Below are 121,896 nucleotides of genomic sequence, written 5' to 3' on the forward strand. Positions count from 1 at the left end.
TTTTAAATATATATGTTTTGGTTTGTTTTTAAATATTGGTAGGTACTATTGTACTGTGTGAAATGAGTTGTGATTATGAATAAATGACATATAATTATACTGTTATCGTTTTAATTAATATTACCTTTTTTATTAATTTATAACATGAATTTCATCTGACAGAGCGCACAACTTCATACATACAGTAATTTATTTCATTTTAACTTTTTTATTTGCTTTCACGCCAAAACTACTGAACCGATTTAAATGAAATTTTGCTACACACTTCAGACCCTGAGAAAGGACAGAGACTTTTAAGGCGAAAAAAGGGTTGTAAGAGGTTTAAAGGCGAGATGCAAGGTTGTATGGAAAAATCGTAATTTTTAAAGCTGTAAGCTTGAAACTTATTTTATAGACTGTTGATTAAGTTGTATGGAATTCTGTATATAAATATCTCATTTTTGAAGCTAGAACGATGAAAGTTTTTTTTATTTAGTTTTGATTGGGTTAGAATTATTAAATATATTTTCATTATTTGAGCAAGATCACTATTATACGCAGACGAAGTCGCGGGTACCGCTAGTACATTGTATTTAAAAAACAACCACCAAACAGCTGGATGGTGCTAGTATATACACGCATGCTTTGTGCATTTTAAAAAGTAAATTATCAACTCTTTGATCTAAATGTTTTCCTATTATGGAATGAACATTGACATTTTGAAACTTCCGTATGAAAGTTCTCGGTTTTATATTGACTTGATGATTGTAATGTTTTGGGTGTTATTTTACGAATGTTAATGGAATGGTGGATTCTGCGCTAACGGTTCATGCTTGCGGGGCACCCGTGGAGGATGAGAAGATGAGCTGACCGACCTCGTGTCGGTCAAATAACCCATCGTGAAAATTCACTAGGAACTTATGTTGATGGTTTCCAGGGAGAACCGCGTAGAGAGTAACTTGATATGGTACATTGCTAGAAATCGGGTCATCCGTCCACATTGCTAACACTCTCCTTTCCTAGATTTTCTTTCCAACTGTATAGTACTAACAGTTCAAGGTCTGTTTAGTTTTAAACTAGATGGCGCTGTATGAATTGATCTAGCTTATTATTATAATGTTAAATGCATTAACCGTTAAAATATGGTTGAGTAACAAACGTCTAAGTAGTCTAACTTTCACATTTACAATAGCTATTAGTCGTAAATAGGATTAAATAGTACAAATGATCCGGCTCGAAGGATTAAATCTCGCCGTATTCAAACTGGCGACCGAGGCATGATGTGAATTGCCACATCATCAATAATACAGCGTCTCGACGTCGGGCGTGACGGCGTGACTACATTTGGGATGAAAGTTGACATCTGACTAATTGTGAGACGGTCACCGACCTACAGTGCGACAGTAAAGGTAAAAATATTCTATGGTACCAATCAGTCATGTAATATTTTATTTCATCAATATTTTTATTGCTAGCTGTGCCCGCGGTTTGTCTAATCAATTTACAGCTTTTGTTTCTGATGTATAAGCTATATTACTGTAAAGTTTCATCAAAATCCGTTCAATGGTTTTCTATTGTAATTCCATCTATTCATTTATACTAACAAATTTTTGCATTTATAATATTGGTAATGTGTATTTACTTTTATTTAAAAGAGCAACACAAGATTTTGCTCATTTTTCTTGTATTAGAAAAGTCCTTATATTAAGATTATTTAAATAGAGATTATTTTAATACCAGAGATGTTAGGGAGATCCATAACCAAAACTATCGGTTATGGTTTACTTATCAGTTACGGATATTTTTTTATATACCCAATATAAAAAAATATCTATAACCGTAACCGAATCCGAAATAAAAGTTTCGGATAATATCGAATAGGGGTGGAGCCTAATTGAGACACGTTATGTAACCATTTTATTAACTACTTGTATTTTACTTTTGATTTTTCTTAAAAAAATATTAATTTTAACCGAAATTATCCGAAACTGACGGATAATCCGAAATAATTTCATATCCGCATCCGTATCCGTATCCGGTATAATAATCATTCCTATATCCGAAACCTATCCGTATCCGAAATTTCATATCAATAACATCCCTGTTAAATACCTATTGTTTTTTTTATTTGGAATGACAAACAAACTGATGGCCCACTTGATGGTAAGTGTTAACAGTCTATTTATTTATTAACTCTATTGCACCAGAATTAAATTAGATACATTATAATATATCTAATTTAATTTTAATATTATAATATTAAATTAGTAATGAAGTATGCCGTCTTATCGCATACACAATCTCTTCCAGACACACTTTTGGGTAGAGGAGAGTAGACAGTGGTAGATGGCGTAGAATGGACTATGAACATATAAATGTACAACACTACAGCACGACGGACATCTGATTTTTTTTATGTTACACAATTGTGGATGTCCATGGTGGTTTAGTGGATTAACCTGCCTCTTGCAATGCTGGTCGTGGGTTTATAATTCCATAATTTCTATGTTCGAACGATTTAGCACGCTGCACTACTATCCTGTGATGTCAACTTCGATTCCCGTACTACATTAATTACTATTTATTAATATGAATGTTTATAATAGTTTGACTTCTTGTTTGTGTATGTATTGTTATAAATTGTTTAGTTTCTAACAATTTAGTATTGTTTTTAATTTTTTTTGTTTCAGAGAGCGCTGTATGATATGAGTAAATATATATTAATATTTATTAGTAGTACTAGCTACCCGCCCCGGTTTCGCTCGGGTGTACATGTATTATACATATAAACTTTTCTATTGAATCACTCTATCTATAGTTAAAAGCTGCATTAAAATTCGTTACGTAGTAATACATCTAAGCGAACAGATAGCGGAATCGACTTTGTTATAAACTATGTAAAGATGCCGGTAATTAATTAACTAATGATGCCAGTTATAGATATCATATTGTTTATATAAGGACCCATGCATCAAATATACCATAATAAATACCATCCTGATAATCTGGATGAATGGCGGTATTCCACAGTACGGTTTTCTAGAAACTTTTTGCCTCGCACAACCACATTATGGAATCACCTTCCAGCAATGGTATTTCCGAACCGATACGATATTGAAACCTTCAAGAAAAGAGCTTATTCCTTTTTAAAAGGCCGACAACGTACTTGCAATTCCCCTGGTGTTGCGGGTGCTCATGGGCGGCGGTAATCACTTACCATCAGGTGAGCCGCATGCTCGTTTGTCCCCTGTGTTATAAAAAAAAAAATATGGTCGCTGCATGAATCTTGCCGAGTGCACGCTTTCTTACAACACTATAATATGGCTCCACGCATTAATTTATTGGCAAATACACCGTATCTATGCGATTTATACGTTTTCTAACGCTACGTTTGTAATGCAACTGTGGCCGTCCGAATGCGTCTGTTTGACCACTGGACAGCTTTGTAGTTTGTCTGTTTTGTGAACGAACCAGTATAACCGCGCGCGCCTTCTCGAGCGCACGACTCATATCAATTATTTCTATCAACGACATAAAATACGCGTCGAAAAACGTCCCATTCCCGAAGTGATCCATCAACATTTTTGTGTTTAACTGAGTGTTAGTGTTGTGTTGTATAATATTGGTGCATTGACACGGATCGGACTCCCAAATTCGAGGTAAAGATGTGTTTTCATTATTCTCTTTTTATGTTATTATTGCGTAAAAATAGATAGGAAGGTTACGTTTTTGTTTTTTTCTTCTTAATAAGCAGGTAACTGTGTGTTGTCAATTGTTTTTTCATTAATGATTTGATTCTATTTTTGCTGAGTTAACATAAATTCGAAGCGTGATATTACGAAATATTAATATGATTGTAGTTTCAACTTAATGTTTATATTGTACATACCTAATTAGAATTTACTTAGTACGCTTTTTATTTACAGAATAGTTAGTGTCAAGTATTTACTCGTTCGTCTTATTTAGAGAGGTGATTTCTATAGGCATTCATGTATAAGTTAAAATAGGTAGTGTAGTGTAGTACTTCGACTAAATTAAATGATTGCAGCAGATAGAAGATAGGTACAAGTGGTCCAGTACTATGAGTATTGAGGTGACCTAAAGTGAGTAGGTGTGAGATTTGAACCTATGACCCCGGTGTTGCATATAGTGAATACAACGCTTCTTTGTACCCAGTAATAGACAGTATAAGGTCGAGTATTTGGATACTATTGTTACTTTGTTTATGGCATTTGAAAAATTTTTTTTGTTTGTTGCATAAATCTAGAACTTATTTACAAGTATTATTATTATTAGAACGTTATTTAATTCCTTGTTTGTATTTTATTAAGGACACCTCAATGAGCACAGCGCTCCTACATTTTGCTCCAACGGTTTCTGTAACCAAAGAGGCTTTTGTTTTTAAATATTGTACTTGAAGTAATCGCATATATTATTTTGTTTCTGAGCAATTAATTTTTATTTATTTATTTGCTTTGAATAGATTACATTGTTTATAGAAATTAATTCACAGTTCCATATTCAGCTACATTTAGAGCAAGCAAATTTAAATTGATGTTAAACTTATTAAATTAATAATTTTAACCAATTTAATAATGAATGTCATAATTATTTAATTATTCTCTCTATAACAAGTATTTAAATATGTTTACAAGGAGATTCTAGTCCCAGCTTAAGAAAATATATTAATAAGAATATGTGATTGTTGATATGTAAAAAAAACTAAGTAAAACATCTTGGTTAATGAAATAAATTTATTATTATTACTCCAAATAATAAAATGTAAAAATAATATGTATGTCCAAAATTGAGTTATTAATTTCATTATCGAATCTGGCATGTTATCCAATTGTTCATTCTCATATTTGTAGATCATTGGCGATTATTGGATCTATAAAACAGGATTTTTCCTCGTATTAAAAAAAAAACCAGTTAGCTAACTTGATTTCTACGGAACAAGTTCATTGTAAGCCATTATTGGTAGGTGGCTCTGGTAAATATTTGCAGTTGGCACACGAGGATATCTGTTTATCTTTAATTGATAATAGCACACAAAATTAAGCATTGTTGAGTAGATAGAGTGCTGTGTCGAGGAGTCAAGAGTCTGTAGAACAGGCGTGTATTGATGAGATGGGTTATAAAATGGGAAGAAATAAGAATATTGTTTAAAGATAGAAGCCAATAGCCCTCGATCCTCTGTCTACCCTGTAAGTGGTCTATCTTAAAGAGAGATACATAGATTTGTTGTTACTTGTATATATTTTATTTTATTTTAGGACTTTTTGGAAATATCAATTATAATATAGCTAGCTGGAAGTGAGTTATATAAATTAGTTTTTACTTGTAAATATTTCATATTAAGATTTTGCAAATATAATTAGTTATAATTAGTAAAGTATTTAGGTACCGAACTAGATTTTTACAAAGTCTATAAAAATTTAAATTAATACAAAAAAAAATTAAAGATTTAAGACTTTTTAAATATTAAAATTCTGTAATTTTTTAAATTAATTTTTGATGTAACTACCGTATTTATTTCAATACGCATTTAGTGAAAAGCTGTTAATTTGAAATACAAACAGACACTTCAATTTAAATTTATTTATATGTATATACTATTCTAGAATCGTTTACGCAAGTAGCCAGATTGTTTCGTCAAATTTTATGTCCGTCCGTTGTACTATTATTATATTACTTTACCAATTACATACTCACTTCATAAGTACATCCGCATGGCGGTACTTGTATGTCCCAAAAATGTAGCCAGTCGAGAGCGTGTTGAACACACATTAATAATGTTGCATAACCATGCTTTGAGGTTTTCTTAGTCTCATATTTCTCTACATGTTATTTACGTAAAGTGTCCGAGGCAATTTTGCAAGCGTGGATATCATTTTAGCGGTATGCACAGTTTTAGAAGGTAAAAGATAAACAGTATTATGTTCAATAGGCGTTGTTTTTTACAAATCAATGCTAATTAATTGAATAAATTGCTTCAATTTTATTCTCATTGATTGATTACATTTCGTTCTAATGATTTTACTTGGAAGTAACTTATCATATGTAGGTATTATTTTTTATTAAGTATCGCAAAAAAATCTACTATTGTCTAACTGTAGATTTTTTGTTTATCTTTACATCTATACAGATAAATAAAATTGGAGTGTCTGTTTGTAATATTGAAATAACCGTTTTTTACTACATGCATATGAATATACATACGGTACATATACCAAGATAACATTTTTTACTATGTTTGTCTGTTAGTTCCGGCTAATCTCTGAAATGGCTGGACCGATTTTGACGGGACTTTTATTGGCAGGTAGCTGATGTAATAAGGAGTAACTTAGGCTACCTTTAATTAAAAAAAATATAGTTAATGTAGTTAAATTCCAAGCTACGAATTCGCGTGTACAGCTAGTAATGTATAAATATAAAAATAGGAAATCATTTGAAAAATCTTTCACCTATAAAAAATTATATAAAAAAGCTATATTTTAGTTTGTGATAAATTGAGAGATCATTTTATTATCATTCTGCAACTCTATGTACCCGTGCGAAACTGAGTATTGCTAGTTCACAATTAAATAAATTGTATTTTATAAATTCTATATTTCTTTTCATATGTATCAACACCCTATTTAGTTACAGTTCTGCTGAATGAGCCACTCTAAATTATCGAAATAGCGGGCAACGACGTTGCATAATTAGATCTTTAACCCCTACAGACTATAGTCTATAATTCCATGTACACCTAGAGAACCAAATAAGAAAAAAGTTCCATATTTAAGAAGACTGGATAACAAAACTCATATTAGGTCGATTTTTAATCTGTGGAAATTTGTAGAGTATACTATATTTATCGATCAACTACCTAGATAATCATAGTTGAAGAAAGCCTTAAAAACCCACCACTTTTAGCTCTCGGCAGAGTAAAACTGTGTATAATTATACTAAATGCTACATGTAAAGGTTCATTTTGCGTACTCTTGTGGAAAGTGTTTTAGATGAATGTCAATTGAAACTGAATGGTTTTATAGTCCTTTTTATTAAAATAGAATAGAGAAACCTTTATTCAAATAAATAAACTTAATTTAAGCAATTGTTTCAGTCATAATTAGCCTTCTTTTAATCTACCGCTCATTCGAAAAGCTCATCACAAGTAACACGAGCAAGAAACTTGCGTGTTGCTCTTTTAAATAATCGTTGTAACTTTACATTTTTTATTCGAAACGTGTGAATACAGATTTTAGAGTTTTAGATATTATTAAAGTGTTAAAGTTTTTAACAGGTTTGGAATACATTGTCATTCTATTTTAATTCGTAATGTTCAATTACGCAAGCATGCAAATCAGGGTGTTATCATAGTCTAATTTATACTAGCTATCCGTGTACATGGATATCTCCCTCTATACGTATAAATCTCCCTCTTGAATCACTCTATCTACTGCTAAAAACATAAGGTGTTTAGAATCAGGGACACTCTTTAAATTAACTTCTATGAAAGTAGTAGAAAGCTACCTCGGGTAATAAATATTAATTCAATATATACAAGCAAAAATAAACAGCTACAAGTAAATTACAACTGTTAATGTTGAGTGCAGGATTGAACCTGCGAGAAAGTAAACGTGCAGTCTGCTACAGCCATTGGTTGTTAAATTGGATATTAATCCTTTAATCTGAATGCTAGTTACTGTGGCAATTCGTTGAGTGCACGCTAAAGTCGTATCCGTCAGGCTGAAGTTGGCTTTCAGACGCTCTATAACTTATAGAGCGTAAGGACTTCCTTCCGTAGATTTGGAGTGTCATCTGCACTCGCCCCCTATCGCCCGGTGAAGCTGTACAGGCCAGCTGTGGCCAACATAATTAGAGTAGTCCGATAAAAAAACGTCAGGACCTATGTTGCTTTACAAAGTATTACCACATTTCCACAGTACTATAGCAGAGGTATCCCGTAACATAATAATAATTATTACTACGAAAAATTCACACAGCGCCATCTCGTCCCACGCTAGGAAGAGTTTGTGTTATGGATACTAACTGAAACAAATACCTACATACATATTTTTGTAAATATGCATGCATAATATAAATAAATAACACCCAAATCGATACAAACAATTATCTATACATATATTCCTACATATAAATAAAATTTGTGTCTGTTTATACGTTATCAAATAAATATTTATTTGTATCTTTTCATTGTTATAAAATACGTTATTTCTAGTGTCAAACCTTAACGTGGCCATATTCGACCCATGTTTTACCTTATTTGCTTACGTTTAACATGTTATTTGTTATAACTATGTTTTTGGTTTAAATAAATTCTTTAATTTTTTCTAATCTATTTTTTTATTTCTTTACTGTAATAATAGAGTAAGTAGTAAAAACTTGTTATATCTTCCGATAATAATGAGGCTCTATATTCTTGCACCATTTTTAAATAAATTATTCTCTCTAGTTTATCTAATGATACGTTTATACCCAATATCGCGTGACGTAAATATATTCTAGATATGTTATTATTCTCGCTGCAAGCGCGTGCATACTGCAGTAGTTTCCAGAATTTTCATGGTCCGTAAATATGGTTCCGGAGATCGGTTCGCGCGCCGTTACATGCAATTACACACATTCCATGCGAATGCTGCGCTGTGCGGTGCATTAGCTGTGACGTCCATGTCTATCATAAACAAGAATTGGAAATTTCGGCATTACTGTCAATAGCAAGTCTGTTGGTTTGTTTGTTATCTTTTCACTCATAAATTATCGCCATTGACTCCCAATCTCTTATTTTTTTCCACACGCTGGCATCTAAGTGGTCTAGTATAGTACCTTTACAAAGGAGTATCCTCCTACGAACGCTTAGATTGTGGAATGAACTACCTGCCGAGGGGGGATAGAGGTTGTAAGTGATGTGGACTGATTATCTTATTACTAGTTACTAGCAATATACTACAATGCTAGTAGCAATATAATGAGGTATGTAATGACCTCCACGCGATTCCCCCTAGAAACCATCGTGATAAATTCGTGATGAATTTATCACGATAGGCTTTTTTTTTTTCGGACTACTCTAATGCTGTTGGCCACAGCTGGCCTTTAAATCTGCACCTGACGATAGACTCGACTAGAATAGAATGGAATAGAATAGAATAGAAAATCATTTATTCAAATAAACTTAATTTAAGCACTTTTGAATAGTCAACATTTTTTTAAATCTACTGCTCATTCGGAAAGCTGTCTCATCACAAGAAGAAAAAGCAAAAAACTTGTGTGTTGCTCTTTTATGGCACTTCAAACCCGCGGAAGGACTTATGAAGCGGCTGAAGGCCAGCTCTTGCCTGACGGATACGAGCACGATAGGCTAACGGACCTGACCTCATGCTCATCTTATCCACACATCTCCACTGGCCACTATTATCATTCCTAAAAAAAAATAAACAACCTGTCGATGGTTTCTCGACAGGCACAGCACGGGGTTTGTTCAAGAAGGGTATATTAATGTAATATGATAGGATAGAATAAAAAAAATCAATATAAAAAGAAAAAAAATCAATAAAATATCTGTATGGAATGTTTTCTTAACCGTAAACAGGAAACACGTTTTTGACTATAAAAACAAATTGAGATATTTTTATTTATATTATATAAAAAAACTGATTTTTTTATATAATATAAGATATTTTGTTATTCATTGATGCAAATATATTTAGCGTTTACGAATTGGAAAACCAAGATTATGTCATAACGATGCATAATTTTACATCCCGGCTTTACACGAGTGCATTTCAAATTTTTGAATTTGTCTGCATATTCTCTACTATAACACGCATGTATTATACATATAAATCTTCCTCTTGAATCACTCTATCTATTGCTAAAAACTGCATTAAAATCCGTTGCGTAATTTAAAAGACATGAGCGAACAGACAGCGATGGCGACTTTGTTTTATACTATGTGAAAATAAATAGGTATTGCAGTTATATATTATATAATTATACTAAGATATGTTATAGAACGATTAATGTATGAGTGCAGATATAGTTATTACCACAGGCATATATTAAAAATGTTATTCAAACAGCCTCGGTAGTCTAGCGGTTTAGCACACCGCTTTACTTCCGATGGTCGCGGGTTCGATTCCTCGCACGGTGCAAACATTTGTATTAATGAATATGATTGTTTGTATTTGTCTAGGTGTTTTCTATGTATAATAATATGTATTTATTTACAGAAAAAATGTATCCATGTATTTATATCAGTTGGCTAGTACCCATAACACAAGCTCTGCATAGTTTGCAATTAGATGGCGCTGTGTGATTTTATTTATTCATAGTCGATAGTCATTATAATAATCTGTGGTTTCCTATTGGTCGAAATTAGATCATAATGATTTTTTTAAAATTATGTGTGAACATTAATAAAGTTCTATTCTCCAAAGACTATACTTCTATGTGTGTGTGTGTAATGTTTTTTTATTCATTTAATGTATTTTACATGCATAATTTCGAAAAATATTAGCATTCTGCTCTCTGAATTCTGATTCTGAAAGTGGCACCGGTGTCAGAGAGGTTGAAGAGTAATCGTCTATCATGGTATGGACATGTAATGCGTAGGAACGAGGATAATATTTTAAGAAAGGTGTACTTCGGTGTTCTGAAATCCATATGAATGTGGATGGTTATAAGGGCAGAGGAAGGCCGAAAAAGAGATGGATGGACTGTGTGAAAGATGATATGGTAAGAAAGGAAGTAAATAACTCGATGACTGCGAACAGGGATGAATGGAAGCGAAAAACATATTACGCCGACCCCAAATAAATGGGATAAGGATGAAGCAGATGATGATTAGCATTCTGCTCTCCTTCTCTATAGAAACTATAATAGAAATGTGCGAAATTTCATACATTTCCATCCGCGTAACTTTCATAAAAATGGGCACAAAGTTTTTGTTTCACGTATTAATATAATGAAAATAATAATATCCTTTGATAATTTAGACAACGCCATCTAATTTTAAGCTAAGCAGAACTTGTGTTACGTGTACTAGATAACTGATATACCTAAATACTTAAATTATATTTCTTGTAAATACATACATAGAATCATATTCATGAATACAGTTGTTTGTATTGTTCGAGGAATTGAATCCGCGATCATCGGAAAGTAAGACAATGTGTTGTCGTGGATTTTTATTATCTATTTTTCTCGTGCCACGTTGTGTTTATACTCCTCCGAAACGGCTTGACCGATTATGATAAAATTTTATATGCATATTCCGTAGGTCTGAGAATTCTTTTTAGTTTAGACTAATTTTTATACCACTTAGTTGTCAATGGTGACTCACTCCAAAAAATTGTTTTCATGTATTTCCTAATTTTTTTTTCTTATGTGGTATTATCATCCTTCTAGCATTAACCTCTATTTTTATAGCGATTTCAATATATGGCAAAACAATGTTCCGGCAAACAGACTAGAAGGGTGAAAATTTAGGGTTGTATGTATTTTTAAAGCTACAAATAAAATGATTAGTTATTATCTAAAAAAAGTATGTATTAATGCACATGACTGTACTTTGTTAATGTACTGTGTCACCTTGGTGTGTTGGAGGCCGTGTTTGTAAATAGTTAATCAGTGCATTTACTATTTAGATACAGTACCCAACAATATTGTACATAACGGTACAGAATGGTTATTTTTAATTATAACAGCTATTGCGATCGACTGGACTATTGAGAAATAGATTTTAGAATAAAAATAAATCTTGCGCCTCCAGCAGACCGGAGAGGTGCATAGAGATTTGTTATTTTACACAATCATTGAGTATCTGGATATTTCTGTACTAATACATAATGTACATATAGATAAAATAATCTATACATCTATACATATAAATAAAATTGGAGTGTCTGTTTGTAATATTGAAATAACCATTTTTTACTACAAGCATATGAATATAAATACGGTACATACACCAAAATAACATTTTTTACAATATTTGTCTGGCTGTCTGTCTGTCTATTTGTTCCGGCCAATCTGTGAAATGTCTGCATAGATTTTGACGGGACTTTTTTGGCAGGTAGCTCTTCTCTATTACATCAATAAGGTGTAACTTAGCCTACTTTTATAAGAAGAATAAAAAATTTGAAAATTACGTTTAATTCCACGCGGACGAAGTCGCGCATAAAGCTAGTATATAATAAAAGGTTGTAGTTTATGTTTATGCCAATTCATTTATTATTTTTAAGACCTCAGTGAGCTAAAGGTTTTCAAAATTCAATTTTTTTTTTGTGTAGGTACCGTAATTATTAATTACTTACCTATATCTAGTTATTGAAGTCATCTTTTAAGCACATACATATGTCGTGATAATTATGATATTTATGCTTAAAAGAAGAGTTTTTAGATAGTCACGGGTTCGATTCTCACACATTCGTAAGTTTTATTGTTCTTATCGGTCTGGGTGTTTTCTGTACATATAATATGTATGTATTTACAAAAAAACATTCAATTATATATATCAGATGTCTAATACCCATAACACAAGCTCTGTTTAGCTTGGGACTAGATACACTTTGTTAATTGTCCTCGGCACTATCTGCGTGGAATATAGCCTATTATACACAGTGATTTTTTTTAAATCGGTCTAGTATTTTTTGAGCTTGCCTCTCGTAAATAAACATACAAATAACTTAAACATTTCGTCTTTATAATATTAGATCTAATATTCTCATGTCTATAAATCAATATCATACATATCTGTGATTTTTTAACTTAATAGGTTTTATCAAATTAATCGCATTTTATATATGCGAAACATTATTAAAAAAAACAGCTTCAAAATTCGTTGCGTAGTTTTAAATATTTAAGCATACATGGGGATGGACAGGCAGCGACAACGATTTTGTTTTATACTATGTAATGAAGACCCAATCAATAGTTAAATTCTTATATTTTCTATTACTTAATAATTTGCATACCTGAATACTCAAGATGGGTATATAAATATTAAGCATGCCGATAGCACAGATAACATAATATTGCCGATAGTAAAAATGTGGACTAGAGCGCGTCGATCTCGGCCACCGAGGGTTCTGTACAAATTTGTGATTACGTGTTTTAAAGACTGTATTTTATCATTAACTAACTACTCGTCCAGGCTTCGCGCGGATGTACATGTATTATATATATAAACCTTCCTCTAGAATCACTCTATCTATTAAAAAAAACCGCTTCAAAATCCGTATGGTTTTAATGATTTAAGCATACATACGGACGGATATATAGACAACGATAGCGTCTTCGTTTTTATACTATATAATGATTACATATGTTTTAATATTTCCCCCACACTTGTAGTATTTACTTGGAAAACTTTATATTCAAAGGAAAGTAGGTGTTTCAGGTGTTCATAGGCTATAGCAACCGTTTACCATCAGATGGTCCACCTTTCGTGTTTACCACCAACTTAGTAAAATATATATAAATGTTAAGTCCCTTGAGATAGTAGAAATAAACGTGTCTGGGGGTACATACGTATTTCAGTAGTTTGAGTTTTTCACAGCTTCTATAAACTGTAAACCTGCGTATATGATTTTAATTTCAACTGGATACTTCCACGCGTTCCCGAGACAAAAGGTCTTGAAATATGGACGGACGGTCGAATAACATTACCTTATATGTGTTACGGTTATTTTTTGTGATACAGAACCCTACAAAATAACAGACAGTTCCTGCATTTCTCAAGTGATCGAGTATTATGATTGAATATTAAACATAATGATATAATTTCTACCATTAATTAATTATTGGTTGGAGATTGTGTAATCTTTATAAACAACAACATCGCATATCTATGATATAACCACAGACAAGATAATATTAGATACATAACATAATATTAATTGGTTTAGCACGTCTTACATCCCATGGTCTTAGGTTCGATTCGAGTACAAATATAACCAAAAACAAGTAATGAATACAATTGTTCGAGGAAACGAGCCTCGAGCATTTATATTTTATATAATTGTGTGTTATTGTTTGAATGCGTTTATTGTGTATTATGTATGTATTTAGAAAATCGTTTTTATACATATATTTCTATCATTTGTCTAGTACTAGATATTGATATTTATTACAGATGTATCTTATATATAAAATTCTCGAGTCACAATATTAGTTACCATATTCCTCCGAAACGACTTGACCCATGTTTATGAAATTGTATATTCAGTAGGTCTGAGAATCGGCTCCTACATATATTTCATACCCCTAAGTGATGAGGGTTGTCTACCCCTAACATTTTTATAATGTGGTATTAAAAACACATAGAAACGCACATTTTCACCCTTCTATCACCAACCTCTATTTTTAATAGCAATTTTAATTTATATGACAAAACAACTTTAACACGGTCTGCTAGTATACTATATTGTATTTAAAGTCGTAGCTTATGTTGTAAACTCTTAAACAGTTGCTTTTTTTATTAACAGTTATGTATTGAACAGTACATATCTCTCTGCAAGTCCTAAGTAATCTTTTACAATATGGTTCTATAATATAGTTCTAGTTTCTATTGCTTTCTTACAAGTTTTCTTTATTTGCCAAATGTAGTTCTGTCCCGACAATGTAGGTACAATTACGAACCTAGCCGACGTCATTAAAAATGTCAATGTATCAAAGTGGTAAGTTTTACCAATCAGTATAAGCAGTTTTAAATTGATGATTACCAATAGCCAGGTCCCATTCCTAAAATACTATTACACGACATAGCAGTTTTAGCCGGAAAATTACACAATTTATCATTATTACGTATTCCTTTGATGTTATTAAAAAGTTCAAGGTTCGTCTTAATAAAAATAGACACCTCATAAATGTAAAGGGATGGAGCCGTAAGTAGATTGTATTTTTTAAAATATGGAACACAACTATGTCTGACACATAAGCGTTCAAAAAATTATACCGTATCTCAAAGTTGATGAGACGTACGCATGGTAAGCACTTAGAAGAGTAGTTATCTAATAGCCAAATGAAAATCGATTTAACTTTACAAACTTCCATTTTAATTTATCGTCAATATAAATACCCAAAAAATATCAATGTTAAGTATTTTATGTCCTAAATAGTTAATGTTCATTGTGCAGTTTGAATTGAGTGTCTATTAAATGTCATCATATTTGTTTTAGTCAGATTAATTTTTAAATTATGTCTTTGTAACCAACAATTATACATTTTGTAGAGTTATTTATTTCTTTTTCATAATTATAATTGGCTAATTTATCATTTATAAATAATATAGTACTGTCATCTGCAAATAAAATCATTGGATGATTAACAACGTTTATGTATATATTGAATAAAAACCTAGTACACTACCTTCACCAATCGTATGTATCGCAATTTCGAGGTGTAAATAGTCTCATTCTTACTTTTTACACATATTCTACTAATCCATTTTAATATCGATTCTAATAATGAAATACATTTCCTCTTATACCATACGATGCCATTTTTTTAAATAATATGTCGTGATTTACATGATCAAATGCTTTAGTCATGTCCGCGCTGTTACACTTATTTTCTTATCAGTGTTAGTAATTACAGTATTAAGAAAATTAAATATAGCTAAGTTAATGTTTTTATTTTTTCGAAATCCGTTTTGCTCATTAGCAAATATTTTATATTTTTCTAAATAAGTAAGGATTGTAAATTACCTTCTCAAAAATTTTTGCAAATATTGTGATAAGAGCTATAGGTCTATAACAGTCTAGATTTTCCCTATCACCTTTTTTAAATAAAGGTTTTATCACTGATAATTTTAGTTTATTAGGAAAAATGCCATTTTCTATACAAAGATTAATAACATAACTTAAAACTGGTGAAATTATTCCTGCTACATATTTAATTACTTTTGTTGAAATTCCATCATAGCCTATGCTTGCAGTATTTCGTAAGTTTTTAATTATTAAATTTATGTCATCAGGAAAAAAAACATAGAATTATAATTGATATGATACGATACGATTAATGTCAATTACATTATTATTGCTACTATTACATGTCATATTTATATTTTCGTCAAAAAAATGTCAATTTGATTTGTTTTTGAATTTTTTATTTTTTAAATGCATCTGCTATTATTTGTGAGTCATGTACAATTATTTTATTAATATATATACTTTCTATAGGTTCCATAACAACATTAGATTTATTGCTATTTATAACATTCCACGTCGCTTTACATTTATTTTTTGATGTCTGTATGTAATTGTCATTTTTTAACTCGAAAACACAATGAACATTCATAAAAGAATGACAGATTCCAAATTCAAATGTAATATTTTGTTTATTTTTAATTGTAACTGTATTTATAGCCAGTATATGCTTCTGTTACCGAAAACAAAACTATCTTGAAAAGTTTCTAAACATGATTAATGTGTGGTGCATATCATACTGTTTTTCAATTTTTTTTAATGTGTTGTTTTGGGCCAATATCTGGTGCTAGGACTTACATGGATCTATTGTCCTTTTTTAGAGTTCGCTACCTAGATCCGTCAGGGACAGAATTAAAGGATATTGTTAGGAGCGTTGGTTAATTTCCTCAGTATATAGTTGTAAACTTTTCAAAAGAGATATTACGTTTATGCATGAGTGGGTTACAACTATATAGTATGTGTAGTAGCGTTTCCTTTTCAGTTTTGTTAATATAAAAATAATAACAAGTTTAAATTTGATTACAAGAAAAAAAAAGCGGCTAGAATAACATAAAATAAAATCGAATGAAGCAACAGCGCTTGATTGAGGCTTCGTGCGTCGTAAACATCTCATGCAGGGGTACACGACCTGTACGTGCATTGTTATTTTTATAAAATAGATAGATGTTGATGTAGCGTCAGCTTCCAGCGATATGTAATAGTTATTTGTACATATTTTTTTAAATATTTGAATAAAGAAGCTTGTGAATAGCAAACACGCTGGAATATATAGTCACACTAAAAAGTTAGATATTTTATCAGTGCAGATATTTTAATCCTACTATTGGTTTAACTAGTTTGGTAGTTTCCGCCTGAGAAGAACTGGCGAGAAATTCAAGATTAAGAAGAAGATTCAATACCAATTAGTTCTTACAACATTATTTATTTCTATAACGTCTGAGGACTCTACTGTCATGTACGCAGTAATTTAAAATTCGAACACAATGTGCGAAGAAACTTGAAACATTTTTTTAAACAGATAATACTATATGAAATGCGTTTGCTTTTTTCCTTTGTTGTTATTGTCATGTATGTATATCTATTTCCACTACTCCACAATTCCTTTTAGTTATTCAAAGATTGACTGGAAAAAATCCCTCATTTGGGATAAGTCCGCCATTGTACAACTTATTTTTTTAAGATTGTTGTATCCTTAGTGAATTTAAATGTATTTACTGTACAATAAAATGTTTCAAACAAACAAATTTATACTAAATGACAAACTGGTAGGTGAAAAATATCGTTGACGACCTCTGACATTAGGGGCCTATTGTAGAGTTTTGTGAATAGTAATTGGTATTCAATTATGGTGCCGGATGATTGGGTTGCAGCGCCTTTGGGTAATACTATAACGCAATGTATTGTCCTTTAGTACTGTTTTGTATTGTTTTTGGTGTAATATATATATATACCATTAGATATATATATAGAAATATAATCAAGGCTATATGAAATTTAATTAACATGTGCAACATTTATTTAAAAAGAATACAGGCTGAGTTTCTTGTCAGTTCTTCTCATTTCGAATTTATTCCGATATGACGGTAGATTTGACATATAATAAGAGTCTGTAATAGACCTACATGAATAAAGAAATTTTTTATTTGAATTTGAATTTAGTATGATATATCGTTGGAAGTTTTAAACTATAGAAAAATCAAATTGACTAACTGATACTAAATACTAAATAGTATCAGTGAGTCACAGTTTCGCCCTGGATATCAGCTCGATCTTTTTGACTCGATTCAGAGACGTGCTATGAGAATTGTCGATGATCCCAATCTCTCTGGCGGTATCAAACCACTTAGCTTGAGGCGAGGCTTCGCATCGTTTTGAATGTTCTATCGAATATACAACGGACTGTGTTCTGAATAATTGTGATGCCTTTGGCTACCTACCATCGCACCGGATGCCATCGACGGGGAATTCATCCCCACACGCTAGAATCTAAGTGGTCTCGGACAATGCGGTTTCAGAGAAGCTTACTCCCACGTACACATATCTCTCTTAAAAAATTATAAGACAAATAATCCTGGACGATTCACACAACGTCATCTAGGTGTGCAGAGTTTGTGTTATAAACACTAAACACTGAAAGTTTTTCTTGTAAATACGTGTATAATACAAACAATATCATTATTAATACAAATGTATGTAGGGTGCAAGGACTCGAACCCACAACCATTGGAACTAAGAGGAAAAGATCAGTTATTTCTTCACAAGTATTAGGCGACCGAGTAATGGAGCCATCTAGGTTAAATGTAAATACATATATAATATAATATAATATAAATAGTAAATACCAATACAAACAATTAAATGTTATAATTATTAATACAAATGTATGTAGCGTGCAAGGACTCGAACCCATAATCGCTAGAATTAAGAGGATAAGATCAGTTGTTTCTTCACAAGTATTAGGCGACCGAGAAATGGAGGCATCTAGGTTAAATCGAGACGGTTGTACATCACTATTGAGTAAGAATGATGTAATAGCGCGGTCCAAATCGATTCGAAACAATAGACGAATCGAGCTGTATAATCGTTCTACACGCATTTCCTAAAGATGGAATTTCTACCGAAGTATATTGAGTACAAAGTCGACTTGTTGGTTACTGTTGCCAACACTATTTGACGGTCTCTGTGATTTAGCACACAGCTGTACTTCCTATGCTCGTGGGTTCGATTCCTTTCACGGTGTAAACATTTGTATTCATAAGTATGATAGTATGTATCAATCTGGTTGTTTTCTATGTATATTTTTTATGGAGGACAATTGTTTGTGATTTTTTTGTGAAAAAAATATGTTTTACTCTGGCTGGGCACCATTGGGGGATGACAAGATGAGTATGAGGTCAAGTCAGTTTGCCCATAATGGCAGGGAATTAACCACGACGGTCTCCAAAGGTGACCTCGTGGAGATTGATCTTATATAATAGCTATCAATAGGGCCCAAATAATAACAATCCCTTGCCCCAATCGCGCAGTTGCTTATTGGGAATCCCAAGCGATAATTTATTTTGTTTTATTAATACTTATTTGTAAATAGCCTTGTGTATAAATAGATAGGGAAAAACTTTATAATCTTACCGAGGTTGAGAACCTGTTATATTCACATTTGTATGCTATATTTAAGACATGTAGATTGTAGGTATGGCATATATATTTTTTTATAGCATAGGCGACAAACCAACTTGCGGCTCACCTGATGATAAGTGATGATGTGAATAGCAAGTCCGTTGCCGGCCTTTTAAGAAGGAATAAGTGCTTCTTTTAAGGTTTCAATATGTGTCGTTTCGGAAATACCATTGCTGGAAGGTGATTCCAGAATGTAGTTGTGCGTGGCAAAAAGTTTTCAAAACGCACGGTGGGGGACCGCCATTCATCCAGATGATGAGGATGGTATTTTAGTTTATGGGTTTACGGGAAGGATTATAGGACTATAGTGAAATTCATCACCTTCTCAGAACATTCTAAAAGAAATAGAAATAGAAATAATCTTTATTCAAATAAACTCATTACAAGCACTTTTGAATAGTCATATTTTGATACTACCACTCATTCACTTCTATAATATTCTCATATGCTGTAGAAAATGCACACAAATATATGTTTTAAATACGGTAAGGAGGGAATAGAACAGATAAATCAAAGCTAAATATAGTAATATTAAATATGATATTATGTTCTCTTAAATATTACTTTTACGACCTCGATCGCGAGCGGTTCAGCCGCTTCAGTTCCGATGGTGGCGGATGAAGAAGCTGTGAAGGCCAGCTCCGACCAACAGCATTAATCTAATTAAATTATAATTTAAAAATTTATTTATATTGGTAGTAGTTTAAACAATTTTATGGTTTTAAATAATTTACACAGCTTTTTAATTACTGATGTTTCTTAAGGACTATATTTTTAATATATTTTAATTTTAGTTTTAAGAGAAACTATCGTCGCTGATGGTAAAAGACATATATTTCAAATTGACAATAAAAATGGAAAGAAACATAAAATATTTAAATATATATATAAAAAAATATATTTATCATATAAAAAGGTGCGTTATGCACACACCTTGAGTGGTAAATATTGCTGAATACCTTATTAATTGTTGTGTAAGATCTGCTCTGTGCAATTAACCATTATTTTGTAAATAAACATTCATTTCATTTTATTAGAATAGTTAGAAAAAAATATATGTGATATCACGTTGTGATACTAGCGTTTGGTAGGTACAGATGCGCAGACGCCGCTCCGTGCCTGTTTGCGATGTACTCCGCACTGATAACAGAATTAAATTGAATGAGTGTACAGTGATAACAATCATAGTGTGATAGATCACGTGGTATATATATTAGCTGACCCGCGCAACTTCATCTGCATTTCATATCCCCACCTTTTGCAATATTATTAATCATTGCAGCCCCTATTGGTAGTAGAGTAATGTTATATGGATTAAAACCTTCATCGACAAATGGACTATACAAGGGGGAAAGGGATGGTTAGCAATGGGAACTGGTAACTCCCATTGCTAGCAATGTACCATGTTAGGTCGACCTCCACGTGGTTCCCCCTGGAAACCATCGTGATGAATTCTTGGTGAATTTGTCACGATGGGCTAACTGACCTGACCTCATGCTCATCTTATCATCCTCCACTGGTGCCCCGCCAGTGTAAACCGTTAGCGCAGGAGGGTGCACCATTCCATTATCATACACAAAAAAAAAAAAATGGACTATACAAGACATAAAGATTTTTTTAATTCGAAACTACTAGTTCCTCAGATTATCGCGTTCAACAAACAAACAAACTCTTCAGCTTTATAATATTAGTATTAGTATATATATATATTTTACTGAATTGTATTTTCTAGACGGTCTCGGTAGTCTAGCGGTTTAGCACTCCGCTTTACTTTCAATAGTTGCGGGTTCGATTCCTCACACGGTACAAACATTTGTATTTATGAGTATGATTGTTTGTATCGGTCTGAGTGTTTTTTATGTACTATACGTATATATATATGGATGTATTTACAGACAAAAATATAATGAAATATTTATGCTCATAACAGATGGTCTGCATAGCTTGGGACTAGATGGCGCTGCGTAGATTGTTTTGGGATATTTTATTATTACTGTCACCACTACTACTGAAATATAATTGATAGTGATTACTTTTGGAACATATTCTTTTGAACACATATTCTTATGAATATCTAACACTTTCTTCTACGTGTTAGACATTCCATGTACTGGACAATAGAATATCCCGTTGATACTCCTTATAACCCCTTTTCTTTATTTATATTTTATCAACAGTCTAAACAATAAGTGTCAAAATTCTAGGTTTAAAAATAACGCTTCATCCATACAACCTTGCATGTCCCCTTTCAACTCTTTTTTCGCATTAGCGCAGTAGTGTATGTCCTTTCTCAGGGTCTAGATTATCTGTGTACCAAATTTAATTTAAATCGCTTCAGTAGTTTTTGCGTGAATGCGAGGCAGACAAATAGATAGAGTTATTTTCGCAATTATAATATTATTTAATAAGGATTTAATGTACAGTTTATATATCTCTACATATACAATATGTACAGATATAAACAACCATGAAATAAGATAAAAAAAAAATCGCACGACATGCGTGAATTGTTCGCGGCTAACGTTTAATTGGGTCACAAACAATCGATGATGAAAACCATCTTTTTTGACCAATAATGACGATCAACAGAGCGTTGACTCCTTGTACGAAATCCGCAGTCATCAGAAAACAGAGCGAGATCACACTCCGTGAAGGCAACCACGAAATGTCTATACATAAGTATGTTTTTGCGAAGTTACATAGTAACTTTGTAGTGATAGGTTTTTTATGGAACACTAAAAATCTATATGAAACAGGTTAAGGAAAAAAGTCGGAGTCGTGTCGTATCAACAACTAAAATGATTGAAGAAAGATTGTTTAAGGTGGTGGCAGCTTCACCGACAGGAGCGCAGTTCTTAAATCTATACATCTATACATATAAATAAAAGTGGAGTGTCTGTTTGTAATTTGGAAATAATCGTTTTCTACTACATGCATGTAAATATAAAGACGGTACATACACCAAAATAACATTTTTTACAATTTTTATCTGTCTGTCGGTCTGTTTGTTCCGGCTAATCTCTGATGGCTGGACCGATTTTGGCGTGACTTTTTTTAGCAGGTAGCTGATGTAATAAGGAGCAACTTGGTCTACTTTTATTTTAGAAAAATAAAGTTAAATTCCACGCGGACGAAGTCGGGAACAGCTAGTTATGAATAAAATAAAAATCTAATATTATTCATCCATTCTCAAATATTCATGTAGGAAGAAAGAGTCATAGAAGTGCACTTCAAAGTGTGATGCAATGCCGATGGTGATTTTTTTTTAATTGATGATGGAATGGTGCTTTTTATTTTGTCATAATTTAAGTTATTAATAAAATTTCATACAAAATAACATACGGTAAAACATAAATAGAATAAGAAAGATTTTTATTTGTCATTTCAGCTTGTCATAAGAAATGAGAGCACAGTATTGTCAACGAGCTAGTTAACATAACAGTTAAGTTTGAACCATCCTTGTTGTAAATGAATCACGGCTTCTAGTGCAGTGGGTCAGTGGTGGACGGGATTCGAACCGGTTGTACGCGGGTTACACCCACATGGTTTCGATTGATTGTTAAGAATTTTCAAGCGACGTACTATAGCATTTTAACCTATTTTAAAGAAAGATAATAATAATATTACTTTTTTAAGTTGTTTTTGGTGATTTTTACCCATTATAAAGATAATTCTGTGAACCTATTTAAGGAGCCTAAACAGTGTACATAAAGGTAAATAATAACAATAACTGAAGACGATTTTCACAGCGCCATCTAGTTCCAAGGTAATCCAAAAATCATTTATATGTAGAACATTTTAGATCTGGATGTTTTCTATGTATATTATGTATGTGTTTACAAAAACTGTATGTAAGTGTTTGTATCAGTTGTTGTTAGTTAGTTAGTTGCTTACTATGAGGCTGTGGAAATCGTCCAGGGTTCTTTTTATATTATTTACTAACTCTGCCCGCGTCTTCACTCGCACGAAATTTGTAGTCAATTTGTTATTCTGATATATAAGCTATATTACAATATATAATAAAGTTTAATCAAAATCCGTTCAGTAGTTTTTGTGTGAAAAATAACAAAAATTCATACATACATTCGCACAAACTTTCACGTTTATAACATTTGTAAGATCAATTCGATTAAATCACGTACCAACAGGTGAGCCGGAAGCTAGTTTGTCTCCTATGCTATAAAAATATTTAAAAAAAACACAAATAAGGTGTCACTGGTCAGTCGAATGAGTAACGTAGTCCATTGCTTTACAATAGCATGTATTTACCTTGATATGTTTGCACAATAGCACTGGGACCACACGTTTTTGTTCCTTAATGTGATCGTGAACATTCTAAAACGATCTATACCCATATTATGATTATACTATCATGTGTTGTATTACATTGCTATAAAGTTGATAGTGAAATGATAGCTGAATAGCGTTTATGTCATTTGTATAAATGCTTGTATTAGTCGTAAATATCTGTAATCATTGTTAAGAAATATCAATTAGAATTGTTGTTGTTCGTTTTTTTTATTGTAAAACTTGTTGACAATTGTTAAGAAATTACTGGCTTATGTTAGTTAGCAGGAGGAAATAAAAGAATGTACAAAAAAAATTTAATGGAAAAAGGTGCATGGACTTATATCAGTCTATGGAAAATAAGTACCTTAATAAAAAAACCGGGTTTTAACAAGAATGATTTTATGGTAAATAAAGGTATTTAATTCTCTCGACGTTTCGAGTAGATTGCTCTAGCCTGAAGTGCTGTCTGGAGTAAAAGGAGTAACACTTTATTTACCACTAGCTGTACACGCGACATAGTCCACGTGGAAATTAACTTTATTTTTCTAAAATAAAAGTAGCCTAAGTTACTCCTTATTACATCAGCTACCTGTCAATAAAAGTCCCGTCAAAATCGGTCCAGCCATTTCAGAGATTGGCCGGAACAAACAGACAGGCAGATTGACAAAAATTGTAAAAAATGTTATTTTGTTGTATGTACCGTATTTATATTCATATGGATGTAGTAAAAAATTGTTATTTCAATATTACAAACAGACACTCCAATTTGATTTATATGTATAGATGTGTACTAAACGTGACAGTTAAAAATAAGAAAGGCTTATAGTTTAGTGGTTCATAGGACAATCATATAACTTGAGTTGTGCTGAGTTTCTTATTAGGAGTCTCTGTATAGTAGTAATATAAAAGCCTAATAAAAACCAGACCTGCCGGACACCGTGTGTTTTAGCCGGAAAGCCTAACTGTTTCCGGCTTTATCCGGACGACTGGCAACGCTACGTGTTACTATAAAAATAAACAATAACTAATTAAATTCGTTGAAATTTTGTCTATAGGATAAATAGTTACCACATTTTCATTAAATAAGTTTGTTTTATAATTACAGTTGTAACTGAAAAATTCAATTTTCACCTAAAAAGAATTTACCTTTCGCTCATTCGTATGAACAATCCACGACACTACAAAATACAGTACATTGGAATTATAAAGAATTTTTAGAATAACGTAAAACATTTCTTCAATTTCCAACTCTCCTGATCCTGTAATCCTATTTCTAAATTACTACAAATTTTTTAATACGAATTTCCCCATTTTAAAATAAAAAAACTAGAAAATGACTAATGGCAACACAAACCGCCGGATCCAAAATAAGAGAAAAAAAAACAATACTTTTGTTTTTTTGTAAATATAGACATAATATACACAGAATATAACGGAAGTTAATGAATATAAAGATGTGTATTGTTGGAAAATAGAACCCGCGATCATCGGAACTAAGACGGAGTTTTTAGTAAACAATTATCTACTAAATTTGTTTATGTCAAAACTCTTCCACTAAACAATAAAAATATATTCAGTCTATATTAAAAACTGGTAGTATTTTGTAGCATGTGTTGATACAGTGATGGTGAATTAAACGATTACATGCATGTCTGCCGTTTACCGTCGCCCTGACCATCTCATCGCTCTATAAATAAACATAATACCAGTCTGTACTCGGCATGCGTCAGTCATTCGATGTACTACATATTTGACCTTTTTGTGTTAAATTGATATAACCTATAAGGTCTTGTTTTGGCGGGAAATGTTTAATCTAATCTAGGGATAGCCAAAGACATAAGCTATACAGCCATATCTGCAATTATGTAATATCTATTGTTTATTTTATTGTATTATCTGTTGAATTTTCCGCATTCGTTGGGGATCACAGATTAGCCAAATGACCATAGACTAAAACTGTTGCAAACCTATGTTGTTTATTATACTTTAATAATACTGTAGTACATTTCCATATTGGATGGTCACCCCAGATTAACCAAATAACCATAGATGAGTTGAAAACTTATGTTGTTTATTATACTGTAATAATATCTGTTGTATATTCTCATTCGATAGGGACTACAGATTAATTAAATAACCATAGATAAAATTTGTTGCAAACCTATATGGTCTGCATGATATGTTTGGTGGAAACGCGAGGTAAGGAGTTGTGTATACAGAATATTTTTTTTTATAACGAATGAATATAGATTATTTGGTAGAATTGGTTTACGTTAACGATAAATGCTAACAGGGCACTAGTGAAGTATGATAGGATGAGCATGAATTAAGTTCAGTAAGTCTATCATGGTGAATTCGCCAGGAATTAACATCGATTGTTTCTAGAAGGGATGACGTGATATCGACTTGCTAGCAATGGGTCATAAAGCCCAATTACTAAAATTCTGCGCCCTATATATTTAATTAAAAAAAACATTCGCGGTTCTCAGTGTGGTTGTATGGACTGTACTTAAGAGATGCAGAGGTCGAGTGAATTTAAACGAGATAAGAGGTATAAACATCACGACGCACGCGTAGACCGAGGGATACACATGCCGGCAGTGTTGCCATCGTAGCGGTTTTACCAATAAATCTTCAGAATTTGACCGCCCACTTGTTTCTAGTAGTTAGTGGATATTTAGCATATAAGCGTATTTTTTATAAATCTTTGATAATGTGTAGAGTATAAAAATTGGTTTAAAAAATGTGTAATTTTTTATTATTCGTAATATATCTAGCGGTTGAGCACAATGCTTTAAAAAAATATAAAAATAAAAAAATATCTGTGTAGATATTTATATCAGTGGTCCAGTACCCATAACACAAGCTTTGCTTAACTTAGGACTAGATGGCGCTCTGTGAATTGTACAAGGATATTATATATTAATATTAATAGTAACATAACATAATATAACATACTAGATTGTATTGCTCTGAAAAGATTTTAAATTTATTATAAACATATATTCTCAACAACTACATCAGCAATTAGTATATCAATTTTAAACAATTCACCTGAAATGAGAAACAAAATTTTACGCTATTACTTCACAAATTATAAAGAATTATACACGTATTATTATTTAACAAATCAGTTACATCTAGAAACTTCTTTAGTAAATGACGTACGCATTCTGACGTTTTCAAGTGTGAATGCGCGCCAAATTCATATAACAAATGTCAATGACTTTCATTTACATACTCGATTAAACTTTAGTACATTTTTAAAAGTATCTGATATATCTGATATAATATTTTAATATATGCTCAAATTACTTATGGTTATGGATAAAAAGGACTTGAAAGGAGAATGGAAATTAATATTCAAAAACAGTCCGAGTAGTCGTTTTTGGTGTTGGTTGGTTTGTTGGCAACACTGTGGTGCCAGCGAGGTCATACTGCTCATGTTGTGCAATCTATATTCTTGACTAGAATTATACTTTGGTGTATAAGAATAAATTAGCTTTTATTTTAGAGTACTTAACATTTTATCTATGACCCCTTCCAGGAAAGTGCGAGATTTCTAGTATTGATATATGATTTTTTTACACAAACTTTGACGTGTAACGTTTCTCTTAACGTCTAACGTAGTTTATGGATAGCCCCTTACAAATATAAACTCCTCGTAGTCTCTCTTACATCAGTCCCTTATCATCATACAGATCCCCCGTCGAATTCAAACGGGAATCGAAATTACGACAGCCAGAATCGAGAACCCTTGTCAGCGCCCTCAGACTAAAGTCGAATCCGTTAGGCAGGAGTTGGCCTTCAGCCGCTCCATAAGTCCTTCCGGGTTATAGTGTCATCTGTACTCGCCCCTGTCGGTGAGCAAAGCTGGAAAAGACAGCGGAGAACAGCATTGGAATAGTTTGGAAAAAAATTACCATCCTGGCTGATAATTTTAGTAAATCTTATAAATGGATGCATACTCATAGACGGTAATTTAATGTGAGTAGCGAGTGAAAATAGAAACGTACCAGATGATCATGTAAGTACATAATGTCATTTTCTCCAAGTGTCTCTTTACGTGCGATTGTAAAGGACCATTATGCGGAGAATGTTACATTTACGCGCGTCGTAAAGAAAATGTGTTCGCTATTTTATCATAATGTTTGTGTGTTTATTTTTATACTCAGAAACGTATCGATTCCATTACCAGTTGAGTTAATATGGTAGGGACAATTAGATAGATAGATAGAAGATAGAATATACTTTATTTGTAACACACAGTAAAGAAAAGGCATGAACAATATATTAAAGAACATGTATGTATAGCAATAAGGCCGCCTTATTGTAACTAATAAGGCGGCCTTATTGCTGAAAGCAATTTTTTCAAGGCAACCTTAGGGATTGAAAAATGAACAATTATTGTAGTTAGGAAGTACATCTTGTTTTTTTTTAAATAAAATGCAGCGTTAGTTACTTACTTTATGAAGTTATACTTATTATACGAGTAGGTGGAGCAAATTTAAAACTCCATTACAATTTTGAGTTTATCTTTTTTAAATAATATCGTGTTTAGGTCACTAAAAAGCGATTTAATCGCATTATTATAATATATTAAACAATACTGGTCACATCTTGAATAATTTATATGTTATAACACGAGAAATATCAATTTTGAAATAAAACTTGTATCAAGACCGTATCTTATAGAAAAATGTTTTTAGGTAACACACAAAAACACCCTATTAATTTTTGATAATTCTTTATATTACTAGATGATTAACAATGAGCGCACTGCATAAATTCATCTCAAATCATCATAACTATGATCATTATAACTTTCCGTTTGAGAGAAGACATGGTCAAATAAAAAAACTCATTTACAATGAATGGAGCGCATCCTGTTCGGTTACCAGTTTTACTGTCAAACTCTGGAGAAAGATTCTGTTATACAATAATAATAATAATAACCCTGGACAAATCACACAGCGCCATCTAGTCCCAAGTTAAGCCAGCTAAAACTCATGTTATGGGTACTAGATATATGATACAAATACATGGATATATATTTTATTTTCGTAAATACATTTCTTTTTTCACAAGGAAACTTACAATTTTAAACAAAAAAACAAAACTATATATTTAAACTTACAAGTTACTCCTTGTGAGAGTCTGGAATCTGAACTAAGTCGAAACCTGGACTACAGATCTCCAGGCTCCAGGCTTAATAAATGTTTTTGTGAGGTAAAGTTGTACAATTTGTCTAGGTGTGAGCATATTATACATACCAAACACCTAGAGCGATACAAACAATCATACTTATGAATACAACTGTATACCGTGCGGAGAATCGAACCTGCAACCATCGAAAGTTAAGCGGTGTGCCACACCACTAGACCAACGGGGTTGTCAATGATTATATAGTGTTTTGTGATAATTATTTCATCAGTAGAAGCAACGAACACTTTGTGAGTATTGTCTACAGTTTGTAACCTTGTCGGCCGCTCTCTGCGTGCTGGTGACCGTGAAGTTAGAATTGCTAAAATTGTGACGACCTCCGGTGGGTATGCTTGTTATAAATCAGGCTTTATATTCGATTCTTGGTTATGTACAAAATCTTCAGGTGTATTTATCAATTACTAGCTGTCCCGGCAAACGTTGTGTTGCCATATAGATTTAAGTACTAATACTATTTAAGTCTCGCAGTGGCTGGGTACTGCTCCGGCTCGTGGCCTCGAGTGTACGCCCTAGTCCGATCATCAATTCGTTCTCTAATACTATTTAAGAACCAAAAAATAAAAAAAATGTCAGTGATGGACAACCCTTATAGCTTAGGGGTATGAAAAATAGATAGTAACCGATTCTCAGATCTACTGAATATGCATATTATAAAAATCTGTCAAGCCATTTCGAAGGAGAATGGTAACTAACATTGTGACACGAGAATTTTATATTTAAGATTATTATAATTACAATTGTATAATGCATCAAATTAAACAAATAAATATTATCTAGGAAAAATCCAGGGCTGACGAAGAACGTCATGGCTAAGGAATTTAAGACAATGGTATGGGATTAGCACACTGACAGATTCCTGTTCAGAACAGCGTTGGACATAGTTAAGATCGCACTGATGATCCCACCTCCAGTAGGAGACAGCACATAAAGAAGATATCACTAATTTACGCTGCCAAGAAGCATCTTTTGTAGCTATGAATGGATGACACTGGAATGGGGCACTAGCTCATCGTGATGAAACCAAGGTTTCCAGGGAAAACCGCGTTGAGGTCGACCTGCCATGGCTAGCAATGAGGTCCTAATCCCATTACTACCCTTTAGCCCCAACTTTGTGTTTAGATTTAAAGTGTGATGTATAACGGCCTCAGGTGGCCATCTGGTTTAGCACACCGGTTTACTGCCAATGGTCGCGGATTCGATTAGGATTAGTGACTATGTGTATTGTCTAGGGATATCATATTTTTATATGACTGTGAAATTACAGGGCACCTTAGTGGCTGTTACCATTCGTAAGGACTAAGGAGTCCTACAAATTGATTTTATGATGTTGGTACTGCTGTTTACTCCGGTGAACAAGGTTTCCCACGTCCCATTATATGGGACTTTAATTTATTGGCCATTTATAGAAGAAACAAGTTATTAAAGAAACTGTATTTTAGGGCCATTTCAGTTACAAATCTGTATTTAAAACTTAGAATATTACCAAATACCTCTAAAATCAAATACTTTGTACTAATCTTTCTTCATAGTAATCTATGATAAAGAGGTGATTTCGTTCTAAAATTAAGTAGGTACAAAAAATACACTATGATGAAAAAACGGTATTACTCAATTTAAGTGTAGTTTACTTAGCTCAGAAAATGCGCGCGCATGTAGCTAGCGTGCGTACAGAGAAATCATCGAACTATGCATATTTATACCGCGGTGGCTTTCTCCTCGACTTATTTGAGATGAATTCGACACAGCACGTAATGGCTGCTACTGAAGGTGATAAATAAATGGTATCAATATCACCATTGCCTTGCCTTTATCCCATCATTTGTGGTCGGCGCAGTATGTCATTCGTTTCCACTGATCTCTGTCGTCATATCTGAGCATACTCTCCTATATTCATATCATTTTTAACGCAATCCATTCATCTCTTTTAGGGCGCCCTCTCCCTTTCCATGTGCGTTCATATTATACACTTTCCTTAAGACATGAGCTTCGTTCTTCCACTTAAATAAATCAAGATGCAGTAATAATTGTTGGGGGGTAATTCGAATTTCACCATAATTGATTATTATGATGATTGAAATAAAATTAGGAGATCGTGGATAAATTAAAGTAATTTGCTTTCTTCATTGTCAAAAGATCAATTACAATGAAGATACAAAAGAATAAGAGTGTATAGATAAACAACGAGGTTTAACAATAATTAATTGATATATTTGCTTGATATATAGATTATATAAATGTGTGGCGCGGTGGTATCCTCATTACTGAAGCGTTCTATATGTTGTGATGAGGTGGCGCTACATAATATATTATTTATTGTAGTATGTAGGTAGTGAGTATACCAGTAAAATGATTGTACTATTTATTAGACATTATTAAGTTTATTGGTAGTGTGCTACATGGTTTATTAGTAACGTGTCCAGTCGACGCGGAGTCGGGACGTAGACTGATTTTAGACTTAACTTAAATCTATGTTAGTGGAAACGTAAATTAAGGAAAGGGTCTCAAGTGTCGACAGAATTATTACAAGTGTAGGCACAAATGTATGTCCTAAAGCTAAACTAATTCGGATAGTATTAAAACACTAAAATACTATATACATAATTGCTGATAGCGATAAGACCGCCTTTTGTAAAACATTTATTTTCATTGTTTTATATCTGTCCTATGTTTATGTATGCGCAATAAAGAGTTATTATTATTATTATTATTAAAATACATGTCTGTCTGAGTAACATTGTGTATACAGGTTTTGGTATAAAACATAACAACTTGCTTGCTTAATAATAAAGTGAACTAAATAAAAGAATTACCCTTGCAAGTATATTTATTAACTAGTACCCATATATTAGATAACAGATACATTTTATTTTTTGGTAAATACATACATATTATACATAGAAAACACCGAGACTGATACAAATAAGCATAGTCATGAATGTTTTGCCGTATGAGGAACCGAACCCGCGACCGTCAGAAGTAAGGCGATTTGCTACATCACTGGACAACAGAGGCCGTCAATATTTGTGAATAAAAAAACTATATGAATATATATATAATTAAATTGTACGTATGGCGGACTTAACATCTTGCGACGTTATCTACCAGGCAACCATGAGTGGTGCAGTATTGTTTCGTCCATTTCTACAATCGGAAAGCTATCGATATTGAATCACAAGTATTCACAATATCCGAGTGACAATGTCACATGACTCATGTTGAATCACTAACCCAACGGTCGGCCTTTCAATAACTAGGTACTTAATCTATATTTTACAAAGGTCATAATAAATATTGTAGTTAATCTTTGTGTAGGTACAGTTAGTTAGGCAGTTCGGGGTCGGTTTTAGTAATCAATCACTTTATTTTGCTATACACGTGCAGCCCCGTGGTAAAATTAACAGTTTCTCTATATTCCGCATATGAGTAGACGTTCATATTTCATTGTTTAACAAGAACTTGTATAATATTATATCATCATCATCATCATCATCGCAGCCCGGAAGACGTCCACTGCTGGACATAGGCCTCCCCCAAAGATCTCCACGACGATCGGTCCTGCGCTGCTCGCATCCAATGCCTTCCAGCGATCTTGACCAGATCGTCGGTCCACCTTGCTGGAGGCCTTCCCACGCTGCGTCTTCCGGTCCGTGGTCGCCACTCGAGGACTTTACTGCCCCAACGGCCATCTGTCCTACGAGCTATGTGCCCTGCCCATTGCCACTTCAAAGTCGCAATTCTTCGGGCTATGTCGGTCACTCTGGTTCTTCTGCGGATCTCCTCATTTCTGATTCGATCACGCAGAGTAACTCCGAGCATAGCCCTCTCCATTGCCCTCTGAGTGACTCTGAGCTTGTTGATGGATTGATTGTTGAACCGATTTAAACGAAATTTGATATACATATAGTCTACTATACACCCTGAGAAAGGACATAGGCTACTTTTTAATGTGAAAAAGGGTTGTGAAGGGTTGAAAGGAGAGATGCAATGTAGTATGGAAGAAACGTCATTTTTAGAGCTACAAGTTTGAAATTTATTTTTTAGGCTGTTACAATATAAATAAATATGACATTCAAAGTTTGTAAATATTTTAAGGAGTTAAAATAAAATAGGAGATGAAAGTTTATATTAAAATTAGTATTTTTTGAAGATAGAACGATGAAACTTCTTTCTTTGGCTTTTTATAATTTGCCTAAATAATTAAAAATGCCATCAACGGTCATTTTTCCACGCGGACGAAGTGGCGGGCACAGCTACTCGTAGTTATCTTATAAACTGGTCGAGAAATATGACTGGCTGGTAAATTTAAAACGTTTTGAACAAAACTGAGTCTACTCTGTAATCAGCTTGATTACTACTACTACTGTCTACTCTGTACTTAGACTCTATGCAGTATTTTAAATATATCTAGTTATAAAAAGTTAATGGACAGATTTATTATTGCCAGAATAAAAAAGTAAGCTTTTGCAAGAAATGTTTACGAAAATAAATTGCTTTTTGCTTCAAGTTAGTTTGAAAAAAAGTCAAGGTCTTGTTCACTGAGAAACGATGCGTTTGTGAATGTTTTTGCCGTGATAAGTACAATTCAAATGATACAAAAATAACGTCATACTGTTCGTGAAGTCTTCACGGCAAATTAATAACGACTGATACGACGAAACTCTTTTTTACTAAGTTTTTTTTAATTTTATATTTATTAATATACTTAAACGATTAATTTTATGGTAAATAAAGGTATTTACCTCGAGAGAGAAACGTCGAGAGAGGTAAATACGATCTTACTAATATTAAAAACGCGAAAGTTTGTGAGTATGGATGGATACATGGATAGATGCATGTTTGTTACTGTTTCACGCAAAAACTACTGAACGGATTTTGATGAAATTTTGCAATAATATAGCTTATACATTAGAATAACACATAGGCTATTTCCTGCGGGTCCACACAACCGCGGTCACAGCTAGTTTGCCGTATAATTATTGAACTGAATGCGAAAGTTTCATAAGTCAATTATTTATCAATTATATTGAAATAAGAATTTTATTTACAAAAAAATATCTGTTTCGTAATATAGTGATCAGTATCTTGTTTGTTTTTATTGGGGATGGTGGGCTATGATACACTTGAGGTAAGATGGAAGACTGCATTGATGGTACGTAGTTAAAGTGTAAAGAGGAGAATAATGTAACCAAACGGTATCAACATCAATATCCATACGAGCGCTTAATAATTATGTACAAGCATCGTCGTGGAGATCTTTGGGGGAGGCCTATGTCCAGCAGTGGACGTCTTCCGGGCTGCGATGATGATGATGATGATGACGTCGAAGGCACTTATTTGATGTTCCTTGGAGAAGAACAGAGCTGGCCAAACAGGCTTCCATTACCCTTGCACTGAGTCTACTCAACGGTGTGGTTAGTCGATTTCCTGACCTGGACATATTTACATGTGTCTTATTGAAGTTTAGTTGGTTTGTTTGAATGGCAATGGATTTCCTAAATAATACGTAAAATTGTAGGTTGTTATTGTATTTATATATATATATATATATTTTGTAATTTTTAATATTTCATATTTTTGTATAATTTTTCATAAGTGAGCTGTAAGGCTCGCTTGGTTTTTGATGTCAATAAATAAATAAATACATATAATTTCGATTTAGATTCTCGTTTATAATTTAGCTTTTATTATGTGTAATACAATATAACTCATTTTGCTATTGTATTGTATTTTAAATAATTAAAGACTTCAAATGTAACTTTACGTATAGATAGATAGACCTACAATGCTTAGGAAATGTTCGTAAGTAATGAACAAAAAGACTGTCTGCTTCACTCCGGTGTCACTATGTCACGTATTCATAATGTTTATCTATTGTTATTTAGCTGGTAATAATGGATAGTACCTATTTTACTGTCACATTATGTTTTATGTATGTTTACGAATAAAATAAAGTATATACTGACTGTTGATTTAATGATGAATACCAACCATAGCCTAGCTACATATGTTCTACTAGCTTTTGCCCGCGGCTTCGCTCGCGTTGATTGACAAAGTTTCATACAAACTTTCATCCCCTATTTTATCCCCTTGGAGGTAGAATTTCAAAATCCTTTCTTAGCGGATGCCTATGTCATAACATCTACCTGCATGCCAAATTTCAGCCCAATCCGTCCAGTGGTTTGGACTGTGCGTTGATAGACCACTATGTCAATCACCTTTGAGTTATATATATTTAGATTTAGTTATTAGGTTCACCTCACAAACTTTCGCGGTTTTGATATTATATGTATGCTGGTGGTGACACTATTCTCCCGAGTTTGAATTTAAAAAATAATCTGTATTATTGTAAACATGTACAACATTAATTTGAAAAGAATACGAGCTGAGTTACTTGTCAGTTCTTCTCATCTCGAAATCATTCCGGACTGATGGTAGATTGTGTAGTGTGACATATCATAAAAACCACATGAATATTTTGAATATAAATTATATTATATATGATATTAGTAAGGTAAGTTAAAATAAGTTATACGGGTACGACATCGTACCCGTATGGGCCACTCTGTAATCAATCCTAATTACACATGATTTGTATGCAACACATTTCGTTGTTATTATGACGATTACATCAACATATCAACTTTCGCGATGTGCAATCCGCTTGGTCGGGGGGAAGGGGATTGTAATAATGGGAACTAGAAATTCCAATTGCTAGCAAAGTCCAAGTCAGGTCGACGTCCACGTGGTTCCCCCTGGAAACCATCGTGATAAATTCTTGGTGAATTTGTCTAACTAACTGACCTAACCTCATGCTCATCTCATCATCCTCGGTAGATTAAATCATCATCATCACCAGCGGTAGATTAAAAAAAATGTAATGATTATTCAAAAGTTCTTCAATGTAAGTTTATTTGAATAAATGATTTTCTATTCTATTCTATTCCTTCACTGGTGCCTCATCAGCGTAAACCGTTAGCGCAGGCGGGTGCACCATTCCATTATCATCCATAAAAAAAAATCCGCTTGGTCAATCAATCTCTAACTGTCACTTTATTCTCACAAATTTGAATTAAAAAATGAATCTGCATTATTGTAAATATTTATATGCTCATTTGAATAAGAGCTGAGTTTTTTGCTCAGTTCTTCTTAACCCGAAAGCACTCCGAAATGACTGGCGGTAGATTTGATATATCATAAGAGTCTGTAATAGACCTATATGAATGAAGATATTTTGTTTTCATTATGATTTGAACTAGTGTCCACTCCTTCAGCTTTATCCGGGTTATCAGCGAGCATATAGTTATACGTTAATTTCCACAAATAACAAGGTTATGAGCATAACCTGGGTAATAGTGGATATTAGTATAAATGGCGTTTTTGTAGATAATTATATGTGTATATACATCATATAATACAATCTATATTAATGTAAAATTACACTAATATCTGTTCAGCAGATTAAACGTGAAAAAGTAACAGACAGACAGCCATTTCTTTTATTTATAATTAGATTACCCTCGGAACTTCCTCTGCATCACTTTTACTTACTTGACATTTATCAATATATTTTACCCAATACATACATAATATCTTTTTGTACTCCAATAATATCTCTGTGTGTACTTGAATGTTCACTGAATCTTGTACATGCAGTGATATGCGGGCGGCCCTGGGTTCAATTCCGGGTGTGCTTGCGTTATTGTATTTGATTGCAAATAGATAAGTACATTGATAAACAAAATGCTAATTTGCGAAAATTTAAGAGTATGTATTTTATCTCTGCCCAGACTCTAGACTATATCTACACTCACTTAGGAATGTTGAATGAGTTATATTGCAAATATGAACTTTACAATCTCGCTCGGATCTGCTATTCTCAAATAATTCAAGGAAAACTACAAATCATTATAAATTAAATGTAAAAATCATAATGTTTTAGAAAAAAGATTAAACGTGTAAAACTTGTAGACCTTAATGTCCTATGGGACATAAATATACCTAAAGATGCTAAGATGGTGAATGCTAAGAAGTTCGTCTCGTCTGTCTTATCACTACGACTGATTTAATCTTATTGTATCTTATTGTATATTTATATTTGACTCAAAAAATTAGCGCTGGTTGGTAGTTTGTATTCACACGTTTCGACTAGTAAATGTAAACTTACAAGGATTATTTAAAAACGCAACACGCAAGTTTCTTGCTCGTTCTTCTTGTGATGAGACAGCTTTTCGAACGAGTGGTAGATAAAAAACAAATTGTTATGACTATTCAAAAGTGATTAAATTAAGTTTATTTGAATAAATTATTTTCTAATCTATTCTATTCTTAATATTAACCCAAGTATTTCAAACTATATTTACATGTTACTTTAAATCATAAATAAAAGAGTTGTCAGTACGGTTAACCGAATTTGTTTTATTACAAGTTCTTACAATAGTAACATCGTTACTTAATTAAGGTATCATTAACCACAAATTGACTGATATTTAAACCAGACTTCATACTGCAAACATGTCTCGGTAAGGCGAACAAAGTCGCTGGCAAAAGTAGTATTTACTTATAAATTAATAGGTACTTTATATGTGTACAATTAATTCAGAAAGTCCTGTTCCAGATATACGATTGTAGGCGAGTCGGTCGTGTTGTCTCGACTTGGTATTTCCCGCCAATTGCAAAATTAAAATGGCGGCCAATGCGCCTGCGCACGACTGTACTGAATCTATACAAACGATTCTAATATATTATTCAATAGAAATAGGTACTATTTATTGAAATAAGCATAATTTTGTGCATTTATTTGTTATTAAATTCGCAGTTTTTAAAGAAATGGATGGGTAACACCGTATGCGTAGTGCTGTTCATGTACATGGAATATGTATCAAATATGTATCATTATAATTAAAATATATAATATCACTAGATGCACCCTCGACTTCGTCCGCGCGTCCTTTAGATATAATTAAATATTTAAAAATGTAACCCAAAAAGCCAAAGAAAAAGTTACATCATGCTAGCTTCAAAAATTACGAATTTCCATACACTTTTTTTTTTTTCACACTCACTTACAACTTTCATTCTCTATTTTATTTTACACCTTTAAGGTTAATTTATACAAACTTTGAATGTCATATTTATTGATATTTAATCAACAGCCTAAAAATAATTTCAAACTTGTAGCTTTACAAATGAAGATACTTCCAGACAACATTTCATCCCTCCTTTATACCACTTACAACCCTTTTTTCGCATTAAAATAGCCTATGTTTCCTCTGCACCTCTTGTTTACCTCCACCATCACATTGTTCCCCTGGACACCATCGTGGTAAATTGATATTTGCCAAGATAGGCTAACTGTCCTGACTTCATGCTCATTTTATCATCTTCCACTGGTGCCCCGGCAGCGTAAACCTTTAGCGCAGACGGGAGCAACATTCCATTATCACCCAATACAAAAAAATACGTTTATTGTCATATGCTTTTTAAAATAATTGCTACAGGGTTTAATTTTCTACGTTTTTACTTATTATTTCTCTTTATACAGGTATAATGGAGATAGCAATTTTTACTACAGTCTATATTCTATTCTCTTGGTTCAATGTAATTTTTACCTTATGCCTTTACCATAGGATTTATTTAATATTAACGAGTATCTATATGGTGTTCACCTCCTAATTGCTTTGATTGCTCAACTGGCACTCTATTATAGAGCCGGCAGACAACCTGTCTTATGCAATCTGACTGCTACTATTTTATAGTCGCCTGGTACTTTTCAACTGACTTTTAAATAGGAAGTTGTAATTTCGACAGTATTTTTTTATTTGTGACTCATATAGTTAACCATGGGGATAGGTTTATGATTTGCAATTGATTTAATAATTCTTTAACTCCATTGATGGCCTCGGTGGTCTAACGGTTGAACATACTGACTTATATATAAAGATCGCTGGTTCAATTACTCGCACGGCACAAACATTTGTATTCATGAGTATGTTTGTATAAGAGTGGGTGTTTTTTATGTACATATATTATGTATGTATTTATAAATAAAAGTGTATCTTTATCAGTTATGAAGTAACCCATAAAACAAACTCTGCTTAGCTTGGGACTAGATGGCGTTGTGTGAAATTGTCCTCAGATATTACTTATTGCGTTATTTATGCGTATATATACAATATACTTATATATACATATAATAAATTGACAATACACACATGATCTATTTAAGGACTGTAACAATTTCGTATATGACTCATTCCATATTTTACAATGCCAAAAGCATATCAAATTTCTGTCAGTTTGTTAGGACTAAATTAAATTTAAAATTTTAAAACTAAAAGTCTGCTGTAGTGTCGGCAATCTCCCACATTACGTCTGCTAAAAAATCTTTTACAGTATAATAAGTCTTTGCGGTCAATAATTCTTTGAGCCTTTTTATAAATAAATAAGATTTTTCCTTTTTGTTTTATGCTTTCCGGGATTTTGTTGTAAATTAGAATAGATCGGTCATCATCGGTTGTAGAGATTTGTCCTAAATATTTGAGCTAGTTGGTATTGTAATCTATTATAACCTTTAAAATTTAAATACGATAAATGCTTAAGAACAAATATAATATCTCCAACTTCGTCCGCGTGGATTCCTTCTATTTTAGAAAAATAAAGTTAAACTTTATTTTTCTAAAATAGAAGTAGCCTAAGTTACTCCTTATTATAGCAGCTACCTGCCAATAAAAGTCCCATCAAAATCGGTCCAGCCATTTCAGAGATTAGCCGGAGCAGACTGACATACAGACAGACAGACAAAAATTGAAAAATAATATTTTGGTATCTGTCCCGTATTTATACTCATATGCATGTAGTAAAAATGGTTATTTCAATGTTACAAACCGACACCAACAATTTATACTAAGCTAACTCGAATTTTCAGTAACTTCGTTATTTTTATATATTTCTTAATATTTTTTTTATTATATATAAAAAACACCATTTTAAGCAGTTTAGCATAAAAAAACGAATTACTGAAAATTCGAGTTAGCTTAGTATAAATTGCTGGTGTCGAAACAAACACTCCAATTTTATTTATATGTATGGATATATAAACCGAAGGTAAATTCAATAATTGTTTTATTTTTATTATTGATATTATTATTGAGGTATACTTTGTAAATAGTACTTTGCGTGGTAGTGTGTGTTTACAATCGAACATTGAACCACACATATGAAATATGGATCGACGACCTACGACGACCAACCCCTGTCAAACAAAGCGTTACACGTTACAATAATCTAATTTAAGCTTTAAACCCGAGGTCACAAACCTCCATTTTCCATTTACGAAATATTATTTAGTCCGACTAATTTGTATAGGCCGCAATTTTGTAGCGCTCTATCGATGTTACAGATCAATTTGAACTGTTCGGGTTATACTTGTAATTACAGGGTATGGATAATGTGACCATTAAAATGTTTCTGTCAGTCGGATGTCTGCAAGAACTAGAATTGAAGAACCATATATTAATGTAATAAAATTTACAATTCATTATAATAAAATTGTTAAATTTATTTATGGTTACTAAATGAATACTGGTTAAACAATAGCTATATATAGGTATGCTATAACCACAGATAACATAATGTAATATTATGTTATCTGTGGTTATAGCATAGTGATCTTTATTTTACAATATAAAGATTTAGTCTACTGAAGATTAGGCTGTATGGTCTCGTACCTTTGCCTATCCACTTGTGGATAAAATATACCACTACTACTAAGATTTACTCTGTTCGTGAAATAGTTTTATATAAGTTTTGAAATAAAGTTTATCATTTACATCTCTTTATTTTATTCTTAAAAAAATATATATTAATAATATCATAATAATAATTTTAAATCTTTTAATTTACTTGAATATATTGTTTGAATATTATTTTTTGCCGGTTTTTGTTTCGTGTTTATTAGTTACGTGTATAGTTCTATTTATTTATTATATACTAGCTATACTTTCTACCACGACTTCGTCCGCGTAAAATAGTGACCTAATAATGAAAAAATATTTAGCAATCTCAAGTTTCATCGTTCTAGCTTCAAAAATGGAAATTTCCATAGAACTCAATCAACAGTCTAAAAAATAAGTTTCAAGCTTCTAGCTTTAAAAATGGCAATACTTCCTTACAACCTTTCAACTCCCCTTTTAACCCTTACAACCCTTTATTACTTTTCTATGTATAATATGTATGTATTTACAAAAGAAAAATATCTATGTATTTGTATCAGTTATCTAGTACCCATAACACAAGCTCTAGCTAGCTTAACTTCGGTCTAGATGGCGCTGTGTGAATTGTCCTGTGAAAAAAATAAACTTTATATTTAGCTAGCGACTTCGTCCGCGTGGAATTTAACTTTATTTTTCTAAAATAAAAGTAGCCTAAGTTACTCCTTATTATATAAGCTACCTGCCAAAAAGTCTCGTTAAAATTAGTCCAGCCATTTCAGAGATTAGCCGGAACAAACAGACCGACAGACACAGAAACAAAAATTTTAAAAAGTGGTTATTTGGTGTATGTACCGTATTTATATATATATGCATGTAGTAAAAAACGGTTATTTCAATATTACAAACAGACACTCCAATTTTATTTATATGTATAGATGAATAGCCAGAAACATAAGATTCAAGCATTTACCTTTAAAAATTACGATACTTCTATAAACTTTCATCTCCTCTTTTAACCCTTTTTCGTATTAAAAATCAACCTATGTGACAGACAGTCTGAAAGCAAGACTGTACCGGTCAAATCACAACTGATGGTCATGTTAGGAATTCTTTTAAATGTTGATATGCTTGTATAAAATCTAACACGCAATGATCCATTATGTTGCTTTACTTTGTTTATGATTTAATTGTAGTCATTAAGGTATTTTAATCTGTCGATATCGATGGTTTAGCGGTTTAACGGTTTAGCACACCGCTTTACGTCCGATGTTCGCGGGTTCGATTCCTCGGTACGAACATTTGTATTCATGAGTATGATTGAATCTGTCTGGGTCTGGGTGTGTTCTATGTATAATATGTATGTATTTACAAATATATATATATATATATATTTGTAAATAAATATATATATGTCGGGCACTGCCAGTATATTATAATAATGCAGATATTATATATCCATGTATTCACACGTAATCACAAACTTTCGCGTTTGTAATATTTGTAAGATCTATTGAAATTTGTCATTTTATATTATTTAGGAATGCATTCATTATATATAATTGAAAATAACATAAGTGTTATCATAATCTAATTTAATACTAGATATTATATTCAATTGAAAGCCAATTTACATTAACTATTAATGGTATTAATTTTGCTTAAATTATGTTTATGAATAGTTATCCTTGTTTTAATCTACCGCTCATTCGGAAAGCTGTCTCATCATAACAAGAACCAGCAAGAAACTTGGGTGTTGCTCTTTTAAATAATCGTTGTAACTTTAATTTTTTACGCTGTAATTTCACATTTTTAAGTCGAAGCGTGTGAATCCAAACTACCAACTAGCACTAATATATTAGGATCAAATATTAAATAGATCGAAGAAAAATTATATTGACAATTATACTTATATTATACTAGATGACTCACGTTTTCCGTTTAACTTTGCCTGCATCACACTTACATGATATTTATCATCATATTTCGCCCAATTTACCTAATATCTTTCAAATCGTAGACGTAATTGTTATTCTGATGCAAAGCTGTATTACTGTAAAGTTTCATCAAAATCCGTTCAGTAGTTTTTGCGTGAAAGAGTAACAAACATCCATACTCACAAACTTTCGCGTTTATAATATTATTAAAATAAATATATACCCTTATGTGCAAAGCGACCCTTGCCTCTAAGGTAATCGTGTCATTAAAAAAACATTACAATTACTATTCAATTTTGTCGATGGCTCGTAAAAAGGTTATTACCTCATCGTGTTGTCGCTGCTTCGTGTGGAACAATTCGTTGGGAAACTGTACAGTTTGCTTCTTTGTAATGCTAGTTGACAAATGTTAGAATGCAACATTAGGTATTATTACGCATATATACCGTGGTATATTAATAATTAGAATACTGTACAAAAGTGTTTATATAATACTAGCTGGCCTCCGCAACTTCGTTTTCATCGCACTTACTTGACATTCATCATTATATTTCGCCCAATTTACGTAATATCTTTTCAAATTGTAGCCTATGTGTTATTCTGATGTATAAGCTATATTACTGTAAAGTTTCATCAAAATCCGTTAAGTAGTTTCTGCGTGAAAGAGTAACAAAAATCCATCTATACTATACTTTCACGTTTAAATATTAGTAAGACTGGCTGTAGTATCTAAATATTAGTCCGCGACTTCATCTTCGTGGAAGAGGGACCTTGGATATAACTTTTAATTATTTAGACTAATTACTATACAAATAAGATAAATACATATAAATACATTAATAAGGTTAATAAAAAAGTTTCATCGTTTTAGCTTAAAAATGACTATACTTCCATACCCCCTTATGACCCTTTTTTTCCATTAAAAATAAGGACCTTTTAGCTGCTTATGAACGTTACATTTTTTGTATTTGTTCTCCCTACCGTACGAATAAGGATTATTTATTAATATTATTATTATTAAAAATCACAATCTGGCAATAAAAAACCAAATCATCCTTTTTGATTTAGATGGTTTTTATTTTTATTATGTTTGTAATTATAAATAAAGTATGTATGTATTTATATAAGTTATCTAGTAACCCTAATACAACTCTGCTTAGCGTGGGGCTAGATGGCGCTGAATTATATTGAGATATTAATATTATTATATGAAATTTATGAAAAAAAAATACTAAAAATAATAATAATACTAATCTTTATTTTGTTGGAGTTTGCAACAGACGTTTTTACGATTATTTTATTATAGTCTCGCAGTTTCCATCTGATGCTTGCATGGACCAACAGTGGTCTAGTAAATAATCACTATTTTAGAGGTATTATATTATATCTTATTATTATTATAAATGCGAAAGTTTGTGAGTATAGATGGATGTTTGTTACTCTTTCACGCAAAAAGTATTGAACGGATTTTAATGAAACTTTACAGTAATATAGGTTATACATCAGATTAAGACATAGGCTATAATTTAAAATGATATTATGGAAATTGGGAGAAATATAATGGTAAGTGTAATGCAGACGAAGTTGCGGATCAGCTAGTAATAACATAAATAACAAACAGATTATAAAGTGATAGGTCTCGACGTCGGGGTTACGGAAAATCATTAAAATATTCATACATTTAGCAGTTTTTATATTGTGTAAGTATAAATAAGAGAAAAACAAACGTATGTTATTACGTCTTATTCTCCGTCGACACGTGTTAGCATAGTGTATGTTGTTCATATAAGTACATATATACATATAGCTATGGATTGAAATGTAGACTTTAGTGTACATATTTTTATGGATGATAATGGAATGTATGGATTAAAGCAGGGATGTTAAGGATACGAAATTTCGGATACCGATAGGTTTCGGATATAGGAATGATTATTATACCGGATACGGATGCAGATAAGAAATTATTTCGGATTATCCGTTAGTTTTTAAGGAATATTAATAGTAAAATACAAATAGGTAATAACATGGTTACATAACGTGTCTCATTTAGGCTCCGCACCTATCCGGTAGTATCTGATACTTTTATTTCGGATTCGGTTACGGTTACGGATATTTTGTATATAGGATATCCGATTGTTTCGGTTACGGTTACGGATCTCCTTAACATCCCTGGACTAAAGGTATGTATGTATACGCTGGTGGGCACCAGTGGAGGATGATGAGACGAGAATGAAGTTAAGTCACTTAACAAATAACAATAATTTCCTATGACAATTCAAAAAACGACATCTAGTTCCAAAGCAAGCAGTACTTGTGTTATGGGTATTAGACAACTGATATAAATACTTAGATATATTTTTTAATGCATACATAATATATATAGAAATCACCCAGATCGATATAAACAATCATATCGAAGAATCGAACCCGCAACTATCGGAAGTAAAGCACACTGCTAAACCGCTAGACCTCTGAGGCCGAGAATGGTAATCAATGGTGCATCCGGCTGCCTTTTTTGAGAGAATGGTGTACTGGCTTGCATTAAGGGAATATTAGTTGAGGCTGATAATATGAGGTCAGGTCAGCCCATCATGGCAAATTCACCAGGAATTTAACATGATGGTAAGGGGTTCACCCTCCTCCGCGAGCTGAACCTAGCATGGTACATTGCTAGCAATGGGGTTATTAATCCACAGTACTAAGAATCCCCTTTCCCCTAACCTGCTTGCGTTAAAGGCAGGAGGATGATAAGATGAGAATGAAATGGGAGAAAAGGTAAGTCAGTATTACCCAAAAAATCCTTTTTATAAGGCCGACAATGTACTTGCTATTCCCCTGGTGTTGCGGGTGCTAATGGGCGGCGGTAATCACTTACCATCAGGTGAGCCGCATGCTCGTTTGTCCCCTGTGTTATAAAAAAATAATAATAAAAACACTATGGGTTAAAGATAGTATATCTATCAATCTAACTTCATTTCAAAATTCATTAGGTTTAGACGTTTAGTTATATAGAAATAACAAACAGAACAGATAAATCTTCTAATGATATATAAGTATCAGTATGGATTACTCAAGTAATATGTTTATTGTTTCAGAATGTTTACGAGGGGCTGTCATACGTGAAAAAGGTAATTATAAAGAAAAATGGCCGCGAGATTAACATGGATGGATGGTACTTAATAAAAAATAAATAAGAGGTCTTACAGTAGACCCATGATTTTCGGTACATTTCAATATTGAGCACTGTTTTGTTTATACTCTGATAAACTGATAACCTGCAATATCGGTTTGGTTTAATCGGAAGATTTTATTGTAACGTATTCGTTTTAAAGCTTTATATGACATTTCCACAACACTTTTTTAAAACATCACAATTAAAAAAAAAACATTCGCACATTATATCTGAGTAACCTATAAAAGATCTCGTGGAGATCTTTGGGGGAGGCCTATGTCCAGCAGTGGACGTCTTCCGGACTGCGATGATGATGATGATGATGAACCCATAAAAATGGGTAATTAATATTAATTTACGATAGTGCCACACCCCTATTTAAAAAATGTAAAAGCCTGGCAACATCGGTAATGGCAAATTTGTCTCCGGGATTAAAAAAACAGACTGTAGTACTCATGCACCCGTGTGTCCGCGTGCCCGTGGACCCGTTTCTTCTCGCGTGGTCTCGCGTTGCGGTCCAGCGCTCTCCACGCTTTCTCCAAGATCGTTCCTCTCGTCTCGATCACGACACACACTTCTCGACGCTACTATTTACTACAATATAATAATACAATGCAATCGTGACAGGACCGACCGGCGACGGATGGTCTACTTAGTGCTAAACAAAGAGCTTGTCTCAAAGAGTCTTTCAAAATTAAATTCATTATTCAAATTATTTATCTTTATTCATGTAGGTGTATACAGATTCTTATGATATGTCAAATCAACCGTCAGTTCGGAATGATTTCGAAATGAGAAGAACTGACAAGAAACTCAGCTCGTGTTTTTTCAAATAAATGTTGTACATGTTTAAAATAATACAAATTCATTTAAATTCAAATTTGGGAGAGTAGAGTGGCCACCATCATATGCTATTGCAAAAGCAAAAAGTCTAATCAGTGTTTGTAACCTGAACAGACCTCTGATCAGATCTCTGCATCTTTGTTTACCTTCTTGTTCTTCGGCCATGCTAGGGTTTATGTTACAGTTTTCAAAATCATTCCGAGAATTTTTTCCGAATAGTTTATAATAATAATAATAAATTTTTACGGGCGACGGATGGTCTACTTAATGCTAAACAAAGAGCCTGTCTCTTTGTTTACTTCTAGTCCTTCAAGCAACAAAATCCATAGATTTTGTTACAGTATTCAATATCATTTCGAGAATTTCTTCCGAATAGTTTATAATAATAATAATAAATTTTTACGGGCGACGGATGGTCTACTTAATGCTAAACGAAGAGTCTGTCTCTTTGTTTACTTCTAGTCCTTCAAGCAACAAAATCCATAGATTTTGTTACAGTACTCAATATCATTTCGAGAATTTCTTCCGAATAGTTTATAATAATAATAATAAATTTTTACGGGCGATGGATGTCGCCTGTCTCTTTGTTTACTTCTAGTCCTTCAAGCAACAAAATCCATAGATTTTGTTACAGTATTCAATATCATTTCGAGAATTTCTTCCGAATAGTTTATAATAATAATAATAAATTTTTACGGGCGATGGATGTCGCCTGTCTCTTTGTTTACTTCTAGTCCTTCAAGCAACAAAATCCATAGATTTTGTTACAGTACTCAATATCATTTCGAGAATTTCTTCCGAATAGTTTATAATAATAATAATAAATTTTTACGGGCGACGGATGGTCTACTTAATGCTAAACGAAGAGCCTGTCTCTTTGTTTACTTCTAGTCCTTCAAGCAACAAAATCCATAGATTTTGTTACAGTATTCAATATCATTTCGAGAATTTCTTCCGAATAGTTTATAATAATAATAATAAATTTTTACGGGCGATGGATGTCGCCTGTCTCTTTGTTTACTTCTAGTCCTTCAAGCAACAAAATCCATAGATTTTGTTACAGTATTCAATATCATTTCGAGAATTTCTTCCGAATAGTTTATAATAATAATAATAAATTTTACCGACGACGGATGGTCTACTTAATGCTAAACAAAGAGCCTGTGTCTTTGTTTACTTCTAGTCCTTCAAGCAACAAAATCCATAGATTTTGTTACAGTATTCAATATCATTTCGAGAATTTCTTCCGAATAGTTTATAATAATAATAATAAATTTTTACGGGCGACGGATGGTCTACTTAATGCTAAACAAAGAGCCTGTGTCTTTGTTTACTTCTAGTCCTTCAAGCAACAAAATCCATAGATTTTGTTACAGTATTCAATATCATTTCGAGAATTTCTTCCGAATAGTTTATAATAATAATAATAAATTTTTACGGGCGACGGATGGTCTACTTAATGCTAAACAAAGAGCCTGTCTCTTTGTTTACTTCTAGTCCTTCAAGCAACAAAATCCATAGATTTTGTTACAGTATTCAATATCATTTCGAGAATTTCTTCCGAATAGTTTATAATAATAATAATAAATTTTTACGGGCGACGGATGGTCTACTTAATGCTAAACGAAGAGCCTGTCTCTTTGTTTACTTCTAGTCCTTCAAGCAACAAAATCCATAGATTTTGTTACAGTATTCAATATCATTTCGAGAATTTCTTCCGAATAGTTTATAATAATAATAATAAATTTTTACGGGCGATGGATGTCGCCTGTCTCTTTGTTTACTTCTAGTCCTTCAAGCAACAAAATCCATAGATTTTGTTACAGTATTCAATATCATTTCGAGAATTTCTTCCGAATAGTTTATAATAATAATAATAAATTTTTACGGGCGACGGATGGTCTACTTAATGCTAAACGAAGAGCCTGTCTCTTTGTTTACTTCTAGTCCTTCAAGCAACAAAATCCATAGATTTTGTTACAGTATTCAATATCATTTCGAGAATTTCTTCCGAATAGTTTATAATAATAATAATAAATTTTTACGGGCGACGGATGGTCTACTTAATGCTAAACAAAGAGCCTGTCTCTTTGTTTACTTCTAGTCCTTCAAGCAACAAAATCCATAGATTTTGTTACAGTATTCAATATCATTTCGAGAATTTCTTCCGAATAGTTTATAATAATAATAATAAATTTTTACGGGCGACGGATGGTTTACTTAATGCTAAACAAAGAGCCTGTCTCTTTGTTTACCTCTAGTCCTTCAAGCAACAAAATCCATAGATTTTGTTACAGTATTCAATATCATTTCGAGAATTTCTTCCGAATAGTTTATAATAATAATAATAAATTTTTACGGGCGACGGATGGTCTACTTAATGCTAAACAAAGAGCCTGTCTCTTTGTTTACTTCTAGTCCTTCAAGCAACAAAATCCATAGATTTTGTTACAGTATTCAATATCATTTCGAGAATTTCTTCCGAATAGTTTATAATAATAATAATAAATTTTTACGGGCGACGGATGGTCTACTTAATGCTAAACAAAGAGCCTGTCTCTTTGTTTACTTCTAGTCCTTCAAGCAACAAAATCCATAGATTTTGTTACAGTATTCAATATCATTTCGAGAATTTCTTCCGAATAGTTTATAATAATAATAATAAATTTTTACGGGCGACGGATGGTTTACTTAATGCTAAACAAAGAGCCTGTCTCTTTGTTTACCTCTAGTCCTTCAAGCAACAAAATCCATAGATTTTGTTACAGTATTCAATATCATTTCGAGAATTTCTTCCGAATAGTTTATAATAATAATAATAAATTTTTACGGGCGACGGATGGTCTACTTAATGCTAAACAAAGAGCCTGTCTCTTTGTTTACTTCTAGTCCTTCAAGCAACAAAATCCATAGATTTTGTTACAGTATTCAATATCATTTCGAGAATTTCTTCCGAATAGTTTATAATAATAATAATAAATTTTTACGGGCGACGGATGGTCTACTTAATGCTAAACAAAGAGCCTGTCTCTTTGTTTACTTCTAGTCCTTCAAGCAACAAAATCCATAGATTTTGTTACAGTATTCAATATCATTTCGAGAATTTCTTCCAAATAGTTTATAATAATAATAATACATTTTTACGGGCGACGGATGGTCTACTTTATGCTAAACGAAGAGCCTGTCTCTTTGTTTACTTCTAGTCCTTCAAGCAACAAAATCCATAGATTTTGTTACAGTACTCAATATCATTTCGAAAATTTCTTCCGAAGCGATCCGGTTTATAATAATAATAATAATTTTTATTTTGCACATAATATTTATAAATAGTTGTTTTAAATTGTTCCCTAAACTAAATAGAAACTTGTATTTTAGGCACCAGTTCTCTCCCTTACAATTATTAGAATTACAAATTACAAAAGCCAATCAAATAACGCATTAACTTAAGCTTATCATCATTTACTTGCAGTGTGTGTGAGTGTGTGTGTGTGAGTGTATTAATAATTCGGTAGATTATTTTGATGGATGACAATAGAATGGTGCAGGTGAGTACCTGTGCTAACGATATGCGCTGGCGGGGCACCAGTGGAGGATGATGAATGAGGTCAGGTCAGTGAGCCCATCGTGATGAAATTACTTAGTTTCCAGGAGGAACCGCGTGAAGGTAGACTTGAAATGGTACGTTTAAAAAAAACAATCAAATCAAAACATCTTTATTCATATAGGTTTATTACTATACAACAAATTATTATCCGGCACGTAAGTAATTTGTTTAACTTTGTCAATTTAATACCAATCATTACATAGTATATGTAAAACAAAGTCGCTGTCGCTGTCTGTCTGTCCCTATGTATGCTTAAATCTTTAAAACTACGCAACGGATTTTGAAGCGGTTTTATTAATACATAGAGTGATTCAAGAGGAAGGTTTATATATGTATATGATACATGTACACCCGTGTGAAGCCGGGGCGAGTAGCTATTATTGTATTCTTTCTGTACGTTATAACTTTTTATAATTATTTACTAGACTTCGTAGTCTTTTGTTAGAGATGAATGACGTTTGTATGATCTGTTGTTGTTTTGAATGTAAATATTTTATTGCAACGAAAGTAGGTTACTCTCGACGTGCATTTTATATGTATGTATGTATTAAATCCGAAGTGAGTAACGACCGGTTGTACTGTTCTTTGGCAATATATTATGTGTACAACTTAAGTATCTTGCATTAACCATTGAATTGTTTTGTCATTATCTTTCGCGTTAATTTCTTAATTTAAAAGAAAGGGACAAAAGACTGTACATTGAAATAAAATTTTGATAGCGTACAAAACGTATATAAAAAAGTATTGAAATATTAATTTGTATTGACTGTTAATTAATGATGTATATAATAGTAATAGTATAAAATATAAGTATATAAGTAATAGTAATAATAATAAACAATAACAAATTTAGTCAATAATTATATATCTTCAGTATTACGTCTCATCCCATTCCCCCCTTCCCTACATAATATAAGTTACATGTATAACAAAAAAATAGTTAAGTACTAAATAATTAGTAGTAATTTAGTTAAATCTCCAGTTTTATTTCTTTCCTATCTCCCCCCCCCCCTCCCCCTCCCCCCTTCAGTAGCAGCGACGTTATAGATTGCTCCCAATTGATCCCAGATTGCTCCCAATCTGAGAATAATTCAATAGTAAAATCAAGTCCAAGTACACGACACACATTCGTCTCGTTTCCCATATGATCTCATTGAAACATACCGGAATCCTGTTCTACTGGAACGATGTGGTACGTTGCGCAAGAGTCGCTCTCAATCGCCGCTTCCTTATTAGTTTTGTAAGTACTCCTTGTAGTTTATAGTTTAAGACACTTTCCCTCTGTAGTTTATCTCCTTATTTCTTAAGAATAACTCAGATCAGTCGGTCCAATTTTATATTATGTTATCTGTGGTAATATTATAAACGCGAAAGTTTGTGAGTATGGACGGATGTGAAATACATGTTTCTTTTAAAAATAAAAATAAATGAATGTTACGCTATTTTTATAAAGGTTCCATGCATAAATACAAAAATACATTTATACAAAAAAGAAAGAGCATATCTAAAATATAGTCTGGTTACTCTTTCACGCAAAAAAATCCTAACAGATTTTGATAAAACTTTACAGTAATATATCTTATACATTAGAAGGAATATAGTCTACAAATTTCATGTGGATGAAGCCGCGGGCACAGCGTTAATAATATTAATATACCTGGACCATCCATACCTGATTGATTCCCCCTGTAAATTGCCTGGAAAAATTAACTTACCTGTCTTCATGCTTTTTAAATCCTCCACTGATGCCCCGCCAGCGTAAACCGTTATCGCAGGCAGGTGCATCATTCCATTATCATCCATATAAAAATATCCATACAGCGCCATCTAGTTCCAAGCTAAGCAGAGCTTGTGTTATGGGTAAGGCGTGGTGTGGCAAAAAAGGATTCAACTATTTATATCAGTTGTTGTCATATTGTTGAAAACTGTTTTATAAACCTTTTTTTTGCCTATATTTTTTATAATATTATATTGTTTTTATATGACATTAATATTTTGACTCGGTTCAGAGACGTGTTATGAGAATTGTCGATGATCCCAATCTCTCTCGCGGTATCGAGCCACTCAGCTTGAGGCGAGACTTCGCCTCGCTTTGTGTGTTCTACCGATTATACAACGGACTGTGTTCTGAGGAATTGTTCGACATGATGCCGACAGCCACCTTTTACCACCGCACCGCTCGCCATCGACAGGGAATTCATCCCCACACACTGGAACCTAAGTGGTCGCGAACAGTGCGGTTTCAGAGGAGTTTCCTCCTGCCGACGTTTTCCCACGAGACTACAGCATGGGGTTTTTCAAGAAGGGTATATTAAGGTTTCTTAAGGGTCGGCAACGCGCAAGTGATACCCCTGGTGTTTCAGGCGTTCATAGGCTACGGTAACCATTTGCCATCAGATGGGCCGTATGCTTGATTGCCACCATAGTAGTATAAAAAAAAAAGTCACTATTATACCATTATTTTGCGACTATATAGGTGCCGTTTTCTTTGCTCGTCGTCTTGGTCTCCATCCTTCAAGATATAAAGAATCCTTTTTTTTGTAAATACATACATAGTATACATAGAAAATACACAGACCGATATAAACAATCATACTTTTGAGTACAAATATTTGTATCGTTCGAGGAATCGAACCTGCGACCATCTGAAGTAAAGTTTTTTTTTATAAATACCTAACATATACATAAAATACACCCAGACAAAAAATAATCATATCTCGTGAATACGTTTGCATTGGAGGAAATATACACCTATACCAATACAAACAATCATATTCATGAGTACGTTTGCATTTTGCGAGGAATCGAACCCGTAACTATCAAAACTGAGGCGCTAAACCGCTATACCACCGGGTTTATTAAAAAATCGAAATATTAAAACTTTATAGCAATAACACTTACCTATATCGTAACATCTTATGAAAATTATTTTGTGAATCATATTTTTAATACGGAACGAAACGTACCTTTGTTTCGTTTTAGGTGTCTATTGGTAAACATTTGACCCGGTTTGACCCTGCAATCTTTGATTCAATAATCAGATAATCTAATTTATAACACTAATTTATTAATCGAATTAAAAAAAAACTGCATGGGAAACTTCTTACGTAAATTCTTAATATTTTATAATTCATTTCAATAACAAAATGGAGTCTGATGATGTTTGGCGATAGTGAAGAATGGAGGTTCAGAACCTTAGTGGCTAATAAAGTAATAACCCCGACTTGGATTCAAGGGTTCGGAGTTCGAAGTCTGGTCGATATTAAACTCTTTAGTTATATTTTTGACTCACTCTCCGGGAGTGAACATTTGACAGAAATACTTAAATATTTGTGGTTTATGGAACTTACATTCGGCTGACAAGTCCCTGGAACTGCTCGGAGTTTATATCTCAGTTATACAATGGACCCAGCATCCGTACGGTGAATCCAAGGAATGCTAAGAAGTTCATCTCTGTCTAAATATATAGTTTATATACGAGTGGAACACACCTAATTTGTTAAGGAACAGGCAGTCATACTCATAAATATAAAAGTTTACATTGTGCCGGGATCGAACTAGTGACCATTAAATCGTGAGGCAGTATGTTCAATCTACACCACAGAAGTCATCAGGATATTCTTTGGATTTTGGTAATGACTTGTGTCGGTATCGAACTAGTGACTACTAAATCGTGAGGCAGTATGTTCAATTGCTATACCACAGAGGTGAACAGGATATTTTTTTAGATATTCCTAATGCAAACAAATAAGATAACATGTAAAGTGTAACTGTTTTGTATTAATGAAAAAGAAACTAATATATATAGGTTTAATATTGTTATTATTATTGGTGACTGTTTTTTTATTGGGTTGTTTGGGCTATTCTCAGGTGTACGGACCTACCTACCGACCTACAAAGATCTATTGTGCTCGCCCTTTTCAAAGTTCGCTACCTAGACCCGTCAGAGACAAGAATTGAAGGATATTCTTAGGAGCGATAGTTTTTATCTCCTCAGGAAACTTTCCAAAGTGGGCTACAACCACATAGGATGTGTAGTGGCATTTCCTCTTCAGTTTTGCCATATGTTTGTTCAACTTGCAGTATCCTGTGAGGGCCCTAGTCATAATGCATATGTTGTTTTTACTCAATAGCAATAGTCTATTGGAATATTTGTTCGAGTAGCCTTCATTTGAGATGTCCCAGTTTTAGGCATCGAGGCACGCCACAGATGGGTTCGGGGCCCAGTTGGGCGATTGGTGACTGTACTTTGAAAAACAAATAATAATAATAATTTATAGGTTATTATTGGTGACTGTACTCATCTGGTGGGCGTATCGATATCAATTTACTATCAGTTGTTACGTGTGATGTGGTGCACCATACAACAAAACAGATTCATATTCACGTCAATTTATAGTGTTCACTTTGAAGTGCAACAAGTTCTATACTAGAAAAAACATTATAAAGTACACTGACGTGATAACAATACAAAACAAATCGTATTATTATGTCTGTACTAGCTGATCCGAACACCTTCATCTGCATCACACTTACTTGACATTTATCGTTGTATTTCGACCAATTTGCATAATATCTTTTTAAGTTAACAGTCTATTTGTTATTCTGGTGTATATATTTTTTATATTGATCTAAAACAATAATGCAAATTGTGTAGGGTAACATAATAGTAGTAATATAAAAAAAAACAGAATGTTAATGCTATATAAAACATAAGCTATATCATTGCAAAGTTTCATCAGAATCCGTCCAATAGCCAATAGTTTTTGCGTATAGGAGTTTTTTTTGCGGACTACTCTAATGCTGTTGGCCGCAGCTGGCCTTTACAGCTTCACCGGACGTAAGGGGGCGAGTGCAGATGGTACTCCAAACCCGCGGAAGGACTTATGAAGCGGCTGAAGGTCAACTCCTGCCTGACGGATACGACTTTAGTCTGAGGGCACCACTAGGGTTCGAACCTCGATCCAGGCCGTCGTAATTTCGATCCCCGTCCCCGTCGTAAGGTTGTCGTCTTCTCCGGCGAGGACGGTGTTGTGTGTGTGGTATAGGAGTAAAAACATCATCCATCCATACTTATAAACTTTCGCATTTATAGTTTTAAAAAGAATTGCCACCAATCAGAGATGTATAATAGTTTGTGACAAGAAGAATTGAGAAGAGCTCTAACTCTATTTTAATAATATTGTAGATGATTACAATAATACAGATATATACATGTTTATTCATTCATATAGATCCATACAAGATAGGAATTATCATCCGGTGAAGCTGTAAAGGCCAGCTGCGCCCGACAGCATTAGAGTAGTATAACAAAAACGTAGGAATGTTATATTTTATCTTTTTTTTATATAATTATCTAGTAAGAGATGTAGTGGATTGAAATAATGATTATGTTACATAAAACGGTAATATTGTAATTAGATGATCAGCGAAAGTATTTATAATGAGCAGGTAGATATTATATTTGTTTGACTTCAAGATGAGTTGCATGTAATTTCACTTTCGCTCTACGTTCATATATTTGGAGGAATAAAAGTGAAAATTATATCGTAATTTGCGATTAGCAGAGCATGAAAGATCGCTGCCGTTTGAACTTGATGCCGTTATCAACTACGGCCAGCATTAGAATAGTTATAAAAGGCGGGTTCTTTCTGTAGTCTGCAAGAAGAGAAATCATTTATCTGTCTGTTTGCGTGCTAAGTTTTCAAGTAAAAAAAATAAGGAATTAGGACGAATTTTCAATAGAACATTTGAATCTGTTATTAATACTAAATATGGTAAACATATAGTCTAAAGAAAGTTGAGGCAAGTGAGGCATCCCCCCGCACTATATTAAAAGAAATACAAGAATTTCATTACTTTGTTAATAAAACTAGCATCTATACATATAAATAAAATTGCAGTGTCTGTTTGTAATATTGTAATAACCGTTTTTACTACATGCATATGAATATAAATACGGTACATACACCAAAATAACATTTTTTACTATTTTTGTTTATCTGTTTGTTCCGGCTAATCTCTGAAATGGCTGGACCGATTTTGACGGGACTTTTATTGGCAGGTAACTGATGTAATAAGGAGTAAGGCTACTTTTAATTTAGAAAAATAAAGTTATATTCCACGCGGACCAAGTCGCGGAAATAGCTAGTTATACATATAAATCTTCCTCTTGAATCACTCTATCTAATATATAAAACCGCTTCAAAATCCGTTCTGTCCGTTCCGGACAGACAGCGACAGCGACTTTGTTTTATACTATGTAATGATAATATTTTTGTTATTGTTATCGTTTTATTTGCCATCCATAATGTCGTCTCTAAATATACACGTACCCGAAGTCACAGGCATAACTAGTTTAAAATATATTGATAAACCTATGGATATAGGTCTCAGTAATAAATTACATTTACTTATTTTATGTGCAAACGACATAAAACCGTATGTTTAGCGTCACATTTCAATTATTTTGTTCATGAACTTTTATGATTATAAAAGTTAATGGTCGGAACGAACAATGTATCCACAATAGAAATAGAAATAATCTTTATTGAAATAAAATTAATATAAACACTTTCATAAACATACTGTTAGCTTCAATACATAAAGAACACTCAGTTGACTAGTTTGTTACTTACATTTCAAATTTGGAACCATAGTGAGTCACGTGATGTTGGTGGCCGGGAATGTGGATGGTTATAAGGGCAGAGGAAGGCCGAAAAAGAGATGGATGGACTGTGTGAAAGATGATATGGTAAGAAAGGAAGTAAATAACGCGATGACTGCGAACAGGGATGAATGGAAGCGAAAAACATATTACGCCGACCACAAATAAATGGGATAAGGAAGAAGCAGATAATGATGATGATGATGATGATAAAGAGGCCGGGAACAAGAAGGGAGGGGGCCGTGCTCTCTTTTTTTCGAGGCGACCGAGACGACCAGACGTGAATGTATAGCGACGCAATTTATGTGGAGTGTAATTTGAAAAAAAGGAATAAAATAAAAGTACTGCTGCATTGACGTATCATTTCTGAAACTTCCCAATAATACACTTTGATAGTATTTTTTTAATCTATCATATATTAGGAAAACATTTAGCATAACGACAATGACCAAGTGACTCGGTTGTTTGTCTTTTAAACAACGGCACTCAATTCTAACTACATTTTTAAAATTTTATGTCTACTAATCAAATAGTTACTTGAGAAACATAATAAATTAGTTATCAGAGCGTACCAGTCAACAAGCACCACCCGTTCACAAGTATAGCTGATGATCCTGCTTTATGCTCTAACATCTAAATATATATAACTCAAAGGTGACTGACATAGTGATCTATCAACGCACAGCCCAAACCTCTGGACGGATCGGGCTGAAATTTGGCATGCAGGTCATCTACCTGCATGCTAAATTTCAGCCCGATGACGTAGGCATTCGCTAAGAAGGATTTTGATTAATTCTACCCCCAAGGGGATAAAATAGGGGTTGAAAGTTTGTATGAAACTGTGAATTTTAAACCAATCGGGCTGAGACTTTGTGAGACTTTGCATACATAAAGCTACTATGACGTAGGCATCTCCTAAGAAAGAATTTTGATAAATTCCACCCCTAAGGGGATAAATTAACGCGAGCGAAGCCGCGGGCAAAAGCTAGTTTATTATAAATATTCTTTATTGCATTTAAATACATTTTATAAGTATATTAATTAGAAATAATGTTAACAAAGGAAGACTTATCTCTAAAAGAGATCTCTTCCAGTCAACCCAATACAGCGTGACATAGAAAGTCTTGAGTGGGGTCAAATTGTGCAAATAATAATTTAATAAAAATGTAATAAATAATTGAAACTAAACATAAAAATGTAATGTCCAAAAAACAGATACTAATACAATATACATAAAGATACGATATATATACATATGTCCAATAATAATATTTATTCAGTTTTAATATAAATAATAACACAACAGCGATATGTACCGAGGTACTAGGTATGCCTATTCCAATCGCCGAGCAAATTGCTTTGTAAGAGTCTTGACGCATTACATATTTCAGTGTATACATATATAGTTACAGCGAGTACAGAGTTCCCATTTCCATCGGAGTTATCATTATTACCTCTATTTTGCCCTTCCAGTTAGGAACATAAAAAACACATTAAAATTGTTTTAATATGTGTGAAAATGACACAAATAAACCACCGGTTCGAACCGGGTGAGGGGATTCTTAGTAATGTGGACTCATAATACCATTACTAGCAATGTCCCATGTCAGGTTGACCTCCACGCGGTTCCCCCTGGAAACAATCGCGATAAATTTCTGGTAAATTTATCACGATTGGCTAACTGACCTGACCTCATGTTCATCTTATCATCCACTGGTGCCCCGCCAGCGTAAACCGTTAGCGCAGGCGAGTGTACCATTCCATTATCATCCATAAAAAAAACTGGCTTAAGCCTTAATTTCGATCCCCGTTTGAATTGGATGGGGGTCGATCGAAAGAGGTTTGTGTAGAAATTCAAACTGCTTACATATGTCGTCAGTCAGTCAGTCAATATTACCATCATCGACCGTTTTTACCATGACCACCACTGCTCCGATATGGTTCATGATTTTAGGGTCATGTCTTTTTAGATTCTCATGATTTTAGTCAGTTTTTGCGTCACTAGTTATAAATACTGTCTGTCGATTGCAAAATTTTATTATTTTTTTGCGAATTTATTTCTGAGAAATCTGTAAGTAGTTTTTGAAATTAGGTATTGCTTTATAATTATTGTTTGCAATCTTTATGCATAATTGCTCACGCAAATTGTATGTTGACAATATCGTGGAAAATAGTTCCCTATGGCTTGGTAGTACAGTCTAAAATACAATAGCAAGCTGTAAAGCATTGGCAACATTATTAACAAAACAGCGGGAGATGGTTGATTTTTTCGAATCGCTAGGCTCTTTTTTTGCTATGCTAATTAATATAAACGTTAATCGATTAGTGGAGTTTATTTTTCTACAACATGTAGCTATCTAGATGAATTATCTTTGCTTTTTAATTTATTGGTTACCAGCTACTAGCTGTGCCTGCGTTTTCACCCACGTGGAAATTAATGGCCTATGTGTTATTCTGATGTATAAATTAATAAGTTAGTGACCTATTATTATATAATTTTATAATTATTTATATTATATATAAATTTTTATTATAATATAATATTATAATACTTATTTAAACGCTAATTCTGATAATCGTATATATAAAATTCTCGTGTATGGTAGTAACATTGTAAATGTTAGTACCATACTGCTACGAAACGGCTTGACCGATTTTTGTAAAATTTTATAAGCATACTCAGTAAGTCTGAGAAATGGTTACTATCTATTTTTCATACCCCTAAGTGATAAGAGTTGTCCATCTTTCGCCATCAATTTTTTTAATGTGGTATAAAAAATACATACAACCCCAAATGTTCACTCTTCTACCATCAATGCGTATTTAATAACAATTTTAATTTTATGACAAAACACCGTTTGCGGGGTCAGTATACTATAAAGTTTCATCAAAATCTGTTGAGCAGTTTTTGCGTGAGAGTAACAAAACAAACATCCATCTATTCTCCGCTGCTAGCGTACAGCGATAGCACAGGCGTGTGCATCATCCATTAAAAAAACAACATTAAGTTTAAATTTTAATACATAATAATACTATTTATGTGCCGGTGTGGAGCGCCTGGGCGCGTATGATGTGTTTGGGACGGTGTCGTGTGTGTGTGTAAAAGTGTGGTCGGGGCGGAACGGGTACGACCCCATAACTTCAACCTCCCCACGGGCCCCCGTGGGGAGGTTGAAGTTATGGGGTCGTCAGGGTTTTTTAACGTGTGGAAAATCTTCAAAACCCTGCTGGAGGGATAGCGGGGTGGTGTGTGAGACTTTTACCCTCTAAAAACCACATGGTGTACCTACGAGCGCTTATATCGAATCCAGGGGTTTCGCATGTGCATTCTACCCCACCATGCAGTAAAGTCGAGTGGCGACCGCGGACTGGAAGACGCAGCGTGGGAAGGCCTCCTGCAAGGTGGACCGACGATCTGGTCAAGATCGCTGGAGGCATTGGATGCGAGTAGTGCAGGACCGATCGTCGTGGAGATCTTTGGGGGAGGCCTTTGTTCAGCAGTGGACGTCTTCCGGGCTGAGATGATGATTCTACCCCAGCTCTGGTGGCAGACTATCTTTTACCTAGAAAAAGCAGACGAAATCACGAGTATCAACTAGTTATTAATATTTTGGTAATTTAAAGTACTTTGGTGTATGTCGCTACGTTATTTTCACGGGTAATTGCTCACAGTTTACAGTTGGGTCACGTGTGCGTGACTGTAAAATTACATACAACGGGATAAAAGCGAGATCTTCATGATTAATGTTCCTAACAGAAGACCGATGATTTTAAAAAATGAGCTTGTCAATTTGACTGATTTCTAAAGCCACATTTATGTAGGCCTCGGTGGTCTAGCGGTTTAGCACACCGCTTTAATTCCGACGGTCGCAGGTTCGATTCCTCGCACGGTACAAACATTTGTATTCATGAGTATGATTGTTTGTATCGGTCTGGGTGTTTTCTAAGTATATTACATAGGAAACACCCAGACCGATACAAACAATGTACGAAGTATGTATTGATTTACAAAAAAGGAAAAATATCATTCTCCATCATAGAAACCTCCTTCTAGAATGCATTATTTTTTAATTTCTATTTGAACAGTATTCCATATTCAAATCGTAGCAATTTTCTCATACTGCAGTCAGTCAAGTAGGTGGGTCTGTGAGATCGCAGCGAGATTTCTAAGACCTTGACTCAGTTGCATGGAGTCGTCGAGCTGTTCCATTAATTGTGTATAAGGGCATGCATTTGTGGTACACGACACTAGGTCTATAGTATGTGTACTACATAAATAGTATAGTAAAGTATATGTTGTCTTTTTTTAATTCAGTTTAAAATACTGAACTTGGATTTTGGTAGTGTACCGGTAATACATTATTAAAACTTCAGTTGGGGGTATTGTATTCGAGTGCAAAATAAATGTATATTATAATGTTTCTTTTTTAAGTTCCGCACTTATAGAATTTTCGATTATCATCTATAAATATCATTACTACCTATATATTATGACTTGGCGTATATTATAGGTACAGGTACACTAAGATATAGGCCTTGTTACCCATCAAATCAAATCATAAATAATTTATTCATGTAGGCCATTTTAGCCGCTTATTAACGTAATTTTTTTTGTATTAATAGTTTTTTCCTACCATCCAGTTCAGTATACAGATTCAATTGAGAAGAACTGGCAGAAAACGCAACAGAATTTCCTTTTTTTAATATAAAAAAAATAATTAATAATCTATTGGCCAATTTTTAAAGAATATCAGATGATTTATCAACTGATATTTTTTTATAATATAAAATAAATAATTTAAGAATCTATTGACATAAATGAAAAATAAGCATAAATTAATATATGTCTGTACAAGGACAGAAGTTACTTATACTATAGTTAATATAAGCACAGTTTAACATAATATTACATAGTATATTTATACTATATAATATTATTGTAACATACATACTTATGTAATAATCTGTGGTATAAGTAACTGCTGTCCTTGTTTATCTGTAGTTGATAGTGTGTTTGTACCATAATAGTGTATAGTATACATGTTATATTTATTTGTTAACCGCATGGTAAGTTGCTCGTTAAGATTCGAAACTCGCGCCCAACGCACTCCGACTTGACGTAATATTCAAATATTGATGCGAGTTTTCATTTATCGATATCGATAGTCACACACATATATTTAAATAGATATAAAATTAATATTTTAATGCAACATTTGTCATTGTTAAAACGATTTTAATATGATTAAGATTAGGTTATTTTTTCGAATTAGGTGTTATTTCTGAAGGCCGTTTCACTTAATCGATTTATATTAATTTAACTAGCTACTCGCCCTAGCTTCGCACGGGTGTATATGTATTATATATATAAACCTTCATCTAGAATCACTGTATCTATTAAGAAAAAATCGCTTCAAAATCTGTTGCGTAGTTTTAAAGATTTAAGCATACATAGGGACGGACAGGCAGCGACCGCGACTTTTCTTTATACTATGTAGTGATGATGATTCATTCCGCTACCATTAGCATATGTCAGACCACTTACATTGCTATTCATTGTCACGGGTTCGATTCCTCGCATAGTACAAACATTTGTACTCATAAACTTGATTGTATTGGTCTGGATGTTTTCTATGTATATTATGTATGTATTTATGTATATCTATCACTTGTATAATACCTATAACACAAGCACTGTTTAATTTAGGAGTAGATGGTACTGTGTGAATTGTCCAGGCATATTATTATTATATACTGTTTTAAATATGTGGCCATTATTTAAAACAGTATAGTTAGTCTACTTAATAAAAATAAAACGTGGTAAGATCCCATGATTTTTACTAATTATACATATATTTTAATTTTCTTTTTTGGACCTCTCTAATGCTGTTGGCCCGCAGCTGGCCTTTACAGCTTCACCGGACGATAGGGGGAGTGCAGATGGCACCAAATCCGCGGAAGGACTTATGGAGCGGCTGAAGGCCAACTCCCGCCTGACGGATACGACTTTAGTCTGAGGGCACCGCTAGGGGTTCGAACCGCTACTCGGGCCGTCGTAATTTCGATCCCCGTTTGAATTGAACGGGGGATCGATCGGAGGGGACTGATGATATAATTTAAATAAAAGAAACTAAACATCGATAGACATAACATCTCTATTTATGCACAGCCGGTGCGCACGCGCATTCTGTCACGAACTCGACAGCGTGTCTCTCACCATTTGTGTTTTTTGTTACAACACTATCGGCGTTTGTTCGGTACATTGCCATATATGCACAAATGTTTGTACCACAAACAAAAGACGTTATTAAGAAATAATATGGAATTTAGTGGACTTAGAAAAAGTCCAGGACTAGCGTTATACTTAAAGAATAATAATATAGTACCGATCCTTGTTCAATGTTTATAGGTGAAAAGAAAATACACAAAAAGACAGACAAATATAACTGCCCCACAACGTTTTCTGTATACCTAAAGGTCAGCTGGTGGAGAATGCCATACAGCATTAAGCTCGCCTTTGTACAAGTTCTATTGTGCATTAAAGAATAAAAAAAAAAGACTTGGAATACGGAGACATATACTAGGAACGACTGTCAAGATATGACGACCTCGGTGGTCTAGCGGTCTAGTACACCGCTTCACGTCCGATGGTCGCGGGTGCGGTTCCTCGCACGGCACAAACATTTGTATTCAAGAGTATGATTGTTTGTATCTGCCTGCGTGTTTTCTATATATAATATGTATGTATTTACGAAAAAAAATTATCTATGTATTTGTATCAGTTGTCTAGTACCCGTAACACAAGCTTTAGCTAGCTTGGGTCTAGATGGCGCTGTGTGAATTGTCCTGAGATTATTATTATTGAAGTATAAGCAAGAATGTACAATAAAATAACTATGTAATTAAATAGTTATTTAAAAAATATACATTTCTGATTGGCCAGTTCTAAACTAACATAAACAAATTTATAGTTGTACATATCATAAACCAATTAAGTATGTTGTACTACAACATACTAAATTGGTTTATGATAGTGTTTTGACCACTGATTGCAAACAATCTAAAGTGGCAATTCCAAAAACGAACCATCGGTTAACAACACGTCTACTTAATCTAGATAGACAAAACCTCAAAATAATGATAGGGACAATAACGGGCCATTGTTCCTTAAACAAACACTTATACAAAATTGATGCTACAGACAGCCCCCTTTGTCGGGGCTGCTTTGAAGCTGAAGAAACGGCGGCTCACGTAATCCTGGAGTGCACGGCAGTGGCCCAACAACGAAAACAAATCCTCGGAACGGTGAGGTCGCTCCGTGAAGCCTGCGAAGACACCAGGAGTCTTCTGCGCTTTTGGGAGGAGCTTGGCTGGCTACTTTAGTAGTCTGGCTCTACACGCACAACGGCCCGAATGTGAGGCTAATTGCGGAGAATGGAGTCCAACATACGATACGATACGATACGATAGTGTTTTATTATTTGCATTAAGATTGCATCAAATTAATAAATCATTTATTGGTTTAGGACATTTTAGCTGCTTATGAACGTCAAGTTTATAGTAATTTATATTTTTTACCTATGCAGATTTAATTCAGAAGAACTAGCAAGAAATTCAACGGAGTTTCTTTTTTTATTAAAGCCAGTTTATTTACATTTTTTGTATATATATGTGGTTTGAAAATCACGTGCATGAACTACTATTTAAATAATCGTTTAGTGAGTGATTAGTGAGGCTTTGCTAAATAAATATGATTTAACAGATGTTTTTAAATATATTTAAAGATATTTCCACTATATTCTTTGGTTGTCATTGTCAAATTGTATATCCAAGTCTAAAATAATATTGATTTATCATATTGCACGTAATTATTTTATTTAAAAGTGAATAAATAAATAATTGTTTATTTTTATTTATATATTTATATTAGAGTTGAAATTAAATAAAATAATTACGTGCATTATAATAATTCAATATATTTTTATTATTTTTTATAGATATGTCCGGGGTTATCCCTGGACAATTAACACAGCGCCATCTAGTGCCATGGTAAGCAGAGCTTGTGTTATGGGTACTAGACAACAGATATTAAAACTTAGATATATATTTTTGAAAATACATGCTTATTATACGTAGAGAACATTCAGATCGATACAAGCAATCATAATCATGAATACAAATTGCATTGTACTGTGCGAGGAATCGAACCCGCGATTAGCGAACTAAAGCGGAGTGCTAAACTGTTAGACCATTGAGGCCGTAATATATGTATATACCTAATTGATTAATAAAATGGTACATTTATAATTATTCAGAATCAATTACATTTTGTGATTAATAATCTCATTTTTTGGAGGAAGGGGGAATTAAAATTCCTAATAATGTGGACTGATGAACATAATGCTAGCAATATACATGTCAGATTGACCTCCACGCGGTACCCCCTGGAAACCATCGCGATAAATTCTTGATGAATTTGTCACGATGTACTAACTGACCTGACCTCATGCTCATCTTAACATCTTCCACTGGTGCCCCGCCAGCGTAAACCGTCAGCGCAGGCGGGTGCACCATTACATTATCATCCACAAAAAAAAACATTTTTTTGCGTCTTTACTTTTAGTAACTTGAGGATAATTTCGATCTAATTTTCTGACTGTACGGTATTTGAAGTAACGGTGGCAACCAGCCAGCAGATAGTTATATCACGCTCTTATTATTATCTTAGTTAATGTTACATGGATAGCTACATAGCAGTATCGGTACTCATATTTTCTGCTTTAATTGGGCTTTTAATGAGAAGTGCTGGCCGAGTTGTTCACAGTTTACGATGAAAGATCGTGTGGAATAATAAATATTTGTTTATATATACTAAATACTATTAGATATATCTAAATGTAGATGGAATCATCCATCTACATTGTTTTTTTCAACAAACATCAGTTTGTTACTCTTTCACGCAATAATTACTGAATAGATTTTGATAAAACTTTACAATGACATAGATCATTAGAATAACACATAGGGTACAAATAATAGGATAGGATGTTTAAAAAAATCAACCACAGATCCACTTTATAGTGTCAGGATATACGCATGCTTTGGGCATTTTAAAAAGTATATTTTAGTTTTATATGCATATACAGTAAGTCTGTGAATTGGCTATTATTTATTTTTCATACCCCTAAGTGATAAGGGTTGTCCACACCTAAAATTTATTTTTTATTTTTTGGAGAAATATAGATTTTTTTTATTATGAGTCATAAAAAAATACATACAACCCTATCACCAACCCCTGCTTTTTAATAGTGATTTTACTTTATATGGCAAAATAACGTCTGCGGCGTCAGCTACTATTAATTATATGGATAACTGGACCCTGAGAAAGGACCGACTACTTTTTAGTGCGAAAAAGGGTTGTAAGGGGTTGAAAGCGGAGATGAACAGTTGTATGAAAGTATTGTCATTTTTTAAGTAGAACGATGAAACATATTTAGTTATAATGTAACTAAATATGTTTTCTTTATTTGGTTAAGTTCACGCGGACAATGTCGCGGGATCAGCTAGTCTATACATATAAATAAAATTGGAGTGTCTGTTTGTAATATTGATATAGTTTTTTACTACATGCATACGAATATATATACGGTACACACACCAAAATGTCTGTCTGTTCCGGCTAATCTCTGAAATGGCTGGACCGATTTTGATGGGACTTTTATTGGCAGGTAGCTTATATAATAAGGCGTAACTTAGGCTACTTTTATTTTAGAAAAATAAAGTTAAATTCCACGCGGACGAAGTCGCTAGCTAAATATAAAGTTAGTTAAATACAACAGCTAGTTAAATATAAATAAAGAGAAATGGGTTGTAAGGGTTAAAAGGTTGTATGGAAATATTACCATTTGTAAAGCTAGAAGCTTGAAACTTATTTTTCGCGTATAAGTCACGGGTACAGCTAGTCGATAATAAAGTGAGAAAAGTGTTATTTGTTTTACAACTTCCTTGTCCTATTTCGTTGCGACCTACTGAACTAATGTCCACAGAATTACGCACAGTTCGCGCCAACAACTCTGATAATTATCATTACGATTAGCATCATTTGTGTTTGTAGGGCAGATTGTTTGCTACCAGATATCTGTAATTTCGTTCGCTGCTCGAAGAAATGTACAGAAAAGTATAGCCCTTACATGAGGGAATTATTTGATCACGAATACCGCTATATTCTTAATCTGTAGTCATTTATTTTGTACTAGCCGTACACGCGACTTCGTCCGCGTGGAATTTATATTATTTTTCTAAAAGAAAAGTAGTCTAAGTTACTTCTTATTACTTTAATTACTACCAATAAAAGTCCCGTCAAAATTGGTATGTTTGTTCAAAACAAACAGACAGACAGAAAGACACAAAAATTGTAAAAAATGTTATTTTGGTGTATGTACCGTATTTAAATTCATATGCTACATGCATGTAAAAAATTATTTCAATATTACAAACAGACACTCCAATTTTATTTATATGTATAGATACAGGTTAAACGGGATTGAGTGTATATGTAGAGATTTTTATAATTAATAATAATAATGACTTTTGCTAACACAGCGCCATCTAGTTTCTCTGTAAAACTTGTGTTATGGGTTTCTTTAGATTACTAGACATTTTTTTTTGTAGAAACATACTTAATATATGTACATAGAAAACAGACCGATACAAACAATGCTAAATCATGAACGCAAATACTTGCACCGTGCGATCTGCTAAACCTTAGATCCTTTATCAAATAAAATTTATATTTGATCAAGTTAGAAATGCAATTTATCTGCCGGCAAGATTCGACCTTACTTTATATACTTTAGGGTTTATAAATCTATAACTGTAAACCACCGGGCGCGACACTTTCTGACAGTTCTTAATTTCGTTATTTAGCGCTATTAAAAAGTATTCCATAATTCAAATTTGGCAGACATTCGAATTATGGAATACTTTTTAATTTCTTAGAACCAAATATAATATTTTTATTCAATGGAGCAGGCAACGGTCGTTTGACGGTACAGCCTTATTTTCCATTACTTTTAGTTTACATTTAGAACCAATAATATTTTTATTAAATGGAGAAGGCAACTGTCGTTTGGCGGTACAGCCTTATTTTCCGATTACATTACTTTTTTAATTAAATTATTACGCTATAAAGATGTTGATTATAATGTTTTTTTTTTCAGGACAAGCCATGACGTGATCGAGGCGGATACGATGAAGTGAATTATTGTTATAACAACAACATGAAATGAACATGGAATCGCCAGTTAGAATATTTATAGGTGGGTATCTATTACTTATGAAGAATAAGTAATATAAGTTAAATCGTGATACCGTTAGTTAACAAAATCACGGTAGGTACTGTGCTTTTTGAAGATAAAAATAAATAAAGTTTAAGTTAAAGGTCAAGAATAGCATTAATTTTGAAATTTAAACATTTGTGTAAATAATATGTAAAAATGTATAAATAAGATCATTTATATATTTTATTAATTTATAACGTATAAATTCTACGATTGTTATAAAGTAAAGATAAAGAGTTATTTTAAATGATATAAAGAATTTTATTTCAACTTAAATATTTTATTTTTACTATTTAAAATATATTTACGTTTGAATATTTATTTAAACATAAATTTGTTTAAATTTCAGGTGTAGCATTAGTAGTAAACTTACTACTGTTGAGCAGCACCTTAGTTAGTGGCAACGCGTTGCCTCAAGAAACGACTTCGACTACTGTAAGAAATGAGCGGAACGCGCGACACGAAAGAGTTAATGGCACGTCATGGGACCCAAGAAACAATATCAAGAGTCCTGACACGTCATTGAATGAATTAAACGCCAAAGAATCATCAACTGAAGAACATACAGAGAAGAATGCAAAATATAAACACAGAGGAAGAATACGATTTCAAGCGAATGCCAAAACTACTACAGAAACACCTTTGAGAAGACACAGGGGTTCAACCGAACCAACCAACGTGATAATTGTCACACCAACACCAGAAGTGAAAAAACCCGCACAAATTATAGACAGCATGAAAAAATATAAAAGAACGAAATTACCAGTGATGTTAAGTTCCACTCCCAGTACGTCTATTTCTATAAAAACAGAAAGTCATAGTGAAGAAGAAGAATATGATGAAGATGATGAGGAAGACAAAGAATTATATGAAAAATTTACATCTAGCAAGTTCGATACTAATTTTTTTACCATACCTAGCTATAATGATGATTTCAGTCATTTCACAGATCAGAAAAGTTCAGGAAATCAAGTCAGAGAGGATTATAAAAGTTCACCTTTTGGATTTTCAACATTTTTCCCCAAAGATTCTTATGGTCCCGAGGATCACAACGATGAATCTTATAAATCTGATAGTTTCTTTGACTTCAAATCTGAATTGACTACACCAAAACATGACTTTTTTGACAAGAAATACCAAGAAATATCTAGAAGTATTTTAAAGAAATTAAACTCTATACCAACGCACACTCCAACAAATGCTACTAATGTTCATAAAATTGTGAAAGAGAATATAGGATTAGAAAGAGTGAATAACAATGTACCAACAAATAAGTCTACAGTGTTTATAAAGAATACCAAAGAAATACGTCTTTTAGATAATGATAGTGCTGGAACAGTTAATAGTGGAATATCAGATGTACAAGGTACAAGTATTTATTACGAAATGTCCGTACTGTCTACTGAAACGTATGCTATAGATCATTCCGATGATGACTGTGATAACGACACGTTGCCTTTAGAACCTACAGTTAGTTCATCGTCTGAGGAAGAAATAGCATCTATTAAAGCGACGCAACCTACATTACTACCAGGTGCTACAAGACCAACATATCCTGATCCAAAACCAGATGCAAACTCTGATTCTATATCAACAATATCATCTAATTACCTCCCTATCTCAAGTATTATGCCACCTATACAGAATTCAATTAGTCCCATATCTGTACAAAATAATGTATTAAGTGACTCATCTACTGAGAAATCTGCTAAAACATTTTCAAGTAGCTATAGTAGAAACAGAAGTTATCCAAAACGTTTGAATTTTAATGGAACGAAAGATTCATTGAATAGTGTAACGTCAAAATCGGAAGCAGTATCTCAGAGATCGCAGACAAGAAAATTCCATCACACGACACCTAAAGTAAAAACTATATGGATGTTACCACGTAGAAATATTACTAGATTAAATAGTAGACCAACAACTATATATTCTGAGCATTTTAATATAAAGGAAAAATATTCGACTACGTCACGCCCTCAGCAGACTAATAAAGCTATTCTGACTACAGTCTCTTCTGAAATAGATCCAGTGTTACAAAGTGACATTAGTGGTATAGAGAAAGTAGTTCATTCTCCATCTATATCTGATAATAGTATTCCTTCCTTATGGAAACGAGGATCAACTAAGTTCGCTACATCAACAGCGACATCATCTGAGACTGGAGATATTAATGATATGGAAATACCACCAACTTTAACTGCTTGGGCATTAGCTAGTTTGATAAGTCCACCTTCATTGCCGAATACAGCCACAAATACAACTGGATCAACACAGAAAAGTATAGACGAGAATGAATTGCAGAAAGTTGGAGAAATTACAGGTATTACCTATATTTTATTATGCAAAATAATTGTAAATTAGTAATAAGTTAATATTGTACATTGATAATATGGTCTCTTAAAATCATGACAGAATTTAATTATTAATAACAAATTAAGAATTTTAAGTAATCCCCGAATTAAATAAACTTATAATTTTCGCTGATAAAAGTAGCAAACAAACCGCATCAAAATCGGTCCATTCGTTTAGGAGCTACCGATACCACAACTCTCTAGATCGACACGTGAACCTTACATACAATACATATATTTTGCGTCATGTTTAAAAAAAGTAAAGTAAAAATAAAAATGTGTTTACATTTTTGTATTAATTATAATAGTTTTAAATTTTATATCGTCGTATTCTTTGTATTCTACAATTACATTCTAAGTAAATTATATGCAACGATGATTCTTACTAAGTACTTTTAAATACTATTACCCGCTTATTGTTTTATGCGTATTAATAATCACAAAACGATACGACTTAACTGATGTATACATATGTGGTTTTCACTAATATACTTTGTTAATCTTCACTAAAAATTAAATGTTTATTTTATTATAATCAGTATGCAAACAAAAATGTTATACGAATAAGAAGTTGCGAGCTCAGCTAGTTGAAAACATAAATAAGTAATTTAATATATTATATTATCTGTGATAAAACCAAAAATTAAGTATTTAATAGGTATCGTAATAGAGAATATACATTAAATACGTTATTTATATCTATTGCTAAAATTATATTATTGTTAATAATTTCAGATAAAAAAGAAGAAAGAATCACATCTACAGCTTCACCAACAACAAAATTAAATAATGACATTGAAACTAAAAAAATAATTGACGTCGACCAGAATAAGTTGGGATGGAGACCAGTATTCACACCACCTTTAACTGATAAACCAGTCTCTCAGGATAAAACTGAATTATTACATACATCTGAAAGGTTGCCAGCTGAGAGTAATCTGTACGTTAAAAGCAGCGCTCAAGAAAATATTCCTACTGAATCTAATTCAGCAACATCCACTGAAATAGTAAAAGGAACGGTTAAAAACAATCATATGAATTGGGTTTCTGTAACAGAACATTCTGATCAAACAACGCCAGCAACATTCCGTCAGATGATAGAAAAAGTTGATCCCATTAGTTCTACAAACTTAACTGGTTTTGAGTCTATTACAAAATTACCTTCCGATTTAACTACTCCGCAAGATGATACCATCATTAATGAACAAGAAAATGAATCCTCTATGACGGAAATAATTACAAAATTGCCTACCACAACTGATTATGACATTACAACCATCCGATTTTCTTATGTACCGACAGAAAAAGTAATCGATGATACTGAAATGCATACCACACAAAAACCTACAACCAGCAGTGATTGGCACCCTGTGTTCCCAACTAGAACAAGATTGACAACCATAGAAGATGGCCCTGTCACTACATATCGACCTCAGTATATGACTACAACAGACTATAATGAAGAAACGACTACAATAGTTCCCGAAACTACATCTTCAGATGAAAAAGATTCAACGGAATCTAATACTGAATCTGAAAAGTTAACCGAAGTTACCGAAACGATTAAACAAACTACAACAACAGCTAAAATGACATTAACAACTGATCTAGTATCTACTACAGATTCAATCACTACACCAAAATTAATACCAGTTATAACTACAACCTCAGTCGAGACAACAGCAATACCTGAAACTACATCTATTGTAACAGAAGTTGTAACAGAAATAAATACAGAGATACAACAAAAGCAAGTAACTGATGCACCATCTACCACAACGACAGAAGAATCAACTGAAGCAACGTCAAGTGAAACAAGCGAGTCTGATTGTACTTCTGAAGAAGATAGTGGCAGTAACGAAGTTATTACACAAGAATCTACAAAAATGACTACATCTCAAATAACATCTATAACTACACATACAAAAATAGATCAGGATGAAAACTTAACTACTGAATCAGAAATAACGACTACTGAAGATAACAATAAAGATTCACAAGAAATAACTACACAAAGTTTAGAAACAACTACAAAGCATAGTGCAAAAATCTACGATACTACAGTAGCTACTGAGGAGACTACGATCGAAGTTACGACTGATTTAGGTACAAAATCGGTGAATGATTTGGAGGATGTAAGCAGTTACAATGGAGAGATGACTACAGAAGCAAGACCAAGAGTTTCTGGAGAGGCTGAAGAGGAGAGTTCTGGAGCAGCCGTCGCTATTGCAGTCAGCACTATTGGTGTCATAGCACTGATTCTACTTATTGGATTGTTGGTAAGTTTTGGCATTAATTTTTATTTTTGAATGTTATATTATGACTGACTTTTCGGTGATGAAAATATTAATAACAGATCATATTCATTAGAGAGACGGTGGTAGGGTCGCCGTCCGCCACGTAGTTACAAAACAAAGTCTCCGAAATACGAGAATGGTAAATCTACTGTTTATTAAGATGTTGACAGTTGACAATGCTATTAAGTATCTGGCATTACGGTTTTAAAGGTAGATTAGAATGTGCTTCATTTGTGTTATACTATGATAAAAGATACGTTTAATTAGTAAACATACAAACACAAAAAGGCGGCCATACTGTTGAAAGCAATTTTTTAAGACAACGTAAGGAACAGTTGTACGAAATGGTGGGTGACGCGCAAATAGGCATGAATAATTATATATATAACAAGGACAATAATAAAAATTCAATTAATGACGGAATAATATAAATAAATAAAATACGTGTATATATTGAAAGCTTAATAAACTGTACATTGGAAAAAACAATATTTGATCTGATAATAGTGAAGTAAAAATAATAAATAATATCTATTCTAGTCTGTTCACAAAAGTATAAGTAATTATGATTGATTTCAGTCATAATTAATAGCATTATAATAAAAATTAGAATGTATTTTTTACAGAATATGCTATTAATTATTCACAGAGCAGAAGTAATGCGATTACGCATGGAATTTATCTTAGTCCTTTGGAAAGGGCTGAGTTATCACGGTCACGTGATAACGTGCTGACGGTAGTGCTGTACCACTTACCATCAGGTGGTCAGCTCATTACAGTTCAATAAAAACTTAAAAACAAAAAAAATGAGTTATACACAAATAGGCCAAACAAAATAAAACTAGTTAATTTACCTGACAAACCTAAACTCAAATCAATAATAATAAATAGTAAAGATGCTAATATGTTTATAAACGTACGAGTAAACAATTGAAATTTGAAAAACCTGCATAAATAAAAGTTTACTCCGTTTGCAGTTTGTCATAATTCTTCTTTTCTTCTGCTATTCTTCTCCATGTTGTCCGATTTCTCCACGACGCAAAAACTTACAATATATCCAAAGTAATGTGCATAATATCTTGTTTAAACTCACGATAAATTACGCTCACTACTTTGGGAACATTGTAGTGATATATAATAATCTTCAATATTTTCTCCCATTCACTGGAATAATAAAAAGAAAAAGAAATGTATATACGTTCTCACGAAACTCAGGTAGGGATAGTGAGAAAGCCTTTACACGCTCTTTCAGGCACAAATCGGCGTTCAAGCAGAAAAGAATTTCATGTCTACGACAAAGAGACCGAAAATACCGCGCACGCGCCGTGAGCGCGCGCATTCCCGCGCTCTTGAACCGTCCATGCTTTAGCGCCTTTTTGTAATAATTAATTATCATTGCAAAATGGCGGATATCTGACTATGGAGCAAAGACATAAATCTCTGCACAACTCATGGTTGACTGGTAGAAAATGCCATTAGGTATTAAGTCCGCCATATGTACTTTTTACTTGTGTATGACGTGCATTAAAGTTATTTAAATAAATAAATAATTATAAAGTTATTTCAAAGACATAGTTATTGATCATTTATAAATCTTAAACGTGTCTTTGCAAAAATAAAATCGGCGGAATTAACATTAGAATGCCATGAATATGTTTCATCACGAACGAAAAAGTGAACACAATAAAATGGTTAAATGTAATATGTCATTTAATTATTTTTTCCATCTGTCCCGCGTTAAATCGCACGCACTCTGGAGCGCGAGTGAAAGAATGTGTCATGTAAAGGCATCATCATTGCCTTGCCTTTATCCCATTATTTGGGGTCGGCGCAGTATGTCATTCTCTTCCACTGATCTCTATCAATCGTCATATCTAAACATACTCTTCTTTTATTCATATCATCTTTCACACAATCCATCCATCTTTTCTTAGGGCGTCCCCTCCCTTTGCTAACTGGGGAGCGAAGAAAAAACTTAGAACTGGGTTAGCATGCCAAATCAAACTTAGGCAAAGAATACCTTGTTGTAAAAGGACAACAAAGGAGTTTAAAGAAATCCCGGGGCAATAACAACTAGCAAAAACGGGCGCCTTTACGGTGGGCGTTAAACAACCAACAATAGCGTTCCCAAGGAGGGTTGGTGTCAGGCAGGCGGCCGGCCGTAAAACACTTATGCCAAAAACCTTTGCAGTATGGAAAATATGTAAAGGCATAAAGGCAGCTAATGTGTGTTTTTTAAGTTATGACTTCCCCTATTTAGATTTTAGAGTTTAGGTATCTCGTCCTCGCTATTTGAATGAATGTATGAATGAAAAAGTCTTTATTGTTTTCCTCACAGAATAAATACACACATTTACATACATGACAAGTAAGAGAAAGACGTAACTATGGGCGGCCTTATCGCTGAAAAGCGATTTTTTCCAGACATTTATTTGATATGAGACCTTGGTATATTTGGTAGAATTTGTTCCATAAATAAATAAACATTCAATTAGAAAATAAAAATATTTGAATAAGAAATAATCTTACTGAATAAATGTGTTGGCCACTGCGACGCTTCAGGTAGATTCATTGAACGTAAATTCTGAAAATATAAAAGTTTAATTTTTAATTAAGGTTAAAGGTTCAAGGTAAGGCTTACCTTAATTTTTGTCTTTACTTATCGCACATCTAGTACAAAAGTATTGTACTGTACCTATAAAGATTAAGGCCAGGCAAAAGTAAAAAGGAATTATTAATATATAAAATACACCCAGACAGATACAAACAATCATATTTCTAAATACAAATGTTTGCACCGTGCGAAGAATCGAACCCGCGACCATCAGAAGTAAAGCGGTGTGCTAAACCGCTAGACCAATATTATGCTCCCGTCAATATACATATACATAAAATACACCTAGACCGATACAAACAAACATACTCATAAATACAAAAGTTTACACCGTGCAAGGAATCGATCCCGCGACCATCAGAAGTAAAGCGATGTGCTAAACCACTAGACCAGCGAGGCCGTCAATATACATATCTATACATATAAATAAAATTAGAGTGTCTGTTTGTAATACTGAAATAACCGTATTTTACTACATGCATATAAATATATACACGGTACATATACCAAACAACATTTTTTAGAATTTTTGTCCGTCCGTCTGTCTATCTGTTTGTTCCGGCTAATCTCTGAAATGGCTGGACCGATTTCGACGGATTTTTTTTGTCAGATAGCTGATATAAAAAGGAGTAACTTATGCTACTTTTATATTAGAAAAATAAAGTTAAATTCCACGCGGACGAAGTCGTGTGTACAACTAGTATATATATATATCTTAGCAATAATAACCGTACCTACATCTCGCTAGACGTGATCTCATGCACGCTCTTGTCATACAATCCCGGATGTCTAATTGTAAACAGTGTCGGGATAAAATGATCATTCACCATTACTGTTATGAATTAACTGTATGTACCTGTAATTTATTGAAACATAGCTTAATCATTACATAGTATAAAACAAAGTCGCTGTCGCTGTCTGTCCCTATGTATGCATAAATCTTTAAAACTACGCAACGGATTTTGAAGCGGTTTTTTTAATAGATAGAGTGTTTCAAGAGGAAGGTTTACATATATGTATAATATATGTACACCCGTGCGACGCCGGGGCGAGTAGCTATTATTGTTACTCTTTCACGCAAAAACTACTAAACTGAATTTTGATGAAACTTTACAGTAATATAGCTTATGCATCAGAGTAACTCATAGGCTATATTTTATATTGAAATTTACCGCGGGACCAGCTCGTAACAATAATAATCTCAGTACAATTCACACAGCGTCGTCTAGACCTAAGTTAAACTAGCTAAAGCTTGTGTTATGGGTACTAGATAACTGATACATATACATAGATTTTTTTTTTTTTTGTAAATATATATATATTATACATAGAAAACACCCAGACCGATAAAACCAATCATATTCATGAATACAAAAATTTGTGCCGTGCGAGGAATCGAACCCGCGACCATCGGAAGTGTAACCGCTAGACCACCGAGGCCGTCATGTTTAATGTAATGTAATAGAGTCAGCGTACAGATTACAACCATTTCAGTTTAGTAATGAGGTGGGATCGTTAGACATTCCTCATCGCAACTCGAGCCAGCTATGTGGACACATAACACCGGCAGATTATTGTTATGTACTAACGAGAATCGCGAATGTCGGTCACAGGTTCGGTGTCAGCCCTTTGGCAGTTATTTTCAACCGACTGCTAAGAGCGGGATGTGATTTGGGCTAGTAAAAAGTTAACATATTACAACAAATATTTTTTTTACCATTACCACTAAGGTTGTTTTAATAATGTACATGAATAAAGTAATTACTTTTTTGCGATTATGAGAGCGTCGGGGTATAGTGGTTTAGTAGCCCGAATTGCACAAAGAAGGACGTGAGTTCAAACCTGGTCGGTTTAAATAAAAGTTTTAATTTACATTTCTAATTAACTCTCCGCTAAAGTTCAGTCTAAAGAGATCTTAGAAAAATGCGTCTAAATGCAAAAATTATTATGTAATATTTTTTTTATTTTACCATACCATCATTGTTAATTATTTAAAAAATAATCCAATACGTACTTTAAAAATTATTTTTGTTATTATTATGTGTACTAAGAAACTCATTTTCTTTCTTTCTTTCTTTCTTTCTTTCTTTATAAAATAATAGATGACGTTGTATTTAAAAACTTCTTTTTTATTATCGTCAATTGTTGGCATCTATGATATATATAGTAGGTACAATATATATGGACGAAGTCGCGGGAACTAGTAAAATATTTTTTACGTTTAATACAAATGAACACATATGAAGTGTCTGTTTTATTTAAAAAATTGTTGTCTGTCTGTCTGTTGTTAATCTCTGAAATGGCTGGACCCATTTAGACGGGATTTTCACTCGCAGAAAGCTAATGTTATAAGGAGTAACTTAGACTACTTTGACTTTAGAAATATTCTTTTTTACATCTCGTTACGTTACTATAGTATACATTTACTGAAAACGCCTACAAAATAAATATAACAATATGAACTGCAACAACTAGCGAAACCAATTTTTTTTTATACTACGATGGTGGCAATCAAGCATACGGCCCATCTGATGGTAAATGGTTACCGTAGCCTACGCCTGAAACACCAGTGGTATCACGTGCGCGTTGCCGACTAGGATTAGGATTCTCTGTATAATCGACTAGATTTTTTCATCTCCTTTATTAGTCCTAAGTTTTTGTTCTACAAGTACCGTGTAAGTTCTTCCATATATTTTAAGCCAAGCAACTCTCTTTCTAAGCGAATCAAACCCGTGACCACTGTATGTGGGGCGGTGTGCTAAACTATTATACCACAGTGGCCGTCACAAAGCCAGTAGCACTAGCACCAAGCAGCTTGCTTTCGCCCCTCCGATCGATCCCCCGTCCAATCCCCTCCGATCGATCCCCCGTCCAATTCAAACGGGGGTCGAAATTAAGACGGCCTGAGCCGAGGTTCGAACCCCTAGTGGTGCCTTCAGACTAAAGTCGTATCCGTCAGGCAGGAGTTGGCCTTCAGCCGCTCCATAAGTCCTTCCGCGGGTTTTGAGTGCCATCTACACTCGCCCCCTAACGTCCGGTGAAGCTGTAAAGGCCAGCTACAGCTAGCTAGTATTAGAGTAGTCCGAAAAACAAAAAAAAAACAGCTTGCTTTGTAAGCGAATCGAACTCGTGACCATTCTATGGGGAGCGGTATGCTAAACCACTATACCATAGACGCCGTCACTAGGTCAGTAACAGTAGATTATTTACACAATTGGTGTATTTACAACTAATTACTACATACAATAGTATGTTGTATATATAACAACATACAATGGTATGTTGTATGTTGTTAATCTCTAACATACTAAGATAATATCAATGAGTTAATAATGTATACATTTATATTCTTGGAAACACATATAACTCTGTTGGTCATTGTTTTGACCGAAATAAATACATTTGAGAATATCAAATGCATAAATAATAATAATCTCAGGACAATTCACACAGCGCCATCTAGACCCGAGTTAAGCTAGCTAAAGCTTGTGTTATGGATACTAGATAACTGATACAAATAGATAAATATTTTTTTTCGTAAATATATACATATTATACATAGAAAACCCTAGACCGATACAAATAATTATACTGATGAATACAAATGTTTGTGCCGTGCGAGGAATCGAACCCGCGACCATCTGAAGTAACGCGGTGTGCTAAACCGAGGCGGTCGGTAAATAGATATAGGTAAACCTACATATTTAACCAACTTCCAAAACGAGGTATGTTTTCCATTCAATTGTGATTTTTATGCAATTGTATTGGGAAAAGAAGATAAAAAAGATGGTAAGGGATAACCTATTTATATTTTAATACGTGAAGCAAAAATTTGTACCCCTTTTTACGAAAATTGAGCAGACGGAATAGTATGATATTTCGGAAACTTATTCTTCATATAGAGAAGGAGTGAGAACTAATTTTTTTTTTATTATGCATAAAATCTTATATATAAAATTCTCATGTCACAGTTTTCGTTCCCATACTCCTCCGAAACGGCTTGACCGATTCTCATGAAATTTTGTGAGCATATTGAGTAGGTCTGAGAATCGGCCAACATCTATTTTTCATCCCCCTAAATGTTAGGGGTAGTCCACCCCTAAATTTTTATTTTATTTTAAGGCAAAACAACGTTTACCGGGACAGCTAGTATTCAATAAAAAAACATTACACATAATGCCATGCACTTTTTTTGATTTATGGAATGATGCATGAGCGTGCGCTTACGGTTTAAGCTACACCAGTGGAAAATGGTACAATGAGCATGAGTTAGCTCATCTTGGTAAATGGCAATTTACCAAGATGGTATCCAGGGGAACCGCGTGAAGGTTACCCTGACAGGGTACATTGCTAGCAGTGGTGATTTCGCTATTAGGGGAAAGGGGATTGTTAGTAATGTGGACCGATGATCATATTGTTAGCAATGTACCATGTCAAATTGACCTCCACGCGGTTACCCCTGGAAACCATCGTGATAAATTCTTGGTGAATTTGTTACGATGGGCTAACTGACCTGACCTCATGCTTATCTTATAATCCTCCACTGGTGCCCCGCCAGCGTAAACCGCTAGTGCTTTCGGGTGCACCATTCCATTATCACCCAAAACAAACATACTCATAAATAGAAATGTTTACATCGCGCGAGGAATCAAATCCCCGACCATCAGAAGTAAGACATTATACCAAACCGCCAACGTTTTATTCAATTACTGGATGTCTATTGTTTAAAAAAATAGTAAATTATACAAATTTTATTTATAAATAGAATTATTTAATTATTAATTAATAAAAAAAAAGAACTCACCCAGCACGTAGAATTTGAAGTCGAATTAAAAAAAACACTTATTTAACCCCATGGTTCTATAAACAATGAATTATTATTAGTATTTTATAAAAAAAAAACAATAATAAAAAAAACAAACGATATTAATTAATAGTAGTATAACTTCATGTATTTAATATAAGATATATTATTTTAAATATTTATTCCTTATAAGGGCTATATGAATTAGTGGTTATAGAACCAAGGTAGGTTGCGCGCGCGCAGGTGGCAGGACTAACTTGATGGAAGTCACGGTGAAGTGTGAACGGTTCTCGAACGCAGGCCGTTGGGCCCGTAGGCCAAGGAAATATCGTTACTCTCCGATACGAAAGGAGGAAAGTCCCGGTTCTAATAGAATAGTACAATAGAAAATCTTTTATTCAAATAAACTTAATTTAAGCACTTTTAAATAGTCATAACTTTTTTTTTAATCTACCGCTCATTCTAAAAGCTGTCTCATCACAAGAAGAACGAGCAAGAAACTTATGTGTTACATTTTTTAAAAAGTGGTCGTAAATTTAATATATAGGGTCCTATTAATCACTAAATGATTACTTAAATGACAAAAGCGCATGGTAATTCATGCTCGGGATTTTCATTTAATGTCAGACATAGACACCTACATAAGTACATCTTATTGTTATTAATATTATAAAAGCGAAAGTTTGTGAGTATGGATGGATGTTTATTACTCTTTCACGCAAAAAGTATTATACGAATTGTAATGAAACTTTACAGTAACATAGTATATACATCAGAATAACACATAGGCTATATTTTAAAAATATATTATTTAAATTGGGCGAAATATAATGTCAAGTAAGTGTGATGGGCAATGTGCCACGGTAGCGCTGATCCACCACATCCTTCGGCCAGATGTCCTCATTCATGAAGGTGGGCAGCATATTGGTAATTTGATTTTGATTTGAAACAAAACAGACAAAATCGCGTTTAAAAGCTAGTAAAAAAAATATCGGGATAAGTAATAACATCCGTAACTTTCGCGTGCCGTGCACTGTTATCGCTTCGAAATGGGTGTCAGCAGTATCGGCCGCGGGAGGATGTTTTGCTACGCGAATTATAAACAACGAAGCGCTGACGACGGAGCTTTCGGGAGCTTTTCCACTGCCACCCACAGTCGGAATTCGATACAGGTGGGATACTAGACCACTGTTAATGAACTAGTTCCTGCCCGTGGATTCATCTTGGTTTTATTTTTATGTATGATAATGGAATGCACTTGCTTGCGTTGAAGGTTTACGTAAGCAGATCATCAGTGGAGGAAGTTAAGTTGAGCATAAAGTCAGGTCAGTTAGCGTGGTTTTTCGCTAGGAATTTATCACGATGGTTTCCAGAGGGAACCGCGTAGAGGTCAACCTAGGATATGGCACATTGCTAGCAGTAGACAATAATATTAATAATAATCTCAGAACAATACACACAGCGCCATCTACTCCCAAGTTAAGCTAGCTATAGCTTGTGTTATGGATGCTAAATGACTGATACAAATACATAGATTTTTCGTAAATATATACATATTATACACACAAAATACCCAGACCGATAGAAACAATCATATTCATGAATACAAATGTTTGTGCCATACGCAGAATCGAACCCACGACCATCGGAAGTAAAGCCGTGTACTAAACCGCTGGGCCACCGAGGTCATCAGGTGTATATTCTTTATTGCACATATAATACATTGATAATATAATTTAGAGACATTGTGTAATCTATATTATTACGAGCCATTCCATACCTTAACGATTCTTGTTCCAGATAGAGTAGCTAGAGGTATTGTCCGTGGACTTTCTCACATGTCGCTGGGTATATTCGACGAGACGACGACTTGACGACCTCGGTGGTCTAGCGGTCTACACCGCTTCACGTCCGATGGTCGCGGGTTCGATTCCTCGCACGGCACAAACATTTGTATTCATGAGTATGATTGTTTGTATCGGTCTGGGTGTTTTCTATGTATTTACGAAAAAATATCTATGTACTTGTATCAGTTATCTAGTATCCGTAACAGAAGCTTTAGATAGCTTAACTTGGGACTAGATGGCGTTGTGTGAATTGTCCTGAGATTATTATTATTATATTTGAATCCAACACGTCATAATACATAGAGCAATCGTATTTTAAAATATTTGTCATCTATATGTTACGTACTAGGTAGTAAACAAAATGGGGTGCCTCATAAATTAAAATTTCAAGTGTTTGGCCTCTTGTCCAATTACCGTCTTTTTCACCTCATTGTTTCTTATTCTAAGTGTTTATTTTACCTTTTAAAAGCTTCAAATGATGTGGTAAGTGTCTTTGACAACTTTAAATTCTACACTATGCTTAACTAATACCATAATACTCAATAATATTAAAAATACAAAAGTTTGTAAGTAATAAGATATTTGTGACTCTTTCACGTAAATACTACTGAACGGATTTTGATGAAACTTTATAGTAATATAGCATAAGCTATATTACTATAAAGTTTGTATAAACTTCTATAAGTAATGTATAAACATTAGAATAATATATAAGCTATATTTTACGTTGAAATTTGTATATAGAAATTTAACACTGGCGAAACCCCTAGCACAGCTAGTTGGTATCATAAATGCGAAAGTTTGTGAGTATGGATGCATGTTTGTTACTCTTTCACACAGAAACTACTGAACGTATTTTGATGAAAGTTTGCTGTAATATAGCTTATATATCAGAAAACATATAGGCTAAAATTTCATACGGATGAAAGCGCGGGTATAGGTAATAATTTATATTTCAATTACAATAATTGAACCCTAAATCTGTTGAAGATTAGTTCCCAGTAAGATTACGCTGTATAAGTCTAATGGACATACGTTCTGACTACTTTGTCTCGTGAAATATGAGACGAATAGCAGTTAATGAGTTGCTGAGTGTTCAGAGGTACGTCCGTTCGGCGTTGATAAAATAATTGTTTATATTACAGTTTTAAGAATGGATTCCCAGTAATTTAGCGCACCTACTTGCTTAGTTAGTATTTCTCATATGCTGACCGTATTTTCTGATGGGGACTGGGAACAGGAGTGGGAGGGGGGCGGGGTATTGACTATACCTATAGGCGGGGTTGAAGTCGGGCCAATAATTCATTTATATACGAGATTTTAGTTTAATGTTAGCCATAGACACCTACATAAATAATCTGGCTTAAAAAAAAGAAATCCAGTTAAGTTACTTGGCAGTTCTTCTCAATAGTAAAAATAGTATATATCTTCAGGTAAAAAATATGAATACATAAAATTAAATTTCCTACATGAATATTTTTTTAATATAATTACGTTAATAACCCTTAAAATTCACTTATATATTCAGTTTATAAATCCAAATATACACATGTATAAAAAAAAGCGAAACAAATAAAAGACAAAAAAAAACACCTCCTGCACGCGTCGGTGACAACCAAATTCTCACGGTCCTCCCTACTACATAAGAGATGGTACTCTGGCGACTGAGAAAGTGGCGGTGTACCCAATAACCTTACCAGACAACTGGATAGGAGAGGCTCTTGGGAGTTGATTGTGGATGATAATGAATTGGTGCACCCGCCTGCGCTAACGGTTTACGCTGGCGGGGCACCAGTGGAGGATGACAAAATGAGCATGGTCAGATCAGTTAGCCCATCGTGACAAATTCACTAGGAATTTATCACCATGGTTTCCAGGAGGAACCGCGTGGAGGTAGATCTAACATGATGCATTGCTATCAATGGGGACAACTAATTCCCATTACTAACAATCTCCCGGTTTTGGGGGTTAAATGACCTCAAAAAAGTCTGTAGAAGAAGGCAAAGGGAACCACTGCTATAAATCTCACAAGAAAATCACTATGGTAGGCTATATACCACTTTTCGTTTAGTAGGCTGTCAATTTATAATCTCAGGACAATTCACACAGCGCCATCTAGACCAAAGTTAAGCTAGCTAAAGCTTGTGTTATGGGTACTAGATAACTGATACATGTACATAGATATTTTTTGTAAATACATACATATTATACATAGAAAACACCCAGACCGATTCAAACAATCATTAAATACTCATGAATACAAATGTTTGTGCCGTGCGAGGAATCGAACCCGCGACCATCGGTCGTAAAGCGGTATGCTAGACCGCTAGACCACCGAGGTCGTCGAGTTTAATCAATCAAGACTAAATTAGGAAACTAAATTCAAAGTAAAAATCTAAATCTGCATTGCTCAATCAAACTCAATTGATCAGTCCAATCGATTTTCTTATTGGCGTTTCCATTTACCAAGAGTATAGTCACAAATATAAATTGACACAGAGTTTACTGCTAAATATGATTATTATATTAATACGTGAAGTTTTTACTACACGTAGTAATATATAAATATAATAAAATTTCTAAAAACCTTGAGCCCCTTTTTTATTAAAATTCATTGCGCGGTTTGAAAAAAACAGTTGAATAAATTATGCATAAAAAATACATTAAATCAATAGAAAAACATTACATACGGTGTAATGGATCGGTGGACTGTATGGGTGTCTAATTAATAAAAACACGTAGTTTGCAATAATATAATATATTAATATATGCAGCGAAACTATCAAAAGACAATGAGAGAATAATACAATAAAGTGAAGTATATCAAATAACATGACATATAAAAAAGAACTCTTCAAAAATATATATTTAAAAATAATAAAAATATCAAAAGAGTTCGGCGGTCGGTCGCCAACACACGGTACCATGTATTTTTGACCCCCACATGCATAGTATATTCTTTACGATGTATTTATATTATTTTGTTTAATTCCGCTACAATTAACAAGTGGAAACAAAACCTGACCAGCTCTACGACCTTAATATAAATCCACCGAGTAGTGAATTTTGCAGCCAGAATCATTGGTAATCAACGTCTATGTGACAGACTCGACCCATTGGCTTTGCGGCGAGATATTGCATCTCTGTGCATTTTCTACCGCATATATCACGGGGAGTGTTCTGAGGAATTGTTCGGATTAATACCAGCTGCTGAGTTTCATCACCGTACCACCCGCCAGAAACTGAAATACCATCCTGATCATCTGGATGAATGGCGGTCTTCCACAGTACGGTTTTCTAGAAACTTTTTGCCTCGCACAACCACATTGTGGAATCACCTTCCAGCAATGGTATTTCCGAACCGATACGATATTGAAACCTTCAAGAAAAGAGCTTATTCCTTTTTAAAAGGCCGACAACGTACTTGCAATTCCCCTGGTGTTGCGGGTGCTCATGGGCGGCCGTAATCACTTACCATCAGGTGAGCCGCATGCTCGTTTGTCCCCTGTGTTATAAAAAAAAATGGTCTTACGCAAAATAAGACCTAATTCGATTAAGTATATTCTTTGTCAATAGAACCTTGACAGTGTTCAAATTTATAATAATAGTAATATATCATAAGTATATGTATACATAATATAAACATATATGTATTTATCACGACGGTTTCCAACCGAAACCGCGTGGTTAATCTGACATAACAATAATAATAGCCTGTATTTAACAGTAACAATCTTTCTTACATAATTATCTTAATCTAATTTAATTACTTGACACCGGCAGTTGAAAGTTGTTTTGCTGTACAGCATAGGTCTCCGCTGGAGTTCGCCATTGAATGCGATTCTGCGCTACTCTTTTCCACGTGCCGTTATTTTTTTAATATCGTCTTCCTATCTACGACGCTGTCTCCCTTTCCGTCTTTTATGTTCTTGGGCACAGTATATTGCTAACAATACATTTCTCTACTCCTCATTATTAATTCCTCCCTTTATCCAATAGTCATGCCGACTTTAAACATAATATATTGGCATAGCTAAATCAGTAGATTTTTTAAATGATAATGTTTTATTTTCAGCTGATAGTACGTCGTCGGGGTAGACGAGGGGTGTATGCTCAGCGCTGTACACCGGTATCTCTGGATGCGTACAGCCTGGACAGCGTCAGCGTTGGTCACAGGAAGGGCAACCAAAGACTTCGAGCCAGTAAGAGAAGTTACGGCAACCCAGCGTATGATGACGAGGTACATTGATAGCTAGTCATAGACAACTATTTGTAATAAATAGATAAAGAAGTTTGTCACATCAAAATAATAATATCCTTGGGCAAGACAACTGATAAAAATACTTGTATTTTTATCAGTTGTCTAGTACCCATAACACAAGCTCTGCTTAGCTCTGTGAATTGTCCTGTAAGTTTATAGTTTCTTTTTAATACATATATAATTTACATAGAAAAATACATATATAATATAAATACCCAATTTATTTTAATAAAGAATTTTCTTTTATAATTATACTCATGTAAACAAATGTTTGCACTGTGCGAGGAATCCAACCCACGAGCACCCGAAGAAAAGCGATGCGTCTAACCGCTAGACCACCGAGGCAATCAAAAGATACAAATGTCACAATTTTACTGAACATATTTCCAATATTTTTGGAATGGCATATAAAATAAAGAACATTCTGATTTTGAAGTCGGTTATAATGTTGTAATTCGACTGAACTTAATGGAATTTAATACGAAGATAGACTGTATTACAAGGATGGTTATAGGTTATCTTAGAATATAATCTGTGGGCCTGATACACAGGTATATTTTGAGAATATTAATAACTTTTTGTTCTACATCGCTATAAAGATATATAGGTACTTGTATCTACTTATACATATAATACTTTAAAGATTTAAAGTGGTTACTCGTAGAAAAGTCCCATTAACTCAAATTCAAGTGTTATCTTCCAGTGTGTCTTTGGTTATTGGGTTTGAATCTGTAATAAGGTATCTTTTCTCACATCAATTAGTTTTAGGAATATACAGTGTTAAATCAAATATATAAATAAAATTGGAGTGTCTGTTTGTAATATTGAAATAACCGTTTTTTACTATATGCATATGAATATAAATACGGTATATACACCTAAATAACATTTTTTACAAATTTTTATCTGTCTGTCTGTTTGTTCCGGCTAATCTCCGAAATGGCTGGACCGATTTTGACGGGACTTTTATTGGCAGGTAGCTGATGTAATAAGGAGTAACTTAGGCTACTTTTATTTTAGAAAAATAAAGTTAAATTCCACACGGACGAAGTTGCGTGTACAGCTAGTTGTAAATATAAATTTTGTCAAGGTGAGATTATAGATTGAAATATAAATTTTATTCCACAAACAATAGAGTTTAAACTTCTTAATATTTAAATTGTATTAAATTGTACTGTTTAACTTTAATTCAATTTGATATAATAATCTTGGACAATACACACAGCGCCATCTAGTCCAAACTGAGACCTTGTGTTATGGGTACTAGACAATGTAGTATATACTTAACTATATATATATTTATGTATATTTTGTAAATATATACATAATATACATAGGCAACACCTAGACAATAGAATAGAATAGAACAGAAAATCATTTATTCAAATAAACTTAATTTAAGCACTTTTGAATAGTCAACATTTTTTTTAAATCTACCGCTTATTAATACAAATAATATATAATAATACCTATGAATACAACTGTTTGCACTGTGCGAGGAATCGAACCCGCGCCCGCGACCAACGGTAGTAAGCCGGTGTGTTAACCACTACAGCACTCGAGGGATTTTCCTCTTCATTGTAATTTTTCTCATTATGAGTCACATAACCACTACAGCACCGAGGTCTCGAGCACTCGAGGGATTTTACTCTTCATTGTAATTTTTTCTCATTATAGGTCACATCACATCCAATGAACTATGCTGCTCTCGCAAATTTCGCTCTCGACGTGGAGTCCATAATCGCTGAGTTTTCCGAGATACCTTCAGTGACCGTCCGCCCTGATGAAGTGCCACCCGGGTGCGAGGACAAAAACCGGTACTCCAACGTGCTCCCGCTGCCGGAGACCAGGGTCCCGTTGAAGAGAATCGGAAACGACCCGACCACAGAGTATATCAATGCAAATTATATAACTGTAAGTATATAAATATAATACTTATCTATACATCTATACATATAAATAAAATTGGAGTGTCTGTTGGTAATATTGAAATAACATTTTTTTAGTACATGCATATGAATATAAATACGCTACATACACCAAAATAACATTTTTTACTATTTTTGTCTGTCTGTCTGTTCCGACTAATCTCTGATATGGCTAGACTGATTTTGACGGGACTTTTTTTGAAGTAGCTTATGTAATAAGGAGTAACTTACTTACTAACTTTTATTTTAGAAAAGTAAACTTAAATTTCACGCGGACGAATCGCGGGAACAGCAAGTTAATAATATAAATGCGAAAGTACCTCTGTCTGTCCGTCTGTTTGTCTGTTTACCTTTTTGGTATTCTCATATTGTGTTGCATATTGCTATAGTGTTATTTGTTTGTACTTTTTGTATCTATATTGTTATCTATTTTATAAATGAATCAATTTAATTATTTACTAGTCGTCACAGTGTGGTCTAAATTCGACTATAATTAATTAAAAATTTTAAGTTTGAACATTATTAAGTTTCTATTGTCTAAGTTTATGATATTATCTATGCGTGTATTTGTCAAATACATACACACTACGTGTGTAATTTTTTTTATTGATTGTATGTATTTTTTATGCATAATTAAAAAAAACATTATCGTTTTATACTCTTTCGTCCGCGCAATTTTTATTCATTAACTAACTGTCCAGGCAAACGTTGTTTTGCCTTAAAATAAAAAAAAATTAGGGGTGGACTACCCCTAACATGTAGGGGGATGAAAAATAGATGAAGGCCGATTCTCAGACCTACTCAATACGCTCACAAAATTTCATGAGAATCGGTCAAGCCGTTTCGGAGGAGTATGGGAACGAAAACTGTGACACGAGAATTTTATATATAAGATTTTATAATGGATTCAAATTTTTTCCTTCATCTATTAATTTAATGATTATGTTTTTTTTACCAGGGTCCTGGGAATATCCGTAACTATTATATAGCGTGCCAGGCGCCTCTCGCTAACACCGTGGTAGACTTCTGGCGGATGATATGGGAGCAGAACTCCAGGGTCATAGTTATGCTCACGGAGTACATGGAAAATGGGGTGGTAGGTACTTCTTTTTAGCATAGGGGACAAACGAACTTGCGGCTCACCTGATTGTAAGTCATTACCGCCGCCCATCAGTACCCGCAACACCAGGGGAATTGCAAGTGTGTTGCCGGCCTTTTAAGAAAAAATAAGCTCTTTTCTTGAAGGATTCAGTAAATCTTCATGGACTGGAGTAACTAGTATTCTCAAATGAAGTTGACACTTGAGCAATGCAACTATTGGACTATACGTTTAAAAATTTTGAATAAATATGTTAGGATAATTCACACAGCGCCTTCTAGCTCTAAGTTAAGCAGAGCTTGAGTTATGGGTACTTAGACAAGTGATATAATTAGATTTTTTTGTAAACTCATACATAATATATATAAAAAACACATAGATCGATACAGATAATCGTATTAATGAATACAAATGTTTGCACCGTGCGAATCGAACATGCGACAATCGAAATAGCTGTGTGCTAAACCACAAGACCAACAAGGCCGTAGAAATATTAAAATATAACACAGGACATATCCCGTCCATTTTTACATATAAAAAAAGGTCAAAAACTATAATAATTGAATTTTTTTTTCAGGAAAAGTGCTACGAATATTTACCGCCATCTGAAGTGTCAGATAACAAGAGAACCTTCGGCGATTACCAGATAATCTTGAAGAAGCGCGAACAACGCGACAAGTACGCGATATCCAGCGTCCAGCTCATCAACTTGACGACCAGGACCTGGAGGGAAATCACTCACCTCTGGTACTTCTGGCCAGCGAAAGGTGTTCCAGATGATTATGATTCAGTTCTGGACTTCTTGTCAGAGATGAGGAGTTATATGAAGATCTCGCAGACTGCCAAAGAATATGACGAGGAAGGTGAGTCTGAGCTGTTCAATTTTATAACTAGCTGTTCTCTGCAACTTTGTTTTCATGAAATTTTACTGTTTTTCTAATATTTTATAAAATAAAAGAAGCCTAAGCTATTCCTTATAACATTAGCTATAGGCGAAAAGTGAAAGTCCCGACAAAATCGGTCCAGCCGTTTCGGAGATTAGCATTTTTTTTTAAGTTAAGTTTTTGTTGTAAGTCGTATACACTTTTATATGCATTTAGTGAAAAGCTGTTAATTTGAAATTACAAACAGATACTTGAGTATTATTTATTTGTATATACGGTTCCCTCAAATTTGTTTGCCTTTATATTTGTATACGTTTTATCAATAAAATACAGAGAGGTGTAAAATAGTTTACAAATTGTTTTAAAAAAGAAAATACATATAAATTTCAAATTAATAACGTACATACATAAATACGTACATATACATCCACACACACACACACACACACACACACACACACACACACACACACACACACACACACACACATACACACACACACTCACACACATTCACACACAGCGTAAATAGATTGGGTTATTGATGATGATGATAAATTCAATTTCAGGGGTGGAAGTAATTTACGGAGATCAGAACCGTTCATCATTTAGCAACTTGTCGAAATTCCGAAGCGATGATAATGGCTCCGGGAATGGACTGAATGTATACTCTCCAGCCAAGGCTGAGGAGCAGATGAGGAGAGGAAACGTCACCAATGGTACTCTGAGCAGAATGAAGGCTGCTTCAGAGATTGAGAGTATGTATATTTGACTATTTTTGATATATGACAAACTTTTGTATTTATGAGTATGATTATTTGTATCAACCTGGGTGTTGTGAATGTATTGAAGTATTTATATCAGTTGTTTCTCCGCCTCCTATGTCAATAACAACCGATCTCCCACAGCCTACTAAAATTCTTCACCGAAGTTATCAAGTCTGGGTAGTACATCGGACCCTCGTACTCTTACTGCTCATCGGACTCTTACTGCGACGTATTCTCTCCAGCACCTCCCTTAAGTCGGAATAGAGTGATTACTCCTATAGAAAGTGTTGGAGGTTCTCCACCAAATTCCCGCCAAAGCGCCCACTGGACTCGTAGAGTATCGTGGCGTGCAGTCGCTACCCAAAAAAGCCCAATCCAGTTAGGATCTGTGAGATCTCATAATCGGATTCGACAAACGGAGACGCCAACTGTTACTCGTGAATAGTAGCTAGTTTGTGTAACGTGTTTGTGCTCGTGCAGAGCCCCGTGTACAACCCTCCACCAGCCCATGGTATGGTAAATTATACTGGTCGAATCTGCGGGGAATGCGTGCTGAAAAGCACCTCCCTCTTGTCTCGTCTCTCCTCTTTTTATACGCATTCAAAAAGGGGAGACGCGGACCCCCTCTATCAGGTCCTGACATGGTACACACCTCATCAGAACGCGTCAATCGCTACTGTAATCTGTGTCCGTTACTACTGTCGGGTCACTAATCTATTACACTGTACTCTATTCCACATAAATCTGCGAATTATCGTAGCTGTTTGCCAATTAAAATAACTTTAAAATGCTGTAAATATCTTTTTTTCGGTTTAACAATAGAAACCCAAATATTTTACCCCCTTGTATAATGTGTGCGCGTGCAGGCGTGCGCGCGTGCGTGGCGGTGTGCGCGTCGGGCGCTGGTCGCGCGGCGGCGCTGGTGGCGGCGGACGTGGGCGCGCGCGCGCTGGCCGCCGGCGTCGCTGACGTGCCGCGCCTCGTGCGCGAGCTGCGCGCGCAGCGCCCGCACTCCCTCTCCAACCGACACCACTACATCTTCCTCTACAAGGTACCACCTTTCAAATAGTCCCCGCTTATGAACGGCAAATTTATTTAAAAGAGCAACACACAAGTTTTCGCTCATTCTTCTGGCATTCTGAATGAGTTGTAGAATAAAAAAAATGTGACTAAGTTTCTTGCTCATTCTTCTTGTGATGAGTTTGCGTTCCGAATGATTAAAAAAAATGTGACGATTCAAAAGTGCTTATATTATATTATATTATTTGAATAAAGATTATATCTATTTCTATCGCTACAAATGTCGATTTTCAAATCAAATCAAAAGTAATGTAGGACATTTTAGAATAGCATACAAAAAACCTTTATTCAAATAAACCTTATATAAACACTTTTGAATAGTCGCTTTTTTTATTCTACCGCTCATTCGGAACGCAGACTTATCACAAGAAGAACGAGCAAGAAACTTGTGTATTGCTCTTTTAAATAAATGTTATTTTAATTAGATTTAGGATTAGGCATGCGACAATCAACATAGAAACCGCACACAGATTCAATTGAAAAGAACTGAAACTCAACTGAATTTTGTTTTTTTTTCTTTATTTTCTTAGGTCAGTCTTTTACAGGATCGATGTCCAGATTCGAGCACTAAATTCACAATGGGCTTAGTGACTTCATGTTCATTGTATTTTCTTGACTGGTGCCCCGCCAGCGTAAACCGTTAGCGCAGGCGGGTGCACCATTTCATTATCATCTACAAAAGAAACTTCTGCTAACCACACCATTTTTTTAAATGGAATGTTTGACTACCCCAAAATCTTATACCAGACCTTTAATTTATGGATGATCCATGAAAAATTATACAAAAACTACCTGATCCTGCAAGTTCCGTTCCGCACTTCAATATTAAATAACATGTCAAGGTTTATTGAAGTTTAGTTACGCAATAAATTTCTGAACGCAGAGCGCGTGCAAAGTTTTACAAGTATCAGCTATTTGTATGGGATAATATAATTGTTGTTTTTACTATTTTCCTTACAATTTTTCCATATTTTATCACCGTTTAAACCTTCCCTGGATTTCCCCGAATATTTCAAGACTAAATTTAGCCAAATCGGTTCAGCCGTTCTCGTGTTTTAGCGAGACTAACGAACGGCAATTCATTTTCATGTATATAGATGACAAATTTATTATATTTTTCAGCTATTAAGTGAATATGGAAACAAGCTAATGGGAGGTGGTGTGGATACAATCTGAAAAACCAGCTAAGGCATTTAAAATAAGCGCACATGAACGAAGACCTGAGAATACCGAGGTACTCATGACAAACGAATATAATATACGCATAACAATAAAATGTATTAACTGAAAAATATTTTTTCTTGAAAATTCGACTTAAACGTTCTCTGTTTAAAGTAGCATTTCAAAATGTTGTATGTGAGTTTAATGCGTTTTGTTGTTAAGCGTGTGATTTTTGGCGCGAGACGGCTTTACGTGATTTTCTTTTAAATTACGCTTCTAGCTAACGCGGTTACCTATTTTAAAAGCGTTCGATATCAAAGTGTCACAATATCTGTATTATCATTTCATTATCTGTAAGTTTTCAAATAGACTTTAAACTTATGTTGTATGTGTCTTAGAGGGAATATTTGAAGTTTTGCATGTAACAGATAAACTCAAAAAACTATTAATTGGATTGCTCGATAATTTTCAATGTTATATTTAGAGTCATTCATAAGCATTTAGAAGTGAGACAGAAGAATAAATATATATGTTATGGTCCGAAAAATAAACATATATAGTATGCTAAGAATCTTTAAAGATAATTAGCGTTCAAACTGTAGTAATTATCGTAATTAATTAATTTTATAATTAAATTGATGTTTCTAGTTTTTTATAAAGAACATACTGACTATGTTACTTGCTGATTAACGTAGTATTCTATGGTTGTAAAAGATTTTTATTTATGTTTTTGAGAATATCCAATACGTTCAAAACTTTCCTTTTTATAATATAAATACCTATAAATTACCTTAAAATGTTCGATAAACGAATTGTAAAAGGAGAAAACTCTTTTTAAATTGACCTATAATATCAACATTGCGATACTTTGATAATAAACGCCCTAATGTCTAAAACCTATTTAAATTTAATTTGTATATTTATTTCGGTTTAATTAATATTTAACACACTTCCCGGTGTTTAATCCAGTTTAAACTCTTCATAAATAAATATAAAGATGTAAATGCAACGTTGGGACATCAATGGCTTAATTGCTAACAATTCTTAATTACAGTAACAGATTTAAATTGATGGATTTGCGTTTTTGTAAGAAGTATTTGACAGTTGTTGTTACTATAATAAATTAATACATAACCTCGAATGGCTGTATGAGCGCATTTCCCTTTGCCTTTTCGTTGAAAGATCAACGGAACAAAAAAAACATAACCTCAAAACTGAAGGTGTTTTAATGTTGAATTAACATTATTAAATAACATTAAGCCTTTAATGATTAACAATGTTTTAAAAAACATTGCAATCTAAATGCTATGTCGATTATCTTATGATATATTGGCAGCTAGGTACTGAGTTCGATAATGAATCTTATGCCTCAAGGTTTAGGTATCAAATCTTGTTTCCAAAACATGTTTTTAATATAAATATAAGTAGGTAACTGTACATTATGAAGACGTATTGTAATTCGGAGTTTGCATTTGAATAGCGAATCGATATGAATATACCCTACTACTATATAAGACTATCATAAGAATTTGCAGTAAGTATTGCTATAGTAAAAAAATAAAGATTTGTCTATAGACGATAAGCTATGTAGCTCAATGGTACATTCCAATGTCAAATGTGTTTTTGTAAATTTTGACAATATATAGAGTATGGGGTAATTAGATATTACAATATCATGACGTGTATGCTCTCTGAGAGTAAAAGTATGTTATTGCTTTTATAATAAAGTAGGCGCTGCAAGATAAATGCAGACATAATGCAAAAGTGTATTTAATTGCTATTTCATTAACTCGTTTAGAATGAGCATGAGCAAAAGAGTACCTTATTGCTATTTAAATATATTAGGCGCTGAAAGTATAAGTTCTGATAGATATTTTCTGGACTTTAATATTTAATTCGAATTGTAACTACATTAAGAGTATATATTTTTCACATTGACTTGAAGTTAATACCTTGAACATTACCTGAATGTGTTAAGTAATACATTTCATTGTTTAATTTAAACAAAAACTATTTGAAAAATGCCAAAGTTAAATTACTAGATCTCTAAAATTGGTCGTTCAAACACTGTTATATTTTAATATATAACTCAATTTGTTTACATTTTAATTATTTGCTTAAGTATTGAGATATACATATTTTCATTTTATATAATTAAGGCATCATACCTTTTTGTTCTATTGATGACAAAAAACTCTTAATATAACGAATTGTACATAAACTATTTTGTATTTCGAACAATTTTATTTTTATTATCGTTTTTAAGTAATTTAACTAGTCTTTTAGCCAATTCGTTTTAATTTTAATGATCAGATTTCGTTATTATATCTGTGGTTACACAAATTCAGGATAATGTAAATATGAATTTGCTTTATGAAAAATTCCACACGAATGCATAATTTCTACCATAATAAATAAACGTATTCTAATTAGAAGTTTATTTCCATAGTTGTTATTGAGATCTGCTGTGATTTCTACTAACTTATTGTCTAAGTGAACTATCTACTAACTTAGACTTATATTTGTAATATTAATTCGTAATTAAGCATAACTTTAAATACTCTGGTAGCTAACTATGTTACCTATAGGTGCATTAATTAAATTATTATATATACTTATTATTATTGTAAATTCTGTTATAGATTTAATATTTTATATCTTGGATGTAAAAAAAATACGCATTTGGAATCGTTACATTTATTTAAAATAATAAAAGCATTTAACAAAAGGTTTTAAAATACAAGACAGCAAATCTAATATAATACTTAGAATTTCACGAAATGAAATATTCTACTAATATATTGGTACATAAAATATGTTTTTAAATGACTTTTTGAATATAATAATAATAAATTATTAAGATTATTTATTATTATATCACGTAAAGATCGGATTTTTGTAACGAATAGAAAAGCACTGTTTTAATCCACACGTTTATTGTTAAGTTTTATTATTTAGTTATTTAATATAAATATAAAATGTAATTGACCAAAAAGAAAAAATAAATATTTTAGTTGTAAACATTATTATGTTAAAATAAGAAATTGTAAAAATAATATAATAAATTTTATTATAATGATAATAGTATTTTATTGAATTTATCTATAATGAAGTTTACCTAACTCTTGTTATTGTTTATACAAATAAATAAAATTGAAATATTTGTCTATAATTTCAAATTAACAATATATAAATACGGAGGTCGGGATTTGAATAATCCCCTTTCATTGAATAAGTCACGGCATTCAGTCGACGAGCGTAGTGTGTCGGTAGTATTTTAGATACTAAAGTGAATTGTATTAGAAATGGGTTTATCCCGGTCTTAGTTGGACCTGGGGGGAAGCGGCAACTAGTCCCCGTCACGACATATGCTGAGCGGAGACCTAGTTGGTACTCTAATTATTAATATAAATGTAAATTTAATTTTAAAAATTATTTTTAGTGTACCAAATAAACAATTTTCTTTCTTTCTTTCTTCTTGATCGGGCGCTGCTTGGGGTCTCCCTTCTAGTAGCCGGAAAGCCTAAGTCGTCCTCATAATTAGTGCTTCTTACATCATGATGAAACGCTTCACAAGAAGTAATAAATTCTTGACAAATACCAAATTTAAATCACCACCGCTTCAAGATTGTTTGGCAAATATTTCTTCTATTGACCCTTCATAATTATGTTTTAAGAAGCTGTACAGAATTTCTTCTTTCTTGACTAGCGTTTAGCAAAATTTAATCATCGTCGCTTCGACAGTGTTTTGTGAATATTTCTTCAATTGACCTTTCAGAATCATCATCAGCATCAATTACTACATCGTCAATATCTTCTCGGGAATCATTAATGTTTTCATTATCATCATTTCTGAATGTTTTCGCATCGTTATCAACATTTATATTCCTTCTACGGTATACATTATTGTAACTGGTTGTATTCAAATTATTTGTATAATCTGTGACTGTATGTTCTCTGTCTGGTGTTTTGTCTAATTCACCAAGTGTGATGGAGTTGTGGACAGAATATGGTTTGTATTTGGGTAGACTCAAATGCGATCCAGCTAGTGAACTTGATGAAATATTGCATATATCTGAAAGAATATTAAATTGTATTATGTATGGAAAACATATATTAGTATGTGTAAATTTGCAATTTACTTAATATTTTCTATAATATATTAGTTAAGTTTTCATTTATGACTAAAGTGAATATGTATATACAATGTTGTATTTTTATATCTACAGTACCTAAAACAGGGTAAGTATCAGAAATATTTGTTATTCATTAATTTTACTTTAGAGCATATTGTGTTTGGAACAATCTTTGGAGTACATAGGTCTCTCTCCTCGAACCCTTGAATTAATCTTTTTATGTTTAGCGAATATGATGTTTTTACTGCACTTGCAAGGGACATGTCATCAGTTTAGTAACGTATAACTTTTTCAAGAATTGGCCGAATCGAATGCAATATTTTATAGGGTTTATAATGGATACTATATATATAGTAGTATAGGGTGATATAGAGTATACTATTATTAGTATAGTGTTATGATCACTAATACATATTGTAATAACTTACTAAGATGTGACTGAGTAGGAGACACGTCTGATTCATTGATCTGAAATTTAATAATAATTTTAAAGTATATTATAAAATATATCTATATATGGTATAAGACGAGTATATTACGGCATACATGTCATATAATCGAATATATAAGTAAACTACTGTCTTCGTAGAATTGGATAATATATTGTACCATTTTAATTGTTTTACGTGGTTTACACACAAAAAACAAAACTCTCTGCAAACATTGACAAAAAGCAGGCGGTAATGTTCTTTACCGGGGTTCAAAGCATCTGTATACTAAAATTCATCGAAACTGATTCAGTGGTAAAAGATATTTGCTTCTATCATATCAGTATGTACCAGACCAGCAGATTCTGAAATTGTGTATACTATATTCATATGATATGATAGTAACTACACAAGGTATAAGGTTATAAACCTGGATGTCAAAATGAATATTTTTCTTCTCAATTTTATTCTTGTCTACCGATACTTTATTATTTTTATAACGTCGTCTAACTCCATAAGCGCGGTACGACGCCTGGAATAAAATAATAGCAACTTTACTTACCAAATATTGTATACCAGAATGTTTGCCCAGTTATGCATGAGAAGAAATTTTATCTCGCTTTACGCGCCTCTTTTCATAATCATAATTCATCATAATCGTCTTAGTCCTTATCATTAATTAAAACGTACCAATATACACTCAATACATCTAAATTGTCCGTTCCTTTGGCATTCCAACTACATAAAGAAACAGATTATAAATAGTTACCTGAATTTTCTGTGCCATTAAATGATATTCATTATCTGTAGGCTTTGTCTTACGATATAATTGCAAAGTGTGGCTCGCAGCACGTAAAACTCCATCGTCGCTGTCTGAAGACGACTAGTGAAGTAAAACTGAGTAAGTATTACTTAACGGATTTACTTTGTTCAAATCCGCAACCATTAGAATGAGTGAGGCCATAAATATTCAGTGCGGAAACCTGACCACCACTACTTGAAGCGTTACGGCCGTTTTCTATTGGTCAAATTCCAATTTATTGAATCTATACCTATATTACGACACGTATTTCGCATCTGAATAAGACATCATCAGGCAATGTATAAAATTTGGATATAGCTTGGAAGCCTGGTAGTCACTGTTTGGCGATAAAATTGCAATAAAATAATATAAATCTATTAAATAATTAAACGTACTTCAGCAAATTAATATTTAGTTCAACAAAATATGGATATGTATTTGACAAAATTCTTTTTGAATCTCGTTTAGGTACATTGAGCAATATAATTTTATCCGGCTCGAAGGATCAAAAATTACTGCTCCAAGGAGCAAAAATATTGTGAAATCCTGTTTAAGTGAACTGTTCTGAACATATGACTCGAAATTTGACGAATAGAGTTTCAAATAGCTATTATTCCAAATTCAAACAAGGATAAAAATAGATCAGCCATAATTTTTGCCCAAATGTTTTTGTCTTATATATAATGAGATTTATTTTTTGATAGTAAAGGAGTTTAGAACTTAACGTGGATTCGTGCAATTGTATTGACTATGCATTATTAGTATTATTATTAGTATATTTATTATTTGTATCTAATTTCTGTACATATATATACATTCTCTGCAAACTCATAAATGGATGAAAACAGACTAGTCACAATTTTTGCCCATATGTTATTTATAAATAATGAAACTTTTTTTCTCTTCACTGTAATATTGTATTATATTATGTAAGTATTTTACAGTTTATATCTCCTCTAATTTCTGCATTCCTAGCGTGTATATATGTATATATACACTTTAGGAAAGGAACATAGATCGTTCACTTAAAATGTATAAAATACATGAATTATATAAAAATTTATTTTCTTCCTTGGCTAAACCAGTATCATGTCCAATGTTTTACGGTGCCCAATCATTACATTGTCTTGTTGTTATAATTGCGTATCTACAAGTCTTTAAACTTCTACTAAGTACTAACAAATATTAGAGTCGATATAATTAAAATACCCCATAAATAGTCGTATTGTTGATCTGATGCCGTCGGAACGCTTTTCTAACTGCCTCCTGTACAGCGGGCAGATGAGAATCATTTATTGTAGTGTTCTTCATTAGATTTAGCATTAGATTGCCATCCTTCGCTATAAACATTTGTATGCTCTTTAAACTCTATATTATTTATTATTTCAAATACACAAGAAAAATATCAACACCTACTAAATAAAACAATTACTGCACTTAATATTTGATATTTTAAGTATACTATAAGCAGTGTATATCACATCTTGATGAACCAAATAAAGACATTATTTAAATTATTATATTTTTTCTAAGCTTACAATTTGCGCGGATATATTAAAGAAATAGGCATACGAGGTATACGAGAAATAGGTACAAAAAAAAATTTTACCTCGTTTCCTATATATGTGTGTGTAACACATATAATAATTTAATTTATTTTTTGATAATGGAATAGCACACTCGTTTGCGCTAAGATTCTATATTTAGCGGTGGATTAGCCCAAGATATTGAAGATTGTACTACAGATATATGTATGTAATATACCTGTATCATTTTTAAAATAGTCGAAAATCACATCACTAGCTGCGGCTGCATCCTCGTCATCTAAACCTGTATACCTTAATTCGTCTTCTAATTCCGGATTACATGCACCCTCACAGATATCGCTACATACTCGAGAGGCAATGTGCAAGTTCTCTCTTGCCGTCAGAAGTGCTGATAGATAGCGAGTTATGAATTGATAGAGGTTTTGTGGTTGTACGCGAAGAACCTGTAGTAAATTAAGAAGAATGGACGAACTTTTTTTAATTTTATATAAGTATTTAACATTGTGCTAATTGGTGTATATGTACAATTTCATATGTTAATGCAAAGATAATCATTTAAATCTGTCTGACATAAACTAAGAAAAAAAAATTATTACTAGTTTTTACATAACCTATTTGTACAACTAAGAACCTAAAATTAAAAAGCTTAAAAAAATATATAATATGATGGAGGATAAAGTTAAGGATAAAGTTGGGGTAACAATGGCATTATCTAAAGGTACTGTATGTACGGTAATCCCATCGAAGTTAGCCTTATTTTAGTCGTCAATTATTATTTATTGATTGTCTATTGGACCTGAAGACCTTTAACATTTATTTTATAAAGTTTTTGCAAGCCAGATTTAGGCGCATCACGATTGTTGTTTGCGCGTCTACTAAAACGATAAAAATAAAAACAACAAAAAAAAAAAGTTTGTAAGCCGCCACTCTGCTTTTTCCCGCCCCCTTCTCCTGCACAATATGCACAATTAAACAAAAGGAGCTCCTTAAATATTAAAACAAACTGTATTTGTGTCGCGAGTGTGGTGTATTGTTATTGAAAACCTCAAGTGCTTCAGGTCACCGACGCAGATTGTCTATATACTATAATTTTGTGCAATTTGGGTGAGTTCCTTATTTCCCTTTTCCTACGATCACTGCAGTGTGGCTAAAAAATACATCAATTGTGTTATCTAAAATGACAATAACTATTTACCGTATTTGTACAAAATAACGCAGGTACATCGAAAACAAATCCAATACGCCTGTGAACATTTAAATAGCAACTTTTTGCAGTTAAAATAGATTGCGTTCAAGAGTGTTGAAGGAGTGCCGGAACATACTATATATATTAATATAATTATATATAATTATATTAATATATATATATATATTATTTGTGTCAAAATTAAATTAATTTATTAGCAGATATCTATGTTACGCAAATTGTTAACTGTAAATAGTGTTATTGAAAAGTAAGAGTCTCCATCAAGTTTTTGGCTCCTGCAAAGCCTTGTGAATACATGAATTCTACGTTTATTGAATTTATTGAATCTACTGCCACCATTACATACTGCTAGGTACTTTAATAGGTCGTTACTTCTCTAGAAATATCTGACATTAAATCCTTTAGTCCTTCAGGTAGTGCCAGCTTACAGCTGTCCTTTACTTGGGATTGTAATAAATCTTCCATTTTGTATTTCAACAATTTATTGTTACTATTTTTGACAGATAATTAAAATAAATCTAGAAGGCCGCGTTCAACTAATCTAATACGAAAAAACATAACTTTCCTTCCTTTTCCTTCCTTAGGCATACTCAATAAATCGCTAATATTAAAACTAAATCGCATTCTGGTTTCTACGTCTTCAAAATACAACACAACAGCAATTATTATCTATTGTATAACCTATTGTTACATAGTGTTAAAAATTGTAGTATCAATTTTTCTAATATAAAAACATTCGCTATAATAAATAAATTTGTCATAATTCATAATAGTTTAATAAATGCATGGGTAAAATATTGCTTAAGCTCCTTCATCGTCTTCTCCAGTGGTGTCAAGAATACCGTCATCTTCCATATCAGTGCCGTCAGCAGTATCTGGAGTTGCTGATGGAATTGACGTAGTTGGTGCACTTTCTCCATCACCATCAGTTCTGTCATCTGTAGGATTAAGGTTACAAATATTATGAACGAGCTGTAAGACTTTAAAAATAAGTTTCCAAATCGACCAAATTTCATTTCATTATCATGTTCATCCTATAGTAACTGTAGAGAAGTTGAGTTTTTATGAAATAAAAGTTTAGTATTATGCTTATCAGTTGCGCATTATTATGCTTATCAGTTGCATGGGCTGTTAATTGGATAACAAACTTATTTTTAATCTTTCGCGTTTGATATACATTCTTAATATAGTTGAATAGGTTTTAACACGAATAATTTTATGGTACTTATCTTTATTTACCATAAAATAATGGTATTAATATATCACGAACTGTCAGGAGTAACACTCCAGTCAGCTCGTGACCACGGCTAGTGCAACCCAATCGAAACGTCGAGAGAGGTAAATACCTTTATTTACCCACCAAAATTATTCGTGTTAAACCCCGTTTAACTATATTCAAAATGGATAAGAAAGTGTCATATATATAATTAGACATTTAAATACAGACAAACATATCTCTTCAGACAAACATTTTATCATATGTTTGCAGCCTTAGCGACGGCTTGCCGCTGTTTGTCTATATTTATATGTCTAATTATATATATGACACTTGCCGAGTAAATTGATAATATTATTGGATTTTCTTTTGTTTAGTAGTAATTAAGTACCATATATAAATGTTTAATATCATGCAATTTAAACAGTTGATAATAAATGTATATGATAATTGGTATTATACAACACTACACGATACTAGATTATTCTACCACACTGCTCCTTAACGTTATAGAAGTCAATAATGCATGCATTGGATTGATTAACTTATACTATCTATCAGTTCTAGTACCCACAACACAAGCTTTAGTTAGCTTAACTTGGGTCTAGATGGCGCTGTGTGAATTGTCCTGACAAAAAAAATCTTTAACTACTTACACGTATTATATCTATAGATAGGAGAGAAAATGGTTTATTGTTAGTAGATCGTGCTCGTGATCTATGATTTCACATTTAGATTTTATTGGCACTGAATATATTACTGCATTAACTAATATACTAAGTATACCTGGTATATCTTCAGGAATTTCTTGTGCTATATCAGCGACTATTGGCTGATCTGCTGGTACATTAGTTATTGTTATTGTGGCATCAGGTATATCTTTCAACTTTTCCATGTTTTCTGTCACAATCTTCTTTGACAGCTAATAAATCAAATCGTAGATTTCATTAATTTGATATACTTTCATAAAATTTGAAGTCTAATAATGTAAATTATTATCAATTCCACATACAACTATATCTCGAGCATACAAAGTTTAAAACTATTTAAATAAGGACATACGTATTTATTACTTTCGAACCATTTAATGTATTATACTAAAAGCAAATAATTTCAAAGAAAATAATTTATTGCAATGCTAGACAAGTCAATAGATAAAGCAACTTTTTTAAGCACTTACGTCTGAGATAGTTTTTTTTGGCACGGAAACTTCATGTGTTTGGCCCAATGGATAATTTTTATTGGACTCTAATTGACGTGGAGCTGCAATTTTACATTAATATCGGTCATATTACAAGTATAAGTTATAATATTACTTGGTTTAGATGGCTTATGATTACACTAACAGGTAAAAGAGAACAAATCTAATAGATGTTATAATCGTCTTCTATGAAATTGCAGATTATTTTAATGACTGGAAAGGCAACATGCTCACGGTCCACCTAAGTCCCTATGTCGCCTATTCATATGAACAGTTCTATTAACATCACTTTCACGTCAGAGGCATGACCTTCTCAAGGTGTCAGGTTAAGTTACTCTGCAATTTTAGTACCATATCTTACTCTTTCTAAGCATGCTGTAAAGTCGAGTGTCTTAAAACCTTCTTTAAATACGTTACTACGCCCGACAAAGAATTTTATTAACTATTTATATTTATGAAGTTAATAGGCTAAATTGATTTTACTTGCTATATCATCTATATGAATAGGTTCAGGTACAATGCTCAAATGACGACTCTTAACATTTCCTAATGCTGCCGGGTCGAAATTACTCTGTCTTGGCATTTCAACTTCTTTACTAGGTTCCAATTCTGATAAACGATTTTGCGCTTTGCTAGGCGGTTCAGCGGTTTTTACTTGTTCTTCCTCTAATATTTCCTTGTCATCAACGTGAGTGATAGTTCTCATAGGGTCATATAGAAGCCCAAGTTGTTCAGCGGCGTGTTTTTCAAACATTTTACCGACATCATCCTTGCGAACTTGTATGTTCTATTAAAAAAGATTGTTTTTGTTACCAGTATAGCATCAATTAATATCTTATAATCACTCTATTGCACTAATTTATAAATGAGTGATTATAAGACAAAATAAGTTCAAAACTACAACATTTTGTCAACAACTAAAAAAAATACACCCTACAAGGTATGATATAAGAAATATTCTCATCCCAGCATCTATTCAGGCATTCAACATCTTTAGTTCAAGACTTTATCCGCTTCAGGGCGCCGTGTTTAATTTAATGTGATATCACAGCCTTATAACCAGCGAAAGATCTAAACTCTTCTAACGATATAATATTTACAAATTCTAATAAGAAGTTTGGAAGCTCAGATCGGTTAAAATCATTTCATCACCTTTTTGCTTCGCCTTAATGGGATAAATATCTAAGGATTTGGCAACACAATATTTCTATTATCACAACATATAGAAGAGGTATAATCGTTTGTCACATCAAGATTTTAAGTAACCCTTAATTTTACATACATTAACTTACAATTATAGGTCCAAGATCAATTTCCCTGGAATCTGCCACGTCCAGTGGTGGTCCTAGTAAATCTACCTTTGGTCCCATTTTCTTGGGTTTCGGTTTTAAGTGTCGTAGTAAATTTCTGCGCACGTGATATCCTCTATATGCCGCCTAAAAAGGGATTGTTGTTATGTTTGTGGTACCATCATACATACATACATATGAACTACATATCTATGTATATATCGATGTATTTCAGCACACAAGTGAATAAAATAATACAAATATTTACCAACTATCACACTTTATATAAATTTTAATTTCATTACATAAAGCTAACGATTACTCCCACTGCTTACACTAAAAATCAATATTTGCTGTGGTAACCAATATTCTCAGTTTTAAATGATTATAAAACTATGTTTATAGTATTACAAATGTTAAAATCTTATTTTATGTTTGCTATGATTCTTTTGTATGCGCCAAATAAATATAGTTTGTCTTTTTTATTTTTTATATCTCTCAATTAATGAAATAGAGTTCTGCAAAATAACAGCCTATTAGATATAATACAGAATTCTCATCCTTTTGAAGAAATCACAGTCCACAACTGATATAGCAAGCTTGTCTTGGCGGCTGAAATAAGTGAGACTGAGGTACGCTGACCTTTTACAGTTTACAGTCTTTTTATATATGTGTTTTCTTCTAAAGAAAAGATATTCATTTGTTTTCGAAGTAATGTAGGAGCTACATAACAAGTCGGACGTTTTAATTATTACATATTATTACTGTTTTAAAATACAGTAATCGAAGAATATCTTATATATAAAATTCTCGTGCCAGTTTTCGTTCCCATACTCCTCCGAAACGGCTTGTCCGATTCTCATGAAATTTTGTGAGCGTATTGAGTAGGTCTGAGAATCGGCTAACATCTATTTTCCATCCCCCTAAATGTTAGGGGTAGTCCACCCCTAATTTTTTTTTATTTTAAGGCATAACGTTTGCCGGGACAGCTAGTATTTAATATAATCATCATAATCATATCAGGACAATTCACACAGCGCCGTCTAGACCCAAGTTAAGCTAGCTAAAGCTAGTGTTATGGGTACTAGATAACTGATACATATACATAGATATTTTTTTTGTAAATACATACATATTATACATAGAAAACACCCAGACCGATACAAACAATGATACTCATGAATACAAATGTTTGTGCCGTACGAGGAATCGAACCCGCGACCATCGGTCGTAAAGCGGTGTGCTAGACCGCTAGACGACCGAGGTCGTCAAATTATATATATATATATATTACGAATATAGTGACATAGTTTCGTGTTTTTCTACAATGTCAATAAACAGCTAGATGAATAATAAATATGACGTTGGTCTGTAAAAAATATCTACTTATAACACAATTACCTCTAGTAAAATACCCATTTTTTATACAATTTATATTATTATATTCGTGTGTTATATAATTTATAAGTAAAAATTTTATTTACTTGTATTTTTTGAGTGGCTCTCGTCAGTTCACTCAACGATGGTTTGGTTTTCTTGTATAACGCCAATGTGTGCTCTGCAGCAATCTCCCAAGGTTGGTCTGGTTGCACCTTTAAATTCTATAGAAAAATCAAACTATTAAAATGGGCATAAAGGAATATTATAATGTAACTAGCTACTCGCCCTGGCTTCGCCCGGGTGTACATGTATTATATATATAAACCTTCCTCTTGAATCACTCTATCTATTAAAAAAACCGCTTCAAAATCAGTAGCGTAGTTTTAAAGATAGCATACATAGAGACGGACAGACAGCGACAGCGACTTTATTTTATACTATGTAATGATAATGATGTATTAATATTGAGGGTAGTAGATAAATATATTTTTACAGTACACCGTCATTTGCAGTAGTTGGTATCGGCCATTAATAAAACGCTACCCGCGTATCATTGGATACATTACATATAATAACAATAATAAATGTACCTATATTTATTATTATACAGGAATAATTAAATATATTGAAATACAAATTTATTTATCTGTCTTACCTCTGTTTACTGAAAACATTTTGTATTTTATAATGTCGCTACTTCATTTTAATGAGACAATTATTGCATTTAGTAAATAGAAATAATCTATATTGAAATAAACTTAATATTAGCACTTTTGAACGGTCATAATTTTTGTAAATAGGTCTAGTCAGATAATTTGCATAAACAAATAATTTCTATTTAAAAAACGAACTTTTTAATAAGAGTTTGACAAGATTCTCATGTCAACAAATTTGGAAACGCTTTTTTATGGAAAACTATCCAGAGGACAGAGTTTTCACAAGTTTCTGTATTTATCCATATCATTAATATTAACACAAAAATTAAGAATGTTGTATTTTGGAGACATCATTAAAATATCATTATAATAAAATATCATAATTATCATTACTTGTTCCATTAACTTCTTTCTATACCAGTAATCTCGGTATGCATTTCTGGCAACCTGACATACTTTTGCAGCCATATCTTCATCTAGTGTTGCTCTCGTTAATATTTTCTTTAGTATTAAAGACTCTTTAATTTTTTCTGTAATAATAAATTACTAGATAGATATTTCTTACTCTTTCATGCACAAACTACTGTACGGATTTTGATGAAACTATACAGTAATATAGCTTATATGTTAGAATAACATATAGGCCATAAATTTCACGCGAGTGAAAGTGCGCGCTCAGCTAGTACATATAATAATAATAATAATAATAAATTTATTTCATTGACATAGATGTTTTACAATTTTTTTTTTACATATCAACAATCATATTCTTATTTATATATTTCCTTAAGCCGGGGCTGGGATCTCCTTGTAAAGATAATTAAATACTTGTGATAGGAGATCACGCTCTTCTAGGGTTATTTATTATTATATTAAGAATTTGTTTCTACTGTAAAAGACTGTGTGTGTGTGTGTCTATGTATGTAAGTGTGGAACATATATATATTATTTATGTATTAACAAACAGACCTAATTATGATTATTTTTTGTATTATACAGAATTAGAACTCGCAACTATCGACAAGTGAGGCAATGTAGTACTTTAAAGAAATACCTTTTCCTTCAGTCGGTTCGAACTCCACAATTTCTGTTTTGATGACCTGCGCCAAGGTTTCCGCTTGATTCCTCTCCATCCCTATCAGCAGTAGATGCTCTGAGACCGAAGGTCGGCAGTCACACAGATCATCCAAGATCCTCACAGCCAGGATGCCGTGTTCGCGAGTAATGAGCAATACAGACAGATAATTTGCTATAAAATCGAAGATCTTGTCCGGTTGTTCCCGTAGAACCTATTACAGGATAATGTAGGTATATAGGTATCTATATATTTTAAAAGTCCTGGGTCTGGCGGTTAAGCACACCGCTTTGCTTCTGATGGTCGCAGGTTCAATTCCTCGCGCGGTGTAAACATTTGTATTCATGAGTACGATTGTTTATATCGGTGTGGGTGTATTCTATGTATATTATGTATATATTTACAAAAAAAATATCTTAGAATTTATATCAGTTGTCCATACCATACTCATAACACAAGCTCTGCTTACCGTGGCACTAGATGGCGCTGTGTAAATTGTTCAGGGTTATTTATAATAAAAATTATATGAGGGATGTTTTAGGATTTAAGAGGATTGTTAGTAATGTGGACTAATGATTCCATTGCTATCAATGTACCAAGTCAGGTTGACTTCTACGCGATTTCCCCTGGACACAACCATGTGAAAATTGCCACGATGGGCTAACGGACCTGACCTCATGTCTTATCATCCTTCACTGGTGCCCCGACAGAGTAAACCGTCAGCCCTGGCGGAAACACCATTCCATAATTAATTATTACAAAAAGACTCTAAAGCACGTCCTGTTATATCCTCGTATAGAAATGATTTCTGTTAACAGTATAACAATAATACTAACAAACAAAACGATTGTTATAACCATTGCTTTTTTATAACTGTAACTAGAATGACTCTGTAGATAAAAGTAGATAAGATTTGACTTTATAGTAATTTAAAGTTTAGATGTAATGTAATTGATTAAGAAGTCAACACGGAGCTAACATGCTCACTATTCTGCTAAGCTCCTAAATATATAAAGAGAAAAAAAAGTCCAATATAAGATTCAGAAATTAAGATTAACTCGTGTTTGATTAAAGTATCCAATTATTTCAATAATATCATCTTAAATATTCTTTATTGCTCTTAAATACATTTTTAGATACATTAATTAGAACGAATGTTAACAAAGGAGGATTATTATCTTATCTCTAAAAGAGATCTCTTCCAGTCAACCCAATAGAGCGTGGCATAGAAAGTCTTGAGTGGGGTCAAATTGTGCAAATAATAACAAACATAAAAATGTAATGTCCAATCTTAGTCTTAGGCAAAAATCTATTTTTTATAAAGGCTTCTGGACTCAGCCGACTAACAGTTCGAGTAAAGGACGCTGGAAAGCGCGATTTCTTTTGCTGATGATGCTAATGCTGTTGGCCACAGCTGGCCTTTACAGCTTCACCGGACGATATGGGAATACACGAGTTAGCTGCGCGGCATGCGGTTTTTCTCGTCCTCTTTGTTTAGAAGAAAGAAGAAGAAAGAAAATATTTTATTCAGTGCAATTTTACATTTACACACACATATACACTCACTCACACACACACAAACATGCTCTAAGTCTCATAAATTATAAGTACTTATCATTTGTTTTATTTTATATTAGGTACTTGCTCCGGTTTCGCATGGGTGTACATGTATTATACATATAAACCTTCCTCTAGAATCACTATCTATTAAAAAAAGCGCTTCAATATCCGTTTCATAGTTTTAAAGATTTAAGCATACAAAGGGACGGACAGACGGCGACAGCGACTTTATTTTATACTATGTAATGATACATTGTCTTTCTCGAAATGTTCTTAATAGTAATTTAAATTTATTTTCCTTTGTTTTTACATATTTAATTTTTTGTATGCAATGCTCTGGAGATGGGCGCAAATAACTGCAACACAGTTTTTATAAACTAATGTAGTTGTTTACGTTTAACATGTTATTGTTAAATTTTGTTTTTGGTTTTAATAAATTCTTTAATTTACACGCACATTTTTTTCTTTACACGTAAAAGAAAATAAAAGCAGCTACTATCAGACACTCATTAGTTTCGAAATACTCGTGGCCGGCTATTGTTTTCGTAATGTAGATATTAAAAAACTATGACAGTAAATATGAGTACGTTTTAATACCAGTTAAGTAACATAATTACGTAACAAATATTACATTAAGTAATTAGTATTTGTGTAAGAATGTGATACGACATCATAGATTATCATTCAATATTGGCAGTCTTATATTTTAAACTAGCTGTACACGCGACTTCGTCCGCGTCGAATTTAACTTCATTTTTCTAAAAAAAAAGTAACCTAAGTTACTCCTTATTCCATCGGCTACCTGCCAAAAAAAGTCCCGACAAAATCGGTCCAGCCATTTCAGAGATTAGCCGCAATAAATAGACAGACAGAGAAAATATGTAAAAAATGTTATTTTGGTGTATGTACCGTATTTATAAGTATAGTAAGTTTATGAAATCTTAATGTTTGAAGTGGGTGGACCGATTTTGACGAGACTTTCACTGGCAGGTAGCTAATGTTATAAGGAGTACTTAGGCTACTTCTATTTAAGAAATTTTATGTATTTTAAATCCACGCGGTAATAGCTAGTAATACATAAAAACTATTTCAATCACCTTAAACCAATACCGCATCAAAATTTGTCCAGTCTATTGGGAGCTATGATAGCTACTATTTAGCTATCATAGCTCTCAACAGACCACTTAATAACACACGTCTTTCTTCACTGATGGTTAAAATAGAATAGAATAGAAAAATCTTTATTCAATTAAACTTAAATTTAAGCACTTTTGAATAGCCATACTTATGTTTTTTAATGTATCGCTCATTCGGAAATGTCTCATCACAAGAATAACGAGACTAAGGAAGAAAATTGCATGAGCAAAAAAAATAATTGTTGTAACTTTATATTTTTAAGTTGAAATGTGTGAATACAAACTACCAACTAGCAAATATAAATTTCAGTAAACATACCTCTCTTGTAATATCGGACATTAACTCTTTAAGTCCTTCAGGAACTGAAAACACGTTCGCACAACCATGCTTTTGAAGTATTTCGTTCATTGAAAAAGAAAATATTTCAAAGTTTATGCTGTCAGATATGTGTTTGTTGGACGGCGGCCATCTTGCATGCGTACGTCACAATGTTTTCTGTTTTTTTCTTTCTTGGTGACAAGCGTGAAATGAAAATTCACCTTTTTCGTGTTGCTATTTATTCTGGAAATATATTTGTGTGAACCGATTTCGATAATTTACGAAGCTATAGCTACTGATTAGATTATTTCCTTTTGACAAAAATGTAATAGCATATGGTGATGAATAAAAAAATTAAATAACTCCTGTGGAAAGTGTACACTATTCTGATGAGATAAAAACCATCGCTTCCAATAATATCCTTTTAATTCTTGTCCCTGACGGGTGTAGGTAGCGAACTTTGAAAAAGGGCGAATCGCAGCGCTACAGGTTAACACCTTACAATAACCCAAAACCCTCAATATGCTGGTGGTTACTACATTTTCTCTTGAAATTAAAATTGAATCTGTATATTTGTAACCATTTACAAGCTCATTTGAAAAGAATAAGAGCTCGAAAGCAATCCGAACTGAAGGAAGATTTGACATATCATAAAAGCCTGTAATATACCTGCCTGAATAAAGATATTATGTGTTTAATTGAAGCACTATATTTAAAAAAATCATTTTAAATTAAAAGTAATTCTTGTGTTCAGAAATCATTATACTATATGTGTTACAAATAAACATATAATTGTTTGATTTTAAAATTTCATTATTTTTCCAAATACCTATTTAGAAATCTCATAGCCCTAATTTCAATAAAAAAATTTCAATATTTTAACTAAATACAGATTATATGATATAATAATTGTTTCTTGGAAGATGGAAACAAACTGTATTGTTAACAAAATTTTCTTATAAAATTTGAACTTTACTGCAAAGAGATAAGAATGTTCGTAAAGTAGACAATCGCAATTGTACACTACGACTCCACGATGCGTAATTCATTCCAGTGCGCTGCAAGTAACAGAGCAGTCGTCAATGTTATTATAAAAATGTCCGATAAGAACACGTGTTGAATATGATAAGTTATTGTGTAAATATTAGTGATAATATCAACGGAAAGAAGCTTCAATTGTGAAAAGTGTGTTAGATTAGGTTACCGTTGTGTATCGTCGAATATAGTTCGTAATTTATAACAAAATAATTTTAATATGAAACAATAACACTTTTTTTTAAATAACATTTCAATACTTCCTGTGTCTTGAAATCGCGTTCGTTTTTCAAAATTTAATAAGTATTTCATAAAGTTGTTTATGGTAGCGTCGTGAATGTTTTGATTTTTAAATTTTAAATTTCGAATCACAAAAATGGAGGCAACTACAGCAAAAGCGATCGCCATGTTGACATTGGGATTCGGGAGTTTTGCGACTGGAATGATACCAGCTTGCTTCACAGAGAATGCGCGGCAAAAACACCCGCTCTCCATATCATGTTTACTCTGTTTTGGGGCGGGTGTACTTCTGGCGACGTCGATGGTCCATATGCTCCCTGAAGCGCGGGAAGACCTGCCCGATTTATCGGAGTTGATGTTGTGCATTGGCTTCTTTCTAGTGTATTTTGTAGATGAGATTGTTCATTTGTTTTACCGAGCCGGCAATGAACATCATGGACATGACGAAACTCATTATCAGGGACGATATGGGAGTAGTGAGGTGACGGGATTATTGAGTTCGAACAGGAATGCGAGAACTGAGGATGGGGAGATGGGGAGATGTTGTGGGGATACTGGCAACCCCAGGATGTGTCACGTGAGCCACACACCCCCGTGTAATAGGAGTTTTTCGGGGGTAATTGGACTGTTGTGTGCATTGTTTGTACACAGTTTTCTGGAGGGATTGGCGATTGGTCTGCAAGAAACGTCTACTCAGGTAAGAGCTTAGAATATGATTTTTATTTTAGTTATTTATGTCAGTACATATAAACAGTGTATATAATAATATATATATGTCTATCTATACATTGGTATAAATAAAATTGACGTGTCTGTTTGTAATATTGAAATAATCGTTTTTTACTACACGCATATGAATATAAATACGGTACAAACAACAAAATATATTATTTTACAATTTTTGTCTGTATGTCTGTTTGTTCCGGGTAATCTCTGAAATGGCTGGACCGATTTTGACGGGACTTTTATTGGCAATTAGCTGATATAATAAGGAGTAACTTAGGCAACTTTTATTTTAGGAAAATAAAGTTAAATTCCACGCGGACGAATTCGCGGGTACATCTAGTTCTTTATAAATTAAACATCTGTATTATTATACTAATCTGTGACTACAAAACAACAAACATATATATACACAACATAGACAAAATGACATACAATACTAGTGTGAACGCACTAGTCTCAAAATGTAAAAGTATTTTTCAAATCTAACTGGCAGTTTCAACCAGTGAAAATAAAAAAAAACATCTTTTTACATTCTATAGTTCAACATAAGCTATATATAACATCACATCACGCTATAAATATTGGGAGTAGAGCATAAAGAACAAAATTAATTAAATTACGAGTTCAAGGGAAATAGGTCTGAATGTTTATTATTAGACCATCCAAATAATTGAAAAGGTCGTGCACTTTTTATATGAAATGATAGTAATAATTTCATAAACATGTTACTAACATTAAGTCACTTTAAATTCATACATTTTTATATGTCGATTAGACTGAATGTAAGGCATACCTCAAGGGGGATTGTAAGTAATGTAGAAGGGTTTACCTCCACGCGGTTCCCTCAGCAAACATCTTGATTTAATTCTTGACCCCTTTGAAACCATCAAGATAACCCCCACCACAGTGGGAGATATAGAGAGAGAGAGAAATCCTATCTCGACCAAAGTGTGCGTATCTCATTGTTAGCAATGTACCATGTCAGGTTGACCTCCACGCGGTTCCCTCTGGAAACCGTCGTGATACATTCCCGGTGAATTTGTCACGTTGGGCTAACTGACCTGACTTCATGTTCATCTTGTCATCCTCCACTGGTGCCCCGCCAGCGTAAACCGTTAGCGCTGGCTGGTGCATCATTTCATTATCATACTCATCTTTATACTTTTACATACAAATAAATTATGCAAAAATACTTTATTTTCAACCTTTACTGTGATGCGTAAAACTAAATACTCATTATGGTTACTTAACGATTTATAATTACTGAACGAAATGTTAGATGTCAATTGTGAGTTGTGACATTTGTTACAGCTCTAGTGTTAACTGCAAACAAAAATACGATTTTAAAGCAATAAAACATTGAATTTGAAAAATAGTTTCTTTTTTCCTAATACTTTATTTTTTTTTCTATACGAACCAATTTATACAATTTTTTTTTTAACCAAAAGAGGTTGGCAACCCTATATGCACTACATGCGCAGCAGAATAATTCAACATATATTAAGTAATATATAAATAAATAACCCAGTATCCTTAGATAAATAATGATAACAGAATTATGTAGGTTGAATGTACATACATATCTCACCAGGTGAGTACGCCCTACCCACTTGAATAAAATAAAAATTAGCATGATTCAATAATAATAACTCATTTATCATAATGATAATAATAAACCTGAATTCGTACAGCGCCACCTAGTCCCAAGCGAAGTTGAGTTTGTATTATCCTATAATACAAACTCAACTTCGCTTCAATACCTAGTATTATAAATGTTGAAATTATTACTCTGCGTTCTATGTTTAGTAGTCTATGGTGTGACTATAATTCTGTATGCCTTTTGTGTTGTTTAAAATTTATGGTTGAATATTAATAGTATTGTTAAGATTTTTGCTCTGCGTTTTTGGTGCTAAGATATCCAAGACTACATGGAAACGATTTATCAAGACCTATAGCATTTACATTAACTCAAAAAGAAAGGGACAAACTGGAAGCTTTTGAAATGTGTTCCTGGAGAAGGATGGAAAGAATTAGCTGGAAAGATGAAGTAAGAAATGAAGAAGGGTGAAAGAAAAACGGCAGATATTTAATGTTATGGAAAATAGACGAGGAAAAATGTTAGGACACTTGATACGGTACGATGAAAAAATAGAACACTACCCGGACAATTAAAAAACAAAATTATATATTTATTTATTTATTGGAGTATCACAAAAATATAAACCACATGCATACAGAGTGTGGTTGAGTTTTTACAATTTTTTTTGTAACGCCCTGAAAGGGCACGGCAATATGACACAACATACCTATATTATATATATATTCATATACAACAGGACCTCATAATATTATAATTGAAATGTCAAAAATGTTTATACAATATATAATAAATGTAAATTACAAAATATCATTAAAAAACTAAAAACTTTCCTATTGAAAGTCAATCATTATAATGCCAATGTCTGTATTAAGCCATAACTATAATTTTTCATTGAAATATTCATTAATATTGTAATATATTTTATTGAGAAGGAATTGTTTCAATATTTTATCAAATTGTCTATGTTTATTATATTGACATTCTATATTTTTTTATATATTTTTTTGAGGAGCGGACCAAGTCAGTTTTAACAAATTGTTATTGGATTTAACATATTTATAAAAATCAATACAATTATAATTGTAAGTGATGACGGTCATCAACTCGCTTTTTATTAAATTAGGGGTAAGAACGTTGCGTGCCTGAGTATTTTTGTGTAGCGTATCGACGGGTTTAATCATAAAAACGGAGCACTAAACTAAGACTAAAATACGGTACGTCCCGGGAAATACGGGACGTCTAGCAACGCTAGTTGGCAACGCTCACGTAACACCTCTGGTGTCTCAGGCGTCCATAGGCTACGGTAACCATTTACCATCGGATGGGCCGCGTGCTAGTTTAACACCATCGTAGTAAAAAACCAGTGGTCTTTTAAGAGGGGATTCTGTACACGGAAATTTATGAAATGGCAGTGCACCTATACAACTTTAAACCAGTTTCTGATTGTTGTTTTTTACGTTTGCTCTAGTGCACAACGTCCTACGCTTTCGAGATAGTATAACCTTGGACTTGTATGCCCTTAAACTTTAAACAACTATAAGAATAAGACTAAACTTTTTTCCTACATAATTGACAGCGCCATCTAGTCGAATAGTAAGCAGAGCTTGTGTTATGGGTACTACACAACTGGTATAAATACTTAGAATTTTGTAAATACATACATAATATACATAGAAAACACCCATACTAATACAATCATACTCATAAATACACCGTTTGCACCGTGCGAGGAATCGAACCCGCGACCATCAGTAGCTGTCGTAGCCGGTTTGCTAAACCGCTAGACTCCGGAAGCCTTCAGAAAGTGTTCATTTATAATATCTTTGAGTTTTTGAGTCAGCGTCGCCCAAACAGTTGTTTTATTATTTGAACTCAATTCGCCTAATGTATTTAACAATGATCAATTTATTAGTCATTTCTGTACCATCTAGTTATTAATATGTCAAGGACAATCATTAATTCTTTGTAGTCTGTTGTAAATGTACAATATATTATACGATTTCTGTAGAAACGTGTATTTATGTGTATATAGTTTATATGTATATAGGTAGATAAGTATTAAAAAAAACTGATATCTTGGCAACAAACTGTTCTGCAGTTTGGCGAGTCAATATATAAAAATAACTCTAATAAAAGTACTCTTATATAAATTAAAAAATAAAATATTTAACACGTTAAGGACCACATGCCCACTGGTGGATCACTCCGCAACGAAAGTAAATTTACATATTGGGATCGGGTGATCATCCGTGGGCAATTTAATTGAAATAAATCTAAGGGTTAAATAATGTCTACCTCAATTTATTGTACGCTAAAAACAAAATTTTAAATATAATATATTTCATTGACAATAAAGAAATGCTCATTCGAAAAGCTGTTTCATCAAAAGCAGAACGAGCAAGAAACTTGCGTGTTGCTATTTTAAATAATCATTGTAACTTTACATTTCCAATTCTAAGAGTGCGAATATAAACTAGCACTAATTTACTAAGGTCAGATATTAAATACACAATAGGATAAAAACAGTCGTAGTGATTACAGATAATTAATATTAAATTACTTTTCCGATAGGTACTTAAATATTTTTTATTTTATTTACAGGTCCTATTAATCCTTGGTGCTGTGTGCGCACATAAATTCGTAGTGGGCTTTTGTCTGGGCGCTGAAATTTGTGCGAGCGCACCGGGACGTTTGTGCGCACATATAGTCAGCGTGTCCCTGTTCAGCGGTGGCTCGGTTGCAGGCATCGCTGCCGGAGCTGGTTTGGAAACTGTTCGCGCTATCCAGGACTCAATAGCTGTGCCTGTTATGCAGGTAAGGTTCTAATAATAATATAATTTCAGGACAATTCACACAGCGCCATCTAGTCCCAATTTAAGCTGGCTAAAGCGTGTGTTATGGGTACTAGATAACTGATACAAATACATAGATATATTGTTTTATGTTATCTGTGGTTATACATACATATTATATGTAGAATATAGAAAACTCTCAGACCGATACAAACAATCATACTCATTAATACAAATGTTTAGTAATTGAACCCACGACCATCGGAAATAAGGCGGTGTGCTAAACTGCTGGACCACTGAGGCCGTCTAATTATTTCCGTTATTGTATGTATGCCATGTATTAATAAAATATCTTGTCAAATGATTGTGTTTTATCAGCGTATCGCTGTTCAAATGTTCAGTAGTGTCTTGCAGTGGCTTCAAACTGTCCGCGCTGTCAAGGGCTCGATAGCTGTTCCTGTAATGCGGGTGATGTTCAATTATTACCTTTATTGTATATATATATTAATGCTAGGCATAACATAGAAGAATAATTAAAGAATTTATTCAAAATAAATAAAATATCTTGAAATTAAAAATAAGGAAAATATTTGTGTCTTGTCACCATATCGCAGTTCAGCAGTGTCTTACAAACTGTCCGCGCTGTCATTTTTAAATTGTTCTCTTTATTTAATTTGTGCGAGCGTCTTTATGTGTTTATGTGCACATGTAGTCAGCGGTGGCTCGAAGCTGACTTGAAAACTGTTCACGTATGTGTCTTGTATTTATATTTTCAGGCATTAGCTGCGGGTACGTTACTGTACGTGACAGTAAGTGAGGTGCTGCCCCGCGAGAGGGCGCGCTGGCACGAACGCAAACGCAGCGCTGGAGTCGCCCAGTTCATAGCTGTCGGAGTCGGGTTTACAGTCATGTACTTTTCAATGAAATACTTTGGTAAGTAAATACAAGTTTTTCCAAGTTAAATATTATAGATATAATTATAAAATCTATTCAGGATAGGATCAGGATCTTACTACGGTTTATTTATTTTCAATGAGTTCCCGATATTTCGGCAGTGTTTCAACCTATATGATCTTGGTAAACAGTTTACCATACCATTTATTTAAAAAGAAATAAAACGTAAGTTTTCCAAATTATACGTATAAATAAATTGTCCAATTTATATATTATATCAAACACTATATATCATTGGCTGGAATATATATATGTATATATATATATATATATATATGTATATAAATATATATATGTTACACCAGACAGACAATACCATCAGAACCAAAGAATGTTTAGCGTCTATATTGTTACCGCTATTATTTATGTTTATGTTGTGTTCTTGTAGCAGCAGCGGAAAAGAAGGAGGTGAAATGATGAGTCCAGATTGTTATTATGTACATATTTATAATTACGAAATATTTACAATGAATATATAGGTATGTACAAGAAAGTAATTCGGTCTCGAATGACAAGCTTGTTATTCTTCTTGCCCCATCGTAACTAGGCAACGGTGTTGCCGCACGATGATAGTAGATTCGCCACAAATGTGTAGCTTACTTATACTCTATGGTCACATATTCTATTTGAACATTATGATTTAGTTAGTGCTAATTGGTGGTTTGTATTCACACACTTAAACTTAAAACTGTAAAGTAATAATAAAATTATTTAAAAGAGCAACACGCAAGTTTCTTGCTCGTTCATCTTGTGGTGAGACAGCTTTCCGAACGAGCGGTAGATTAAAAAAAATGTCGCGGCGTTGTCTCAGGGGCGTCGAGCTTCATTGCAACATTGCAACCGAGTCTTCACATTAACCAAGCAGTTACATAAATATCTTTTTATTGTTGTGCTTATATTTTGAGTTCTAATTGTCTAATATAAATTATAAATGTTCAAATAGTGTTTTTCTGTTAACCTATTACTAGACTAATACTAAAATTGATAAGTTTTTTTTGGGGGCTGGGTTAAGGGGCGTCGCAAAAAAATAGCAAAGTCCCAAGGGCGTCACGATACGAATAAGTTTGGGAAGCCCTGTTATAGGTCTATAGATTGTGGCAATAGCCTAAACCCCTCACGAAAAAACAGCATTGTACATTTTTTTTTTAAATAGAATAGAATAGAAAATCCTTTATTGAAATAAACTTAATTTAACCACTTTTGAATAGTCACCATATGCTTCTTTTAATCTACCGTTCATTCGGAGAGCTTTCTCATCACAAGAAACTTGCATGTTGCTCTTTTAAATAGTCATTGTAACTTTACATAGCGTGTACTAACTATGAAATCAATGCAGTTAATATCCTATGAAATTTCCAGCACAGTCATTTTACACGTTTTTAGTATCACTACTAGTTAACAGATGGCGCTATTCTACTATTGGGTACTAATCTAGAGACCCAGCAGATTGCTTTATAATTTGTTGAATAGTTGAGTTAAAGCAGTGGGATTATAAAATACGCTTGACATCTTAGTGCTCAACAATGGGAATGCATGAACAGTTGTTACATCTTTACATATAAGTAAAATTGGAGTGTCTGTTTGTAATATTGAAATAACCGTTTTTTACTACATGCACATGAATATAAACACGGTACATACACCAAAATAAAATATTTTACATTTTTTTGTCTATTTGTCGGTTTTTCCTGTTAATCTCTGAAATGGCTAGACCGATTTTGACGGTACTTTGCCATTATATTAAAGATATTGTATATGATATTAATAGACCACTAGTAATATAAGTGTATAAAAATAAATTTAAATAGAATAATAATAATAATAATTAATATTATTGTTTCAGACAATGACGGATAATGTAAGGAGATATTACATTAAGTAATTATATATTAATATAGGATATGACTACAATAATTATTACGACAATAAAACAAATTTTAGCTATTTCTGATTTTTATTTTATTTAATATTTGTATTTGATGTCAACAATATTTTTTATAGTAGTTTGAGATGGATCAGTGGTATAATTATTACAGATTTAAAGATAATATGCACATTTTGATAACTTCGCAGTGAAACGTAGTTATAAAAAAAAGGAATACGTCGGAGAAGTGAAACTTCAACGGACTGCCGTTGTCTTCTCTCCGCCGCCACCAGTTCTCTTTCTCTTACAACGCTATATATCGTTTACTCCCTCCACGTGACGGAAACACTTTTGTGGCCGAACAATCCTATATAGAAGTTTCACTTCAAAAATTACATAATGTGAATACTTTTGTACCTTGTCACAATAACGATTTATTAGTATAATGAAATCGATATATTGTAGTCATCCACAATGTCACTATGTCACATGTGACAAAGTGCTAAAGTATTATAGTATTTATTGCTTCTGACTGTACTAGTAACATGGTTGTGATGTCTTTATATATTAACAAGTACACAGTTATGGAATAGTCAATGACGAAATGTAATTAATTTAGTACTATATACAAAAACTACTTAACCAGATTAAGCGATGAAAACCTATAAAAGCTATCATGAGTCATGGCACTGATGAAATAATATTGGGATTATCGACATTTATGCATCTTTGGACTGGCATTTAGCAACGATTTAGAAGTACCACTATTACACGCTAGATGGCGCTGACTCGACGTTCGTCTAAGCAGCAACAGATGGCGCTGTACCATTAAATAATACAAAAATAATAATTATTCTTGCTATTAAACATCTAAATGCATAAAATAATCTCAGTCCACAATACTATTTATGTTATTATATACATTAATACATTTCATGGAAGCGATTTCAGCGTAAAACTAATATTCATACAGAATATGGGAATACCTCGTATTAAACAGTATAAATAAATGTATTAATTCTTAAAATACATACAACTAAAATTTAAATACAATAAAAGTATTACAAAATAGAAAATAATACAGATCTTTGACTCGATGTACTTATGTCTACAGAGTACGTACGTTACAGATAATAACAAAATTATAAATTGTTAAGTTTGAATAAATATACTTAAATTTATTTATTTTAAAGGGAAGAGAGCATTATGACAATCGGCACATTTGGAAGACTTCTCTGCGCGCTGACACTGTATTTTATATATTATATAAATTATTTAATAATAACTATTATTAATGAATTCAGTAATAAAGTAATTACTATATAATTAAATAATATGAACGGCCTCGGTGGTGTAGAGGTTAAGTTCGCCTTACTTCAAATGATCACGCGTTCAATTCTTCCACGATACAAATATTTATATGCATAACTATGAATTTACAAAAATAAATACATTTAAGTTGTTTAGTATCTATAGTA

At 33.1% G+C, this 121,896-nt stretch overlaps 4 protein-coding genes across 4 annotated transcripts; 2 read left to right on the plus strand and 2 right to left on the minus strand.

The window, feature by feature from the left end:
• The first annotated feature begins 3,477 nt into the window (after window positions 1–3,477).
• LOC131843377 (uncharacterized) lies at window positions 3,478–94,436 on the plus strand. Its single transcript, XM_059192005.1, has 12 exons — window positions 3,478–3,638; window positions 45,630–45,662; window positions 68,040–68,138; window positions 68,509–70,482; window positions 71,249–72,792; window positions 86,151–86,315; window positions 88,014–88,250; window positions 89,223–89,360; window positions 89,941–90,226; window positions 90,817–91,005; window positions 91,881–92,065; window positions 93,217–94,436. Exons 3-12 carry the CDS (start codon window positions 68,105–68,107, stop codon window positions 93,268–93,270), a joined length of 4,806 nt encoding a protein of 1,601 aa, XP_059047988.1. The 5' UTR covers window positions 3,478–3,638; window positions 45,630–45,662; window positions 68,040–68,104; the 3' UTR covers window positions 93,271–94,436.
• Window positions 94,437–96,347: 1,911 nt separating this feature from the next.
• Window positions 96,348–100,547, minus strand: LOC131843378 (uncharacterized). Its single transcript, XM_059192006.1, has 6 exons — window positions 100,460–100,547; window positions 99,831–99,961; window positions 98,589–98,702; window positions 98,250–98,351; window positions 97,820–97,859; window positions 96,348–97,330 (listed from the first exon to the last, which is right to left on the minus strand). The coding sequence occupies exons 2-6, from the start codon at window positions 99,942–99,944 to the stop codon at window positions 96,978–96,980; spliced, it is 723 nt and encodes a 240-aa protein (XP_059047989.1). The 5' UTR covers window positions 99,945–99,961; window positions 100,460–100,547; the 3' UTR covers window positions 96,348–96,977.
• A 1,298-nt stretch (window positions 100,548–101,845) lies between these two features.
• LOC131843381 (uncharacterized) lies at window positions 101,846–111,358 on the minus strand. The gene is made up of 9 exons (XM_059192009.1): window positions 111,208–111,358; window positions 108,172–108,406; window positions 107,511–107,647; window positions 106,566–106,682; window positions 105,085–105,228; window positions 104,276–104,579; window positions 103,772–103,854; window positions 103,378–103,513; window positions 101,846–102,313 (listed from the first exon to the last, which is right to left on the minus strand). Exons 1-9 carry the CDS (start codon window positions 111,295–111,297, stop codon window positions 102,177–102,179), a joined length of 1,383 nt encoding a protein of 460 aa, XP_059047992.1. The 5' UTR covers window positions 111,298–111,358; the 3' UTR covers window positions 101,846–102,176.
• Window positions 111,359–112,270: 912 nt separating this feature from the next.
• LOC131843374 (zinc transporter ZIP3) lies at window positions 112,271–120,489 on the plus strand. Its single transcript, XM_059192002.1, has 4 exons — window positions 112,271–113,179; window positions 117,410–117,622; window positions 118,377–118,533; window positions 120,398–120,489. The coding sequence occupies exons 1-4, from the start codon at window positions 112,619–112,621 to the stop codon at window positions 120,409–120,411; spliced, it is 945 nt and encodes a 314-aa protein (XP_059047985.1). The 5' UTR covers window positions 112,271–112,618; the 3' UTR covers window positions 120,412–120,489.
• Window positions 120,490–121,896: the final 1,407 nt, after the last annotated feature.

This window comes from Achroia grisella, unplaced genomic scaffold (genome assembly GCF_030625045.1).
Source record: "Achroia grisella isolate CSIRO2021 unplaced genomic scaffold, CSIRO_AGI_Agris_v1 utg3071, whole genome shotgun sequence".
Classification (NCBI taxonomy): Eukaryota; Metazoa; Arthropoda; class Insecta; order Lepidoptera; family Pyralidae; genus Achroia; species Achroia grisella.

Bases quoted from the DNA above. Each gene is read 5' to 3' on its own strand.
- LOC131843377 (XM_059192005.1), top strand. From the start codon at position 68,105: ATGAACATGGAATCGCCAGTTAGAATATTTATAG. The intron at 72,793-86,150 runs GTAAGTTTTGGC...TTTTATTTTCAG, and splicing joins TTCTACTTATTGGATTGTTG to CTGATAGTACGTCGTCGGGG. The intron at 88,251-89,222 runs GTAAGTATATAA...TTTTTTTACCAG, and splicing joins TCAATGCAAATTATATAACT to GGTCCTGGGAATATCCGTAA.
- LOC131843378 (XM_059192006.1), bottom strand. From the start codon at position 99,944: ATGCTAAATCTAATGAAGAACACTACAATAAATGATTCTCATCTGCCC. The intron at 98,703-99,830 runs GTATTTTAATTA...TTACTTCACTAG, and splicing joins ACAATACGACTATTTATGGG to TCGTCTTCAGACAGCGACGA. The intron at 98,352-98,588 runs GTAACTATTTAT...ATTTTATTCCAG, and splicing joins TAATGGCACAGAAAATTCAG to GCGTCGTACCGCGCTTATGG.
- LOC131843381 (XM_059192009.1), bottom strand. From the start codon at position 111,297: ATGAACGAAATACTTCAAAAGCATGGTTGTGCGAACGTGTTTTCAGTT. The intron at 103,855-104,275 runs GTAAAATCAATT...GTAAAATTGCAG, and splicing joins TCATATAGATGATATAGCAA to CTCCACGTCAATTAGAGTCC. The intron at 102,314-103,377 runs GTATACTTAGTA...TTAATCCTACAG, and splicing joins AATTCCTGAAGATATACCAG to ATGACAGAACTGATGGTGAT.
- LOC131843374 (XM_059192002.1), top strand. From the start codon at position 112,619: ATGGAGGCAACTACAGCAAAAGCGATCGCCATGTTGACATTGGGATTC. The intron at 113,180-117,409 runs GTAAGAGCTTAG...TTTTATTTACAG, and splicing joins TGCAAGAAACGTCTACTCAG to GTCCTATTAATCCTTGGTGC. The intron at 117,623-118,376 runs GTAAGGTTCTAA...TTATATTTTCAG, and splicing joins TAGCTGTGCCTGTTATGCAG to GCATTAGCTGCGGGTACGTT.